The 140680-nt window shown below is 42.1% G+C and overlaps 5 protein-coding genes and 1 long non-coding RNA gene across 7 annotated transcripts; all 6 read left to right on the top strand.

The window, feature by feature from the left end:
* Positions 1-7384: 7384 nt before the first annotated feature.
* Positions 7385-9450, top strand: LOC139541543 (sialic acid-binding Ig-like lectin 14). The gene is made up of 5 exons (XM_071346303.1): positions 7385-7499; positions 7853-8197; positions 8382-8604; positions 8754-8845; positions 9197-9450. The coding sequence occupies exons 1-5, from the start codon at positions 7445-7447 to the stop codon at positions 9448-9450; spliced, it is 969 nt and encodes a 322-aa protein (XP_071202404.1). The 5' UTR covers positions 7385-7444.
* Positions 8760-11274, top strand: LOC139541536 (B-cell receptor CD22-like). The gene is made up of 5 exons (XM_071346289.1): positions 8760-9415; positions 10047-10328; positions 10530-10793; positions 10902-11165; positions 11270-11274. The coding sequence occupies exons 2-5, from the start codon at positions 10208-10210 to the stop codon at positions 11272-11274; spliced, it is 654 nt and encodes a 217-aa protein (XP_071202390.1). The 5' UTR covers positions 8760-9415; positions 10047-10207.
* A 75-nt stretch (positions 11275-11349) lies between these two features.
* Positions 11350-13468, top strand: LOC139568099 (uncharacterized). 2 transcript variants are annotated; one of them, XR_011673515.1, is made up of 4 exons: positions 11350-11862; positions 12113-12193; positions 12586-12666; positions 12748-13468. It is a non-coding gene; the product is annotated as an uncharacterized lncRNA (long non-coding RNA). The 2 variants fall into 2 exon arrangements; XR_011673514.1 differs by lacking the exon at positions 11350-11862 and having other exon boundaries at positions 11961-12193.
* A 26302-nt stretch (positions 13469-39770) lies between these two features.
* LOC139541532 (B-cell receptor CD22-like) lies at positions 39771-137485 on the top strand. The gene is made up of 6 exons (XM_071346276.1): positions 39771-40063; positions 136306-136569; positions 136852-136951; positions 137045-137084; positions 137212-137292; positions 137387-137485. The coding sequence occupies exons 1-6, from the start codon at positions 39943-39945 to the stop codon at positions 137483-137485; spliced, it is 705 nt and encodes a 234-aa protein (XP_071202377.1). The 5' UTR covers positions 39771-39942.
* LOC139568091 (uncharacterized) lies at positions 52240-57128 on the top strand. The gene is made up of 5 exons (XM_071389790.1): positions 52240-52311; positions 52594-52938; positions 54898-55110; positions 55810-56136; positions 56463-57128. Exons 1-4 carry the CDS (start codon positions 52257-52259, stop codon positions 55929-55931), a joined length of 735 nt encoding a protein of 244 aa, XP_071245891.1. The 5' UTR covers positions 52240-52256; the 3' UTR covers positions 55932-56136; positions 56463-57128.
* Positions 86265-95169, top strand: LOC139551931 (basement membrane-specific heparan sulfate proteoglycan core protein-like). The gene is made up of 13 exons (XM_071363266.1): positions 86265-86371; positions 86657-87004; positions 87207-87410; positions 87881-88225; positions 88389-88607; positions 88814-89167; positions 89328-89582; positions 89791-90054; positions 90266-90356; positions 90546-90585; positions 90780-90860; positions 91371-91656; positions 94820-95169. The coding sequence occupies exons 1-13, from the start codon at positions 86317-86319 to the stop codon at positions 95167-95169; spliced, it is 2892 nt and encodes a 963-aa protein (XP_071219367.1). The 5' UTR covers positions 86265-86316.
* Positions 137486-140680: the final 3195 nt, after the last annotated feature.

Here is a 140680-nt window from a genome sequence, read left to right as displayed (position 1 = left end):
GGAATCCCGGTTACATATTCCAGTCTGTGCTATCAAAACAGTCCTGTAGCTTAGCATCTGCTTCATCTGACAACTTTTTTATTGATCGAGTCACTGGTGCTTCCTGCTTTCGTTTTTACGTGTGTACAGGAATCAGGAGGATAGAATTATGGTCAGATTTGCCAAATGGAGGGTGAGGGAGAGCTTTGTATGCATCTCTGAGTAAATGTGGTCCAGATTTGTTTCTCTCTGGTTGCACATTTAGCATGGTGGTAGAAATTTGGTAGAACTGATTTAAGTTTCCCTGCATTAGAGTCCCCGGCCACTAGGAGCGCCACCTCTGGATAAGCGGTTTCCTGTTTGCTTATGGCCGTATACAGCTCATGAAGTGCTGTCTTAGTGCCAGCAGCGGTCTGTGTTGGTATATAGACAGCTACGAAGAATATAGATGTAAACTCTCTTGGTAAATAGGGTGGTCTACAGCATATCGTGAGATACTCTACCTCAGGTGACCAAAACCTTGAGACTTCGTTAGATTTTGTGCACCAACTGTTGTTTACAAATATACATAGTATATACATAATGTTCCGTTGGTAGGATATACGTGCTCGTAGTTCGTCTATTTTATTATCAATTGATTGTACGTTGGCTAATAGGACCGATGGTGAAGGTAGATTATCCTCTCGGAGACGGATCCTTACAAGGCACCCGCACCGTCGTCCACGATATCTCCATCTTTTCCACCTAGTGATAATATAGGTAGTATGTAGGGCTCTTTTTTTTTTCTTTTTAAATTTCTTCACCATGAAGCAATTTTAATGACAGTCCTTCACAATATACCCGAGAGTCTCCTGATTACCAAGGGGTAGTCAGTTTTTGTTCTTTTTTTTTTTTAACACCTCCACCACCTCACCCTCTTCGGAGGACAAATATATTTTTTGCTACATATGCATACATTTTACATTTTACATTTACATTTTACATATACATGGTTCTTTTATATAAAGCTGTCACATAACAATAATACATTACCAAACATCTTTAATCCCAACCCTCAGCCACTCTCAGCCCATCAGCACCATAGACCACCCTCGTTTGGTTTCCATGTGCCATAGATTTTTCAATTGTGCTGTGATGTTTTACAAATAGAAATATATTTAATCTCTGTTTTTTCACAATTCCTGACATGTAATCCAAGTAAAAATTCCCTGTTTTAGGTCAGTTAGGATCACCACTTTATTTTAAGAATGTGTGAAATGTCAGAATAATAGTAGAGAGAATGATTTCTTTCAGTTTTTATTTCTTTCATCACATTCCCAGTGGGTCAGAAGTTTACATACACTCAAATAGTATTTGGTAGCATTGCCTTTAAATTGTTTAACTTAAGTCAAACGTTTCGGGTAGCCTTCCACAAGCTTCCCACAATAAGTTGGGTGAATTTTGGCTCATTCCTGAGTCAGGTTTGTAGGCCTCCTTGTTCGCACACGCTTTTTCAGTTCTGCCAACACATTTTCTATAGGATTGAGGTCAGGGCTTTGTGATGGCCACTCCAATACCTTGACTTTGTTGTCCTTAAGTCATTTTGCCACAACTTTGGAAGTATGCTTGGGGTCATTGTCAATTTGGAAGACCCATTTGCGACCAAGCTTTAACTTCCTGACTGATGTCTTGAGATGTTGCTTCAATATATCCATATCATTTTCCTGTCTCATGATGCTATCTATTTTGTGAAGTGCACCAGTCCCTCCTGCAGCAAAGCACCCACACAACATGATCATGCCACCCCCGTGCTTCACGGTTGGGATGGTGTTCTTCAGCTTGCAAGCTTCCCTCTTTTTCCTCCAAACATAACGATGGTCATTATGGCCAAACAGTTCTATTTTTGTTTCATCAGACTAGAGGCCATTTCTCCAAAAAGTACGATCTTTGTCCCCATGTGCAGTCTGGCTTTTTTATGTCGGTTTTGGAGCAGTTTCAGGTTATCAATATAGGCCTCGTTTTACTGTGGATATAGATACTTTTGTACCTGTTTCCTCCAGCATCTTCACAAGGTCCTTTGCTGTTGTTCTGGGATTGATTTGCACTTTTTGCACCAAAGTACGTTCATCTCTAGGAGACAGAACACGTCTCCTTCCTGAGCGGTATGACGGCTGTGTGGTCCCATGGTGTATATACTTGAGTACTATTATTTGTACAGATGAACGTGGTACCTTCAGGCCTTTGGAAATTGCTCCCAAGGATGGACGAGAATTGTGGAGGTCCACCATTTTTTTCAGAGGTCTTGGCTGATTTCTTTTGATTTTCCCATGATGTCAAGCAGAGGCACTGAGTTTGAAGGTAGGCCTTGAAATACATCCACAGGTACACCTCCAATTGACTTAAATTATGTCAATTAGCCTATCAGAAGCTTCTAAAGCCATGACATCATTTTCTGGAATTTTCCAAGCTGTTTAAAGGCACATTCAATTTAGTGTATGGAAACTTCTGACCCACTGGAATTGTGATACAGTGAATTATAAGTGAAATAATCTGTCTGTAAACAATTGTTGTAAAAATTACTTGTGTCATGCACAAAGTAGATGTTCTAACCGACTTGTCAAAACTATAGTTTGTTAACAAGAAATGTGTGGAGTGGTTGAAAAACGAATTTTAATGACTCCAACCTTAGTGTATGTAAACTTCTGACTTCAACTGTATATACATTTTTTCAGAACATTAACCGTGTGTAGGTAGATAGGTTTGTAGGTAGATGTGGAAAGATAGATACAAATTATTTGTTGCAAGTTGGGGTGGGGTTCACACCTAGCTCAAGTTGGGGAGGGGGGTTTCACACCTAGCTCGGCTATTAGACAATTCTTTAGTAAAGTTTGAATAGTCTATTGTTCCTGCTACGCTTGTGAAAAACTAATAATAATACTTTTTCCCCTTTCCACATGTTAAAGATTCCAATTGATAAAGTGTTTTTAGCCACAATCGGCCCCAACACCAATTAATACATTTGGGCACAGTCGATAGTGTGCTGGACTTCGTGCTAGAATGTTGAGGGTTTCGAAACCTGCTCCCTGCTTGTTTCATTGCAATACTATGCTGGTCTCAGAGCAAATAGCCTGGATTGTTACTCCATCTCATTCCTACCCCTCTTCCACACGTCATTCTCCTCCTGAGTGGCGTGCTGGCAGGATGTACTGTTTTTATTCTGTATATATGAATAACAAATCAGCCTTTACTTAAATCAAGTTTCTAGTGTATTGCATAGTTACAATGTGTAATCATTGATGTCCCAGGAGCAGGAGTGGTAAACACTGTTGAAGTGTATAATTGTAAAACATACATGCAGACACAGCATCATTCAAAGACTGGAGTTTGATACACCTGGTATTGGATATGACAAAAAAAAACGGGCTAAATAGCGATTTTCGTAAATTTACGTAAATATGCATAATCGTTTGTCTCTATATCAACTAACATATTCCTCTCATTTGTACATTTTTTGCTTGACTCATTACCACGTTATAATTACTTACATTTGTTTCCACCATAATGTTTTGTCAGACATCTTTGATGAAGAAAGTCACCAGGAACGAGTGGCTCGCATCAAATTTGTCATTGGAACCACTCAATATGATTGGTCATATAAAAACCCTGGGACCCAAATGCATGATGAGTGCTCTAACTCCCCCTTGCGGAGGTCTGGAGCAATGAAGCCATGACGCTGGGTACCTCGCAACTTTTAAAGGAGGAACCACTGTATATCATTAAGATCAAGAATATAACAGGTGGCAGAAATAGCTTATATAGAATAATCTATAATATCCCTGTCTCTCGCTTGGAGAAATGCTTCCAATTATTGTATTAGTTCTACCGTTAACTTTAATCACTTTATCCCAGTGTTAACCAGCCCGCCCCACACTAGAGACAACAGCCCTGTTGTCAATACCTAATCCATCCATGTGCCTGTGTGTATCAGCAAAATAATCATCCTTTACACTTTTTATATTGAGATTTATTTTTTAAATGTAAAAGGGTAATACCAATTATTTTAGGAACGTACAGTCCTATTCCATCAGAGAACCTACACAGGTTTTTAATTATATAATCCTTTATCCTAGCCCTATAATACATCTATTCATATTTATCAAGTTTTATCTTAAAAGCTAACCGTTCCGATCACATCGGCGAACAAAGGCCACGCAATATAATAGATTTTAAGTCAAGATATACCCAACCTATACAATTAGGCCATATCACATTAAACAAAAAAAACGACCTTGGTATTTCTAATGTACAATCTTCAAATGAAATACATAAAAATCATAAAGAAAAAAGGTCAGCCTTACCCATCCTCACCTTCTCCTAAATCAAAACCTGATATTACGCCCATAAAGTCTGATGTTCCATATTGCCTAAATAGAAAAAGGATAAATTCATCATACCAATTATGAATTACCATAAATGCAACCGTATTTTAAGTCCACGGTTCCATTCTGCATGAATAAAAAATAATTTATAAAAGTTGTTCATGCAAAAAAAAATGTTTGGGTAAAAAACATATTCATCCATATTTGTACTGTGTAATGCGGTGACTACTTCAGGAGGTAGTTATCACTCACATCCACGTTGTAATCTTCAAGTCCTTGAACATTTGATTGTTTACATATAATTTATCGACCACTAGACGAAGATTCTGCTTCTCTGCTCAGAGCCTTTGAAAGTGTGGTACAGGGCACGTCGTCTCTCCACTATTTCATGAGGAAATTGTTCATTAATAGAGAATGGGGTGTTCTTCAGTTCCCTACCCTGTTGTAACAAGGCCATTTTCTTTTTGTAGTGGGTTAGCATAGCTACGATCGGACGGGCCCTTCCATCTGCTCTGCCACCGAAACGGTGAGCGCTTTGAAAATCAATTGTATCCACCTGTTCGTCCGTCATATTGAGATGATGTTTCATGAACACCTTGACTTTTTCCTCCGTTGACTGATAGTATTTGTTTTCATCCTCCTTTATTCCCATTACAACAATATTATTTGTCATACTTCTGCACTTTAGATCAGTCCACAATAGTTTTCAATATCTTATTTTCCGCTCGTATTTCTTCCATGATTTTATAACTGTAATCCATTCCTGTTATTAAGGCCTCAACCTCCCCCAGTAGCCCAGGCTATAGATCCAGTTTTTTAACTGCTCGTTCATGCTTGTAAGCAATGCTCTATCTTCTGGAGACATAGTTTTAAAAACGTCCCCCTCCAATGTTAAGTTTGGAATTTTAGATGGCAGCTTCCCTCTCATTTCGCTCGCAAAACTCAAGGAAGGTTTTTCTCTTGTTCGCTTCGATATATCCGTTTCTTTTAAGAGCATATCAAACTGCTGATCAATAAATAGTTCCAGATTCTCTATATTATCCAGAATGTTTGTTTCGTAGTTATCAGCTAATCCTACATGTTTTAATAATTCATTGGACAAGCTCTGCCTACCATGCTGCCACGTCATCAATCTAGGGCTCTTAGCCTATTGACCATCAGCAGAAAGAGACCTAGTGGTGATACAGGCAGTCGTCATTATTTAAGTGTGCAATACATACAGTACACACGCACAGTCACAGACCTACACAGACACACACACACACACACACACACACACACACACACACACACACACACACACACACACACACACACACACACACACACACACACACACACACACACACACACACACACACACACACACACACACACACACACAGGAGGGAGGAGAAAACACATTAAGAACACCTAATATTGAGTTGCACAGAGAGGCATGCAATATTATTCAAAAAGTTCACACACTGTACACTGGGTTACATTAATAGAAAGGTCAAGAAAGGTTTGACAAAAGTTTGTCAAAGGCAAATCGATTGAAATACATAGTCAAATGAATTCTAACTTTCTGCAAGGCATAAGCTTTAGTTTAAAGGCAATACTGAAATTAACAAAACATTCATAATCTAGGCATGATCAGAGAGAGGGAAGGAAGGAGGGAGGGAGGGATGGAGGGAGATTCAGATGAACACACTCAGCATCACTTTCCTCTCCTAGATAGAGCTCTACAGCCTGAATCATTTCAGGGTTTTCAGAGTTTAGAGATCCTATTACAGTAAATTACTGGTTAGTACTAATATATGGACATTCTATCTTTATATGGACATTATTTTCACATTACAGGACTAAGGCTACTACCAGTACTGTACAACAGAGGAGGCTGGTGGGCAGAGATGAGCCCATCCTCCTATATCTCTGCACATAGTACAGTCATTCTGTTCTGTATTTAAAGAAAAGACATTCAAATGAGCTGCATTTTGTCTCTTTTAATAAATGTATGCCCACTCCTCAAATGAAGAATTGCATTTTGCAAATGTTCTATTGAAATACATCACATCCCTTTCCTGACATGCTGTTGATGCATGTGATTGTCTTAAATCCCTGACTAGGCTACTTTCACATTGCTCACACACAGTAGGCTACTTCCTGTTTCCACACACTACCAGTAAGTTGACTCACTGTTCAATAACTCTCTCCTTCACTTCACTCTGTAAGTACTCTTGACAATATCTTGAAATATAGTTTCTGGTTATTTGCTTTTAGTCATAAGTCATATACTTGAAGGTAATGTTTCATTTTACTTCTTGTTATGTTTTGAGCTGTGTTTTGGTTGTTACATCAGGGCCAGTATTCATAAAGTGTCTCAGTGTAGGATTGTTGATCCACCCCCACCGGTTCGTTTAATTATGATCTAAACACCAGAATAGCACTCCTACTCTGAGACACCTTGTTAGTATGAACCTTGGACTGTGGTTTCATGTGTTTAGTCTAGGTCAGTTTATTAATTGACATGTTTTTGAAATGTATCAGTAGAGAATACCAGTAATAGCAAGGTATACAAGATTCTGCTCCAGATCTCAAATAATTATTCAAGGTTAAAGGTTTAGTTTATTTGACATATTTATTCAAATACAATGATATTCTTACTCAAAAGAGACCTCACCATACATAAAAAATGATATGTATCCTCCTATTTTTGGGGTTCTGAGAATAAAACAGCTTCAGAACAATCAATGTAGAAATATGTGTTTACAGTTCTACATATCTGTTCAATAAGTGATTGTTGTTGTTGATTATGACTTTACTGTATCCATTAGGAAATCGTTTTTGCATCATACATCAAGTAATCTTAAATAGACAGATGTAGACAGACATGCAACACATCACACACATTACATACATAGTGCAATAGACTTACAGACAGTATTCACATAGACAACCATATAGCACAATCCAACACAACACAATATGAGCCTGGTTCATTTCCAGTAATGAGGCCCTGTACCCCATTTACAGATTCTACTTTAATGTATCAGGTGGAGTTATTCACCAGCTATAGAGTGAGTTGTTGTTTATGTTTCTAAGACTGCAGGGTGGGAGATGCAACAATGTCCTTGAGAACAGCAGGAAGTGTGTTGGTGGTCTTTCTCTGGTCTGTAGCAGGTATGGGCTCATTATTATCTTTTAGTTGCTCTGTTTAATAATCTACAGACATTTCTCATTGTTATCATTCATTACTTGATATGTTTGTCAATATACAGACTACAGACTTTTGTAAAATATAAAAATTACATTTGTGTTTTATTATTCTGTTGTGTTCTGTTAGGCGTCTCCATTTCACTTCAGTAGTTATCTTTCACACCTCACTTACCTTACTGAATGATGCTTATGTGTTTTCCTATCACACTCAACTCAGCAACTATGGCAACAAAGTACGGACAAAGCCTTTACTGTTAGTGTGAGCCAATTGGCATTGGCTTAATGTAATACCCTTGTGTTGTGTGACTGTGTTTCAGTGGTACTGGGTCAGGATGGCTGGAGTGTGACTTACACCACTCAGAGTATCTGTGCCTTGAAGGGGTCAACAGTGGAGCTGACCTGCTCTTACACATATCCCAGTGGTACAGTCACATCAACCTTCTGGTTCACTAAAATGGAGACTGGTGTAGAACATGAAGATATAGGTCAGGACCCAGAGAATGCAGGTCGTCTGGAGTATCATGGGGATAAGAAGAAAGACTGTACCCTGAGAATCACAGACCTGAGAGAGAGAGACTCAGCTACGTACAAGTTCAGCTTTACAACAGATCAGACCAGAGGGAGATATTATGGAGATCCTGGAGTCACTCTGTCTGTAACAGGTACAGTTACATGCTTTATACTGCTAGTCTGTTCAATTATTATCTACTGTCCATTTAGGTCTAGAAATTGGATTTGTATATATGAAACAGATTTAAGAATTAAATGTGTTTGAGAATGTCTTGCATCATGTGATGGAACTATAGAACAGGTGATGCAGGGATTTAATGTTTTTATCTACTCCAGCTCTGCAGGTGAAGGTGACTCCTTCACATTGGTCAAAGAGGAAGACACTGACCTGTAAAACCACCAGCTGTCCTCTGACTAGTAACCCCACCTACACCTGGTACAAGAACGGACAGGTAGTAACTGTGAAGACTTCCACCTATTCAGTCCTCCCTAATGCTGCAGACAGCTACTCCTGTGCTGTAAAAGGCCATGAGGATCTCCACTCTCCTGCAGTGTGTGAGTATGAATTCAACTCAGTATTCTAGTATAACTTTTCAGATATAATTATTCTGTCTGCTAAACAGCTTCAGAGTTGTCTTACAAACTGTATCACACGATTACTGAAGCTCAATATTCTACTGTATAAATAATGTCCTCTTTATGTTTCAGGTGTTCAGGGTCAGAGATGCAACAGAGTGACTTACAACAAGAGGAGAATCTGTGTCTTAAAGGGGTCAACAGTGGACATATCCTGTACTTATGTTAGTTATTATTCCACCACATCAACATTCTGGTTTAGAAGTGATAAGTCGACCCCTGAAGACCTAACCAGAGACCCAGGGTATGCAGGTCGTGTGGAGTACACTGGAACATACAGAGGTCCCTTCACCCTGAGAATCACAGATCTGAGAGAGGAGGACTCAGCTGAGTATCGCTTCACTTTTAAAACTCAAAACTTTGAATGGGGTCATAGTTTCCCAGGAACAACTCTGTCTGTCATAGGTAATACTACACTGTATGATACAACTGTATATCATAATGAATTACAGGATATATAAATTAACCATCCTGTTAACACAGAGGTGTATGTGGTTTTATACATATTGTTTCAGGTCTGCAGGTCAAAGTGACTCCTGCTGCAGAGGGACAGAAGACACTGACCTGTAGCACCACCTGTACTCTGACTGACAACCCCACCTACATCTGGTACAGGAATGGATGGAATGTACAAGATAACTCCTCCCCCATGTACTCCATCAGCAGTGAGGATGAAGACAGTTCATTCTCCTGTGCTGTAAAAGGCCATGAGGATCTCAGCTCTCCTGCAGTGTGTGAGTACAGTACAATAGTACAGTATTCTACTTAGCAAGTATCATGTATTCAGGTAAAAGAGACATGTCTTACTTTATCAATCATTACAGAACAAAAATATATTTTTTACTAATTGTTAATATTAATCTGACAAAATGTTTGGCCTTTTACATCAGATAAACCAAAGAACACCTCAGTATCAGTCAGTCCCTCTGGTGGAATAGTGGAGGTGTCACGCCCTGGCCTTAGTATTCTTTGTTTTCTTTATTATTTTAGTTAGGTCAGGGTGTGACATGGGGATTGTTTGTGTTTTGTCGGTTTTGGGTGATTATATGGTAAAGGGGGTGTTGGGTGTAGTGTATGGGTTTGTGTTGAGTGCATGTGTCTAGCGTTGTCTATGTTTGTTTAGTTGTCTAGGAGAGTCTATGGTTGCCTGAATGAGTTCCCAATTAGAGACAGCTGATTTCTGTTGTCTCTGATTGGGAGCCATATTTAGGGTAGCCATAGGCTTTCATGTGATGTGGGTAATTGTCTATGTAGAATGTTTGTAGCCTGTGTATGTGCACTTCGTTTATTTAGCTTCACGATCGTTTATTGTTTTGATTAGTTCGTAAGTGTTTTGTTTTGTTTTGCCTTCTTCATAAATAAAAGGAGATGGCTTATTTTCCTACTGCTGCGTTTTGGTCCGTCAATCCTCCACACGATCGTGACAGGAGGGCAGTTCAGTGACTCTGACCTTCAGCAGTGATGCCAACCCACCTGTGCAGAGTTACACCTGGTGGTTCAAGAAGAATGGAGGTGACTATCAGAGTATGACAGGACCACAGCATGTCTTCAGTCAAATCCAGTCATCTGACACTGGAGAGTACTACTGTGAGTCCCAGAATGAGATGGGGACAGAAAGGTCTAGGACCATAAACATGGATGTGAAGTGTGAGTAAAGTGCTGCTCAGTGTTTGAATCGTAAGGTAGTAAGACAATTATAATTAAATGAATTAGTGCTAAAGCATAACATCTCCAAATGTGTATTTGTTAACGTTTTGTGTCATAGTTTTAGATAGTTCTCTGACTAAACAGATAATTAGTCATAAATATACTACTGTCCTATCCGTCGGACAAATTCTCCTTTACCAGATGGCCCAAAGAACACCTCAGTGTCAGTCAGTCCCTCTGGTGAAATAGTGGAGGACAGTTCAGTGACTCTGACCTGCAGCAGTGATGCCAACCCACCTGTGGACAAATACACCTGGTACAAGAAGAATGGAGCTTCACTGACAGGATCTGAAAAAACATACAATTTCATGACCATCAGCGCTGAGGACAGTGGAGAATATTACTGTGAGACTGAGAATAAATATGGACGTCTCAACTCTTCTTCTGTGTCTGTGGACGTTCAGTGTTAGTACACCTAACCTCATCTTTTGATCAGAGGATCACATTTAAATTCATATTCAAATCACAAGTAAAACACTATTTTAAACAATGTTGTTACATATTGTCCACCAGATGGTCCAAAGAACACCTCAGTGTCAGTCAGTCCCTCTGGTGAAATAGTGGAGGGCAGTTCAGTGACTCTGACCTGCAGCAGTGATGCCAACCCACCTGTAGACAAATACACCTGGTACTTTCAAAATGAGACTTTTCTAAATGGATTTGGACAGATGTACAACATAAGTAACTTCAAGTCTAAGGACAATGGACATTACCACTGTGAGGCCTGGAATGGAAGAGGATCTAGGAACTCTACAGCTCTGATGATCATTTTACCAGGTGAAGTTTCATCTTATATATTTCAACACAAATTGTTTCAAACTAATATTAATAGTTATACTTTGGCTTATCATACTTTGTTTTATAATTATATATACGTTGAGATTAGATCAGTTAACAAATATTGTACTTTTGTATTACATGCCTGTACTCATATCATCCATATTTTATTGTAGGGAAACAAACAGTTCTGACTGCAGCTGTAGGAATCATAGTGGTTGTTCTGGTTCTCATCCTCTGTCTCTCTGGACTCATGTGGTTCAGGTGAGTGAAGAAGGGAACATTGATGTTTGTATTATTCACCTTAGACCTGTGATTTGTTATTAACTTCATTCGTTCATTAAGTTATAGGCCCAACGCCCTTAACCACTAGGCCACCTGGGGTGGCAGGTAGCTTAGTGGTTAGAGCGTTGAACTTGTAACTGAAAGGTTGCAAGATTGAATCCCTGAGCTGACAAGATAAAAATATGTCGTTCCGCCCCTGAACAAGGCAGTTAACCCACTGTTCCTAGGCCATCATTGAAAATAAGAGTTTGTTCTTAACTGACTTGCCCAGTCAAATAAAGATAAAGTAAGAAACCTGCTAAAATGTATTAGTAACATATCAACTTCCACTAGAGGTCAGTAGAGAGCAGAACTCACTCTGTCCCTCTTTACAGGAGATCCACAGGAGGAAGTGATGCCACAGCAGACACAGGTGATTCTATTAGTTACACCAGGACCCCCCCCCCCCCCCCCCCCCCACACAACTCATCAGGCTTTGATTATATGAATCAGCTGTGTAGTGCTAGGGCAAAAAACACAATGTGCAGCTCTGAGCTCAAAACATGCAGGGCCCAGCTCTGAGTTTGGGAAACCCTGAGTTACAACTCCATTTTCATTAGTTTACTGTTTCACTACAGTCTCTTTCGTACTATTTTCATTGTTACCTCTCTCTCTCTCCACAGAGTGTCCGTCCTGACTGTAACAGTGACACGTACACAGGTCTGAACATGAGGACCATGTCCCCGGACTATGACACTCTGGCAGTAAGTCTCTTATCATTCATTTTGATTGTTTGTGAGTGTGTTTGTGCAGTACTTGAATGTGTATAGAGACAATTATGGAAAGACTGGTGTCTCAATGAACTCATGCATTTCCTCTCTCCCTCTCTCTCCCCCTCCCTATCTCTCCCCATCCCCCTCTCTCCCTCTCTCTCCCCCTCCCCCTCTCTCCCTCTCTCTCTCTCTCTCTCTCTCTCTCTCTCCCCCTTCCTCTCTCTCCCCCTTCCTCTCTCTCCCCCTTCCTCTCTCTCTCTCTCTCTCCCTCTCTCTCTGTCTCTCTCTCTCTGTCTCTCTCTCTCTGTCTCTCTCTCTCTGTCTCTCTCTCATCCCTCTCCATCCCTCTCCCTCTCCCTCCCTCTCTCTCACTCTGTCCACAGAGTGTCCATCCTGACCCCAACAGTGACATGTACACACCTCTGAACATGAACACCAGGTCACCAGAGTATGACACCCTGGCAGTAAGTGTGTGTGTGTGTGTGTGTATGTTTGTGTCCATAACATTTTTAGAGGGAGTGCTAATTCAGTATGTCTTATTTTAGAATGTGAGGGGAATCACCCACTGAAGAGAAGCACCACAGAACCTGGACTGAAGAGAACCACCACAGATCCTGTACTGAAGAGAAGCACCACAGAACCTGTACTGAAGAGAAGCACCACAGAACCTGGACTGAAGAGAACCACCACAGATCCTGTACTGAAGAGAAGCACCACAGAACCTGTACTGAAGAGAAGCACCACAGAACCTGGACTGAAGAGAACCACCACAGATCCTGTACTGAAGAGAAGCACCACAGAACCTGTACTGAAGAGAAGCACCACAGAACCTGGACTGAAGAGCTAAGGTTCCAATCCAAAACTAGGCCTCAAACCTCTGTCTTGCTGCCATATCTAGAAGGTTTTCCAGACCATGACCTCTAACTTTTCAGTAAATGCTGGAATAGATTTTCTTTTCTTATAATGATAATGATGTATATTGATGTTAAATGAGATGGGTTATATTTTTCCATATTTTCCAAAATATTCCATATTTTTAACCTACTTTTCTTGCATACCAATCTGTTTAATATCTATTGATTAAGATTATATTAGTGATTTCTTTTCTATGGGATTTTGCCAGATACAGATTTTTTATAACGTCAATAGTCCTACTTTCCTCAGCAACTAATTTGAATAATTTCGATAAAAGCTTTTTTAATATTTTTAGCTCTTTTATATTTTATATTATGTAGTACTATATTGTTTAGTGTGATAGTGCTTGTTCTTTTTAGAAAAATAAATGTAATCAATGCATTACATACCGTTTCTACAGTGTGGTTCAGTGTCGTACGTTTAAATTGCTGTCAGACATTATTGCACATTTTATATTCATTATTATTTTATATTAGGTAATACCATATTTTTCAGAATCATGATATCACTTACTTAATCATCAAAATTGTTATTTCTGCCTATTTTAGATTATTGCCTATTTTGCCTATTGCCTATTTTTAAGTTGCAAACCTAAAATGACACAAAATGTAACAAGACAGCAATTTGCTACATTTCTACAGTAATACCGTATTGAAATATATTCCATATTTAAAAAATGAAATACTATAAAAACAATTAGACCAACCACAGCTGATTCCCATGGTAGCTGAACACCTACCCAGGTGTTAGTCTTTCAATTTCATTACCATCTATACAAAAGGGGACATCTCAGGAATAATGATGTAATGTCAACATGGACTAGCCAGAGATAGAGAAGTGGCTGACAGAGGAAGAAGAGTGGCTGGGAGAGGAGTACGTATGCGTGGTGGAAGAAGACTGAGGAAGATCAAGAGCTGTAGTCTCAGATGAGATTAGGGCTACCGTAATTGATCATGTAATAAATCATAGTCTATCAATGAGAGAGGCTGGTCTGAGAGTGCAGCCAAATCTGCAACGCTCAACAGTGGCATCTATTGTGAGACATTTCTGGCAAAACAACAGGTAAGATGTGCATTCTGCAAGGGCATCTGACTGAACTGAACATTACAGAAGTCAATTGAGCAAAGCCTCCAAACCCACTTGTGTCTAATTGTTTATGTATTTCTGCTTAGGAGCCAACGGTTACCTCCCACAGGAGAGAGAGGGAAGATGTTCACTGCTGTGCAGGAAACTGCAGTCGTTGATGTGGTTATCAGAAACAATGATATACAACACACAGAGATTCAGAACAGAGTTTTGGCAGACAACATTACATTAGGAAATATTCACAATGTAAGCTTAACTATTTCTAGAGTCCTGAAACAACATCAAGTCAGGAGGAAGCAGTTGTACACTGTCCCCTTTGAGAGGAACTCTGAACGAGTCAAGCAACTCAGGAACCAATATGTCCAGGTAAGATGACTATAAAATACAGAACTGGTTTTGAACAAAACCAAACAGGGCAGAGGCACACAATGGCATGTTTTTAGGTATAATGTAAACTACCGTAACAGCCTAACTCTTATAATGCCATGTGGATTTATTTTAGAGAGTCATGGAGATTGAAGCCAGGCAAACACCCCACATATTCATCTTGGTAGATGAGGCTGGTTTCAACTTGGCCAAAACACAGCGGATTGCCAGGGATGGAACAGGCATGCCAAAATATTATTTTCTAGGTGTATTGCCCAAGATGACATAAGATGTGATGTGGATGAGAACCTGTGGCCAAATGCATAAGACAGGGTTGACTAGTATTGCTACTGTATCTGTATCGGTAGATGGTGTATATACACATTCTTGTATTTTGGAATCACTCCATGCCAAAATATGACATAAAACATATTCAAGCATATTGCATCATGTCTGATTCATTCCTGGTTACTTCCGGCGCCGACCGAGATGGCCGCCTCGCTTCGCGTTCCTTGGAAAATATGCAGTATTTTGTTTTTTTATGTGTTATTCCTTACATTGGTACCCCAGGTAATCTTAGGCTTCATTACATACAGTCGGGAGGAACTACTGAATATAAGAACAACGTCAACTCACCATCGTTCCAACCAGGAATATGACTTTCCCGAAACGGATCCAGTGTTTTGCCTTCCACCCAATACAATGGATCTGATCCCAGCCGGCGACCCTATGCGACGCCGTAAAAGGGGAAAACGTAGCGGTCTCCTGGTCAGGCTTCGGAGACGGGGAATTCGCGCTCCACTCCCTAGCATACTACTCGCCAATGTCCAGTCTCTTGACAATAAGGTTGATGAAATCCAAGCAAGGGCAACATTCCAGAGAGACATCAGAGATTGTAACGTTCTCTGCTTCACGGAAACATGGCTAACTCAAGGGACGCTAACGGAGTCGGTGCAGCCAGCTGGTTTCTTCACGCATCGCGCCGACAGAAACATACATCTTTCTGGTAAGAAGAGGGGCGGGGGTGTATGCCTTATGATTAACGAGACGTAATGTGATCATAACAACATACAGGAACTCAAGTCATTCTGTTCACCTGATCTAGAATTCCTCACAATCAAATGTCGACCGCATTATCTACCAAGGGAATTCTCTTCGATTATAATCACAGCCGTATATATTCCCCCCCAAGCAGAAACATCGATGGCCCTGAACGAACTTTATCTGACTCTTTGTAAACTGGAAACCACACACCCTGAGGCTGCATTCATCGTAGCTGGGGATTTTAACAAGGCTAATCTGAAAACAAAACTCCCTAAATTCTATCAGCTTATCGATTGTGCTACCAGGGCTGGTAAAACCTTGGATCATTGTTATACTAACTTCCGCGACGCATATAAGGCCCTCCCCCGCGCTCCTTTCGGAAAAGCTGACCACGACTCCATTTTGTTGCTTCCAGCATACAAACAGAAACTAAAACAACAAGATCCCTCGCTCAGGTCTGTTCAACGCTGGTCCGACCAATCTGATTCCACGCTTCAAGACTGCTTCGATCACACGGATTGGAATATGTTCCGCATTGCGTCCAACAACAACATTGACGAATATGCTGATTCGGTGAGCGAGTTCATTAGAAAGTGCATTGACGATGTCGTACCCACAGCAACGATTAAAACATTCCCAAACCAGAAACCGTGGATTGACGGCAATTCAACAGCTCAGACACAAGAGGTATGTGGCAGGGTCTACAGTCAATCACGGATTACAAAAAGAAAACCAGCCCCGTCGCAGACCAGGATGTCTTGCTCCCAGACAGGCTAAATAACTTTTTTGCTCGCTTTGAGGACAATACAGTGCCACTGACACGGCCCGCTACCAAAACCTGCGGGCTCTCCTTCACTGCAGCCGAGGTGAGTAAAACATTTAAACGTGTTAACCCTCGCAAGGCTGCAGGCCCAGACGGCATTCCCAGCCTCAGAGCATGCGCAGACCAGCTGGCTGGTGTGTTTACGGACATATTCAATCAATCCTTATCCCAGTCTGCTGTTCCCACATGCTTCAAGAGGGCCACCATTGTTCCTGTTCCCAAGAAAGCTAAGGTAACTGAGCTAAACGACTAACGTAGCACTCACTTCCGTCATCATGAAGTGCTTTGAGAGACTAGTCAAGGACCATATCACCTCCACCTTACCGGACACCCTAGACCCACTCCAATTTGCTTACCGACCCAATAGGTCCACAGACGACGCAATCGCAACCACACTGCACATTGCCCTAACCCATCTGGACAAGAGGAATACCTATGTGAGAATGCTGTTCATCGACTACAGCTCAGCATTTAACACCATAGTACCCTCCAAACTCGTCATCAAGCTCGAGACCCTGGGTCTCGACCCCGCCCTGTGCAACTGGGTCCTGGACTTCCTGACGGGCCGCCCCCAGGTGGTGAGGGTAGGTAACAACATCTCCACCCCGCTGATCCTCAACACTGGGGCCCCACAAGGGTGCGTTCTGAGCCCTCTCCTGTACTCCCTGTTCACCCACGACTGCGTGGCCATGCACGCCTCCAACTCAATCATCAAGTTTGCGGATGACACTACAGTGGTAGGCTTGATTACCAACAACGACGAGACGGCCTACAGGGAGGAGGTGAGGGCCCTCGGAGTGTGGTGTCAGGAAAATAACCTCACACTCAACGTCAACAAAACAAAGGAGATGATTGTGGACTTCAGGAAACAGCAGAGGGAGCACCCCCCTATCCACATCGACGGGTCAGTAGTGGAGAAGGTGGAAAGTTTTAAGTTCCTCGGTATACACATCACGGACAAACTGAATTGGTCCACCCACACAGACAGCGTTGTGAAGAAGGCGCAGCATCGCCTCTTCAACCTCAGGAGGCTGAAGAAATTCGGCTTGTCACCAAAAGCACTCACAAACTTCTACAGATGCACAATCGAAAGCATCCTGTCGGCCTGTATCACCGCCTGGTACGGCAACTGCTCCGCCCACAACCGTAAGGCTCTCCAGAGGGTAGTGAGGTCTGCACAACGCATCACCGGGGGCAAACTACCTGCCCTCCAGGACACCTACACCACCCGATGTCACAGGAAGGCCATAAAGATCATCAAGGACAACAACCACCCAAGCCACTGCCTGTTCACCCCGCTATCATCCAGAAGGCGAGGTCAGTACAGGTGCATCAAAGCAGGGACCGAGAGACTGAAAAACAGCTTCTATCTCAAGGCCATCAGACTGTTAAACAGCCACCACTAACATTTAGCGGCCGCTGCCAACATACTGACTCAACTCCAGCCACTTTAATAATGGGAATTGATGGAAATTATGTAAAAATGTACCACTAGCCACTTTAAACAACGCCACTTAATATAATGTTTACATACCCTACATTACTCATCTCATATGTATATACTGTACTCTATATCATCTACTGCATCTTGCCATCTTTATGTAATACATGTATCACTAGCCACTTTAAACTATGCCACTTTATTTTTACATACCCTACATTACTCATCTCATATGTATATACTGTACTCTATACCATCTACTGCATCTTGCCTATGCCGTTCTGTACCATCACTCATTCATATATCTTTATGTACATATTCTTTATCCCTTTACACTTGTGTGTATAAGGTAGTAGTTGTGGAATTGTTAGGTTAGATTACTTGTTGGTTATTACTGCATTGTCGGAACTAGAAGCACAAGCATTTCGCTACACTTGCATTAACATCTGCTAACCATGTGTATGTGACAAATAAAATTTGATTTGATTCCTGTAACATATACTGCATTGAATTCTAAACAGTAGAGAGGTGTCATTCTTGTTTTGTAAAGACATTTGACGAAACAAAACGATGTGTAATGCTACCTGTTGTTAGTGTGTTTTAGGTCATTGTTTTATGAGGGACAAAGTGTGCTTGTTGGGTGACAACCTTTGCTAGTGTTATGGAAGAATGAGTTGATTTGAGACATGTATGAAGTGTTTTGGTAGTTTTAGTGCATTTTGGATGTGAAATGAACTGCTGTTCCAAGCTGAAAGTTGGTTAGGAGAACTGTGTGAAGAGTTTTGAAAAAGTGACCTAAGTATTGAGAAGTGGGTCCTAGCGATTGTAATAAAAACTGTAACTGCAAAATTGTATTAGTAACATATCAACTTCCACTAGAGGTCAGTAGAGTGAGGCTTAAGTATTTTCCAGTGTGTGTGTGTGTGTGTGTGTGTATGTGAGTCACCCTCTGTTTATCCTCACAGCTTGGGGATAGGAGCTATCATTGAACCTGGTGGTCAGTCTTTAGGCTGCTGTACAGCTTGACGGACCGTAGAGGATGGAACATTTATCCTCCTATATTTGGGGATCTGAGAAAAAAACAGCTTCAGAACAATCAATGTAGAAATATGTGTTTACAGTACTACAGATCTGTTCAATAAGTTGTTGTTGTTGATGTTGATGATGATGACTTTATTGTATCCATGTAGTCATGATAAAAAAGGGTGAAATTAGCGGAAGAGAGTGGTTTGACAGTGAGTTTCCATTTACGAGGGAAGAGACTTCGCTTCCTTCCATTGTTAACGCCCCCAAACTATCCGGAGGTGATTTTGCATCTGGGTAACCAAGATTAAGCACAATACAACACAATATGAGCCTGGTTCATTTTCAGTAATGAGGACCTGTACCCCATTTACAGTTTATACTTCAATGTATCAGGTGGAGTTATTCACCAGCTATAGAGTGAGTTGTTGTTTATGTTTCTGAGACTGCAGGGTGGGAGATGCAACAATGGCCTTGAGAACAGCAGGAAGTGTGTTGGTGGTCTTTCTCTGGTCTGTAGAAGGTATAGTCTCATTCTTATCTTTAAGTTGCTCTGTTTGTCAAACTACAGATATTTCTAAAAGGAAAACCATTTTTATGTTCTACTGTCAACACATTTGGCGTCTCCACTTCACTTTAAACAGTTTTCTTCCTCGCCTCACTGAGCAAAGCTTATCTGTGGTTTCCATTCACACTCAACCAAAGAGTATCTATGTCTCAACTCAGCAACTATGGAACAAAGTGTTAGTGTGAGTCAAAAGACCTTGAACTTAATGTAACGTCCTTGTGATGTCTAACTGTGTTTCAGTTGTACTGGGGCAGATTGGCTGGAGTGTTACATACACCACTCAGAGTATCTGTACCTTGAAGGGGTCAACAGTGGAGATGTCCTGCTCTTACACATATCCCAGAGGTTATACAGTCACAACAACCTTGTGGTTCACTAAAATTTATAATGTGGAGAATTATGTGAGTCTGTTAGATGACCCAGACTACAAAGGTCGTGTGACGTACCGTAGTGATAAGACGAATGGACACACCCTGACAATCACAAACCTGAGAGAGAGTGACTCAGCTACGTACATGTTCAGATTTATAACAGATCAGATCGGAGGGAAATATTTTGGTATCCCTGGAGTCACTTTGTCTGTTACAGGTATATTACTATATTATATATAGTGTTGATCTGTTTAGTTGTTTCTGGAAAATTGTCTTGATTTGTATTGAAATAATATAAATATGAATGTATGGTAAAATAGGAATGTCTGAGTTGATGATTTGAGAACGTCCACTCCTGCCTCATTTCAACTAGACAACAGGTCATTGATGGTTTTAATGTTGTTATCTACTCCAGACCTGCAGGTGAAGGTGACCACTACATGGTGGTCAACGACACTGACCTGTAGCACCACCTGTACTCTGACTGGTAACCCCACCTACATCTGGTACAGGAACAGCAAGAATGTACAAGAGGACTACTCCCCCTCATACTCAGTCTACTTTAATACTGAAGACAGCTTCTACTGTACTGTAAAAGGCATCAATTCTCCTGCAGTGTGTGAGTGTGACTAACACACTTTTAAAGTCTGTCAAAATCATCCAATACGTCATTGGTCAGTGTTGATGTTTAGTGAAACAGACATGAAATAGGGCTACTATTTCATTTAGATTAATGGTTGTGATTTCACAGTTCTATATACTTACACCATTTCATAATGAGAAGGCTAACTTTTACTTTCTTTGTTATCCAGATGGCCCAAAGAACACCTCAGTGTCAGTCAGTCCCTCTGGTGAAATAGTGGAGGGCAGTTCAGTGACTCTGACCTGCAGCAGTGATGCCAACCCACCTGTGGACAAATACACCTGGTACAAGAACATGTCGATGAGACATTCTGGACAGGGATACACCATCCATAATATCAGCTCTGAGGACAGAGAGGAATACCAACATATCAACTTCCACTAGAGGTCAGTAGAGAGCAGAACTCACTCTGTCCCTCATTACAGGAGATCCACAGGAGGAAGTGATGCCACAGCAGACACACAGGTAAAAATGTCAACAACCAAAGTTATTTCATCCTAATACCATAGACAGTAAGCAAATTAATTTACATAAAAATGTTGGAGGGAGGGGTTCGTAAAGTGCTCATTCAGTGTGTCTTCTTTCAGAATGTGAGGGATTCCCCTAGTGACACAGCCCCTCAGATAGATGCTGAGCCCTCTGATTATCAGAAATGAAGAGAACGACCACAGAACCTGGACTGAAGAGAACCACCATAGAACCTGGACTGAAGAGAACCACCACAGAACCTGGACTGAAGAGACCCACCGCAGAACATGGACTGAAAAGAACCACCACAGAACTTGGATTGAAGAGAACCACCACAGAACCTGGACTGAACAGAACCACCACATAACTTGGACTGAAGAGAACCACCACATAACCTGGACTGAAGAGACCCACCACAGAACATGGACTGAAGAGAACCACCACAGAACCTGGACTGAAGAGAACCACTACAGAACCTGGATTGAAGAGAACCACCACAGAACCTGGACTGAACAGAACCACCACATAACCTGGACTGAAGAGAACCACCACAGAACTTGGATTGAAAGAACCACCACAGAACCTGGACTGAAGAAAACCACCACATAACTTGGACTGAAGAGAACCACCACAGAACCTGGACTGAAGAGACCCACCACAGAACCTGGACTGAAGAAAACCACCACATAACTTGGACTGAAGAGAACCACCACAGAACCTGGACTGAAGAGACCCACCACAGAACCTGGACTGAAGAGCAACAGCATCAAACCAAAGCTAGGCCTCACAATGCTATTCTCTTACTATCATAATGCTTTATAGCCTAGAAGGTTTGAGACAATGAGCTATAACTTTTGAGTAAATGTTGGAATTTAGATTGTTATCCTAATGATAAATACAGTATGTGCACTAGCGTTAAAAAGTTTGCAGTCACTTAAAATTTCCTTGGTTTTGGAAGAAAAGCAAAAAAAATTGTCCATTTAAAATAACATCAAATTGATCAGAAATGCAGTGTAGACATTAACGTTAATGTTGTAAATGACTATTGTAGCTGGAAATGGCAGATGTTTTATGTGTGTGTGTGTGTTTGTGTGCGTGTGTGTGTGTGTGTGTGTGTGTGTGTGTGTGTGTGTGTGTGTGTGTGTGTGTGTGTGTGTGTGTGTGTGTGTGTGTGTGTGTGTGTGTGTGTGTGTGTGTGTGTGTGTGTGTGTGTGTGCATGTGTGTGTGTGTGTGTGTGTGTGTGTGGGGGGGGGGGGGGGGGACTACTCCCTAGACTACTGCAGGAGTACGTGTAAGTGGTCCAACAGATTTACTAGGTGGTAAAGGTCTGGATGGACTATTTCTACTTTGATCTCATTTCTTGTATTTCTTTGGTTCTTTGGGAATGTGGTTCATACTGCTACTGGTGTCTGGAGCTCTACCCCTCTGCCCTATCAGACGCTCAGAAGTCCATCCAGCTCAACCCCTGATTGGCCAAAGGGATACTTCCTCAAGGGGAGTGCACTGAAGGGGTTGACGGTCAGTGTCTGAGCTCTCTACTGTCAACGTGGACATTACTGACAGTGTGTGTGTGTCTCTCAGTGAAATATGACTCTCAATCTCTTCTCCCTCTCCCCACTCATCTTATCTCTACCCTCTCTTCCCACCTGCTCTCTCTCACTCCATCTCCTGTCTCTCCCCCATCCTCTCGCTCTCTCCCTCCCCACTATCTCCTCTCACCCTATCCCCCTTCCTCCCCTCCCTCCCCTCTTCTCTCTCCAGCTGTATGGTGAGGCAGAAAGGGCCATGAGTCAGGTGTTAAAGCTGGATCAGGACTGAGATGAGGCCTCCACTGAGGTCTTCAACTGCAAGGTCATGCAGATCATGGTGAGGGGAGACAGGGGTCAGGGTCCAGCGTAATGGAGTTGGTGGTAGTAGAGTTGGATAACTCAATGTGTCCGAAGCTGAGGTTTGGTTTTCTGTCTCTCTCTCTCTCTCTCTCTCTGTGTGTCTCTATCTGTGTCTCTCTCTTTCTTTCTCATGTATGATCTGAGTTTTGAAGGAAGTGCAGAGATCGTTGCTGCTGGAGAAGATTACCACAATGCAGGCTGTTCTCGGCTCCCCTCTCAGGACTCCAGTGGTGGACCTCTCCTCCCGCCAGGACTCCAGTGATGGACCTCTCCTCCCCTCAGGACTCCAGTGGTGGACCTCTCCTCCCGCCAGGACTCCAGTGATGGACCTCTCCTCCTCTCAGGACTCCAGTGGTGGACCTCTCCTCCCCTCTGGGTATCATACCTGGGTTGTTAGTGTGATTCTAGACCATGCTAGCCCACTGAGTTAAAGTCTAGGCATTAGCACCTATTAGCTAACATGAATCTCCAGGTCTCAGACAAGGTTATCTCATCATTACAGACCACCTTAGTTTACTGAAATCACACCCAGTCTGTTGTTTGGTTATTCCACATCTAAATTATACATAATTTAATGTGAGTATACATACCTATGTTTATAGGTTCTATAGACTGTCCCAAATAGCACCTTATTCCTACATAGTACACTACTTTTGACCAGAGCCCTATTGGCCATTTAGAACCATAACTTTGTTTTGTTATAAGGTTGTTTTAACATTTTCTCAATAGGGGGGGGCGCTGTTTTCACTTTGTAAAAAATTGTTCCCAAATTAAACTGCCTCGTACTCAATTCTTGCTCGTACAATATGCATATTATTACTATTGGATAGAAAACACTCTCTAGTTTCTAAAACCGTTTGAATTATATCTGTGAGTAAAACAGAAATCATTTTGCAGCAAACTTCCTGTCAGGAACTGAAAAATCTGAAATCGGGGGCTCTGTTCCTGGGTCAGCCTATTAATTTGCATGAAATCTATGGGTCTACATACACTGCATATGCCTTCCACTAGATGTCAGTAGGCAGTGAGAGTTGGAATGGGGTGTATGTTCTATGTGAGGCCGAACAAGACCTCTTGGAACGGTGGGTCTAGTCTTTTCACCGTTCGGCTTGGCGCAAGACGGACCTCAGGATTGCATTCTGAAAAGCTTTCGTTATAGACGTTAGATATATCCGGCTCTGATTTTATTTGATATATGTGTTAAAAACATCATCAACTAGTTATATTAAACCGACTTATATCAGTTTATATCAGTTTATTCCGATTTTCGGTATTTTCTTTGTTATGCGTTATGGTGAGTTGGACACTTCTGTGCTGCATGGCTAGCGTTGGCTAGCGTTCTACAGATGAAGACGACATTCTACAACCGAACAACGATTATTCTGGACAAAGGACAACTTGTACAAGATTCTGATGGAAGCTCATCAAATAGTAGGAACCATTTATGATGTTATTTCGTATTTCTGTCGAAAATGTTTAGACGTATATTCCGCCCAGATTTTGGGCGCTGTCTCGCTATAACGTAAGCTGTATGTCGTACTAAAGTTATTTTTAAAAATCTAACACAGCGGTTGCATTAAGAAATAGTGTATCTTTAATTTGCTGTCCAACATGTATTTTTTAGTAAAGTTTATGATTAGTTATTTGATTAGAATAGGTGCCTCTCCAAGATTTCTCCGGACAATATTTCTGCATTTTCACTACGTATTCAAATTGTAAAGCCACGATTTGTGCCGCTAAATATGCACATTTTCGAACAAACCATATACTGTATGTCTTGTGTAATATGATGTTATAGGACTGTCATCTGATGAAGTTTATGAAGGTTAGTGAAATAATTAATATCTTTTGCTGGTTTTGTCGCTTTCGCTACCGTTGCCTTGAATCAATGCTGTTGTGTGGTTGGATATTGTAGTAAGCTAATATAATGCTATATTGTGTTTTCGCTGTAAAACACTTAAAAAATCTGAAATATTGGCTGGATTCACAAGATGTTTTATCTTTAATTTGCTGTACACCATGTATTTTTCATAAATGTTTTATGATGAGTATTTAGGTATTTCAAGTTGGTCTCTGTAGTTATTCTAGCTGCTTTGGTGAGATTTTGTGATGGTGGCTGCAATGTAAAACTATGATTTATACCTGAAATATGCACATTTTTCGAACAAAACATATGCTATACAATAAATATGTTATCAGACTGTCATCTGATGAAGTTGTTTCTTGGTTAGTGACTATTTATATCTTTATTTGGTCGAATTTGTGATAGCTACCTATGCGGTAAAAAAATTGTGAAAATATGCGGTTGAGTCTTTTGCTATGGTGGTTAGCTAATAGAAATACATATTGTGTTTTCCCTGTAAAACATTTTAAAAATCGGAAATGATGGCTGGATTTATCTGGTGTCTTGGACTTGTGATTTCATGATATTTAGATGCTAGTATTTACTTGTGGCGCTATGCTAGGCTATGCCAGTCAGCTTTTTTACTGATGAGGGTGCTCCCGGATCCGGGATTGTGACCAAGTAAAAGTTAATGGATTTATTCTGAACATGTTCCCTCCCTTCCTCTCCTCCTCAGGTCCCCCTATGCTTCTCTCTGGGTGGGACCTCACTGAGAAACATTTATCTGCATCTCTATCTACATGTCAGTCATTTAACAGACACTCTTATCCAGACTTACAGGACCAATTAGGATGAAGTGCATTGACAGATGTTTCACCTAGTGGGCTCAGGAACTTGAACCAGCAACCTTTCGGTTTCTGGCCCAACACTCATAACCACTAGACTACCTGCATGACCACTGCTTAGGTTTCTCTTGCTGTGAGTTTCTTTGTTTCTGACATGGTGTGGTAATCATCAAGTAACATACATTAACACTTTACATGGTTCACTCAAAATGGCTGCTGGTCCACCATTCTAATACTATTACATGCATCTCTGTCTGCTGAGTTGGAAGGAGAATCATCATTCTTTTACATTCTAATTCTATGTTCTGCACTGTAGGTATGGTGAGATAGAGAGTATCAGAGTTCTATATTCTAATTCTATGTTCTGCACTGTAGGTGTGGTGAGATAGAGAGTGTCAGAGTTCTACATTCTGATTCTATCTCACCACAACTACAATGCAGAACATAGAGAGTATAAGAGTTCTACATTGTAATTATATCTCACCACACCTACAGTGCAGAACATAGAGACTATCAGAGTTCTACATTTAATTTTATGTTCTGAACTGTAGGTGTGGTGAGAGAGAGTATCAGAGTTCTACATTCTAATGCTATCTCCCCTCACCTACAGTAAATAACATAGAATGTAGAACTCTAATTCTCTCAATGTTCTGTCTCTCCCTAGTTGTGGTTATATGTGTGGTGAGATAGAGCGTATCAGAGTTCTACAAGAGAGATTCTGTGCCTTTGTCAACATCAAGAATACTAACATGTCCACTTGCGCCTTGGAGAGTCTCCAGGTGAGTGGTGGGATGAAACATAATGCTGTCTAAATGCCTTCAACTTTGTGAGATGTGCTTTCAATTCAATTTAGCTTAAACTATAGGAGATTGTACTTTTGGGAATATGCTAATGGTTCCTTTGTACTATTTGGACTATGCTATTGGTTCAACTGTACCTTTGGGACTATGCTATTGGTTCCATTGAACTTTCGGGACCATGTTATTGGTTCTATTTTATGCATTTGAACTGTAGCTGCTGTTGTTTGTGTTTGGACTGTCGCTGCTGTTGTTTGTATTTTGACTGTGGCTGCTGTTGTTTGTATTTTGACTGTGGCTGCTGTTGTTTGTATTTGGACTGTGGCTGCTGTTGTTTGTATTTTGACTGTGGCTGTTGTTGTTTGTATTTTGACTGTGGCTGTTGTTGTTTGTATTTTGACTGTGGTTGCTGTTGTTTGCATTTTGGACTGTGGCTGCTGTTGTTTGTATTTGGACTGTGGCTGCTGTTGTTTGTATTTGGACTGTGGCTGCTGTTTGTATTTTGACTGTGGCTGTTGTTGTTTGTATTTTGACTGTGGCTGTTGTTGTTTGTATTTTGACTGTGGCTGTTGTTGTTTGTATTTTGACTGTGGCTGTTGTTGTTTGTATTTTGACTGTGGTTGCTGTTGTTTGCATTTTGACTGTAGCTGCTGTTGTTTGTATTTTGACTGTGGCTGCTGTTGTTTGTATTTTGACTGTGGTTTCTGTTGTTTGTATTTTGACTGTGGCTGCTGTTGTTTGTATTTTGACTGTGGCTGCTGTTGTTTGTATTTTGACTGTGGCTGTTGTTGTTTGTATTTTGACTGTGGCTGTTGTTGTTTGTATTTTGACTGTGGTTGTTGTTGTTTGTATTTTGACTGTGGCTGCTGTTTGTATTTGGACTGTGGCTGCTGTTGTTTGTATTTGGACTGTGGTTGTTGTTGTTTGTATTTGGACTGTGGCTGCTGTTGTTTGTATTTTGACTGTTGCTGCTGTTGTATGTATTTTGACTGTGGCTGCTGTTGTTTGTATTTGGACTGTGGCTGCTGTTGTTTGTATTTGGACTGTGGCTGCTGTTGTTTGTATTTGGACTGTGGCTGCTGTTGTTTGTATTTTGACTGTGGCTGTTGTTGTTTGTATTTTGACTGTGGCTGCTGTTGTTTGTATTTTGACTGTGGCTGCTGTTGTTTGTATTTTGACTGTGGCTGCTGTTGTTTGTATTTGGACTGTGGCTGCTGTTTGTATTTTGACTGTGGCTGCTGTTTGTATTTGGACTGTGGCTGCTGTTGTTTGTATTTGGACTGTGGCTGCTGTTGTTTGTATTTGGACTGTGGCTGCTGTTGTTTGTATTTTGACTGTGGCTGTTGTTGTTTGTATTTTGACTGTGGCTGCTGTTGTTTGTATTTTGACTGTGGCTGCTGTTGTTTGTATTTGGACTGTGGCTGCTGTTGTTTGTATTTGGACTGTGGCTGCTGTTTGTATTTGGACTGTGGCTGCTTTTGTTTGTATTTGGACTGTGGCTGCTGTTGTTTGTATTTTGACTGTTGCTGCTGTTGTTTGTATTTGGACTGTGGCTGCTGTTGTTTGTATTTGGACTGTGGCTGCTGTTTGTATTTGGACTGTGGCTGCTTTTGTTTGTATTTGGACTGTGGCTGCTGTTGTTTGTATTTGGACTGTGGCTGCTGTTGTTTGTATTTGGACTGTGGCTGCTGTTGTTTGTATTTGGACTGTGGCTGCTGTTGTTTGTATTTGGACTGTGGCTGCTGTTGTTTGTATTTGGACTGTGGCTGTTGTTGTTTGTATTTGGACTGTGGTTGTTGTTGTTTGTATTTTGACTGTGGTTGTTGTTGTTTGTATTTTGACTGTGGCTGCTGTTGTTTGTATTTTGACTGTGGCTGCTGTTGTTTGTATTTGAACTGTGGCTGCTGTTGTTTGTATTTGGACTGTGGCTGCTGTTGTTTGTATTTGGACTGTGGTTGTTGTTGTTTGTATTTGGACTGTGGCTGCTGTTGTTTGTATTTTGACTGTTGCTGCTGTTGTATGTATTTTGACTGTGGCTGCTGTTGTTTGTATTTGGACTGTGGCTGCTGTTGTTTGTATTTGGACTGTGGCTGCTGTTGTTTGTATTTGGACTGTGGCTGCTGTTGTTTGTATTTTGACTGTGGCTGTTGTTGTTTGTATTTTGACTGTGGCTGCTGTTGTTTGTATTTTGACTGTGGCTGCTGTTGTTTGTATTTTGACTGTGGCTGCTGTTGTTTGTATTTGGACTGTGGCTGCTGTTTGTATTTTGACTGTGGCTGCTGTTTGTATTTGGACTGTGGCTGCTGTTGTTTGTATTTGGACTGTGGCTGCTGTTGTTTGTATTTGGACTGTGGCTGCTGTTGTTTGTATTTTGACTGTGGCTGTTGTTGTTTGTATTTTGACTGTGGCTGCTGTTGTTTGTATTTTGACTGTGGCTGCTGTTGTTTGTATTTGGACTGTGGCTGCTGTTGTTTGTATTTGGACTGTGGCTGCTGTTTGTATTTGGACTGTGGCTGCTTTTGTTTGTATTTGGACTGTGGCTGCTGTTGTTTGTATTTTGACTGTTGCTGCTGTTGTTTGTATTTGGACTGTGGCTGCTGTTGTTTGTATTTGGACTGTGGCTGCTGTTTGTATTTGGACTGTGGCTGCTTTTGTTTGTATTTGGACTGTGGCTGCTGTTGTTTGTATTTGGACTGTGGCTGCTGTTGTTTGTATTTGGACTGTGGCTGCTGTTGTTTGTATTTGGACTGTGGCTGCTGTTGTTTGTATTTGGACTGTGGCTGCTGTTGTTTGTATTTGGACTGTGGCTGTTGTTGTTTGTATTTGGACTGTGGTTGTTGTTGTTTGTATTTTGACTGTGGTTGTTGTTGTTTGTATTTTGACTGTGGCTGCTGTTGTTTGTATTTTGACTGTGGCTGCTGTTGTTTGTATTTGAACTGTGGCTGCTGTTGTTTGTATTTGGACTGTGGCTGCTGTTGTTTGTATTTGGACTGTGGCTGCTGTTGTTTGTATTTGGACTGTGGCTGCTGTTGTTTGTATTTTGACTGTGGCTGCTGTTGTTTGTATTTTGACTGTGGCTGCTGTTGTATGTATTTTGACTGTGGCTGCTGTTGTATGTATTTTGACTGTGGCTGCTGTTGTTTGTGTTTTGACTGTGGCTGCTGTTGTTTGTATTTTGACTGTGGCTGTTGTTGTTTGTATTTTGACCGTGGTTGTGGTTGTTGTTGTTTTGTATTTTGACTGTAGCTGCTGTTGTTTGTATTTTGACTGTGGCTGCTGTTGTTTGTATTTTGACTATGGCTGCTGTTGTATGTATTTGGACTGTGGCTGCTGTTCTTTGTATTTTGACTGTGGATGCTGATGTTTGTATTTGGACTGTGGCTGTTGTTGTTTGTGTTTGGACTGTGGCTGATGTTGTATGTATTTTGACTGTGGCTGCTGTTTGTCCTCCTGTTCAGCTGTAACGGCAGTCTAGCTCTTCCTCCTCCTCAGACGAGGAGAGGCGAGAAGGATCGGAGGACCAATGTGCAGCGTGGTAATTTTCCATGATTTAATATACACGATAACAAGTCACAATACAAAATAACAAACGAACTAACCGTAACAGTCCCGTGTGGCACAAACACTGACACAGGAAACAACCACCCACAATCCCCAACACAAAACAAGCCACCTATATATGATTCTCAATCAGGGACAACGATTGACAGCTGCCTCTGATTGAGAACCATATTAGGCTGAACACAGAAACAGACAAACTAGACACACAACATAGAATGCCCACCCAGCTCACGTCCTGACCAACACTAAAACAAGCAACACACATAGGAACTAAGGTCAGGACGTGACATCAGCAGGTGGAGCTGGAGAGCACCAGACTGGTGATCAGGTACCCAGACAGCTAGATGCAGAGAACCCCTCCCTCTCCTCAGAGAACCAACCCTATAGGCCTCAACACCTCCTCAGCCTCAACTATCTGTCAAAACATCAACTATAATTTATAAACATATATAAGCATTTGTAAGGTTTTATTCTAAATTGTTACTAATCTATGGGCCATGAATAGTACAACATTACAGACAACTGACAGAAGGTGGAGACGGGAGCACTTGCGTGCAGGTGCTTGTGTTTTCATACTGTTTGTGTCTCTCTCCCAGGCCCAGGAGGATGGCTCCCATCAATGTTGACTAGTGTTTCTTCTGGAGGACCACTGGCTGTCTCTATGGTGACAAATATCGCATCAAACACAAGCCTGACCATAGAAGAAGATACAGGAAACCATGGCAACCCTGACCACCCAGACCACCCTGACTACCCTGACTACCCAGACTACCCAGACTACCCAGACTACCCAGACTACCCTGACTACCCAGACTACCCAGACTATCCTGACCACCCTGACTATCCTGACCACCCTGACTACCCTGACTACCCTGACTACCCTGAACACCACGCACCGTCCGGATATTACAGAGGGAGGAAGAAGAGGAGGAAGAGGAAGAACAGAATAAGGAATATGAAGATAGAAGAGGAGGAAGCGAAACGTCTCTATTTTTCAAGGGAACAGAGAGCTTGGATAGAATGGGGGTGTTCGGGGGTGTCACGACTTCTGTAGTCCTCTGACACACAGCACAGACAGAACACTGGACGTACAGTATGAGTGTGTGAGGTGTCAATCAAAGTGAAGAGGAGAGCTCCTCTGATATCCTTCCCCCGCTCCCTCGGTCTGAGCTGTTTTTGATTTGAATAGCAATTGAATATAGGGCCTGTTCCAGGCAGACTATATTGCAGTCGCCTGCCAGATCTCACAATGCCTGGATAGGTGTTTGTGTTTAAGATGTCAGTTAACCCGCGATTCCCGACTGCGCAATCGATGATGTGGCACACAACTATTGGTTGCTGCACACAGCTTGACTGCAATATAGTCAGCCTGGAACGCCCTCAGTGTCCATGGGGTGTTCTAACATCCACACCACACCACTTTAAATGAAACAAGTAGTGTGCTGCTGTGGATTTTGGAACAAGACCCATATCTTCACTTCAGTGAATTTATACTATACATGATGTTCAGTGGACTAATAAATATATGTTCAGTGGACTAATTCAATTCAAGTTGACTAAAGTGACAATATCAGGAGCACAGAATGATTGATTGAGAGCATCAATGTAAAATGACAATCTGTCTGTATCCTCTCAGCATGTGGGGGAGCTGGGTGTACAAATGACTTACTGTTTTATTATGTCAATCAGTTGTATTAATTCATAATAAAATACAGTTTAATTAAATCATATGTAGTGTCATTATTAATGTAATGTCATTATTCAGAAAGGCTATGTATAACGGTGTTATAAAAACCAAATACAGTTTTAGCAACATGTTTGGGGAATGAACACCACCCCCACCAGAACTAGTGTTTCTCAAACCTCTCAGGAGGGACCCATCTATCCACTCTCTATATTGTAGCCACCAATGAAGAAATACAAGTAGCCTATGACATATAAGACAGACATTTCTTGTAAAGTCCCTCTCTCTCCTCATGAAGATGTTCACACTTTTCTTAAAGCCCTTCACCGACATGCTGGTTGACAGGAAGAGGCATCATGAGGACAGGAAGCCAGCTCTGCAGCACCTTTCAGCCCCTCAGTACATCTAGTTGCTGTCAACCACAGAACTCATACCCTTCTGTTTCATTCTCTGCTTGGACAGTAAGCTCACCTCGCCTCTCTCTCCTCGCTTTCCTCATGCTGTAAGTATGCTTGATGATGTCTATCTTTTCATTATCATTTGTTTCTAGTCATAAAACTTCTGCCTGGTATGACAATTCAAACCTCTGTCTGACGTGACAATTCAAACCTCTGTCTGGCATGACAATTCAAACTTCTGTCTGGCATGACAATTCAAACCTCTGTCTGGCATGACTATTCAAACTTCTGTCTGGCATGACAATTCAAACTTCTGTCTGGCATGACAATTCAAACCTCTGTCTGGCATGACTATTCAAACTTCTGTCTGGCATGACAATTCAAACTTCTGCCAGACATGACAATTCAAACTTCTGCCTGGCATGACAATTCAAACCTCTGTCTGGCATGACAATTCAAACTTCTGCCAGGCATGACAATCCAAACCTCTGTCTGGCATGACAATTCAAACTTCTACCAGGCATGACAATTCAAACCTCTGTCTGGCATGACAATTCAAACCTCTGTCTGGCATGACAATTCAAACTTCTGCTAGGCATGACAATCCAAACCTCGGTCTGGCATGACAATTCAAACTTCTGCCAGGCATGACAATTCAAACTTCTGCCTGACATGACAATTCAAACTTCTGCCAGGCATGACAATTCAAACTTCTGCCTGACATGACAATTCAAACTTCTGCCTGGCATGACAATCCAAACCTCTGTCTGGCATGACAATTCAAACTTCTGCCTGACATGACAATTCAAACTTCTGCCAGGCATGACAATTCAAACTTCTGCCTGACATGACAATTCAAACTTCTGCCAGGCATGACAATTCAAACTTCTGCCTGACATGACAATTCAAACTTCTGCCTGGCATGACAATTCAAACTTCTGCCTGACATGACAATTCAAACTTCTGCCTGACATGACAATTTAAGCTTCTGACAATATTTTGATGTTGTTGTTTTGTTTGTCTGTTAACCTAGACATACGTAATGTAGACTTACACACAGTTTGCTTGTCTGTTAGCCTAGACATACATAATGTAGACCTACATACAGTTTGTTTGTCTGTTAACCTAGACATACATAATGTAGACCTACATACAGTTTGTTTGTCTGTTAACCTATACATATATAATGTAGACCTACATACAGTTTGTTTGTCTGTTAACCTAGACATACATAATGTAGACCTATATACAGTGTGTTTGTATGTTAACCTAGACATACATAATGTAGACCTACATAGTTTGTTTGTCTGTTAACCTAGACATACATAATGTAGACCTACATACAGTGTGTTTGTCTGTTAACCTAGACATACATAATGTAGACCTACATACAGTTTGTTTGTCTGTTAGCCTAGACATACATAATGTAGACCTACATACAGTGTGTTTGTCTGTTAGCCTAGACATACATAATGTAGACCTACATACAGTTTGTTTGTATGTTAACCTAGACAAACATAATGTAGACCTACATACAGTGTGTTTGTCTGTTAGCCTAGACATACATAATGTAGACCTACATACAGTTTGTTTGTCTGTTAACCTAGACAAACATAATGTAGACCTACATACAGTGTGTTTGTCTGTTAGCCTAGACATATATAATGTAGACCTACATACAGTGTGTTTGTCTGTTAACCTAGACATACATAATGTAGACCTACATAGAACATTTGAGTGTGAATTATGCGTTGCATGTGAATCTATGCGTAAGATATTTGGATGGTGTTTCATGTATTTGGGTTAATATTTTACATGCATTTGTAAGTGCAGAAAAACACTGTCTTTTGTGACAGCATGGGCAGCGCCATTGAGGGCTGTCTCCATTTTAAAGCAGGTATTTCCTCTTTTTCGTCTTCGGTGAGTTTAATGACGTGGTTTCAAGTATAAGACATGTGCATGCTATTTTTCAGGCCTCTGAGAGCAATAGATTGTTGGGGAGAGTGAAAGTAGGAGTAAGAGTGATTGAGTTGATACTTCATAAGAGCTCTAGGAGTAGTATTAACCTGAGACACAGTGATGGTGGGTTGTGTTTAGGAGTAGTATTAACATGAGACACCGTGATGGTGGGTTGTGTTTAGGAGTAGTATTAACATGAGACACAGTGATGGTGGGTTGTGTTTAGGAGTAGTATTAACCTGAGACACAGTGATGGTGGGTTGTGTTTAGGAGTAGTATTAACATGAGACAGTGATGGTGGGTTGAGCTTTCAGAGTAGTATTAACATGAGACACAGTGATGGTGGGTTGTGTTTAGGAGTAGTATTAACATGAGACACAGTGATGGTGGGTTGTGTTTAGGAGTAGTATTAACATGAGACACAGTGATGGTGGGTTGTGTTTAGGAGTAGTATTAACATACGACACAGTGATGGTGGGTTGTGTTTAGGAGTAGTATTAACATGAGACACAGTGATGGTGGGTTGTGTTTAGGAGTAGTATTAACATGAGACACAGTGATGGTGGGTTGTGTTTAGGAGTAGTATTAACATGAGACACAGTGATGGTGGGTTGTGTTTAGGAGTAGTATTAACATGAGATACAGTGATGGTGGGTTGTGTTTAGGAGTAGTATTAACATGAGACACAGTGATGGTGGGTTGTGGATTTTTTGGTTTAGATGCACACACTCAGTGTCACTTTCCTGTTCTACTTTCCTGTCTGTCCTCTGACAGGCCTCCTGAATCATATCAGAAATCTATATATGCACATTAGACTTTATAGAATATGGTCCTCTGTAGCTCAGTTGGTAGAACATGGCACCTGCAACGTGATGGGTTTTGTTCCCGTGACCACCCATATCTTAAGCATATGCACAAAGACTGTATGTTGCTTTTGATAACTAAATGGCATTATTTATGGACAGCAAACTACAATAGACCACACAGTCAGTACATCAGGCTATGGCGATGTTCAATCATGCCTTTCCTTGATTCAGCTACTACCAGTACTGTACAACAGAGGAGGCTGGTATACAGCAGGATGGGCTCATTATAATGGCTGGAATGACGGGAACACACAACAACATTCATTTTATTCCCATTACTTCCCAAATGAATGAGGACATCATGACTGGAGGCTGCAGTAATGTTGAGATGCCAGTAGGTGGAGCTCTAGTCTAGAACACTGCAGTAATGTTGAGATGCCAGTAGGGAGACCTCTAGTCTAGAACACTGCAGTAATGTTAAGATGCCAGTAGTGAGAAATCTAGTCTAGAACACTGCAGTAATGTTGAGAGGCCAGTAGGGAGAGCTCTAGTCTAGAACACTGGAACCTTCAGTATCACTTTGATGCAGATGATGAGGGTTGATGGTTATGGGTTTTAAATGGAATGGGTTCTAATTGAATGACATCATGGAACTTTAAAATGTATATACAGAACTCAGAAGGACAAGGTAGGTCATTAAAATGTTAACGTTATAAATAGTATTGTCAACACATTGTTTACATGGTTCTGTATGTAGTATAAAGATCACATTGGAAATTGACAATTTTTAAAAAATAAAATAAATATATGCCCAGACTTGTCTTTGACACATTTCTGTTCAAATACAGTAACAACCCTTTTCTGGCGTGTTGATCTGGTTGTCGTGGATGTTAATGTCTAAACAGGAAGGACAGTTCTGCATCAGCTACTTGTTTTCACTCACTACCAGCCAGTAAGTTGACTCACTGTACAGACCTGTCCCCTTCACTTCACTCTGTCTGTACTCTTGACAATATCACTACCAGTCAGTTGACTCACTGTACAGACCTGTCCCCTTCACTTCACTCTGTCAGTACTCTTGACAATATCACTACCAGCCAGTTGACTCACTGTACAGACCTGTCCCCTTCACTTCACTCTGTAAGTACTCTTGACTATATCACTACCAGTCAGTTGACTCACTGTACAGACCTGTCCCCTTCACTTCACTCTGTAAGTACTCTTGACTATATCACTACCAGTCAGTTGACTCACTGTACAAGACCTGTCCCCTTCACTTCACTCTGTAAGTACTCTTGACTATATCACTACCAGTCAGTTGACTCACTGTACAGACCTGTCCCCTTCACTTCACTCTGTAAGTACTCTTGACAATATCTTAAAATATAGTTTTTGGTTACCTGTATTTAGTCATTAGTAATGTACTTGAGAGTAATGTATCATTTACTTCTTGTTATGTTTTGAGCTGTGTTTTGGTTGTTGCATCAGGGCCAGTATTCATAAAGTGTCTCCCCTGGCGTGGGTGAGTGTGTGTGTGACACAGTGGATTTATCTGAGGGCCCTTCAGGACCAGACTGATAGGGAGTAGGGTTGACATCTATACTGTGTAGGATGTGTGTTTTAACTTTTCTACATCCATAACAACCAGCTCTCTAGACTTTGATACAGACTCCATGGGACTCATGGACCTTCACTACAGATGCACTCTGTGCATGTGTGTGTGTGAGTCACTGGCTGTTTTTCCTCACAGCTTGGGGATAGGAGCTATCATTGAACCTGGTGGTCAGTCTTTAGGCTGCTGTACAGCTTGACAGACCTTAGAGGATTGAACATTTATCCTCCTATATTTGGGGTTCTGAGAATAAAACAGCTTCAGAACAATCAATATAGAAATATGTGTTTACAGTACTACAGATCTGTTCAATAAGTTATTGTTGTTGTTGTTGTTTATAATGATGATGATGACTATTGTATATATTAGGAATTTATTTTTGCAACATGTCAGTCTAAATAGACAGACGTAGACAGACATGCAACACATCACACACATTACATACATAGTGCAATAGACTTACAGACAGACAGTATTCACATAGACAACCATACAGCACAATACAACACAACACAATATGAGCCTGGTTCATTTTCAGTAATGAGGCCCGGTACCCCATTTACAGTTTATACTTCAATGTATTAGTTGGAGTTATTCACCAGCTATAGAGTGAGTTGTTGTTTATGTTTCTAAGACTGCAGGGTGGGAGATGCAACAATGTCCTTGAGAACAGCAGGAAGTGTGTTGGTGGTCTTTCTCTGGTCTGTAGCAGGTATGGTCTCATTCTTATCTTTTAGTTGCTCTGTTTATCAATCTACAGACATTTCTCAAAGGATAAGAATCATAATGTTATTCTGGTGTGTTCTGTTAGGCATCTCCACTTCACTTTAAATAGTTACACCTCACTGAGTGATGCTTATCTGTGGTTTCCATTCACACTTAACTCAGCAACTATGGCAACAAAGTGTGGACAAACCTTACAGTCAGTGTGAGCCAAAAGACCTTGACTTAATTCTGATACCCTTTACATTGTGTGACTGTGTTTCAGTGGTACTGGGTCAGAATAGCAGGAGTGTGACCTACACCAAGAATAGTATCTGTACCTTGAAGGGGTCAACAGTGGATCTGTCCTGCTCTTACACATATCCCAGAGGTCATACAGTCACAACAACCAAGTGGTACAAATGGAATAGTTGGAGCTGGACTCAAATCCAAGATGAATATGAGGATCGTATAGAGTACCGTGGGAATAAGGAGAATGACTGCACCCTGAGAATCACAGACCTGAGAGAGGAGGATTCAACATCATATTACTTCTCATTTACAACAGGCTCATGGACATCTGGCTCAGCTGTCACTCTCTCTGTCACAGGTTCTGTAATCTGACATAAAGAGTATAGTTACTTCTAATGATTTATTACATTTTCAATGAGAACCTTGGAATGGTGCTGACTGACAGACGTTCTCCATTGTTCTTTATTCTGACATGAAGAGTATAGTTACCACTTCCATGCTTCTACACCTGCATTGCTTGCTGTTTGGGGTTTTAGCCTGGGTTTCTGTACAGCACTTTGATATATCAGCTGATGTAAGAAGGGCTATATAAATACATTTGAATTGAAATTTGATTTCTAATGATATATTACATTTTCAATGAGAACCTTGGAATGGTGCTGAATGACAGATGTTCTCCATTGTTGTTTCATAACTACAGATCTAAAGGTAACTGGGGGAATTTGGACAAGAGGGGAGTATTGGAAGACACTGACCTGTATCACCACCTGTACTCTGACTGACAACCCCACCTACATCTGGTACAAGAATGGACACAAAGTAAAGGAGGACACTTCCAGCCAGTACTCAGACTCCTTTAGTGATGCAGACAGTTACTCCTGTGCTGTAAAAGACCATGAGGATCTCCACTCTCCTGCAGTGTGTAAGTGTGGACTTTTACATACAACATTTGTTTCAGGTTGTCAGACAATCAGTATTTAATTTGCTGTGAATGTGACGTCCACTTCTGCTTTAGTTCCGTATGCTTTGCCTCGCAGTGTTGAACGAGCTTCAAGATATATAATCAAATTCATGAAAATGCAGTCAATGGATGAATTTACTTCTACCAGATACCTTTCATTACGTTATTGCACTTGTACACCATTGCACTACTTTTTGAGCACTGAAGACCCATGAAAAAAAAACTACCAAAGTTTAAAAACTACAAAGCTGAGGGGATAGTCACTTCCTGGTTACTTTCACAGCATATGATTTAAACATTGTTGATTTTTTTTTTCATTTATATTTGGAGGTGGGGTGCCCCGATTGGCGTCACTCGTTAGTCAGTATGTGTTACAACTGTGCTGGCATGTGGAGTTTTATTTTGTTTGCCTCTTCTTGGGCAAATGTTGTGGGCGCTCATGTCTTTTTGGTTCCAGTTGTTGTTGATAGTCAATTTTCAATGGACACCCCCATGAGTGTCTTTCAGAACCCACTGGTCTCATTTTTGTCTTTGTCAGTGACTCTTTTGTTAATTCCCACTTTTGTTTTGGTTACATTTTAGGTTTTCTTGCTGAGGAACGTAACAGCATAAGTGTATACAGTAGATATTGTAATTAAGAATTTCATAAAGGTGTTATATTGTCTTGTATTTCAGGTCAGAACTGTTGGAGTGTGACTTACACCCATCAGAAGATCTGTGCTTTAAAGGGGTCAACAGTGAACATATCCTGCTCTTTCAGCTATCCCAGAGGTACAGTCACATCAACCTTCTGGTGCACTGAATGGGGGACTGGTGTAGAACCTAAAGATCTAGGTCAGGACTCAGAGTATGCAGGTCGTCTGGAGTATCATGGGGATAAGAAGAAAGACTGTACCCTGAGAATCACAGACCTGAGAGAGAGAGACTCAGCTACGTACTGGTTCAGATTATTAACAGATCAGGAAGGAGGGAAATATTCTGGAAGTCCTGGAGTCACTCTGTCTGTCACAGGTACAGTAACATTCAATATAGTTAAACTGTTGAATTCCATTTAGTTCAGGAACATTGTCTTGGTTTGTATTTATGTCTGTATAACATATGATTTCTTCCATCTTTGTATTAGAGTGATAAGTCAGTGATAAAGGGATTTACAGTGATATTGTTTATTCTCCAGGTCTTCAGGTGAAGGTGACTGGTGGACATCAGGATAAGACACTGACCTGTATCACCACCTGTACTCTGACTGACAACCCCACCTACATCTGGTACAAGAATGGACAGGTTGTAACTGAGAAGACGTCCCTCTATTCAGTCTACCCTAATGCTGTAGACAGCTACTTCTGTGCTGTAAAAGGCCATGAGGATCTCAGCTCTCCTGCAGTGTGTGAGTACAGTACAATAGTACAGTATTCTACTTAGCAAGTATCATGCATTCAGGCAAAAGAGATGTCTTACTTTATCAATCATTTTAGACAAAATAATTGTTTTACTCATTGATAATATTACTTTGATAAAACATTTGGTATTTTACATCAGATAAACCAAAGACCTCAGTGTCAGTCAGTCCCTCTGGTGAAATAGTGGAGGGCAGTTCAGTGACTCTGACCTGCAGCAGTGATGCCAACCCACCTGTGCAGAGTTACACCTGGTGGTACAAGAAGAATGGAGGTGACTATCAGAGTATGACAGGACCACAGCATGTCTTCAGTCAAATCCAGTCATCTGACACTGGAGAGTACTACTGTGAGTCCCAGAATGAGATGGGGACAGACAGGTCTAGGACCATAAACATGGATGTGAAGTGTGAGTAAAATACAGCTCAGTGTTTGAATGCTGAGGTAGCAAAACAATTATAATTAAATTAATTAGTCCTTAAGCATATCATCTCCAAATGAGTATTTGTTAACGTTTTGTGTGAGTTAGAGTTTTAGTTTTATGATGTTAACAGAGAATATATTTTTGACATGACGTGTCATTTGTAAATATACTACTGTCGTAAACATACTACTGTCCTACCCCTCTGACAAATTATCCTTTACCAGATGCTCCAAAGAACACCTCAGTGTCAGTCAGTCCCTCTGATGAAATAGTGGAGGGCAGTTCAGTGACTCTGACCTGCAGCAGTGATGCCAACCCACCTGTGGACAGATACACCTGGTACTTTCAAAATGAGACTTTTCTAAATGGATTTGGACAGATCTACAACATAAGTAACTTCAAGTCTAAGGACAATGGACATTACCACTGTGAGGCCTGGAATGGAAGAGGATCTAGGAACTCTACAGCTCTGATGATCATTTTACCAGGTGAAGTTTCATCTTATATATTTCAACACAAAATGACGTTTCAAACTAATATTAATAATTACACTTTGGCTTATAATGTTTTTTAATTATATATACGTTGAGATGAGATCCCTTAACAAACATTGTATTATTGTCCTGTACTACGTTTATTTTCAGTTTATAACATGCCAGCACTCGTATCATCTACATTATCTTTTAGTGAAACAGTCCTCAGTTCTGACTGCAGCTGTAGGAATCATAGTGGTTGTTCTGGTTCTCATCCTCTGTCTCTCTGGACTCATGTGGTTCAGGTGAGTGAAGAAGGGAACATTGATGTTTGTATTGTTCTTTCACCTTAGACCTCTGATTTGTTATTAACTTCATTCATTCATAAATGTATTTATTGGCCCAACGCCCTTAACTGCTAAACTGTATTAGTAACATATCAACTTCCACCAGAGGTCAGTAGAGACAGGAACTCACTCTGTCCCTCTTTACAGGAGATCCACAGGAGGAAGTGATGCCACAGCAGACACACAGGTGACTATATCAGTTAAACCAGGGTTTCCCATACTCGGTTCCCCCTAGGTGCACATGTCATTTTTTTGCACTAGCACTACACATCTTATTCAAATAACAAACCCATCATCATGTGTAGTGTAAAAAACTAAACGTGCACCCAGGGGGTCCCAGCTCCGAGTTTGGGAAACCCTGAGTTGCACCTCCATTTACATTCATTTACTGTGTCACGACACTCTTTCATACTATTTTCATTGTTACCTCTCTCTCTCTCTCTCTCTCTCTCTACAGAGTGTCCGTCCTGACTGTAACAGTGACACGTACACAGCTCTGAACATGAAGACCAGGTCACCAGAGTACGACACCCTGGCAGTAAATGTGTGTGTTTGTGTGTGTGTGTGTCCATAAAAATGGTAGAGGCAGTGTAAATTGATAATTCAGTGTGTCTTCTTTCAGAATGTGAGGGGACCCTGCCACTGAAGAGAACCACCACGGAACCTGGACTGAAGAGAACCACCACGGAACCTGGACTGAAGAGAACCACCACGGAACCTGGACATAAGAGAACCACCACAGAAACTAGCCAGGTTTACATGTGATATATATCAACTTCCACTAGAGGTCACTAGAGAGCAAAACTCATTCTGTCCCTCAGCAGTAGATCCACAGGAGGAAGTGATGCCACAACAGACACACAGGTGATTATATCAGTTAAAATTCCACCCCCACACCTGGTGACTTTAATTTACTGTGTCACAATATTCTCTTTTCTACAATGTTCACTGTCACCTTGGCACAGCTCTCTCTCTTTCTATCTCCATAGTGTCCATCCTGACCCTATCATTGACTGGCACACAGCTCTGAACATGAGAACCAAGGGCCCTGACTATGATACACTGGCAATAAGTATGTTTTAATGTATTCATGTATGTGTTTATTTTGTATATAGTACTTACGTGTGTGAGAGAGTGTGAGTGAGGGAGAGAGAGAGAGAGAGAGAGAGAGTAAGGAGGAGGAGGAGGAGAGAGAGAGAGAGAGAGAGAGAGAGAGAGAGAGAGAGAGAGAGAGAGAGAGAGAGAGAGAGAGAGAGAGAGAGAGAGAGAGAGAGAGAGAGAGAGAGAGAGAGAGAGAGAGAGAGAGAGAGAGAGAGAGAGAGAGAGAGAGAGAGAGGAGGAGGAGGAGGAGGAGGAGGAGGAGGAGGAGGAGGAGGAGAGAGAGAGAGTAAAAGGTGGAGGAGGAGAGAGATGGACACAGAAAGTAGGAGTGAAAGAGAATGTTATAGAGCGTGTATAGTTCTCATACTGTGTTTCCTGTGTCGCTGTCTCTCTCAGAGTGTGTCCCCCAGTGACACGTTCACAGCTCTTCTGAGAGATGCTCAGCCCTCCGTTTATCAGCCTCCGGTTATCAACCACCACAGAACCTGGACTGAAAAGAACAATCAGAGAACCTGGACTGAAAATAAGCACCACAGATCCTGGACTGAAAAGAACCACCACAGAACCTGGACAAAGGAGAATCACCCCATAAACTGGACTGAAGTGAACCGTCACAGGACCTGGCCTGAAGAGAACTAACATATTGCTATAATATCTAGAATATTTTCCAGGAAAATTAGCATTGGTTTCCTTACCCTGTAAGCAGTCTATGGACATGGTATGACAGCAATCCATGCTTTGGTTTAGTTTCCCCTGGTACGGTTTCCACTTGATAATGTTTTAGCATTTGTGGCACAAATCCAATTCAAGTCATGTGACCAATATTAGCATTTTTCGCACATCACGTCCAAATCATCCAAAACTATAAAAAGCAATGTGAAGCTCAACAAAGTCACTTATAGATGATTTGAATATGATGTGAGAATGTTAGCATATGAAATATTAACATCGGTCCCATGACTTGAAAGTGATTTTTGTTTCAAATGCTGTAATGTTATGTAAATGTGGGAGTGTTCAACATTGCAGCCGACTTCATAGGCGAGTCGAGATCTACAAATCACCTAGCATGATGAATAACTACTCAATATTATTTATAGATCAGTCAGTCACAATTTACCCATGATACATCACAGTTCTGATGCTTTCGAACACTGTCTGTGTGACTGAGGAAGGAAGCCCTCTCTGCATCAGCTTCTTGGTCCCTAACATAGAATTGGATAGAGGGTACATCTATGCATCTTTGTCATGACAGCTTCTGTAACAGAATGGGAAGTGCCATTGAGGGCTATTTCGATTTTAAAGAAGTTAATGTCTTCTTCAACTTCCATAAGTTTAATGACAGTTGGTAAACCAATTGAAATGGTGTATTCAATGGCTTTAGCCATGCTAAAACAGGATTTGAAACAAATACGCCCTCTATTAAACTCTATGGACACTGACTCATTCAAAGTTTTATCAACCACAGATCTCAAACTTCACACTCAGTGTGTTTATTTAGACTGACAGTAAGTTGACTTACAACACGTCTACCCTTCACTCTGTAAGTATGCTTGACGATATCTTAAAATATGTATCTTTTATAATTTTTGTAAACATGAACTTCTGTATCCTGTTATGTGCATGGTGATGCTATTGGAATGTATGTTGTTTTGTTTTTCTGTTAAGTACAGGATACTCTGTAGATGCATTTCTGCATATTAATCTGATACAGTATTGTACATGGGGTTTCACATATAATTATTTTGCATGCTATTTTAAGGACACTGAGAGCAATAGAATGTTGTGGAGACATTTTGAAAATGGCCCTAAAGTAAGAGTGTAGTATTAACATGAGACACAGTGATGGTGGGTTGTGTTTAGGAGTAGTATTAACATGAGACACAGTGATGGTGGGTTGTGTTTAGGAGTAGTATTAACATGAGACACAGTGAGGGTGGGTTGTGTTTAGGAGTAGTATTAACATGAGACAGTGATGGTGGGTTGTGTTTAGGAGTAGTATTAACATGAGACAGTGACGGCGGGTTGTGTTTAGGAGTAGTATTAACATGAGACACAGTGATGGTGGGTTGTGTTTAGGAGTAGTATTAACATGAGACACAGTGATGGTGGGTTGTGTTCAGGAGTAGTGTTAACATGAGACACAGTGATGGTGGGTTGTGTTTAGGAGTAATATTAACATGAGACAGTGATGGTGGGTTGTGTTTAGGAGTAGTAGTAAATCAAATCAAATCAAATCAAATGTATTTGTCACATACACATGGTTAGCAGATGTTAATGCGAGTGTTGCGAAATGCTTGTGCTTCTAGTTCCGACAATGCAGTAATAACCAACAAGTAATCTAACCTAACAATTCCACAACTACTACCTTATACACACAAGTGTAAAGGGATAAAGAATATGTACATAAAGATATATGAATGAGTGATGGTAGAGAACGGCATAGGCAAGATGCAGTAGATGGTATAGAGTACAGTCTATATATATGAGATGAGTAATGTAGGGTATGTAAACATAAAGTGGCATAGTTTAAAGTGGCTAGTGATACATGTATTACATAAAGATGGCAAGATGCAGTAGGTGGTATAGAGTACAGTATATACATATACATATGAGATGAGTAATGTAGGGTATGTAAACATTATATTAAGTGGCATTGTTTAAAGTGGCTAGTGATACATTTTTACATAATTTCCATCAATTCCCATTATTAAAGTGGCTGGAGTTGAGTCAGTATGTTGGCAGCGGCCACTAAATGTTAGTGGTGGCTGTTTAACAGTCTGATGGCCTTGAGATAGAAGCTGTTTTTCAGTCTCTCGGTCCCTGCTTTGATGCACCTGTACTGACCTCGCCTTCTGGATGATAGCGGGGTGAACAGGCAGTGGCTCGGGTGGGTGTTGTCCTTGATGATCTTTATGGCCTTCCTGTGACATCTGGTGGTGTAGGTGTCCTGGAGGGCAGGTAGTTTGCCCCCGGTGATGCGTTGTGAAGACCTCACTACCCTCTGGAGAGCCTTACGGTTGTGGGCGGAGCAGTTGCCGTACCAGGCGGTGATACAGCCCGACAGGATGCTCTCGATTGTGCATCTGTAAAAGTTTGTGAGTGCATTGGGTGACAAGCCGAATTTCTTCAGCCTCCTGAGGTTGAAGAGGCGCTGCTGTGCCTTCTTCACAACGCTGTCTGTGTGGGTGGACCAATTCAGTTTGTCCGTGATGTGTACACCGAGGAACTTAAAACTTTCCACCTTCTCCACTACTGTCCCGTCGATGTGGATAGGGGGGTGCTCCCTCTGCTGTTTCCTGAACTCCACAATCATCTCCTTTGTTTTGTTGACGTTGAGTGTGAGGTTATTTTCCTGACACCACACTCCGAGGGCCCTCACCTCCTCTCTGTAGGCCGTCTCGTCGTTGTTGGTAATCAATCCTACCACTGTAGTGTCGTCCGCAAACTTGATGATTGAGTTGGAGGCGTGCATGGCCACGCAGTCGTGGGTGAACAGGGAGTACAGGAGAGGGCTCAGAACGCACCCTTGTGGGGCCCCAGTGTTGAGGATCAGCGGGGTGGAGATGTTGTTGCCTACCCTCACCACCTGGGGGGCGGCCCGTCAGGAAGTCCAGGACCCAGTTGCACAGGGCGGGGTCGAGACCCAGGGTCTCGAGCTTGATGACGAGTTTGGAGGGTACTATGGTGTTAAATGCTGAGCTGTAGTCGATGAACAGCATTCTCACATAGGTATTCCTCTTGTCCAGATGGGTTAGGGGAGTGTGCAGTGTGGTTGCAATTGTGTCGTCTGTGGACCTATTGGGTCGGTAAGCAAATTGGAGTGGGTCTAGGGTGTCAGGTAGGGTGGAGGTGATATGGTCCTTGACTAGTCTCTCAAAGCACTTCATGATGACGGAAGTGAGTGCTACGGGGCGGTAGTCGTTTAGCTCAGTCGTTTAGCTCAGTTACCTTAGTTTTCTTGGGAACAGGAACAATGGTGGCCCTTTTGAGTTGGAAGCAGACGTTACACTGGTTTGTTTTGTAGTAATGTGACGGCTGCCTGTATTTACATGTATTTATTTTAGCAATGCATATCATTACGATTTTTTTGGGGGGGGGGGGGGTCAGTAAGTGCCCAACATAACAACAAGGGGTGGTGTGTTGGACACAGTAATATGGACACTCATATATAGAAGTCTATAGAGCCTGTCTCCATTACTGATTTATGTAACCATTAGTTTACCTGTGCAATATGACATAAGCTCAGAAACCCTTTTGTTGAAAACATAGTCCTGTTTTATCAATTGCTGTGCTGATTAATGGGCTGTTCATTACCTATGTCAAATGAATGTATCTTAAATATGTATGTATTTGCATTTATTTTTGCAATGAAAATGGTGACGCTACAATAATACACATTTACAATAGGCTTATATATAAAAATACATACAGCCTAATGAAATATATTTATATATACAGTTCATTCGGAAAGTATTGACTTTAAAAATTTGTTGAACAGCTGCTCTTTCCATGACAAATACTGACAAGGTGAATCCAGGTGAAAGCTATGATCCCTTATTGAAACAGGTTGTCAAGTGTCAGTGTGCAGGGGTTAGGACGGAGTCAGGAGCAGGACACATAACTGAGTTAAAGACGTACTTTACTTGAAAAGAAACAGTGATTTCCACGCAGGGAAAACCACACCAGCTCACAGAAGTCTTGAACAGTAAACAAAGAACAAACACAAAACCATGTGGGAACCAGAGGGTTAAATAGGGAATAAATTATAACCTAATGGGAACCAGGTGTGTACAATCAAGACAGAACAACATAGAAAAATAAACGTAGATCGGTGGCAGCTAGAAAGCCGGTGACGTCGACCGCCGAACGAACAAGGAGAGGCACCAACTTCAGGGGAAGTCGTGACACAGGTTAAATAATAATTTTTAATCTTTGCGACAATTGTGACATGGATTGTGTATGTGTGCCATTCAGAGGGTGAATGAGCAAAAAACAATATTTAATTGCCTTTGAATGGGTATGGTAGTAGGTGCCAGGTGCACCAGTTTGTGTCAAGAACTGCAACGTTGCTGGGTTTTTCATGCTCAACAGTTTCCTGTGCGTATCAAGAATGGTCTACCATCCAAAGTACATCCAGCCAACTTGAAACAACTATGGGAAGCATTGGAGTCAAAATGGGCCAGCATTCCTTTGGAACGCTTTCGATACCTTGTAGAGTCCATGCCCCGACGAATTGAGGCTGTTGTGTGGAGAAAAGGGGGGGATGCAACTCAATGTAAGGAAGGTGTTTGTAATGTTTTGTACACTCAGTGTATACTTGAGGGTAATGTAATGAATACACACCTGATGACACGCAAACATAGTTCACTTTCATAGCAGCCACATAAAAACAGCATCACTTTGCTCATTGTATATATGTGACCGACCGGCTCGATTCGGTCCTATGTAGCAAAATTTGAAATTGTGTTTTTTTTTACATTGAATTAAAGTAGAGACTTGGAGCTAGAAAATGGTATATCATACACTCCAGTTGAGGAACAACGGGAAGTAATTCTGCATTGAAAGTTGATAAACTTGTAACCCCACTTTTGAGAACGGCCTTGAATGTTTTGGTACACCTATTGGAGAGCTCTTCTTTGTCTAGATCTATTTAGCATCGTTCACACCCTCTTAAGTCCCACCCATCTCTTTAAGGATTCACATGTGAGGCCAGGTGCTAAACAGGGTGAGTAAGGTAGAATAGTAAACAACCAAAGATTTCAAGACTTAAAGGGGTGAAAGTAGTAGACAAAATACACTTTATCTAGTCCTTGACCTATGACCTAATCTGACTTTGATGCAGGTCATGTTGTTCTTCACATTACCGTCTCTGGTAAACACACACTATACCAAATAAAATCTAAGTTTACTTGTCACATGCGCAGGATGCAGAAGGTGTACATTGAAATGGTTACTTGCATATTTGCATAGTAGCAATGTAAAACATGTAAAGTGTCCAGACAAATATTGTAGAAATATTTGATCATTATTAGATTATTCTTACCCAGAACCACTTTTCTGAGTGTTTTTAGTAGCTAGCTAGCTAAACAATGAACCAAATGGTGCTTTCAAGACAACTAGGCACTTGGGAAAATGCGAGGTAAAATCATGACGTAAGTGATCTTCAGGTCGGAAAGTCGGGGCTCTAGAAAGAGGCCTGAGTTCCCGAGATGGAATTCCGAGTTGGATGACCTTGAAACTATTTTTTCTCAGTTGGAGTTCCCAGTTTTCTTGAAAGCCCTTAAATAGGAAGTCAGAGATTTCCGGGTACCTAGTTCCGAGTTCCCAGTTGTTTTCAACGTGGCAATAACCCCAACCCATACTGAATGTCAAACCTAGCAGGTAGCTAAAGCTAACCAACTAGGTTCAATGTTAGCTAGCTAGCTAACATTAGGCTATAACTAGCAATGCAAATAGATTTCTGAGATACAAATAACATTACTACACAGATCATACATGTAACATTAGCTAGCAAGCTAGCTAGCTAACAGTGCGCTTTAACTTGCAATAAAAACCACTTCCTGACAAAATTAGAAACATATATCTGTAAATGTTGCCAGCTAGACTCTTACGTATATATATGGACGAACGCTTCTCCCTCTCTGTCACAGATGGCATGGTTGCCCTTAGTTTGAAGATGTATCCTGGAGACAGGTGTTTTTTACAACAGCCTTCTGTGTTCTGAGAATGAGTTTATTACAGAGAAGGAAATAATGTTAGTTAGGAAGCCAATAAACCTACTGGAGCCGTTCATGTTTGAGCCGATCGTTGCCCCCGATCAAAGAGTTCGTTCTCGTAGCAGTAACAACACAGACATGCCGCCTGAAAAACCTCAGCTAGAGGGTTGGCATAGGCAAAAACAAACTGGTGTGAGTGGGGATGCTGCCAGGTAATTTCCTAGCCGCTAGACTAGAGTATGAGTGTGTGTATTGTAGAGTGATGGTAGCGATACAGCACAAAATCCCAGCGGATAGTGGCTGTATTACATTCAGTCAGAGGTTCCTGTCAGTCTGTCTGGATGGCGATGTATTTATTGGACGTGTCACTAATCCTTATGAAGGACTTCCTGGCTTCATTATAAATTGTTTAAGGTTAATATCAGTAGTGGGTAGGTGCTCTATATATAATCAGTATCCTATAACAATGTTTATCATTAGCTCTGTTTGGCACGCTGGTAACACATTTACCATTAGATTGAACGACCAGAGTTCGAATCGCAGACGGCGTCATGATTCATGAAATCTCATTCTATCCAATAATGGGACGTGCTCATTATAAATACATTGTGATTTAGTTTGGTATCAGACTAACTTTTCTTATGATTTTATTTGCAGAGCATACAGGCTAGCAAGTTAATCGCCAGTTCACCCTATGGGCACAAGGGAGAATTGGACGAGGTGTACGGCGTGTCATCTGCATGTGTCGTTTCTTCCATAAGGTGCGCATAGCCAGAAGCAAAGGCATTGAATAAAAGTTTGAATAAAACCACTTCATTTAGTAAATCTAGCCTAGCCTAAGACATAGATCTAATGCCTGCGCCTTCTGTAAAAATAGTACTGTATTAGTTAGCTTGTCCACTATAACAACGTGTTCAAGCGTAACCAGATAAACTTGCTTTGAAGATAAAACTACGTTCAGTGCGCACTAATCCCGTGTCCCTGTCGCTAATGTAGTGACTTCAACTATCTTTGGCTGCCATCTATTGGAAAGGAATGGTAACTACACTGGGCAGCAGATGGTAGTTTACCAAGGGATTTTTTGGGGAGCCAATTCATACAGCCTGCCGCTATACAGTTCATGTTTGAATTACTACTTGTTGTTGTCATCTTCGTTGTCCGCACCTAACCTCACTCTCTTCGTACCACAGACAATTTGCTGATTCCTGCTAGTGACGCACTGGCGCCAGTCGTTACTATGGCAATTTAAAATGGCGCTGACAATAGCTCAAATCAACCTTGTTGACGATCATAAAACTAAATATAGAGATGTTTTTATGATAAATGCACATGTTTAGTATTAGTGGATTGAATACATCTCTTTACTTATATTTACTTCCTAAAGTGTTTCCATTCCCCTTTAAGTAGGCTAAACTAGGTAGCTAAGTGAAAGTGAAAGTTTAAAAAACTAAATATCGCTGTCTCTCTCTCTTTCTCTCTAGGTAGCCTGGGTTTCACTTTTGAGTTGTGGGTGTTTGTTGCCGTGTCAGTGTTTGTTCGCCACACGGTACTGTTTCGTTCGTTTGTTCACTTCGTTTGTTGTTTTGTATTTTGTTAGTGTTCTGTTTGTTGGATTAGCATTAAAATTCATCATCATGAACACTTACCACGCTGCGCCTTGGTCCTCCTCTCTTTCACCCGAAGATGAGCGTTACACACCAATGAGTTCGTACCACACCAATCTTAGTTGATTATTTATTTACTAGAAAGCTAAAATTATGATAAAATATACACATACACAAAACACAGTCTAGGCTATTGAATAGAACTTAGTATAACGGGCCAACACACTATGGCGCATGTTACCCAACATGGGGATTTAAAAGAGAGAGAAAAAGAGAAAGTACACGAGATAAATATAAATTTGGGTACATTTGTCAGCTATGCGTATTTTAACCCTAGCCTTGCCCCGAACTGCCGCTCTTATGGGTCAGAATATCATGATGTAGTTACGTGTTGGAGGTCTCAGATGGGAAGTTCCGCGTGGGTCGTTTAGGCTTCTCAATGACGCACTTGTCCGGCGCAACTCTCTGGTTGTCCTCACGATGTCAGTGTCCTTTTGGTTTAATGGTCTGTTCCCTCACCCTTGCTCTGAAAGGAGTCTTCTGAGGACAGACAGCTCTGTAGCTGAGAGCTCACAGCGTAGGAATGAAACAGAGTAGATACCACGATTCGATGGAGAGTGGAGGCTAGGTGGTCCGGCTTGAATTCCCCCACTTAGACACAGCTACTCATCCGTAGCATGGGTAGAAAAAAGATTTCTTTGTCTTCAACCTTGTGTTGCGTTTTGGGTTAGTTGACTATTCAGACCATGGCTGCAGCTCGGGTCACTTAGTCTGATATGTTACTTCTTAACTCACAGGTCTTATACCCTCGGGTCAGAAGTGGGCGTAACCGCCTTTAGGGAAATTCTCTGGGCGTAACTAGTTACGAGGCAAGGTCTGGATTTTACTCAAATCCAATTTTAGACATCTAACTTCACATTTCATCTTTACCAAAACATTCTCTTTGATTTGGACATTTTCCACACAACGTACAATATATAAACATCAAGCATAGACTAGGAAAACTCTTAAAGTTACAATGTTTTCGTAATAATGTAATCTATTAAGCTTTAATAACAAAACAAAAATGACATACATTTTCATATTCCATCTATCGTCATGACCACCATTGTGGCTGACGGAAACCATTGTTCCAAAGTCCCTTTATTTCATGTTTAATGTTCTGAGGCTGGTTCTCCATAGTGAGAGTTACAAAGGAATTTTGTCTGTGGCTAAGATTTACCATGGGCGTGAGGGGTCATAAAACTCCCACATCTACATACCCCTAGATATCTCCTCCTCTGTTGGGGGTGAGAGATAATCTGTAGGGTTGTGGTCTCCTGTAACCTGACAGTCATGACAATACCCAGAGGAGGACGGAGCTATCTGTCCTCCATCTACACCATGGTGCTACCCTACATATTGCTGTTGAGGCTACTATAGACCTTCTTTGCAAAATAGTGTGTTTTCATCAGTTACTTGGTGATGTGATAATATTAGTATAGTTTTATCTAAAAAATCAAACTTTTTTTATGTTTTACAATAAATAAAAAAATATGAAATTCACTGAGGAGGATGGTCCACCCCTTCCTCCTCTGAGGAGCCTCCACTGGTGCGCGTATGGTGTATCTGTGTGTGTGTGTGTGTGAGTCTCTTGCTGTTTAGCCTCACAGCTTCGGGATAGGAGCTATCATTGAACTTGGTGGTCAGTCTTTAGCTTGCCGGGCCACAGAGAGTTCCTGTATTTGGGCTTCTGAGAATAAAACAGCTTTAGAACAATCAATGTAGAAATGTGTTTCCAGTTCTACACATCTGTTCAATAAGTGGTTGTTGTTGTTGTTGTTGGTGTTGATGATGATGACGTTATTGTATCCATTACGAATCAGGTGGAGTTATTCACCAGCTATAGAGTGAGTTGTTGTTTATGTTTCTAAGACTGCAGGGTGGGAGATGCAACAATGGCCTTGAGAACAGCAGGAAGTGTGTTGGTAGTCTTTCTCTGGTCTTTAGCAGGTATGGTCTCATTCTTATCTTTTAGTTGCTCTGTTTATCAATCCACATACATTTCTAAAAGGATAAGAATCATAATGTTATTCTGGTGTGTTCTGTTAGGGGTTTCCACTTCACTTTAAATAGTTATCTTTCACACCTCACTGAGTGATGCCTATCTGTGGTTTCCATTCACACTCAAACCAGGAACTATGGCAACAAAGTGTGGACAAACCCTACCTTCAGTGTGAGCCAAAAGACCTTGACTTAATTCTGAGACCATTGTGATGTCTAACTGTGTTTCAGTGGTACTGGGTCAGTATGGCTGGAGTGTGATTTACACCACTCAGAGTATCTGTACCTTGAAGGGGTCAACAGTGGAGCTGACCTGCTCTTTCACATATCCCAGTGGTACAGTCACAACAACCTTCTGGTTCACTAAAATATATGCTGAGGAGAATTATGTGAGTCTGAGTGATGACCCAGACTACAAAGGACGTGTGACGTATCATAAGCATGAAGAAAATAGTCACACCCTGACAATCACAGACCTGAGAGAGAGTGACTCAGCTACTTACAAATTCAGATTTACAGATCAGACTGAAGGATGGAAATATTTTGGCAGTCCTGGAGTCACTCTGTCTGTCACAGGTACAGTTACATTCAATATAGTTAAACTGTTGAATTCCATTTAGTTCAGGATACATGTCTTGGTTTGTATTATAGTCTGTATAACATAGGATTTCCTCCATCTTTGTATTAGAGTGATAAGTCAGTGATAAAGGGATTTACAGTGATATTGTTTATTCTCCAGGTCTTCAGGTGAAGGTGACTGGTGGACATCAGGATAAGACACTGACCTGTATCACCACCTGTACTCTGACTGACAACCCCACCTACATCTGGTACAAGAACGGACAACATCTAGATGAGAGCACCTCCCCCCAGTACAAAGACCCAGTCTCCAGTAACTATGAAGACAGCTACTCCTGTGCTGTAAAAGGCCACGAGGAGCTCCGCTCTCCTGCAGTGTGTGAGTGTGAATCTAAATGGAATCTAATACAGCATGTATACAGAATGTTTGTACTACGTCCTTTTGGTCTCACTGTATAATTTGATAGGGCTTGGCTTTTATGAAAATAACTGAAAATACAGTGTTATGTGATTCCATTATATTGCAGGTGTCCAGGGTCAGGACTGCAACAGAGTGACTTACACCAAGAGGACAATCTTCGCCTTGAAGGGGTCAACAGTGGACATTTCCTGTACTTATTTCAGTCTTTATAACATCACATCATCACTCTGGTTAAGTCATAAACAGAGTGACATCTGGAGGGATGAGTTGATCCCTGAGGACCTAACCACAGACCCAGGGTATGCAGGTCGTGTGGAGTATATTGGAGAGAAGGAGAGAGGTCACTTCACCCTGAGAATCACAGATCTGAGAGAGGAGGACTCTGCTGAGTACAAGTTCATATTCACCACACAGACCTCGGGATGGGGATACAGCTTCCCTGGAACAACTCTGACTGTCACAGGTTACACTGAACAAATGATCATGTTTATACATATATTTCTATTTGATGTTTAATTATACTTTTTTATCCATAACACACTATTGGTTTAATTATGTTATTGTCATTGACTCTGTATTCAGACCTGCAGGTGAAGGTGACTCCTGCCACAGAGGCAGGGAAGAGGACACTGACCTTTAGCACCACCTGTACTCTGACTGACAACCCCACCTACATCTGGTACAAGAACGGACACAAAGTAAAGGAGGACACTTCCAGCCTGTACTCAGACTCCTTTAGTGATGCAGACAGTTACTCCTGTGCTGTAAAAGGCCTTGAGGATCTCCTCTCTCCTGCAGTGTGTAAGTGTGGACTTTTACATACAACATTTGTTTCAGGTTGTCAGACAATCATTATTTAATTTGCTGTGAATGTGACGTCCACTTCTGCTTTAGTTGCGTATTAATTTTATTAATTCCCCCTTTTGTTTTGGTTACATTTTAGGTTTTCTTGCTGAGGAACGTAACAGCATAAGTGTATACAGTAGATATTGTAATTAAGAACTTTATAAAGGTGTTATATTGTATTGTATTTCAGGTCAGAACTTTTGGAGTCTGACTTACACCCATCAGAAGATCTGTGCTTTAAAGGGGTCAACAGTTGATCTGTCCTGCTCTTACACATATCCCAGAGGTTATACAGTCGAAAAAACATTCTGGTTCACTAAATGGGGGACTGGTGTAGAACCTGAAGATATAGGTCAGGACCCAGAGTATGCAGGTCGTCTGGAGTATCATGGGGATAAGAAGAAAGACTGTACCCTGAGAATCACAGACCTGAGAGAGAGAGACTCAGCTACTTACAGGTTCAGATTATTAACAGATCAGGAAGGAGGGCAATATTCTGGAAGTCCTGGAGTCTCTGTCTGTCCCAGGTACAGTAACATTCAATATAGTTAAACTGTTGAATTCCATTTAGTTCAGGATAAATGTCTTGGTTTGTATGTATGTCTGTATAACATAGGATTTCTTCCATCTTTGTATTAGAGTGATAAGTCAGTGATAAAGGATTTACAGTGATATTGTTTATTCTCCAGGTCTTCAGGTGAAGGTGACTGGTGGACATCAGGATAAGACACTGACCTGTATCACCACCTGTACTCTGACTGACAACCCCACCTACATCTGGTACAAGAACGGACACAAAGTAAAGGAGGACACTTCCAGCCTGTACTCAGACTCCTTTAGTGATGCAGACAGTTACTCCTGTGCTGTAAAAGACCATGAGGATCTCCACTCTCCTGCAGTGTGTAAGTGTGGACTTTTACATACAACATTTGTTTCAGGTTGTCAGACAATCATTATTTAATTTGCTGTGAATGTGACGTCCACTTCTGCTTTAGTTGCGTATGCTTTGCCAGGCAGTGTTGAACGAGCTTCAAGATATATAATCAAACTCATGAAAATGCAGTCAATGGATGAATTTACTTCTACCAGATACCTTTCATTACGTTTTTGGATTGCACTACTTTTTTGAGTACTGAAGACCCATGAATTTTCACCAAAGTTTAAAAACTAAAAAGCTGAGGGGATAGTCACTTCCTGGTTACTTTCACAGCATTTGATTTAAACATTGTTGATATTTTTTTTCATTTATATTTGGAGGTGGGGTGCCCCGATTGGCGTCACTCGTTAGTCAGTATGTGTTACAACTGTGCTGGCATGTGGGGTTTTATTTTGTTTGCCTCTTCTTGGGCAAATGTTGTGGGCGCTCATGTCTTTTTGGTTCCAGTTGTTGTTGATAGTCAATTTCCAATGGACACCCCCATGAGTGTCTTTCAAACCCACTGGTCTCATTTTTGTCTTTGTCAGTGCCTCTTTTATTAATTCCCACTTTTGTTTTGGTGACATTTTAGGTTTTCTTGCTGAGGAACGTAACAGCATAAGTGTATACAGTAGATATTGAAATTAAGAATGTTATAAAGGTGTTATATTGTCTTGTGTTTCAGGTCAGAAGTGTTGGAGTGTGACTTACACCCATCAGAAGATCTGTGCCTTGAAGGGGTCAACAGTGAACATATCCTGCTCTTACACATATCCCAGTTATCATGAGATCAAAACAGCTTTCTAGTTTACTAAATGGTCTGGTATGGATGCTGAAGATCTGAGCTCAGTACCAGGGTATGAGGGTCATATAGAGTACATTGGGGATAAGAAGAGTGACTGTACCCTGAGAATCACAGACCTGAGATTGAGTGACTCTGGTGGGTACAGGTTCAGATTGATAACATCTGAAGAAAAGTTTACTGGCTCACGTGTCTCCCTGACTGTCACAGGTAATCTGTCATACATCTCACATCTATGACACATATCTAGATAGCTGTAATGTGAGTGTTGTTTTGTATGTATGCTAATGAGTATGTTGTGTTTTAATCGGTTTTATTTATTCTATGGAACCCAGGACTTCCTGGAAAACAGTGGAAATTATTACAGAGTTGACTGTCCAGTCTAAATATATCAAATTAATGACCGTAATTACCTTATTAAAAGGGCAGTCATACAGACACTGTAGTGTTATGTAACAGGGAAAAAACTAATATAATATTTCACATAAAATGACATATATAGGAGGAGAATAATGATTTGTTTCGTTTTACTGTAGATGTTGTGTTGGAGATGGATCCTACATCTGTGTCAGAGAGGGAGAATGTCACACTGACATGTAGAACCAACTGTACACTGGACCCCATCACAGCCTACAGTTGGTATAAGAATGGACAGCCTATACCAAACAGCAACACCTCCTCTCCTGTCTATATCCTATTCTCAGTCAGCAGTGAGGATACAGGCAGATACTCCTGTGCTGTAGAAGGCGATGAGGATCTCCCCTCTGCTGAAGAGACTCTCACTGTCACATGTAAGTACATTGGAGGTTTAGACAGTTTGATATGCTGATCATGTTGATACTTGAATTTAGAATGGTTGGTTTTCCACATAAATATATCTATCAATACATATTTTAGTGTGTAACATCCTGTCACTCCCTGACCATAGAGAGCCCTCGGTTCTCTATGGTGTTTAGGTCAGAGCGTGACTAGGGGGGTGTTCTAGTCATTTATTTTCTATGTGGCTGGTTTGTATGGTTCCCAATTAGAGGCAGCTGGTAATCGTTGCCTCTAATTGGGGATCATATTTAGGAAGCCCTTTCTCCCACCTGCTTTGTGGGATATTGTTTTTGAGTGAGTGCATGTTGCACCTCAGTACTGCACGGTCATTGTTTGTTTCTTGGTATATTTTAAGTTTCACTAAAAATAAAGATGTGGAACTCGAATCACGCTGCGCCTTGGTCCGTCTCTCCACACGATCGTGACTCATCCATTTCCCTGAATGTGCATTACCACAATGTCATCATTATTTTTAGTGATTCTGTTTCAGATTTTCTTTTACTCTGAATTAATAATTTATTATAATTTATAAATTATTTCAAACTCACCCGTAAAATGTAAACACAAATGTTGCTATAAATAAATACAATGTATTTTACACCAGATGGTCCAAGGAACACCTCAGTGTCAGTCAGTCCCTCTGGTGAAATAGTGGAGGGCAGTTCAGTGACTCTGACCTGCAGCAGTGATGCCAACCCACCTGTGGACAAATACACCTGGTACAAGAAGAACGTAACCTCACCAAAAGCATCAGGACAGAGTTACAGCATCACTAACATCATCTCTGAGGACAGAGGAGAATATTACTGTGAGGCCCAGAATGGAAGAGGATCTATGAACTCTACAGCTCTGATGATCATTGTAGCAGGTAAAGTTACATCTTCAATACTTCAATACAAAATGATGTTCAATAAGAAATGATGTTTCAAGGTAATCTTCTTCTAGTTTGCCTTATGACACTTTGGTTTATAACTATACATAGGCTTCTATATACAAGTATTGCATTAATGTCCTGTATTGCTGTATATTCATTTTCACTAAATAATAACATGTACTCATATCATCCATTTGTCTTTTAGGGAAACAGACCTCAGTTGTGACTGCAGCTGTAGGAATCATAGTGGTTGTTCTGGTTCTCATCCTCTGTCTCTCTGGACTCATGTGGTTCAGGTGAGTGAAGAAGGGAACATTGATATTTGTATTATTCTTTCACCTTAGACCTCTGAATTAACTTAATTAATTCATGAATATTATTTATTGGCCCAATGCCCTTAACTGCTAATTTGTTTTAGTAACATATCAATTTCCACTAGAGGTCAGTAGAGAGCAGAGCTCACTCTGTCCCTCTTTACAGGAGATTCACAGGAGGAAGTGATGTTACAACAGACACACAGGTGATTCTATCAGTTTTCAGTTACACCAGGAACCCCCCCCCCCCCCCGTGTAGTGTTAGGGAAAAAACAAAACGTGCACCCAGGGGGGGGGGGGGGGGGGGGCCCAGCTCAGCTCCGAGTTTGGGGAAACCTGAGTTACTACTCCATTTTCATTAATTTACTGTGTCACGACAGTCTCTTTCATACTATTTTAATTGTTACCCCTCTCTCTCTCTCTCTCTCTCTTTCTCTCTCTCCACAGAATGTCCGTCCTGACTGTAACATGTGACATGTACACAGGTCTGAACATGAGGACCATGTCCCCTGACTACGACACTCTGGCAGTATGTCTCATAAAATGAATGTTGTTTGTTTGTGAGTGTGTTGGTGTTTTATACAGTACTTGAATGTGTTTAGAGAAAATGATGGAAAGACTCGTGTTTCAATGAACACATGCATTTCCTCTCTCTCTCTCTCTCTCACTCTCTCCCTATCTCTTTCCCTCTCTCGCTCTCTCTCTCTTTCTGTCCACAGAGTGTCCATCCTGACCCTAACACTGACGCCAACAGTGACATGTACTCACCTCTGAACATGAAGACCAGGTCACCAGAGTATGACACCCTGGCAGTAAGTGTGTTTGTGTGTCCATAAACATTTTAGTGGGAGTGTAAATTGCTAATTCAGTGTCTTTTTTCAGAATGTGAGGGGACCCTCCCACTGAAGAGAACCACCAGAGAACCTGAACAGAAGAGAACCACCACAGAACCTGAACTGAAGAAAACCACCACAGAACCTGGACTGAAGAAAAGTACCTCAGAACATCAACTGAAGAGAAGCACCACAGATCCTGTACTGAAGAGAATCACCACAGATCCTGGACTGAAGAGAAGCACCACAGATCCTGGACTGAAGAGAATCACCACAGATCATGGACTGAAGTAAACCAACACAGAAGCTGGACTGAAGAAAAGTACCTCAGAACATCAACTGAAGAGAAGCACCACAGATCCTGTACTGAAGAGAATCACCACAGATCCTGTACTGAAGAGAATCACAACAGATCCTGGACTGAAGAGAAGTACCTCAGAACATCAACTGAAGAGAATCACCACAGATTCTGGACTGAAGAGAAGCACCACAGATCCTGGACTGAAGAGAATCCCCACAGATCATGGACTGAAGAGAACCGACACAGAAGCTGGACTGAAGAGAATCACCACAGAAGCTGGACTGAAGAGCTACGGTTCCAATCCAAAGCCAGGCCTCACACCTCTATTCTCTTGCTATTATATCTAGATGGTTTTCCAGACCAAGAACTTTAACTTTTGAGTAAATGCTGGAATAGATTTTTTATTTTCTTATAATGATACTTATATTGATGATAAATAGGATGGTTATGCTTCTGCTTTTTTTCAATGGGATTTTTCCATTTCCATTTGTTTGATATAAATAGCATACTTTTCTTGTGTACTAATCTGTTTACTATCTACTATATATACACTGCTCAAAAAAATAAAGGGAACACTTAAACAACACAATGTAACTCCAAGTCAATCACACTTCTGTGATATCAAACTGTCCACTTAGGAAGCAACACTGATTGACAATACATTTCACATGCTGTTGTGCAAATGGAATAGACAAAAGGTGGAAATTATAGGCAATTAGCAAGACACCCCCAAAAAAGGAGTGATTCTGCAGGTGGTGACCACAGACCACTTCTCAGTTCCTATGCTTCCTGGCTGATGTTTTGGTCACTTTTGAATGCTGGCGGTGCTCTCACTCTAGTGGTAGCATGAGACAGAGTCTACAACCCACACAAGTGGCTCAGGTAGTGCAGTTCATCCAGGATGGCACATCAATGCGAGCTGTGGCAAAAAGGTTTGCTGTGTCTGTCAGCGTAGTGTCCAGAGCATGGAGGCGCTACCAGGAGACAGGCCAGTACATCAGGAGACGTGGAGGAGGCCGTAGGAGGGCAACAACCCAGCAGCAGGACCGCTACCTCCGCCTTTGTGCAAGGAGGTGCACTGCCAGAGCCCTGCAAAATGACCTCCAGCAGGCCACAAATGTGCATGTGTCAGTGTTTTACTGGCAGTGTAGACACTACACCACATATGTCAGAGTCAAGGCCCGCGGGCCACATCCGGCCCGCGAGAAGGTTTTTTACGGCCCCTGGGATGATCTTGATTTATTATTAGAACCGGCCCGCAGACCGCAGCAAGCCGGCAGCCCGCAGATCTTTTACACGCACCAATACTACATTTCCCACAATGCAACGGTGACGCACCGAGCAGTAGGCTGCTTCATTTCAATATTTATTGGCACAGCAGTCGTCAGCATCACAGTAAAATTAACTTTCAGATACCCATCAAAAATGGCAAAACGGAAGGTGGACACTGAGAACCGGGGGTTTCAAACAAGGTGGGAGTCGGAGTATATGTTCACGGAGGTAGCTGGAAAACCTGTGTGTCTTCTGTGTGGAGAAAGTGTGGCGGTACTGAAAGAGTATAATCTGAGACGACATTATGAAACGAAACACGCGGACAAAAACAAGAATATGGACATGGAACAAAGGCTACAAAAGGCAGAGGAATTAAAACGAGGCCTCAAATCTCGACAGGCTCTGTTCAAAAAAGCCAAATCACAAGGCCAGGCTGCTGTCAAGGCCAGTTTTATTTTGGCAGAAGAGATCGCTAAATCAGCCCGGCCATTTACGGAGGGGGATTTCATCAAAAACTGCATGATTAAAGTTTGTGACGAAGTTTGCCCAGAAAAAAGGCAACTCTTTTTAAATGTGAGTCTGAGCAGAAACACCATTGCCGAGAGAGTAGACCAGTTGTCCATCAATCTAAAAGAGCAGCTTGTGAAAAAGGGAAAAGATTTCATTGCATATTCCTTGGCTGTGGATGAGAGCACCGACATTTCTGACATTGCCCAGTTGTCAATTTTCATCCGCGGAGTGGACTCCAGCCTAAGCGTGACAGAGGAGTTTTTGGCTTTACGTCCTATGCATGGCACAACTACGGGGCATGATTTGTATGAAGAGGTGTCAAGATGTGTAAATGAGATGGAGCTGCCTTGGGAAAAACTCGTGGGTTTGACAACCGACGGAGCACCTGCGATGTGTGGACACAGGAGCGGACTGGTGGCGAAGATACGGGAAAAGATGCAAGAGGAAAACGCGACAGGTGAGCTGACAGCTTATCATTGTATCATACACCAAGAAGCGTTGTGCGGTAAAGCCTTGAAAATGGAGCATGTAATGAGCATCATCACGCGCACAGTTAACTTTATCAGAGCCAAAGGTTTGAATCACCGCCAGTTCAAGGCATTTCTGACGGAGTTAGAAACGGAGCATGGTGATTTGCCTTATCACACAGAGGTGCGATGGCTAAGCCAGGGAAAGGTGCTTCAAAGATGTTTCGAGCTTCGTGAGGAGATTTGTCTGTTCTTGGACAGCAAAGGGAAAGACACAACACAACTCCGAGACGAAATGTTTCTGTGTGAAATGGCTTTTCTGTGTGACATTACGAGTCATCTGAATGCAATGAACTTGCAGCTGCAGGGTCGGGATCATGTCATCTCTGATATGTACAGTACAGTGAAGGCATTTAAAACCAAACTGACTCTGTGGGAGACGCAGATGCGGAAAGAAAATTTGAGCCACTTTCCCAGCTGCCAGACCATGAAAGAGAAGCTCTCTACCAGTGCGTTCCCGAGCGCACAGTTGGCTGATAAAATAGGTATGCTTGCCGCTGACTTTCGACGCCGATTTGCTGACTTTGAAGCACAAAAAAGCAGGTTGGAACTGCTCGGTAACCCATTTGCTGTTGACGTGGAAAGCTCACCACCAAACCTCCAAATGGAGTTGATTGACCTCCAATGCAATGATGCACTGAGGGCAAAATATGCGGCAGTGGGTGCTGCGGAGTTCGCCCGTTTCCTCCCCGACACAATGCCCCAGCTGCGCATCCAGGCTGCTCAAACGTTGTCTATGTTTGGCAGCACATACCTGTGTGAACAACTGTTTTCTTTGATGAACCTGAACAAAACATCACACAGAAGTCGACTTACTGCTGAACACCTCCACTCAATTCTGAGGATTTCCTCAGCTCAGAGCCTTACCCCGAACATTGATGAACTTGTGGAAAAAATGGGACACCACCAAGTATCACCCTCAACCTCAAACAAGTGAACATTACTGTGCAATCACATATTTAGAGTTTTTACTCAGTTCAAGTTTAAAAGTTAAAGTTTAATATTTGTTTTCACTGCATGTTACTTCTCCTTAAACAAAGTGTTGTTTTTGATTAATAGATTTTTGCACTTTATTTTATTGTATTTCAATCCAATTATATTTTAAAAATATTTCAGTTGAGTGGATGATAGAAAATTGCTATTATTGTTTTTTTCTTTGAAGTAAATTTAGCCCACTTTTGCTAAAATAGAAAATATAGGCTACTGATGGTGCCTTGAATACCGGTTTCTTTCATTTAATGTTCATGTTATGGGGATTTTTATATAAAGGAAATTTGTCTTTTGTGTCTGTTGAAAATTAAAGATTACTGACAGAGCCATAAGAAAATATTGCTTTATTTATCTGATCATATTGGAATATATTTGTTAGGTTTTCAGTAGGTTCAATTAGGTTCACTAGACTATATGCGTCATTTAAAATTTTTTCAATGAACATTCGAACAGTCCGGCCCTCGGCTTGTAGCTAAATTTTTTATTTGGCCCTCCGTCCATTTGACTTTGACACCCCTGCACTACACCAACACGGAAACGACCTGATACCAAGTCTGACACTAAGTGGACCCAGTGTAATGGTACAGGTACTGTTTTTGTCTCTATCCCCTGTAATAGGACATGCGAGCCACAATATGTTTCAGGAGACCAGGGTAAAGCATCAGTAATGATTACTGACTGCGCCGCCCCAGTATCTCGTAAGATTTTAATGGGCTTTTGATCAGCTTGTTCTCCGGTTAAGGAAATACAACCAGTAGAGATAAACGGAGCATAGACAGGATCCGGTTTCTCAAATGCTGAATCAAGAACTCGGGCCAACGGACGAGCCAAAGACTTGACTAAACCCAAACTTTTCCTTTTTGTGGACGGTGACTGGGACTGTTTCGGTTTATTTTTCAAAACTGGGCAGTCCGCAATCACGTGACCCTTTTGGTGACAGTAAAAACATTCACGGATTTCATGAAAAGGTTTGTCAGAGGAAAAGCGACCTGAACGAGGCACTGATGACGTAATCGTTCGGCCTTCAAAACGAGGTGCACCAAAGACAGTCTTGTGTGTCAAAGCATACTCATCTGCCAACACTGCTGCCTGGGCCAAAGTCACCACTTTCTGTTCATTTAAATGAACTACAATTCTATCAGGGAGGTTGCTTTTAAAATCCTCCAGCAGCATCAACTCCCGAATATCAGAAAAGGTGTTGGCTTTGCTGGCTGAACACCATCGATTAAACAGAGACTCTTTGTCCCTAGCAAACTCAACAAAAGTACAGTGAGAGGGTTTCTTGTGGTTCCTGAAGCGCTGTCTGTAAGCTTCAGGCACCAACTCATAAGCCCGCAACACGGTAGTTTTAACTGTTTCGTAGTGTAAACTGTCTTCCAGCGAGAGAGCAGCTACTACTTCCTGGGCTTTCCCAGACAATTTACATTGTAACAGGAGTGGCCAAACCGCGAGTGGCCAATGCAGCGCAGCGGCCACACGCTCAAATGCAGAGAAATAGGAATCAACTTCCGACTCTCGGAATGGTGGGACTAAAGCGATATTTTTACTCACATCGAAGTGGGCTTGATGATGAGCAGCTTTTGGAGTCGTACCGGAGCCAGCGTCTAGCTCCAGTTGTCGGATCCTCACCTCCTTGTCGGCTTCTATTTTCCTAATTTCAAGATCAAAAAGCATTTGTCTCTCTTTATCTTTTTGCTCCATTTCTAACCGGGCCAGCCTCACCTTCAGCCTAGCGGTCCCGTCTGAACGACCTGAAGCAGAAGATAAAGGATCGAATCGAGGCAATGTAAAGGGGGTACGAGCAACCCCTTCCTCTGCCCTGTCCTCCGACTTGGCATCGGAAAGTCTACCCGTCTCCTCTCCTTGCAATGAGAGAATCTTCTCTCTTACTAATCCCTCCCTGACTAGCACCAAAAGCTCAGCCTTCAGGGCTTTCTCAGGGATAATAAATCCATAATGGTCAGCTATAGCTATAAGGTCTACTTTTCGAAACCTCAACAAACAATCAATAGAGGGCGCTTCAATGAACTTGGAGATGGCTGAGGCAGCCATCTTGTACACAACAATATACTGAACACACAAACTAAACAAGTCATCCAAACTCACAACCTACCGTCACACCTCAATCACTAACCACAGAGAGCTCAGTGCAGCAGGGTCCGGTGGGTTTAATGGAATCCCGGATGAGCCCCCATTTATGTTACGCACGCCTCTGAGAAGAGGGAACGCAACTCCCTGCTACAACTCAACTCTCTGAAGTGCAAGAGGTATGGACTGTAGGTGCGAGTAAGGATGACACAAAAGCAGAATTTACCGTTTACTAGAATTTATTTTCTTACACGGTAATATGGGGAAAAGGGGCTGGACGGAACCAAAGCAAAGAAAGTAAATAGCAAAGTTCCCCCTCTCCTTTCTAACCTGCCTACCCACTTAACTTACCTAACTTAGCACCACCTGGTGCCCTAACCAAAATACAGGGGTTGGTCCGCCCAGGTCTTACCTAGTGTGCCTAGACAGTAAATATACTACGGGTATATGTATGCCCTCGGGCCTCTTGCCTAAGCACTCCCAAAGTGCCTTCTCCTTCCCCCCTGGGAACAAATGAAACAGAATAATAATTAACAATTTCACAAACACTTTACAACAAAACTGAGTAAACTAACTCAGTAAACTAGTAAACTAACTAAAGAAGCTTTGACAAAGCAACAAACACAGAACTCGCTCTAATGATTTCTCCAAAATATGCAATCTCCCTCTAATCTCCAATTTCTCTACTCTCCTTTCTACCCCCTCTCCTCTCTCCTCTCTCCTCTCTCCTCTCTCCTCTCTCCTCTCTCCTTTCTCCTTTCTCCTTTCTCCTTTCTCCTTTCTCCTTTCTACCCCCTCTCCTCTCTCCTTTCTACCCCCTCTCCTCTCTCCTTTCTACCCCCTCTCCTCTCTCCTTTCTACCCCCTCTCCTCTCTCCTTTCTACCCCCTCTCCTCTCTCCTTTCTACCCTCCTCCTTCTGAACAAAACACTGGTTTTTATATCTTCAGGTGGCAATGGTGATTAGAGTCAGCTGCTTCTTGACGAGGGGGCGGGGTCAGCTCCAATCATCAATTAGCCTGGGGTCGACCAATCAGCTGGTTGGGGAGTACTTCAGGAAGCCATCTCCTGAAACACACACACTCAAATACAAAACAGAACACAGAAACTGGGGAACGTAACAGTCAGCATATGGTCTCACAAGGGGTCTGAGGATCTGATCTCGGTACCTAATGGCAGTCAGGCTACCTCTGGCGAGCACATGGAGGGCTGTGCGGCCCCACAAAGAAATGCCACCCCACACAATGACTGACCCATCGCCAAACCGGTCATGCTGGAGGATGTTGCAGGCAGCAGAACATTCTCCACGGCGTCTCCAGACTCTGTCACGTCTGTCACATGTGCTCATGTGCTCAGTGTGAACCTGCTTTCATCTGTGAAGAGCACAGGGCGCCAGTGGCGAATTTGCCAATCTTGGTGTTCTCTGGCAAATGCCAAACGTCCTGCACGGTGTTGGGCTGTAAGCACAACCCCCACCTGTGGACGTCGGGCCCTCATACCACCCTCATGGAGTCTGTTTCTGACCGTTTGAGCAGACACATGCACATTTGTGGCCTGCTGGAGGTCATTTTGCAGGGCGCTGGCAGTGCACCTCCTTGCACAAAGGCGGAGGTAGCGGTCCTGCTGCTGGGTTGTTGCCCTCCTACGGCCTCCTCCACGTCTCCTGATGTACTGGCCTGTCTCCTGGTAGCGCCTCCATGCTCTGGACACTACGCTGACAGACACAGCAAACCTTTTTGCCACAGCTCGCATTGATGTGCCATCCTGGATGAACTGCACTACCTGAGCCACTTGTGTGGGTTGTAGACTCCGTCTCATGCTACCACTAGAGTGAGAGCACCGCCAGCATTCAAAAGTGACCAAAACATCAGCCAGGAAGCATAGGAACTGAGAAGTGGTCTGTGGTCACCATCTGCAGAATCACTCCTTTTTTGGGGGTCTCTTGCTAATTGCCTATAATTTCCACCTTTTGTCTATTCCATTTGCACAACAGCATGTGAAATTTATTGTCAATCAGTGTTGCTTCCTAAGTGGACAGTTTGATTTCACAGAAGTGTGATTGACTTGGAGTTACATTGTGTTGTTTAAGTGTTCCCTTTATTTTTTTGAGCAGTGTATTATATTTTTGATCTTTTTCTATGGGATTTTGCCATTTAGGGATTGATAACATCAATTGTCTTAATTGTCTTACTTTCTTCAGTAACTAATATGGATAATATTGATAAGAGCTTTTTAATAGATGATTTACTTTGTATTTCTGTCAGACATTATTCCGCATTTTATATTTAATATTACGTAATACTATATTGTTTTTTATATTTTTTAAACGTCATCAGTACATTACATACATTTAAACATTTGCTGTTTTAATACATTTTATGTTAATTATTATTTTATTTTACGTAATACTATATTGTTCAGTGTCATGATATCACTTGTTTTATCATCACATTTTCATTATTACCTATTTTAGATTCATGTTTACCTTTGCAGTTTTTACAGTGTGGTTTAGTGTCAATACAGTACAAGCATCATGTTGTAAAAAAGCTCAAAACAATTAATACGTCAATTCATAACTATTTCCACTCTGCTCTTGTTTCTTGTATTTCTGCCTATTAGACACATGATGGCGGCATTGAATCATTTAACCGTGAGTGGCGAGGCCAGCGTATCCTCAACTCAGTCCTGGGGACCCCAAGGGGTGAACGTTTTGGTTTTTGACCAAGCACTACTCAGCTGATTCAAATATTCAAATATTACTATCGAGTTGATTACTCAAACACAGAGGCAGTGTTACTTAGTTGTCTTATTAACTTCAGAAATATTATTTATATTTACTGAAATGACCCTAGTTTAACCCTTTGTGTGCTCCTCCAGTGAAGGGTATTCAGCTGTAGAAGCACGGACAGTATTTATTTTCACTAAAACAGCTGTTTTAGGTCTACAGTCGCATCAACAGCACTCTGTAGGGTAGCACCATGGTGTAACCGTAGGACAGCTAGTTTTCGCCTTCCTCTTCTGGGTAAATGACTTCAATACAGAACCTAGGAGGCTCATGGTTCTCATCCCCTTCCATAGACTTACACAGTAATTATGACATCTTCCGGACGATGTCCTCCAACCTATCAGAGCACTTGCAGCATGAACTGACATGTTGTCCGACCAATCAAAGTCTCAGATATTTTATCTAGTTCTGAAAGCATAAGATACAGCCAGCTAGCACTATAGTGCATAACATGTGGTGAGTAGTTGACTCAAAGAGAAAGACAATAGTTGAACAGTTTTGAAAAAATGTATTTATTTAAAAATGAAGGAGAAGCAAGAGAGAGTGGGAGAGAGCTAGCAAACTCTACTTTAATTTTTGCTTTTTACCTTTCACTTTCTTAGCCAGCATCTACAGCAGCTAGCTAGTTTAGTTACTCAAACAACCGTCTCAAACAGAGAGGGATGGTGTGTTAGCTAGCTGGCTATGGCTATCCAGCACTGGACCTCTTCCAAGTCAAGGTAAGCTTTTGGTTTTATTCATTTTTTGCCACCTGGGCCCACCGGTGTAACTGCTAAACTGCTTGCTGACTGTACACTGTACTGCATGATTGTAGCGTGTTTACTAACGCATTAGTTCTAGTAGCTATGTTGACAATACGTTAGCTAATATGGTAACAATGATGTAGGCTGTGTGTAGCGTTAGCAGTCATGATATGAAGGTTTGGTTTGGAAAGGTTTTTTCTCCTGCTCACAGACAGCTGATGTGTTGTGCACTGAAGTTCACAAGTGAAGGGAAAAGGTGAGAGGAGTATAGTGCAGAGATGCGAGAAGGAATTCTACAATGGGCAACGTGATCATGCTGTTTGTATGTGTCTGCTTTGAAAGTGAACTGTGTTTGAATGTGATCAGAGGTGTATTCTTTCAATCGATTCTGTTGAAAAACATTTTTTTTAAATGAAAGCAAACGGAATGAAATGGGGATAAAAATACCTGAATTTGTCCAAGAGAAACTCTTGTTTGCAACTGTTGGACTAATGACTACATCCTATATCAGCTAGATGCAGGCCAGAGAGTGCAAGGCAGTATTGAATGTGTCACTGTCTGTCACCTTGATTACTCAAATGTTTCTCTCGACCTGTGCACCTTCGTGAACCTTTCATTCCTAGCCTCATGATGGCTATAGGGAACACTATCATGACAGTATCATGACATGTAGTAGTTAAATATATCCATGTTACATTGAGCTGGGTGAATGGAATATGAATGACAGTCATCCAAAATTCTGTGATTGAAATAAGGCCATATTGTGCGTCCTCACATCTTAAATGTGTCTGTGTGTCTGTCTGTTTGCCTCTCCATCTCCCCATCATAGTATAGACAGGATGCACTACCAGACCCCACCACAGGGGGCATAGTATATACAGACTGCACTACCAGACCCCACCACAGGGGGCATAGTATATACAGACTGCACTACCAGACCCCACCACAGGGTGCATCGTATATACAGACTGCACTACCAGACCCCACCACAGGGAGCATAGCCATTATTACAGGAGATTGATTTCTGATTTAACCAAAACACTACAACAATAAAGAAATAGATGCTGTACATTGATTTATTGTGAGGTTTAGCTACAATGTTTCCTGAGTGGTGGACCTCTCCTCCCCTCATGACTCAAGTGGTGGACCTCTCCTCCCCTCAGGACTCCAGTGGTGGACCTCTCCCCCCCTCTGGATTCAAGTGGTGGACCTCTCCTCCCCGCATGACTCCAGTGGTGGACCTCTCCTCCCCTCAGGACTCCAGTGGTGGACCTCTCCCCCCCTCTGGATTCAAGTGGTGGACCTCTCCTCCCCGCATGACTCCAGTGGTGGACCTCTCCTCCCCTCAGGACTCCAGTGGTGGACCTCTCCTCCCCTCAGGACTCCAGTGGTGGAACTCTCCTCCCCTATGGACTCCAGTGGTGGATCTCTCCTCCCCTCATGACTCCAGTGGTGGACCTCTCCTCCCCTCAGGACTCCAGTGGTGGATCTCTCCTCCCCTATGGACTGCAGTGGTGGACCTCTCCTCCCCTCATGACTCCAGTGGTGGAACTCTCCTCCCCTCAGGATTCCAGTGGTAGAACTCTCCTCCCCTCATGACTCCAGTGGTGGACCTCTCCTCCCCCCAGGACTCATGTGGTTGAGTATGTTTAATTCTGGTTATTCCACAGTATACATTCCTACAGTTATAGGTTCTATAGGCTGTCTCAAATAGCACCCTGTTCCTATATTCCTTGTATTTTGACTGTGGCCACCTCCCTCCCTTTCTCTCCTCCTTCTACATTCTGTGCTGTAGGTGAGGGGAGATAGAATGTAGAACTCCGATACTCTCTATGTTCTCTACTGTAACGGTGGGGAGATAGAGACTATCAGAGTTCTACATTCTAGATCTAGGTTATGTACTGTAGGTGTGGGGAGAGAGAGAGTATCAGAGTTCTACATTCTAGATCTAGGTTATGTACTGTAGGTGTGGGGAGAGAGAGAGTATCAGAGTTCTACATTCTAAATCTAGGTTATGTATTGTAGGTGTGGGGAGAGAGAGAGTATCAGAGTTCTACAAGAGAGATGATGTGCCTCTGTCACCTTCAAGAACCCCAACATGTCTACTTGCACCTTGGAGAGGCTAAAGGTGAGAGGTGGGATGAAACATAATGCTGTCATATGCATTTAACTATGTGAGATGTGCTTTCAATTATTTTAGCTTGAACATAAGAAGTTTGTACTTTTGGGACCATGCCATTGGTTCCATTGTACTTTTGGGACTATACTATTGGTTTTACCAGGCAAGTCAATTGAGAACAAATTCTTATTTACAATGGCGCCCTGGCAAGAAGCAAAAGGTCTCCTGTGGGAACAGGGGCTTAAAAAAAGGCAATGCAAACTAGTGACATGGACTGACAACTAGAAACAGCTACATGTCTCAATACCCTGTTCATCTATTTAACCTTTGAACTCCTCCAAGGGAGGACATTCCAAGATCAAGGGGCTGAATAATGAAAGGACTTTTTCCCATGTTTGGTTCTAATTTTCGGTAGTGTTAGCATTAAACAAGATTGAGATGTGAGTTTGTATGTGTTCTCATTTCATGCTAGAAGAGAGGATATATAACATGGCAGTTTTCCTTATTAAATGGTCTTCTGAATAAGAATGTACCAGGGTTTGAGCCTGCGTGTTGCTACTGATGTTCACCTGACAGCACTGTAGAGATCACAATGGTGAGTTAGACGTCTTTGCATGATACAGAGTCAAGAGCCTTCAGTGGAGAGCTTGAGTCTTGCACATAAATAGTATCATCATTGTCCAACACAGAGAGAAAAGTACAACGATTCAACTCCTTTCTGGTGGTTATAAAATACAATGCAACGTTATTGGTTTCATTGTACTTTTGTGACAATGCTATTAGTCCCATTGCACTTTTGGGCCGATGCTATTGGTTCAATTATATGTATTTGGACTGCGCCTGCAGTATGTCCTCCTGTCCAGGGGGTGAAGCTGGAGAGCACCAGGCTGGTGATCAGGTACCCAGACAGCTAGACAGAGAACCACTACCTCTCCTCAGAGGACCAAACCCACAGGCCTCATCACCTCCTCGGCCTCCCAGTACGCCTCCACAGGGTAAGGACATCCGTCTGTCATTCAAAACATCATTATGAGTTATTCTAAAGTGTTACCAATCAACTCATATAAACTTTTGAAATGTACAAAGTGATGGAAGGAGGAAGCAGGAGCACAGGTGCAGGTGTTTGTGTTTTCATACTGTTTGTCTCTCTCTCTCCCAGGACCAGGAGGATGGCTCCCATCAATGGTGACGAGTGTTTCTTCTGGAGGACCACCGGCTGTTTCTATGGTGACAAGTGTTGCTTCAAACACAAGCCTGACCAGAGAGGAAGAGACAGGAAACCATGGCAACCCTGACCACCACGCAGCGACTGGATAGTAGAGTAGAAGTAGTAGAAGAGGATGAGGGACTGTGTCCCTACTTTAAAAGGGAACAGGAGGATTGGGGGGTGGGGGGGGGTGTCACCCCGTTTGTAGTCCTCTGGCACACACCACAGATCCCAGACAGAACACTAGACATATAGAATGAGTGTGTGAAGTGTCAATCAAAGTGAAGAGGAGTGCACCTCTGATTTCCTTCCCCCTCTCCCTCGGCCTGAGCTGTGAAACATGGAAATTACTTCATCATTAGAACTTGAAGGGATCTTTGGCCAGTGAACCTCCTCTGTGATGACCATGTTGTAGACACTAAGGGGGCTGACATCTGTTGTTGTCATGTGTTTTACTGTGTATGTATGTATGGTCATGTGACTGGACATGTGACCACTTGTGATGTAACTGTGAGACTCACTGCCAGCCTGATGCCATAGGGTGCCTAGTAATTGCCCCAACAGGGGATAAATAAATGCTATTATTTAATAGAATTACAATTGAATATGGGGCATGTTCCAGGCAGACTATATTGCAATCACCTGCCTGCTCTCACAAACATTAGTCCTTCTCCTTTTTTACCTAAAGCGGTACTATAATTCAAAATCAAATAGCTAAATGATCCATGGTATGACCACCTTAAAACAATTCCATATGTCAGCTAGTAGAACCCCCCCAAACGGCTCAGACTTTTAGAGGTTCAGAAACCCAGTGTCAGAGGGAGCAATGTCCAGCACCTAAACACACAAATAAAATCAAATTGTATTAGTCACATTCTCCAAGTACAACAGGTGTAGACCTTACTGTAAAATGGTTAATGACAAGCCCTTAACTAACAATGCAGTTGTTTTTATGTAAGAAAATACTAGATATTTTAAATTATAAAAATAAAATAAAAACTAAATAAATCACACAATAAAATAACATTAACGAAGCTGCAATAAACAATTACATGAAAGATTATTCATTGTCATTAAAAAAAAAACACGCCTCACTCAGACACAATAGGACACAATAATCCCAGACAGACAGACAGACTTAGTTATATGCATGTCAGGGTTCACTTTGGGTCCATTGTTCTGAAGATCAGTGAGCGGGCATTCTATGTTGTGTGTCTAGTTTGTCTGTTTCTGTGTTCAGCCTAATATGGTTCTCAATCAGAGGCAGCTGTCAATCGTTACATGAACACACGTAACGGCAGTCTAAGTCGTCCTCCTCATCGGAAGAGGAGAGGCCAGAAGGATCGGAGGACCAATGTACAGCGTGGTAAGTTTCCATGATTTAATAACACGAAAACTAGACAAAATACAAAACAACAAACGAACCAACCGTCACAGTCCCATGTGGCACAAACACTGACACAGGAAACAACCACCCACAATCCCCAACACAAAACAAGCCACCTATATATGATTCTCAATCAGGGACAACGATTGACAGCTGCCTCTGATTGAGAACCATATTAGGCTGAACACAGAAACAGACAAACTAGAAACACAACATAGAATGCCCACCCAGCTCACGTCCTGACCAACACTAAAACAAGCACAACACAAAAGAACTCTGGTCAGGACGTGACAGTACCCCCCTCCTGATGTGCGTACTCCGAACGCACCCATAAAACTCAAGGGGAGGGTCTGGGTGGGCATCTGTCTGCGGTGGCGGCTCCGGCGCAGGACGAGGACACCACTCCACCATTGTCTTTGTCCCCCTCCTTAGTGTCCTTTGAGTGGCGACCCTCGCCCCCGACCCTGGTCTAGGAACCTTCACAAAGATCCCCCCTAGATTTAGGAGACAGCTCAGGACAGAGGTAGCTCAGGACAGAGAGGTAGCTCAGGACAGAGAGGTAGCTCAGGACAGAGAGGTAGCTCAGGACAGAGAGGTAGCTCAGGACAGAGGGGCAGCTCTGGACTGAAGGGCAGCTCCGGACTAATGGCAGCTCCGGACTGAGGGGCAGCTCCGGACTGAGGGGCAGCTCCGGGCTGAGGGGCAGCTCATGACTGGAGGGCAGCTCATGACTGGAGGGCAGCTCATGACTGGAAGGCAGCTCATGACTGGAGGGCAGCTCATGACTGAAGGGCAGCTCATGACTGGAGGGCAGCTCATGACTGGAGGGCAGCTCATGACTGGAGGGCAGCTCATGACTGGCTGGTGGCTCTGGCAGCTCCTGACTGGCTGGCGGCTCTGGCAGCTCCTGACTGGCTGGCGGCTCTGGCAGCTCCTGACTGACTGGCGGCTCTGGCAGCTCCTGACTGACTGGCGGCTCTGGCAGCTCCTGACTGACTGGCGGCTCTGGCAGCTCCTGACTGACTGGCGGCTCTGGCAGCTCCTGACTGACTGGCGGCTCTGGCAGCTCCTGACTGACTGGCGGCTCTGGCAGCTCCTGACTGACTGGCGGCTCTGGCAGCTCCTGACTGGCTGGCGGCTCTGGCAGTTCCTGACTGGCTGGCAGCTCTGGCAGCTCCTGACTGACGGACGGCTCTAGCGGCTCCTGACTGACGGCTCTAATGGCTCGGGACAGACGGGCGGCTCTGAATGCTCGGGACAGACGGATGGCTCAGATGGCGCTGGGCAGACGGATGGCTCAGATGGCGCTGGGCAGACGGATGGCTCAGATGGCGCTGGGCAGACGGATGGCTCAGACGGCGCTGGGCAGGCAGGCAGCTCAGACGGCGCTAGGCAGACGAGCAGTGCAGGCGGCGTTGGGCAGACGTCCGACTCTGACCTGCTGAGGCACACAGTAGGCCTGGTGCGTGGTGCCGGAACTGGTGGTACCGGACTGGAGACACGCACCTCAAGGCTACTGCGGGGAGCAGGAACAGTGCGTACAGGGCTCTGGAGACGCACAGGAGGCTTAGTGCGTGATGCCGGAATTGGAGGTACTGGGCTGGAGACACGCACCACAGGGAGAGTGCGTGGAGGAGGAACAGGGCTCTGGAGACGCACTGGAAGCCTGGTGCGTGGTGTAGGCACTGATGGTACTGGGCTGGGGCGGGAAGGTGGCGCCGGATATACCGGACCGTGAAGGAGTACACAAGCTTTTGAGCACCGAGCCTGCCCAACCTTACCTGGTTGAATGGTCCTCGTAGCCCTGCCAGTGCGGCGAGGTGGAATAGCCCGCACTGGGCTATGCTGGCGAACCGGGGACACCATTTGTAAGGCTGGTGCCATGTACGCCGGCCCGAGGAGACGCACTGGAGACCAGATGCGTTGGGCCGGCTTCATGACACCCGGCTCGATGCCCAACCTAGCCCTACCAGTGCGGCGAGGTGGAATAGCCCGCACTGGGCTAAGCACCCGTACTGGGGACACCGTGTGCTCCACCGCATAACACGGTGTCTGACCATTACGACGCCCTCTAACTCCATGGTAAGCACGGGGAGTTGGTGCAGGTCTCCTACCTGACTTCGCCACACTCCCCTTTAGCGCCCCCCCCCCCCCAATAAATTTTTGGGTGAGCCTCTCGGGCTTCCAGCCGCTCTGCCTTGCTAGCGCCTCATAATGCCGCCTCTCCGCTTTTGCTGCCTCCAGCTCCGCTTTGGGGCGGCGACACTCCTCTGGCTCTGCCCAGGGTCCTTTACCGTCCAGAATTTCCTCCCATGTCCATTCCTCCTGGTACTGCTGCTGCTGTCGCTGCTGCCCGTTGCCACGCTGCTTGGTCCGGGTTAGGTGGGTGGTTCTGTAACGGCAGTCTAAGTCGTCCTCCTCATCGGACGAGGAGAGGCGAGAAGGATCGGAGGACCAATGTACAGCGTGGTAAGTTTCCATGATTTAATAACACGAAAACTAGACAAAATACAAAACAACAAATGAACCAACCGTCACAGTCCCGTGTGGCACAAACACTGACACAGGAAACAACCACCGACAATCCCCAACACAAAACAAGCCACCTATATATGATTCTCAATCAGGGACAACGATTGACAGCTGCCTCTGATTGAGAACCATATTAGGCTGAACACAGAAACAGACAAACTAGAAACACAACATAGAATGCCCACCCAGCTCACGTCCTGACCAACACTAAAACAAGCACAACACATAACAACTCTGGTCAGGACGTGACAACACATCTCTTTCACAAAAGCACACAGTGGATATTCAGAGCAGTTTGCGTTGGCCTTGGCAAAATGACAGCTGTTGTCTGTTGTTTCTAGGTAGCTAATGTTGATAGCTAAAAGTTAGGTAACTTACTAGCTCACTAGCTAACTATGGGGTCTTGCTGTAATTCAGAGGCAGCACATCATATTGTTCACTATCCAGTACATTCAGAGTAGCTGTGTGATGCACAGAAATACTTGTTTATCACTGAATAACAGCAGCTTCATGTAGCTAACAAGCTAGCTGAGATCAATAGTTCACTCAATTCAAACGCCAGTTCAACATATCTCCCAATAACAGTACTTTTACGTGCATGCCTGGTTTATTCTATATACATTTTTTACATTTTCAAATGTTATTTTACCTTCTATTTTGTATATTTTCATCGGACTAGTAGGGACATATGAAGCCTGGAAGCTGCAGTAATGTTGAGATGTCAGTAGGGAGAGCTCTAGTCTAGAACACTGGTACCAAAGATACTCCCCTTTCATCTGTTCTGGAACCTTCAGTACCAGCTGATGAAGAGTGATGGGAATGGGTCACATTTTGTCTCTTGTAAAACATGTAGGCCCACTCCTCAAATAAAGAAATGTAACTACAGTATGCTGACTTTAGCCCATTTTCTATTTAGATACAGTAACATCCTTTATGTGAAATGCTCTTCCTGCATGTTAATGGCCTGACTAGGCTACTTTTAAAATGTGTCAACCACAGAACTCACACTTAGGCTATGCCTGCTTCTACTAATACTTACAGTAGACTACTTCTTGTTTCCACGCAGTGACAGTACGTTGACTCACTGTACAAGACCTATCCCCTTCACTTCACTCTGTAAGTACACTTGACGATATCTTGAAATATAGTTTTAGTTTTGATGTTTTTAGCCATACATCACATGACTTACTGTATCTTTGTACTTGTTGGTTAATTTTGAACTGTGTTTTGGTTGTTACATCAGGGCTTGTATTCATAAAGTGTCTCAGAAGGGCCGTACAAATGATGTTCTAAAAAGGCTAAACTGATCTCAGATCAGCTCTCCTACTCTGATACACTTTGTGAAAACTGACCCTTGACTGTGGTTTCATGTGTGTAGTTTAGGTCAGTTTATTCAATTGCATGTTTAAAACATTATCAGTTGTAATGGGGTGAGTGACTGGTTGCCGGGAAGTCAGGCGCAGGAGAGCAGAGATGGGTGATAACAGGAGAACTTTAATATACACCCTGGCCCAAAGGCACAGGCGAGGCAGCACAAGGCACAACCACGGTAACATGAACCGGATTAAACAAAAGAAACAAACCTAGCGTAAGCCAGCCTGTAGCGTAACACCCTACACAAAGAACAATTCCACACACAGACATAGAAGAAACAGAGGGTAATATGCATTTAGTCTGATGAGGGAATGTGAACCAGGTGTGCGGGAAAACAAGACAAAACAAATGGAAAATGAAAGGTGGAGCGGCGACTGCTAGAAGACCGGTGACGTCGACCGCCGAACGCCGCCCGAACAAGGAGAGGGACCGACTTCGGTGGAAGTCGTACCATCAGTAGAGTATAGTATACCAGTAATACCCAAATCTCAATTCAATAGGGTCATGTTCACTGTCAAACTATAACAGGGTCAAGTATAAATGTGTGTGATCAAATCAAATCACATTTTATTGGTCACATACACATGGTTAGCAGATGTTAATGTGAGTGTAGCGAAATGCTTGTGCTTCTAGTACCGACCATGCAGTAATATATAACAAGTAATCTAACAATTTCACAACAACTACCTTATACACACAAGTGTAAAGGAATGAATAAGAACATGTACATATAAATATATGGATGAGCGATGGATGAACGGCATAGGCAAGATGCAGTAGATGGTATAGAGTACAGTATATACATATGAGATGAGTAATGTAGGGTATGTAAACATTATATAAAGGGGCATTGTTTAACCTCTCTTGGGCACGTGAGACGTTAGCGTCCCACCTCTTCAACAGCCAGTGACATTGCTGGGCGCCAAATTCAAATACAGAAATACTCATTATAAAAATTCAGAAAACAAAACATATTTTACATTGGTTTAAAGATGAACTTCTTGTGAATCCAACCCTGGTGTCAGATTTAAAAAATGCTTTACGGCGAAGCATACCTTACGATTATTTGAGAACATAGCCCACTAGACAAATCATTACAAACTGTAGCCAGCCAGGTAGAACAGTTACACAATTTAGAAATAGAGATAAAATGAATCCCTTACCTTTGATGATCTTCATATGGTTGCAGTCAGCAGACATTCATTTACTCAATAAATGTTCCTTTTGTTCGATAAAGTCTCTTTAAACCCAAAAACCGCAGTTATGTTCGCGCATTTTCTTCAGTAATCCACAAGCTCAAACGCAGTCAAAACAGGAAGACAAAAAAATCCAAATTGTATTAGTAAAGTTCATAGAAACATGTCAAACAATGTTCCTATTCAAACCTCAGGTTGTTTTTAGCCTAAATAATCGATAATATTTAAACCGGACAATAACGTCGTCAATTTAAAAGGTAAACAAGAAACGCACTCTCTCGGTCTTGCGCAGGAAAAAGCTCTGTGACACGGCAGGGCCACTCAATCAGCAAGATACAGAACAACTCTTACTTCTTAATTTTTCAGAATACAAGCCTGAAACAATTTCTAAAGACTGTTGACATCTAGTAGAAGGCATAGAAACTGCAACTTGAGTCCTAAGTCATAGGATACTGTATTGGCATTGAATAGAAAACTACAAAACCAAAAAAGAACGACTTCCTGAATGGATTTTTCTCAGGTTTTCGCCTGCCAAATCAGTTCTGTTTTATTCACAGACACTATTTTAATAATTTTGCAAACTTTAGAGTGTTTTCTATACAAATCTACCAGTTATATGCATGTCATATCTTCTGGGCCCGAGTAGTAGGCAGTTTAATTTGGGCATGCTTTTCATCCAAAATTCCAAATGCTGCCCCCTACCTTAGAGAAGTTAAATCTTTCCACTTTCTCCACTACAGTCCCGTCGATGTGGATAGGGTGGTGCTCCCTCTGCTGTTTCCAGAAGTCCACGATCATCTCCTTTGTTTTGTTGACTTTGAGTATGAGGTTATTTTCCTGACACCACACTCCGAGGGCCCTCACCTCCCTCATCGTTATTGGTAATCAAGCGTACCAATGTAGTGTCATCTGCAAACTTGATGAAGCCATGGGTGAAAGGGAGTACAGGAGAGGGCTGAGAAACCACCCTTGTGGGGCCCCAGTGTTGAGGATCAGCGGGGTGGAGATGTTGTTTCCTACCCTCACCACATGGTGGGCGGCCAGTCAGAAAGTCCAGGACCCAGTTGCACAGGGCGGGGTCGAGACCCAGGGTCTACATACAGTGGGGAGAACAAGTATTTGATACACTGCCGATTTTGCAGGTTTTCCTACTTACAAAGCATGTAGAGGTCTGTAATTTTTATCATAGGTACACTTCAACTATGAGAGACGGAATCTAAAACAAAAATCCAGAAAATCACATTGTATGATTTTTAAGTAATTAATTTGCATTTTATTGCATGACATAAGTATTTGATACATCAGAAAAGCAGAACTTAATATTTGGTACAGAAACCTTTGTTTGCAATTACAGAGATCATACGTTTCCTGTAGTTCTTGACTAGGTTTGCACACACTGCAGCAGGGATTTTGGCCCACTCCTCCCTACAGATCTTCTCCAGATCCTTCAGGTTTCGGGGCTGTCGCTGGGCAATACGGACTTTCAGCTCCCTCCAAAGATTTTCTATTGGGTTCAGGTCTGGAGGCTGGCTAGGCCACTCCAGGACCTTGAGATGCTTCTTACGGAGCCACTCCTTAGTTGCCATGGCTGTGTGCTTCGTGTCGTTGTCATGCTGGAAGACCCAGCCACGACCCATCTTCAATGCTCTTACTGAGGGAAGGAGGTTGTTGGCCAAGATCTCGCGATACATGGCCCCATCCATCCTCCCCTCAATACGGTGCAGTCGTCCTGTCCCCTTTGCAGAAAAGCATCCCCAAAGAATGATGTTTCCACCTCCATGCTTCACGGTTGGGATGGTGTTCTTGGGGTTGTACTCATACTTCTTCTTCCTCCAAACACGGCGAGTGGAGTTAGACCAAAAAGCTCTATTTTTGTCTCATCAGACCACATGACCTTCTCCCATTCCTCCTCTGGATCATCCAGATGGTCATTGGCAAACTTCAGACAGGCCTGGACATGCACTGGCTTAAGCAGGGGGACCTTGCGTGTGCTGCAGGATTTTAATCCATGACGGCGTAGTGTGTTACTAATGGTTTTCTTTGAGACTGTGGTCCCAGCTCTCTTCAGGTCATTGACCAGGTCCTGCCGTGTAGTTCTGGGCTGATCCCTCACCTTCCTCATGATCATTGATGCCCTACGAGGTGAAATCTTGCATGGAGCCCCAGACCGAGGGTGATTGACCGTCATCTTGAACTTCTTCCATTTTCTAATAATTGCGCCAACAGTTGTTTCCTTCTCACCAAGCTGCTTGCCTATTGTCCTGTAGCCCATCCCAGCCTTGTGCAGGTCTACAATTTTATCCCTGATGTCCTTACACAGCTCTCTGGTCTTGGCCATTGTGGAGAGGTTGGAATCTGTTTGATTGAGTGTGTGGACAGGTGTCTTTTATACAGGTAACGAGTTCAAACAAGTGCAGTTAATACAGGTAATGAGTGGAGAACAGGAGGGCTTCTTAAAGAAAAACTAACAGGTCTGTGAGAGCCGGAATTCTTACTGGTTGGTAGGTGATCAAATACTTATGTCATGCAATAAAATGCAAATTAATTATTTAAAAATCATACAATGTGATTTTCTGGATTTTTGTTTTAGATTCCGTCTCTCACAGTTGAAGTGTACCTATGATAAAAATTACAGACCTCTACATGCTTTGTAAGTAGGAAAACCTGCAAAATCGGCAGTGTATCAAATACTTGTTCTCCCCACTGTAGGTATTCCTCTTGTCCAGATGGGTCAGGGCAGTGCGATTGCGATTGCTTCGTCTGTGGACCTATTGGGGAGGTAAGCAAATTGGAGTGGTTCTAGGGTGTCAGGTAAGGTGGAGGTGATATGGTCCTTGACTAGTCTCTCAAAGCAATTCATGATGACGGAAGTGAGTGCTACGGGGCGATAGTCGTTTAGCTATGTTACCTTAGCTTTCTTGGGAACAGGAACAATGGTGGCCCTCTTGAAGCATGTGGGAACAGCAGACTGGGATAGGGATTGATTGAATATGTCCGTAAACACACCAGCCAGCTGGTCTGCGCATGCTCTGAGGATGTGGCTAGGGATGCCGTCTGGGCCGGCAGCCTTGCGAGGGTTAACACGTTTACATGTTTTACTCACTTTGGCTGCGGTGAAGGAGAGCCCGCAGGTTTTGGCAGCGGGCCATGTCGGTGGCACTGTATTGTCCTCAAAGTGAGCAAAAAAGTTGTTATTTTGTCTGGGAGCAAGACATCGGGGTCAGCAACGGGGCTGGATTTTCTTTTTGTAGTCCGTAATTGACTGTAGACCCTGCCACATACCTCTCTTGTCTGAGTCGTTGTACTGACGCATAGCTTGTTTAATTGCCTTGCGGAGGGAATAGCTACACTGTTTGTATTCGGTCATGTTTCCCGTCGCCTTGCCCTGATTAAAAGCAGTGGTCCGCGCTTTCAGTTTTGCGCAAATAATCAATCCACGGTTTCTGGTTGGGGAATGTTTTAATAGATGCTGTGGGTACAACATCACCGATGCACTTGCTAATTAACTCGCTCACCGAATCAGCGTTTACATCAATGTTGTTGTTCGACGCTATCCGGAACATATCCCAGTCCACGTGATCGAAGCAATCTTGAAGCGTGGAATCAGATTGGTCGGACCAGCGTTGAACAGACCTGAGCAAGGGCGTTTCCTGTTTTAGTTTCTGTCTATTTGCTGGGAGCAACAAAATGGAGTCGTGGTCAGATTTGTCGAAAGGAGGGCTTCATCAATAAGTGCATCGATGACGTCGTCCCCACAGTGACAGTACGTACATACCCCAACCAGCTGCCATGAATTACAGGCAAGATCCGCACTGAGCTAAAGGGTAGAGCTGTCGCTTTCAAGGAGCGGGACTCTAATCCGGAAGCTTATAAGAAATCCTGCTATGCCCTCTGACAAACCATCAAACAGGCAAAGCGTCAATACAGGACTAAGATCGAATCGTACTACAACGGCAAGGCTTGCAGACTATTACAGACTACAAAGTGAAGCAGAGCCGAGAGCTGCCCAGTGAGACGAACCTACCAGACAAGCATAAAACCTGTTATGGAAAGGCGTGCCGCTAGCGGGACACCTGGCCAACATCCGGTGAAATTGCAGACCGCCAAATTCAAAATAAAGCTTAACCTGTCTAGGCCAGGAGTTCCGCTAGCGGAACTCCTCCCACATTCCACTGAAAAGGAAGAGCGGCAAATTAAAAAAATAAAATATTGAAATATTTAACTTTCACACATTAACAAGTCCAATACAGCATTAGAAAGATAAACATCTTGTGAATTCAGCCAACATGTCCGATTTTTTAAATGTTTTACAGAGAAAACACCACATATATTTATGTTAGCTCACCACCAAATACAAAAGACAGACAGACAGTTTTTCACAGCAACGGTAGCATGCAGGTAGCATGCACAAGCCAACCTAACTAACCTAGAACCAACCTAAATAACCTAGAAAAAACTACCTCAGATGACAGTCCTATAACATGTTACACAATAAATCTATGTTTTGTTCGAAAAATGTGCATATTTTAGCTATAAATCAGTTTTACATTACTGCTACCATCATAGCTACCATCATAGCTACAGTCAGAAATCGCATGGGAGTAGTCAGAGTAAATACAGACACCAACGTCAACTACCTAATTACTCATCATAAAACATTTCAGACAAATATATGGTGGATAGCTAATGAAAGACAAATATCTTGTGAATATAGCCAATATTTCCGATTTCTTTAAGTGTTTTACAGCGAAAACACAATATATCGTTATATTAGCTTACTACAATAGCTAGCACACAGCAGCATTGATTCTAGTCAAACAGTAGCGATAGCACAGTTCGACAGATATATGAAAAAGCATCCCAAATTGGGTCCTTATCTTTGTTGATCTTCCATCAGAATGTTCTCCAAGGGGTCCTTTGTTCAGAACCGACTTTATTTGGATCCAGAACGAACGATTTCCCTCTTGAATTAGCAAGCACACTGGCAGTGCGGTGCTAACCTCTCATTCTTGAACCAATTCTTGCGACGCATCACCTCTAAAGTCCAGAATAAATTTCAATAATATAATTAAACTATATTGAAAAAAACATACTTTAGCATGATATTGTGACATGTATCAAATAAAATCGAAGCCGGAGAACATATTCACCTTTAACGAGGGCTTTCCAGGAGCCGAGCCCAGGTCCAACTTCGCGCCCAGGAAAAAAAATAAATGGCGCTCCTGTCACTCCAAGAGGTTGTGTTCAATCCCAGGACGAGATAATCAAGTCATTTCTGCTCTCACTTCCGCATGACACCCAGGGGAAGGCGTATGACGTGTTTCTACAGTCATAAGTGACATGCCCTTTTATAGACAAGGTCTTGAAGAGAGACTTCGCTTTTGGAAATCTCACTTCCGGATAGGAAATGGTCTGTAAAAAGAGTTCTGTTTCACTTAGAGAAATAATTCAAACGCTTTTAGAAACTAGAGACTGTTTTCTATCCAATAGTAATAATAATATGCATATTGTACGAGCAAGAATTGAGTACGAGGCCGTTTAAATATCATACGATTTTCTCCAAAAGTGAAAACAGCACTCCCTGTCCTCAACAGGTTTTAACTTCTTGTTAATCCAGACGCTGTGTCAGATTTCAAAAAGGCTTTATGGCGAGAGCAAACCATGCGATTGTCTGAGGACAGCGCCCAGCGTACAAAACCATACCAACATTTCCAGCCAAGTAGATTAGTCACGAAAGTCGGAAATAGCAATAAAATGTATCACTTACCTTTGATGATCTTCATATCGGTGCACTCACAAGACTCCATGTTACACAATAAATGTTTGTTTTGTTTTTGCCTGCCATATCAGTTCTGTTATATTCACAGACGTTATTTTAACAGATTTGAGTGTTTTCTATCCAAATCAACCAATTACATACATATCCTAGCCTCTGGGCCTGAGTAGCAGGCAGTTTACTTTGGGCACGCTTTTCATCCAAAATTCCGAATGCTGCCCCCTATCCTAAAAAAGTTAACTATTTCTATGCTTGCTTCGGGGCTAGTAACATTGAAACATGCATGAGAGCATCAGCTGCTCCGGATGACTGTGTCATCACGCTCTCCACGGCCGATGTGAGTAAGACCTTTAATCAGGTCAACATTCACAAGGCAGCAGGGCAAGACGGATTACCAGGACGTGTACTCCAAGCATGCGCTGACCAACTGGCAAGTTTCTTTCCTGACATTTTCTACCTCTCCCTGTTTGAGTCTGAAATACCAACATGTTTCATCCAGAGCACCATAGTCCCTGTGCCCAAGAACACTAAGGTAACCTGCCTAAATGACTACCGATGCACTCACATCTGTATCCATGAAGTACTTTGAAGGGCTGGTCATGGCTCACATCAACACCATTATCCCATTATCCCAGAAACCCTAGACCCACTCCAATTTGCATACCGCCCCAACAGATCCACAGATGATGCAATCTCTATTGCACTCCACACTGCCCTTTCAGACCTGGACAAAAGGAACACCTATGTGAGAATGCTATTCATTGACTACAGCTCAGTGTACTCCCTGTTCATGACTGCATGGCCAGGCACGAGTCCAACACCATCATTACGTTTGCCGATGACACAACAGCGGTAGGCCTGATCACCAACAACGACGAGACAGCATATAGGGAGGAGTTCAGAGACCTGGCCGTGTGGTACCAGGACAACAACCTCTCCCTCAACATGATCAAGACAAAGGAGATGATTGAGGACTACAGGAAAATGAGGAACGGGGCTGTAGTGGAGCAGGTTGAGAGCTTCAAGTTCCTTGGTGTCCACATCACCAACAAACTAACATGGTCCAAGCACACCAATACAGTCGTGAAGAGGGCATGACAAAACCCATTCCCCCTCAGGAGACTGAAAAGATTTGGCATGGGTTCTCAGATCCTCAAAAGGTTCTACAGCTGCACCATCGACAGCATCCTGACTGGATGCATCACTGCCTGGTATGGCAACTGCTCAGCCTCTGACCGCAAGGCACTACAGAGGTTAGTGCGTACGGCCCAGTACATCACTGGGGCCAAGCTTCCTTCCATTCAGGACCTCTATACCAGACGGTGTCAGAGGAAGGCCCTAATAATTGTCAAAGACTCCAGACAACATAGACTGTTCTCTCTGCTGCCGCATGGCAAGCGGTACCGGAGCGCCAAGTCTAGGTCCAAGTGGCTTCTAAACAGCTTCTGCCAGATATTTGTTGAGGGGGGGGGGGCAGGGGGGGGTGCTAATTTGGAAGTGCGCTGCTCATTTGACGGCTACATGGAGCAGGCCTTTACAGAGAATCTGCTTAATTACCAGCCCCTCGTGGTGCTTGACAGCCTGGGTGGAGGTGCTAGCTGGTGGAGCTGATATTCGTCAGTCTCGGCCACTCTCACAGGCTTGCAGTGTGTGGCCTCCAATTTGCGGGCCTGATAGGCAGCTATCATGGGCAGTCCAGCTGTTTGGAGAAGGAGGTGTTTTCTGTACTCTTAAGTGTCATGCATTCAGGGACCTTTAAAATGTTACATTTGATTGGTGGATTCAAATAAAGTATTTAAAATGTGTGACACAGTTGATTTATCTGAGGGCCCTTCAGGACCAGACTGATAGGTAGTAGGGTTGACATCTATACTGTGTAGGATGTGTGTTTTAACTTTCTACATCCATAACAACCAGCTCTCTAGACTTGTATACAGACTTTATGGGCCTTATTGGCCTTCACTACAGATGGTGTGTGTGTGTGTGTGTGTGTGTGTGTGTGTGTGTGTGTGTGTGTGTGTGTGTGTGTGTGTGTGTGTGTGTGTGTGTGTGTGTGTGTGTGTGTGTGTGTGTGTGTGTGTGTGTGTGTGTGTGTGTGTGTGTGTGTGTTTGTTTGTTTGTTTGTTTGTTTGTTTGTTTGTTTGTTGGTGCGCTTGTGCTTGTGCGCGTGTGTGCGTGTTTGTGAGTCACTTGTTGTTTAGCCTCACAGCTTTCGGGTAGAAGCTACAGTATATTGAACCTGGTGGTCAGTCTCTAGGCTGCTGTACAGCTTGACGGACCGTAGAGGATTGAACATTTATCCTCCTATATTTGGGGTTCTGAGAATAAAACAGCTTCAGAACAATCAATATAGAAATATGTGTTTACAGTTCTACACATCTGTTCAATAAGTTATTGTTTTTGTTGTTGTTGTTGTTTATAATGATGATGATGACTATTGTATATATTAGGAATTTATTTTTGTATCCTACTTCATGTCAGTTTAAATAGACAGACGTAGACAGACATGCAACACATCACACACATTACATACATAGTGCAGTAGACTTACAGACAGACAGTATTCACATAGACAACCATACAGCACAATACAACACAACACAATATGAGCCTGGTTCATTTTCAGTGATGAGGCCCTGTACCCCATTTACAGTTTCTACTTCAATGTATCAGGTGGAGTTATTCACCAGCTATAGAGTGAGTTGTTGTTTATGTTTCTGAGACTGCAGGGTGGGAGATGCAACAATGGCCTTGAGAACAGCAGGAAGTGTGTTGGTGGTCTTTCTCTGGTCTGTGGCAGGTATGGTCTCATTCTTATCTTTTAGTTGCCCGGTTTGTCAAACTGCAGACATTTCTAAAAGCATAACCATTTTTATGTTCTACTGGCGACACATTTTCCGTCTCCACTTCACTTGAAACAGTTTTCTTTCACACCTCACTGAGTGAAGCTTATCTGTGGTTTCCATTCTCACTCAACCAAAGAGTATCTATGTCTCAACTCAGCAACTATGGAACAAAGTGTTAGTGTGAGTCAAAAGACCTTGAACTTAATGTAACGTCCTTGTGATGTCTAACTGTGTTTCAGTGGTACTGGGTCAGTATGGCTGGAGTGTTACATACACCACTCAGAGTATCTGTGCCTTGAAGCGGTCAACAGTGGAGCTGTCCTGCTCTTACACATATCCCAGAGGTTATAAAGTCACAACAACCTTGTGGTTCACTAACATTTATGATGTGGAGAATTATGTGAGTCTGTTAGATGACCCAGACTACAAAGGTCGTGTGACGTACCGTAGTGATAAGACGAATGGACACACCCTGACAATCACACACCTGAGAGAGAGTGACTCAGCTACGTACATGTTCAGATATATAACAGATCAGACCGGAGGGAAATATTTTGGTAGCCCTGGAGTCACTCTGTCTGTTACAGGTACAGTGATATTATATATAATGCTAATCTGTTTAGTTGGTTCTGGAAAATTGTCTTGATTTGTATTGAAATAATATAATTAATATGAATGTATGGTGTAATAGGAATGTCTGAATTGATGATTTGAGAATGTCCACTCCTGCCTCATTTCAACTAGACAACATTTTTAATGTTTAATGTTTAATGTTGGTATCTACTCCAGACCTGCAGGTGAAGGTGACCACTACATGGTGGTCAACGACACTGACCTGTAGCACCACCTGTACTCTGACTGGTAACCCCACCTACATCTGGTACAGGAACAGTGAGATTGTACAAGAGGACTCCTCTCCCTCATACACAGTCTACTTAAAAACTGAAGACAGGTTCTACTGTGCTGTAAAAGGCATCGATTCTCCTGCAGTGTGTGAGTGTGACTAATACACTTTTAAAGTCTATCAAAGTCATCCAATACATCACTGGTCAGTGTTGATGTTCAGTGAAACAGACATCAAATAGGGCTACTATTTCATTTAGAATAATGGTTGTTGATTTTACAGTTCAAAATACTTCCACCATTTCATAATGAAAAGCCAAACTTTCACTTTGTTATCCAGATGGCCCAAAGAACTGTTTAAGTTGCCCTGTTTTTCAATGTACAGACATTTCTAAAATGTTAATAATGTCATAATGTTATTCTGCTGGTCTGTTTGGCGTAACTTTATAAAGTGAAATAGAGATCTTTCACTCCTCATTGAGCAATGCTTATCTGTTGTTTCTATTCATACCCAACTCAGTAACTATGGCAACAAAGTGTGGACAAACCATCTTCTTAGTGAAAGCCATTTTGGAATAACTTTCTTTTAATAAATGTTGTGATGTGTCACTGTGTTTCAGTAGTACTGGGTCAGGATAGCTGGAGTGTGACTTACACCACTCAGAGTATCTGTGTCTTGAAGGGGTCAACAGTTGATCTGAGCTGCTCTTACACATATCCCAGTGGTACAGTCACATCAACCTACTGGTTCACTAAATGGGGGACTGGTGTAGAACCTAAATATCTAGGTCAGGACCCAGAGTATGCAGGTCGTCTGGAGTATCATGGGGATAAGAAGAAAGACTGCACCCTGAAAATCACAGACCTGAGAGAGAGAGACTCAGCTACGTACTGGTTCAGACTATTAACAGATCAGGAAGGAGGGACATATACTGGAAGTCCTGGAGTCACTCTGTCTGTCACAGGTAGAGTTACATTCAATATAGTTAAACTGTTGGATTCCATTTAGTTCAGGAAAATTGTCTTTCTTTGTATTTACATCTGTATAACATAGGATTTCTTCCATCTTTGTATTAGAGTGATAAGTCAGTGATAAAGGGATTTACAGTGATATTGTTTTTTCTCCAGGTCTTCAGGTGAAGGTGACTGGTGGACATCAGGATAAGACACTGACCTGTATCACCACCTGTACTCTGACTGACAACCCCACCTACATCTGGTACAAGAACGGACAATATCTAGATGAGAGCACCTCCCTCCAGTACAAAGACCCAGTCTCCAGTAACTATGAAGACAGTTACTCCTGTGTTGTAAAAGGCCATGAGGATCTCCACTCTCCTGCAGTGTGTAAGTGTGGACTTTTTTTATACACATTTCATATAAACACAATTTTGTTGAGGTCGTGAGACCTTTATCAATTAATCAATGAATATTGATCAATATTTAATAATGATGGTTGTCACAAATGTAAACTGTTAAACTTGTTTGTTTTTCTTCTTTATAAACAACATCAATGTATACCGGTAGATATTGTAATGAAAGATTTATATAAGGTGTTCTATTGTCTTCTTGTGTTTCAGGTCAGAAGTGTTGGAGTGTGACTTACACCCATCAGAGTATCTGTGTCTTGAAGGGGTCAACAATGAACATATCCTGCTCTTACACATATCCCAGTTATCATGAGATCAAAACAGCTTTCTGGTTTACTAAATGGTCTGGTATGGACACTGAAGATCTGAGCTCAGTGCCAGGATATGAGGGTCATATAGAGTACCTTGGGGATAAGGAGAGTGACTGTACCCTGAGAATCACAGACCTGAGACTGAGTGACTCTGCTGGGTACAGGTTCAGATTCATAACATCTGGAGGAAAGTTTTCTGGCTCACCTGTCTCCCTGACTGTCACAGGTAATCTGGCACACATCTCACATCTATTACTGTAATTACCTTATTCAGGGAAGTCATACAGACATAATTGTGGTTTGTGATGGAAAAATATCAAATGCAGTATTTCACATAAGAGGACATATATAGGAGGGTAATAATGATTTGTTTCCTTTTACTCTAGATGTTGTGTTGGAGATGGATCCTACATCTGTGTCAGAGAGGGAGAATGTCACACTGACATGTAAAACCAACTGTACACTGGATCCTATCACAGCCTACAGTTGGTATAAGAATGGACAGTCTATACCAAACAGCAACACCTACTCTCCTGTCTATAGCCTATTCTCAGTCAGCAGTGAGGATACAGGCAGATACTCCTGTGCTGTAGAAGGCCATGAGGATCTCCCCTCTGCTGAAGAGACTCTCACTGTCACATGTAAGTACAAGGGGTTTAAATCTTTAGTTTGGTATATTAACATTGTAGTGACAGATATTGGCTCCACATGACACTTGAATTGATCATCTTCAATAAGAGGATGGATCTAAAAGTCATTGTGTAGAAAAGTACATTTGTGGAAATTTTGTGTAATATTTTTACCTGATCTAATTTGTACTATTTTAAAATCCACTGTCTTTTACATCAGATGGTCCAAGGAACACCTCAGTATCAGTCAGTCCCTCTGGTGAAATAGTGGAGGGCAGTTCAGTGACTCTGACCTGCAGCAGTGATGCCAACCCACCTGTGGACAAGTACACCTGGTACAAGAAGAACGTAACCTCACCAAAAGCATCAGGACAGAGTTACAGCATCACTAACATCAGCTCTGAGGACAGAGGAGAATATTACTGTGAGGTCCAGAATGGAAGAGGATCTATGAACTCTAGAGCTCTGATGATCAATGTAGCAGGTAAAGTTCCATCTCCAAATCTTCAATACAAAATCATATTTAATAAGAAATGATGTTTCAAGGTAATCTTCTTCTAGTTTGCCTTGTTACACTTTAGTTTATAACAATACATAGGCTTCTACATACAAGTATTGCATTAATGTCCTGTATTGCTGTATATACATTTTCACTTCATATTAACATGTTCTCATATCATCCATTTGTCTTTTAGGGAAACAGACCTCAGTTCTGACTGCAGCTGTAGGAATCATAGTGGTTGTTCTGGTTCTCATCCTCTGTCTCTCTGGACTCATGTGGTTCAGGTGAGTGAAGAAGGGAACATTGATATTTGTATTGTTCTTTCACCTTAGCTCTCTGATTTGTTATTAACTTCATTCATTCATAAATGTATTTATTGGCCCTAATCCCTTAACTGCTAAACTGTATTAGTAACATATCAACTTCCACTAGAGGTCAGTAGAGAGCAGAACTCACTCTGTCCCTCTTTACAGGAGATCCACAGGAGGAAGTGATGCCACAACAGACACACAGGTGATTCTATCAGTTATCAGTTACACCAGGACCCCCCCGTGTAGTGCTAGGGCAAAAAACAAAACGTGCACCCAGGGGGGGCCTCAGCTCCGAGTTTGGGAAACCCTGAGTTACAACTCCATTTTCATTAATTTACTGTGTCAAGACAGTGTCTTTCATACTATTTTCATTGTTGCCCCTCTCGCTCTCCACAGAGTGTCCGTCCTGACTGTAACAGTGACACGTACACAGGTCTGAACATGAGGACCATGTCCCCTGACTACGACACTCTGGCAGTAAGTCTCTTATAATTCATTTTGTTTGTTTGTGAGTGTGTTTGTGTTTTATACTTGAATCTGTTTAGAGAAAATGATGGAAAGACTGGTGTTTCAATGAGCATTTCCTCTCTCTCTCTCTCTCTCTCTCTCTCTCTCTCTCTCTCTCTCTCTCTCTCTCTCTCTCTCTCTCTCTCTCTCTCTCTCTCTCTCTCTCTCTCTCTCTCTCTCTCTCTCTCTCTCTCTCTCTCTCTCTCTCTCTCTCTCTCTCTCTCTCTCTCTCTCTCTCTCTCTCTCTCTCTCTCTCTCTCTCTCTCTCTCTCTCTCTCTCTCTCTCTCTCTCTCTCTCTCTCTCTCTCTCTCTCTCTCTCTCTCTCTCTCTCTCTCTCTCTCTCTCTCTCTCTCTCTCTCCACAGAATGTCCATCCTGACACAACAGTGACATGTACTCAACACTGAACATTAAGACCAGGTCACCAGAGTATGACACCCTGGCAGTAAGTGTTTGTGTGTGTGTCCATAAACATTTTAGTGGGAGTGTAAATTGCTAGTTCAGTGTCTTCTTTCAGAATGTGAGGGGACCCTCCCACTGATGAGAACCACCACAGATCCTGGACTGAAGAGAATCATCACAGATCCTGGACTGAAGAAAACCAACACAGAAGCTGGACTGAAGAAAAGTACCTCAGAACATCAACTGAAGAGAACCACCACCGAATCTGGACTGAAGATAATCACCACAGAAGCTGGACTGAAGAGAATCACCACAGAAGCTGGACTGAAGAGAATCACCACAGAAGCTGGACTGAAGAGCTACAGTTCCAATCCAAAAATAGGCCTCACACCTCTATTCTCTTGCTATCATATCTAGATGGTTTTCCAGACCAAGAACTTTAACTTTTGAGTAAATGCTGGAATATATGTTTTATTTTCTTATAATGATACTTAAATTGATGATAAATAGGATGAGTTATGCTTCTGCTTTTTTTCAATGGGATTTTTCCATTTGCATTTGTTTGATATAAATAGCATACTTTTCTTGTGTACTAATCTGTTTACTATCTATAATTTAACCTGTCTAGCCCCTGGGTTCCGCTAGCGGAACCCCCCCCACATTCCACTGAAATAAAAATATTTTTTAGAAATATTTAACTTTCACACATTAACAAGTCCAATACAGCAAATGAAAGATAAACATCTTGTGAATCCAGCCAACATGTCCGATTTTTTAAATGTTTTATAGCGAATTCACCACGTATATTTATGTTAGCTCACCACCAAATACAAAAAAAGCACAGACATTTCTTTCACAGCACAGGTAGCAAAAACCGCACAAAACCGACCAAATAGAGATGGAATTAGTCACTAACCAAGAAACAACTTCATCAGATGACAGTCTTATAACAATAAATCTATGTTTTGTTCGAAAAATATGCACATTTCAGGTATAAATCATAGTTTTACATTGCAGCTACAATCACAAATAGCACCGAAGCAGCTAGAACAATTACAGAGACCAACGTGAAATACCTAAATACTCATCATAAAACATTTATGAAAAATCGATGGTGTACAGCAAATGAAAGACAAACATCTTGTGAATCCAGCCAATATTTCCGATTTTTTAAGTGTTTTACAGCGAAAACACAATATAGCATTATATTAGCTTACTACAATAGCCTACCACACAACCGCATTCATTCATCAAGGCACGTTAGCGATAGCAATAGGCACGTTAGCGTTAGCGAATAAACCAGCAAAAGATATTAATTTTCACTAACCTTCATAAACCTTCCTCAGATGACAGTCCTATAACATCATGTTATACATACACTTATGTTTTGTTCGAAAATGTGCATATTTAGAGCTGAAATCAGTGGTTATCCATTATGCTAACGTAGCTTCTTTTTCCCAGAATGTGCGGATATTTCTATTAGACTCTCACCTATTCTGACCAAATAGCTATTCATAAACATTACAAAAAAATACATGTTGTATAGAAAATGATAGATACACTAGTTCTTAATGCAATCGCAGTGTTAGAATTCTAAAAATATCTTCATTACGACATAAGGCTTATGTTATAGCGAGAGAGTGGCCAAAACCTGGGCGCAAAACTGCTAGTACACAGTTCGACAGATATATGAAATAGCATCACAAAATGGGTCCTACTTTTGGTGATCTTCCATCAGAATTTTGTACAAGGGGTCCTTTGTCCAGAACCGTCTTTGTTTGGTATTAGAACGTCGTTTTTCCCTCTTGAATTAGCAAGCACACTGGCCAAGTGGCGCGAAGCTATCCTTCCTGAACATATGCAGACAAAGCAACACGCCTAACGTGCCGAAAAAATTTCAATAATCTAATAAAACTATATTGAAAAAACATACTTTACGATGATATTGTGACATGTATCAAATAAAATCAAAGCCGGAGATAGTATTCGCCTATAACGACAGCTTTTCAGAAGGCAATTACAGGTCCCTCCACGCGCCTTCCAGAAAACCGAAAATGGGGGACACGTCATTCCAAGAGGATTCATTCCATCTCAGACCAAGATAATCACCTCATTTCTCCTCTCACTTCCTCTTGACATCTAGGGGAAGGTGTATGACGTGCACGTATAGTCATACGTATCATGCCCATTTATAGGCAGGCCCTTGAACACAGCATCGATTTCAGACTTTCCACTTCCTGGTCAGAAAGTGTGCTGCCAAATGAGTTCTCTTTTACTCACAGACAAAATTCAAACAGTTTTAGAAACTAGAGAGTGTTTTCTATCCAATAGTAATAATAATATGCATATTGTACGAGCAAGAATTGAGTACGAGGCCATTTAAATTGGGCACGATTTTCCCCCAAAGTGAAAATAGCGCTTCTATCATCAACAGGTTAAAAGGTTTTTTCTCCTGCTCACAGACAGCTGATGTGTTGTGCACTGAAGTCCACAAGTGAAGGGAAAAGGTGAGAGGAGTAGTGTGCAGAGATGCGAGAAGGAATTCTATAATGGGCAACGTGATCATGCTGTTTGTATGTGTCTGTTTTGAAAGTGAACTGTATTTGAATGTGATCAGAGGTGTATTCATTCCACCAATTCTGTTGAAAAACGTTTTTTTAAATGAAAGCAAACGGAATTAAATGGGGATCAACATACCTGAATTTGTCCAAGAGAAACTCTTGTTTGCAACTGTTGGACTAATGATTACATCCTAGATCAGCTAGATGCAGGCCAGAGTGTACAAGGCGGTATTGAATGTGTCACTGTCTGTCACCTTGATTACTCAAATGTTTCTCTCGACCTGTGCACCTACGTTGTAACCTTTCATTCATATTCTAGGTTGTAACAACCTCATGATGGCTATAGGGAACACTTGAGTGTCATGACATGTAGTAGTTAAATATATCCATGTTACATTGAGCTGGGTGAATGGAATATGAATGACAGTCATCCAAAATGCTGTGATAGAAATAAGGCCAAACTCATAAAAAATGTGTGTCCTCCCTCACCTTAAATGTGTCTGTCTGTCTGTCTGTCTGTCTGTCTGTCTGTCTGTCTGTCTGTCTGTCTGTCTGTCTGTCTGTCTGTCTGTCTGTCTGTCTGTCTGTCTGTCTGTCTGTCTGTCTGTCTGTCTGTCTTTCTGTGTCTGTGTCTGTGTCTGTGTCTGCCTGTGTCTGTCTGTCTGTGTCTGTCTGTCTGTCTGTCTGTCTGTCTGTCTGTCTGTCTGTCTGTCTGTCTGTCTGTCTGTCTGTCTGTCTGTCTTTCTCTCCATCTCCCTGCCATAGTATAGACAGGCTGCACTACCAGACCCCACCACAGGGAGCATAGTTTAGACAGGATGCACTACCAGACCCCACCACAGGGAGCATAGCCATTATTATAGGAGTTTGATTTCTGATTTAACCAAAACACTACAACAATAAAGAAATACATAATGTACATCTAACATTGACTTATTTTGAGGTTTAGCTACAATGTTTCCTGAGGGGAGGACCTCTCCCCCCACTTCAGGATTCCAGTGGTGGACCTCTCCCCCCACTTCAGGATTCCAGTGGTGGACCTCTCCCCCCACTTCAGGATTCCAGTGGTGGACATCTCCCCCCACTTCAGGATTCCAGTGGTGGACCTCTCCCCCCACTTCAGGATTCCAGTGGTGGACATCTCCCCCCACTTCAGGATTCCAGTGGTGGACCTCTCCCCCCACTTCAGGATTCCAGTGGTGGACATCTCCCCCCACTTCAGGATTCCAGTGGTGGACATCTCCCCCCACTTCAGGATTCCAGTGGTGGACATCTCCCCCCACTTCAGGATTCCAGGACTAATGATTACATCCTAGATCAGCTAGATGCAGGCCAGAGTGTACAAGGCGGTATTGAATGTGTCACTGTCTGTCACCTTGATTACTCAAATGTTTCTCTCGACCTGTGCACCTACGTTGTAACCTTTCATTCATATTCTAGGTTGTAACAACCTCATGATGGCTATAGGGAACACTTGAGTGTCATGACATGTAGTAGTTAAATATATCCATGTTACATTGAGCTGGGTGAATGGAATATGAATGACAGTCATCCAAAATGCTGTGATAGAAATAAGGCCAAACTCATAAAAAATGTGTGTCCTCCCTCACCTTAAATGTGTCTGTCTGTCTGTCTGTCTGTCTGTCTGTCTGTCTGTCTGTCTGTCTGTCTGTCTGTCTGTCTGTCTGTCTGTCTGTCTGTCTGTCTGTCTGTCTGTCTGTCTGTCTGTCTTTCTGTGTCTGTGTCTGTGTCTGTGTCTGCCTGTGTCTGTCTGTCTGTGTCTGTCTGTCTGTCTGTCTGTCTGTCTGTCTGTCTGTCTGTCTGTCTGTCTGTCTGTCTGTCTGTCTGTCTGTCTGTCTGTCTGTCTGTCTGTCTGTCTGTCTGTCTGTCTGTCTGTCTTTCTCTCCATCTCCCTGCCATAGTATAGACAGGCTGCACTACCAGACCCCACCACAGGGAGCATAGTTTAGACAGGATGCACTACCAGACCCCACCACAGGGAGCATAGCCATTATTATAGGAGTTTGATTTCTGATTTAACCAAAACACTACAACAATAAAGAAATACATAATGTACATCTAACATTGACTTATTTTGAGGTTTAGCTACAATGTTTCCTGAGGGGAGGACCTCTCCCCCCACTTCAGGATTCCAGTGGTGGACCTCTCCCCCCACTTCAGGATTCCAGTGGTGGACATCTCCCCCCACTTCAGGATTCCAGTGGTGGACCTCTCCCCCCACTTCAGGATTCCAGTGGTGGACATCTCCCCCCACTTCAGGATTCCAGTGGTGGACCTCTCCCCCCACTTCAGGATTCCAGTGGTGGACCTCTCCCCCCACTTCAGGATTCCAGTGGTGGACATCTCCCCCCACTTCAGGATTCCAGTGGTGGACCTCTCCCCCCACTTCAGGATTCCAGTGGTGGACATCTCCCCCCACTTCAGGATTCCAGTGGTGGACATCTCCCCCCACTTCAGGATTCCAGTGGTGGACATCTCCCCCCACTTCAGGATTCCAGTGGTGGACATCTCCCCCCACTTCAGGATTCCAGTGGTGGACCTCTCCCCCCACTTCAGGATTCCAGTGGTGGACCTCTCCCCCCACTTCAGGATTCCAGTGGTGGACATATCCCCCCACTTCAGGATTCCAGTGGTGGACCTCTCCCCCCACTTCAGGATTCCAGTGGTGGACCTCTCCCCCACTTCAGGATTCCAGTGGTGGACCTCTCCCCCCACTTCAGGATTACAGTGGTGGACCTCTCCCCCCACTTCAGGATTCCAGTGGTGGACCTCTCCCCCCACTTCAGGATTCCAGTGGTGGACCTCTCCCCCCACTTCAGGATTCCAGTGGTGGACCTCTCCCCCCACTTCAGGATTCCAGTGGTGGACCTCTCCCCCCACTTCATGATTCCAGTGGTGGACCTCTCCCCCCACTTCAGGATTCCAGTGGTGGACCTCTCCCCCCACTTCAGGATTCCAGTGGTGGACCTCTCCCCCCACTTCAGGATTCCAGTGGTGGACCTCTCCCCCCACTTCAGGATTCCAGTGGTGGATCTCTCCTCCCCTCAGGATTCCAGTGGTGGATCTCTCCTCCCCTCAGGATTCCAGTGTTGGACCTCACTTCCCCTCAGGACTCCAGTGATGGACCTCTCCTCCCACTTCAGGATTCCAGTGGTGGATCTCTCCTCCCCTCAGGATTCCAGTGGTGGATCTCTCCTCCCCTCAGGATTCCAGTGTTGGACCTCACTTCCCCTCAGGACTCCAGTGGTGGACCTCTCCTCCCCTCTGGACTCCAGTGTTGGACTTCACTTCCCCTCAGGACTCCAGTGGTCGACCTCTCCTCCCCTCTGGACTCCAGTGGTGGACCTCTCCTCCCCTCAGGATTCCAGTGTTGGACCTCACTTCCCCTCAGGACTCCAGTGGTGGACCTCTCCTCCCCTCTGGACTCCAGTGGTGGACCTCTCCTCCCCTCAGGACTCCAGTGGTGGACCTCTCCTCCCCTCAGGACTCCAGTGGTGGAGCTCTCCTCCCCTCTGGACTCCAGTTGTTGACCTCCCCTCCCCTATGGACTCCAGTGGTGGACCTCTCCTCCCCTCAGGACTCCAGTGGTGGACCTCTCCTCCCCTCTGAACTCCAGTGGTGGACCTCTCCTCCCCTCTGGACTCCAGTGGTGGACCTCTTCTCCCCTCAGGACTCCAGTGGTGGATCTCTCCTCCCCTCATGACTCCAGTGGTGGACCTCTCCTCCCCTCAGGACTCCAGTGGTGGACCTCTCCCCCCTCGTGACTCCAGTGGTGGACCTCTCCTCCCCTCAGGACTCCAGTGGGTGAGTATGTTTAAATGTGGTTATTCCACAGTATACATTCCTACAGTTACAGGTTCTATAGGCTGTCTCAAATAGCACCCTGTTCCTATATTCCTTGTATTTTGACTGTGGCCACCTCCCTCTCTTTCTCTCCTCCTTCTAAATTCTGTGCTGTAGGTGAGGGGAGATAGAATTAGAATGTAGAACTCTGATACTCTCTATGTTCTCTACTGTAAATGTGGGGAGATAGAGAGTATCAGAGTTCTACATTCTAGATCTAGGTTATGTACTGTAGGTGAGGGGAGATAGAATGTAGAATTCTGATACTCTCTAATTCTTTATTCTGTACTGTAGATGAGGGGAGATAGAGAGTATCAGAGTTCTACATTCTAGATCTAGGTTATGTACTGTAGATGAGGGGAGATAGAGAGTATCAGAGTTCTACATTCTAGATCTAGGTTATGTACTGTAAGTGTGGGGAGAGAGAGAGTATCAGAGTTCTACATTCTAGATCTACGTTATGTACTGTAGGTGTGGGGAGAGAGAGAGTATCAGAGTTCTACATTCTAGATCTAGGTTATGTACTGTAGGTGTGGGGAGAGAGAGAGTATCAGAGTTCTACATTCTAGATCTAGGTTATGTACTGTAGGTGAGGGGAGAGAGAGAGTATCAGAGTTCTACAAGAGAGATTATGTGCCTCTGTCACCTTCAAGAACCCCAACATGTCTACTTGCACCTTGGAGAGGCTAAAGGTGAGAGGTGGGATGAAACATAATGCTGTCATATGCATTTAACTATGTGAGATGTGCTTTCATTTTTTTTGCTTGAACTTAAGGAGTGTGTACTCTTGGGACCATGCTATTGGTTCCATTGTACTTTTGGGACTATACTATTGGTTCCATTGCACTTTTAGGATAATCTTTATTTAACCAGACAAGTCAATTGAGAACAAATTCTTATTTACAATGGCGGCCTGGCAAGAGGCAAAAGGTCTCCTGTGGTAACGGGGGCTTAAAAAAAAGGCAATGCAAACTAGTGACATGGACTGACAACTAGAAACAGTTATGTCTCAATAACCTGTTCATCTATTTAACCGTTGAACATTCCAAGATCAAGGGGCTGAATAATGAAAGGACTTTTTTCCATGTTTGGTTCTAATATTCGGTAGTGTTAGCATAAAACTAGATTGATATCTGAGTTTGTATGTGTTCTCATTTCCTGCTAGAAGAGAGGATATATAACATGGCAGTTTTCCTTATTAAATGGTCTTCTGAATAAGAATGTACCAGGGTTTGAGCCTGCGTGTTGCTACTGATGTCCACCTGACAGCACTGTAGAGATCACAATGGTGAGTTAGACGTCTCTGCATGATACACAGAGTCAAGAGCCTTCAGTGGAGAGCTTGAGTCTTGCACATAAATAGTATCATCATTGTCCAACACAGAGAGAAAAGTACAACGATTCAACTCCTTTCTGGTGGTTATAAAATACAATGCAATGTTATTCGTTTCATTGTACTTTTGTGACAATGCTATTAGTTCCATTGTACTTTTGGGACTATGCTTTTGGTTCAATTGTATATATTTGGACTGCGTCTGCAGTTTGTCCTCCTGTCCAGGGGGTGGCGCTGGAGAGCACCCGGCTGGTTATCAGGTACCCAGACAGCTAGACTTAGAGAACCCCTCCCTCTCCTCAGAAGACCAACCCTATAGGCCTCAACACCTCCTCAGCCTCCCAGTACGCCTCCACAGGGTAAGGACATCCGTCTGTCATTCAAAACATCATTATGAGTTATTCTAAAGTGTTACCAATCAACTCATATAAACTTTTGAAATGTACAAAGTGATGGAAGGAGGAAGCAGGAGCACAGGTGCAGGTGTTTGTGTTTTCATACTGTTTGTCTCTCTCTCTCCCAGGACCAGGAGGATGGCTCCCATCAATGGTGACGAGTGTTTCTTCTGGAGGACCACCGGCTGTTTCTATGGTGACAAGTGTCGCTTCAAACACAAGCCTGACCAGAGAGGAAGAGACAGGAAACCATGTCAACCCTGTCCACCCCGCAGTGACTGGATAGTAGAGAGGGAGGAGAATGATGAAGATTAAGGAAGAGGATGAGGAACTGTGTCCCTACTTTAAAAGGGAACAGGAGGCTTGGGAGACCCGTTTGTAGTCCTCTGGCACAGACCACAGAACACTAGACATATAGAATGAGTGTGTGAAGTGTCAATCAAAGTGAAGAGGAGTGCACCTCTGATTTCCTTCCCCCTCTCCCTCGACCTGAGCTGTGAAACATGGAAATTACATCATCATTAGAACTTTGAAGGGATCTTTGCCCAGGGAGCCGCCTCTATGATGACCATGTTGTAGACACTAAGGGGGCTGACATCTGTTGTTATCATGTGTTTTACTGTGTATGTATGTATGGTAATGTGACTGGACATGTGACCCCTTGTGATGTCACTGTGAGACTCACTGCCAGCCTGATGCCATTGGGTGCCTAGTAATAGCCCCAACAGGGGATAAATAAATGCTATTTTTGAATTGAATTACAATTGAATATGGGGCATGTTCCAGGCAGACTATATTGCAGTCACCTGCCTGCTCTCACAAACATTAGTCCTTCTCCTTTTTAACCTGAAGGGGTACTATAATTTAAAATCAAATATCTAAATGATCCATGGTATGACCACCTTAAAACAATTCCATATGTCAGCTAGTAGAACCCCCCAAACGGCTCAGACTTTTAGAGGTTCAGAAACCCAGTGTCAGAGGGAGCAATGTCCAGCACCTAAACACACAAATCAAATCAAATCTAATTGTATTTGTCACATGCGCCGAATACAACAGGTGTATACCTTACTGTAAAATGGTTACTGACAAGCCCTTAAGCAACAATATGTAAGAAAATATTAGATTTTTAAATTATAAAATGAAGGAAAAAAAATCACACAATAAAATAACAATAATGAAGCAGCAATAAACAATTACATGAAAGATTATTCATTGTCATTTAAAAAAACACGCATCAGTCAGACACAATGGGACACAATAATCCCAGACAGACAGACAGACTTAGTTATATGCATGTCAGGGTTCACTTTGGGTCCGTTGTTCTGAAGATCAGTGAGCTGAACACATCTCTTTCACACAAGAACACACTGGACACTCAGAGCAGCTTGCCTTGGCCATGGCATAATGACAGCTCACTGTTGTCTGTTGTTTCTAGCTAGCTAATGTTGATAGCTAAATGTTAGCTAACTAGCTCACAAGCTAACTATGGGGTCTTGCTGTAATTCAGCGGCAGCACATCATATTGTTCACAATCCAGTCCAATCAGAGTAGCTGTGTGATGCACAAGAATACTTGTTTATCGCTGAATAACAGCAGCTTCATGTAGCTAACAAGCTAGTTGAGATCACTAGTTCACTCAATTCAAACACCAGGTCAACATAAGTCCCAATAACAGTACTTTTACGTGCCTGACTGTTTTATTATATGTATATAATGTATATATTTGACATTTTCTACTTTCTATTTTGTATATTTTCATCGGACTAGTAGGGACATATGAAGCCTGGAAGCTGCAGTAACGTTGAGATGTCAGTAGGGAGATCTCTAGTCTAGAACACTGGTACCAAAGATACTCCCCTTTCATCTGTTCTGTAACCTTCAGTACCAGCTGATGAGGAGTGATGGAAATGGGTCACATTTTGTCTCTTGTTAAACATGTAGGCCCACTCCTCAAATAAAGAAATGTAACTACAGTATGCTGACTTTATACTTTAGACCATTTTCTATTTAGATACAGTAACATCCCTTATTTTTTTATTTCTATTTCACCTTTATTTAACCAGGTAGGCAAATTGAGAACACGTTCTCATTTACAATTGCGACCTGGCCAAGATAAAGCAAAGCAGTTCAACACATACAACAACACATAGTTACACATGGAGTAAAACAAACATACAGTCAATAATACAGTGAAAAATAAGTCTATATACAATATGAGCAAGTGAGGTGAGATAAGGGAGGTGAAGGCAAACAAAATATATATATAAATAAATAAAAATATAAAAAGGCCATGGTGGCGAAGTAAATACAATATAGCAAGTAAAAAAAAAAAGTAGAGTAGAGATAGTAGAGATAGAAAAAGTAGAGATAGAAATAATGGGGTGCAAAGGAGCAAAATAAATAAATAAATAAATATGTGACATGCTCTTCCTGCATGTTAATGACCTGACTAGACTACTTTAAAATGTATCAACCACAGAACTCACACTTAGGCTACGCCTGCTTCTACTAATACTTACAGTAGACTACTTCTTGTTTCCACACAGTGACAGTACGTTGACTAACTGTTCAAGACCTCTCCCCTTCACTTCACTCTGTAAGTACACTTGATGATATCTTGAAATATAGTTTTAGTTTTGATGTTTTTAGCCATACATCACATGACTTCCTGTATCTTTGTTCTTGTTGGTTTATTTAGAACTGTGTTTTGGTTGTTACATCAGGGCCTGTATTCATAAAATGGCTCAGACGGTCCGTATAATTATGATCTAAAAGCCTAAACTGATCCCAGATCCCAGATCAGCTTTCCTACTCTGATACACTTTGTGAATACTGACCCTGAACTGTGGTTTCATGTGTTTAGTTTAGTTCAGTTTATTAATTTACATGATCAGTAGAGTTTGCCAGTGATACCCAGATCTCCATTCAATTGGGTCATGTTCACTGTCAAAGTATAACAGGGTCAAGTATAACTGTGTGTGTGTGTGTTATGTCTGTTTGTGTGTGTGTGTTTGTCTCTGTGTGTGTGTGTGTGTGTGTGTGTTATGTCTGTTTGTGTGTGTGTGTGTGTGTGTGTGTGTGTGTGTGTGTGTGTGTGTGTGTGTGTGTGTGTTTGTGTGTGTGTGTGTGTGTGTGTGAGGGTAAATTTATTTTTACATGTTAATCTGACTATTAGATATACAGTCACAACCAAAATTTTTGCCACCCTTGACAAATACTGAGCTATATTGTGTGCTACAAAAGACGGGAAGTATGTTGTACATGTGGTTTCATATAAATACTTGTACATGCTATTTTAAGAGCTCTGAGAGCAACAGATTGTGGTGGAGATATTTTGAAAATGGCCGAAAGTAAGAGTGAGAGAAAGAGTGATTGGAGTGAGTGGATGCTCCATAAGAGGTTTAGGAGTAGTATTAACATGAGACACAGTGATGGTGGGTTGTGTTTAGGAGTAGTATTAACATGAGACACAGTGATGGTGGGTTGTGTTTAGGAGTAGTATAAACCTGATACACAGTGATGGTGGGTTGTGTTTAGGAGTAGTATTAACATGAGACACAGTGATGGTGGGTTGTGTTTAGGAGTAGTATTAACATGAGACACAGTGATGGTGGGTTGTGTTTAGGAGTAGTATTAACATGAGACACAGTGATGGTGGGTTGTGTTTAGGAGTAGTATTAACATGAGACACAGTGATGGTGGGTTGTGTTTAGGAGTAGTATTAACATGAGACACAGTGATGGTGGGTTGTGTTTAGGAGTAGTATTAACATGAGACACAGTGATGGTGGGTTGTGTTTAGGAGTAGTATTAACATGAGACACAGTGATGGTGGGTTGTGTTTAGGAGTAGTATTAACATGAGACACAGTGATGGTGGGTTGTGTTTAGGAGTAGTATTAACATGAGACACAGTGATGGTGGGTTGTGTTTAGGAGTAGTATTAACATGAGACACAGTGACGGTGAGTTGTGTTTAGGAGTAGTATTAACATGAGACACAGTGATGGTGGGTTGTGTTTAGGAGTAGTATTAACATGAGACACAGTGATGGTGGGTTGTGTTTAGGAGTAGTATTAACATGAGACACAGTGATGGTGGGTTGTGTTTAGGAGTAGTATTAACATGAGACACAGTGATGGTGGGTTGTGGTTTTGTTGGTTTAGATGCACACACTCAGTGTCACTTTCCTGTTCTACTTTCCTGTCTGTCCTCTGACAGGCCTCCTGAATCATATCAGAAATCTATATATGCACATTAGACTTTATAGAATATGGTTCTCTGTAGCTCAGTTGGTAGAACATGGCACCTGCAACGTGATGGGTTTTGTTCCCGTGACCACCCATATCTTAAACATATGCACAAAGACTGTATGTTGCTTTTGATAACTAAATGGCATTATTTATGGACAGCAAACTACAATAGACCACACAGTCAGTACATCAGGCTATGGTGATGTTCAATCATGCCTTTCCTTGATTCAGCTACTACCAGTACTGTACAACAGAGGAGGCTGGTATACAGCAGGATGGGCTCATTATAATGGCTGGAATGACGGGAACACCATTAATTTTATTCCCATTACTTCCCAAATGAATGAGGACATCATGACTGGAGGCTGCAGTAATGTTGAGATGCCAGTAGGTGGAGCTCTAGTCTAGAACACTGCAGTAATGTTGAGATGCCAGTAGGGAGAGCTCTAGTCTAGAACACTGCAGTAATGTTGAGATGCCAGTAGTGAGAAATCTAGTCTAGAACACTGCAGTAATGTTGAGAGGCCAGTAGGGAGAACTCTAGTCTGGAACACTGGAACCTTCAGTATCACTTTGATGCAGATGATGAGGATTGATGGTTATGGGTTTTAAATGGAATGGGTTCTAATTGAATGACATCATGGAACTTTAAAATGTATATACAGAACTCAGAAGGGCAAGGTAGGTCATTAAAATGTTAACGTTATAAATAGTATTGTCAACACATTGTTTACATGGTTCTGTATGTAGTATAAAGATCACATTGGAAATTGACAATATTTTAAAATAAAATAAATATATGCCCAGACTTGTCTTTGACACATTTCTGTTCAAATACAGTAACAGCCCTTTTCTGGCGTGTTGGTCTGGTTGTCGTGGATGTTAATGTCTAAACAGGAAGGACAGTTCTGCATCAGCTACTTGTGTTCTGACTGCTTTTATAATGTTTCAACACTTACTTCTTGTTCCCACTCACTACCAGTAAGTTGACTCACTGTACAATACCTCTCCCCTTCACTTCACTCTGTAGGTACTCTTGACAATATCTGGAAATATAGTTTTTGGTTATCTGTATTTAGTCATTAGTAATGTAATTGAAGGCAATGTATCATTTTACTTCTTGTTATGTTTTGAGCTGTGTTTTGGTTGTTACATCAGGGCCAGTATTCATAAAGTTTCTCCCCCAGCATGGGTGATTGTGTGTGTGACACAGCAGATTTATCTGAGGGCCCTTTGATCAGACGGATAGGGAGTAGGGTTGACATCTATACTGTGTAGGATGTGTGTTTTAACTTTCTACATCCATAACAACCAGCTCTCTAGACTTTGGTACAGACTCCATGGGCCTTATGGGCCTTCACTACAGATGTTGTGTGTGTGTGTCACTGGCTGTTTATCCTCACAACTTGGGGATAGGAGCTATCATTGAACCTGGTGGTCAGTCTTTAGGCTGCTGTACAGCTTGACGGACCGTAGAGGTTTGAACATATATCCTCCTATATTTGGGGTTCTGAGAATAAATCAGCTTCACAACAGTCAATTTTCGAAATATGTGTTTACAGTACTACAGATCTGTTCAATAAGTGATTGTTGTTGATGATGATGATTATGGAGTTAATCACCAGCTATAGAGTGAGTTGTTGTTTATGTTTCTAAGACTGCAGGGTGGGAGATGCAACAATGTCCTTGAGAACAGCAGGAAGTGTGTTGGTGGTCTTTCTCTGGTCTGCGACAGGTATGGTCCCTTTCATAACTGTTTTAGTTGCCCTGTTTTTCATGTCTAAAAGGTTAAGAGTCATAATGATGTTCTGTTTGGCATATCTTCTTCACTTTATATATTGGTCTTCTACTCCTCATTGAGAGATCTGTGGTTTCCATTCACACCCAACTCAGCAACAATGGCAACAAAATGTGGACCAACAATACTGTTAGTGAGAGCCATGTTTGCTTAATTTTCATTTAATAAATGTTGTGTTGTGTGACTGTGTTTCAGTGGTACTGGGTCAGTATGCCTGGAGTGTGACTTACACCACTCAGAGTATCTGTACCTTGAAGGGGTCAACAGTGGAGCTGACCTGCTCTTACACATATCCCAGTGGTCATAAAGTCACATCAACCTTCTGGTTCACTAAAATGGAGACTGGTGTAGAACCTGAAGATATAGGTCAGTACCCAGAGTATGCAGGTCGTCTGGAGTATCATGGGGATAAGGAGAAAGACTGTACCCTGAGAATTACAGACCTGAGAGAGAGAGACTCAGTTACGTACTGGTTCAGATTACTAACAGATCAGGAAGGAGGGACATATACTGGCAAACTTGGAGTGACTTTGTCTGTAACAGGTACAGTAAAAATGTGTTTTTATGTTCAGTTCCAATTAGTTCTGACAATTGTTGTGGTGTGTATGTATTATAGTCTGTATAACATATGACTTCTTCCTTCTTTGTATTAGAGTGATAAGTCAGCGATGAAGGGATTTACAGTGATATTGTTTTTTCTCCAGGTCTTCAGGTGAAGGTGACTGGTGGACATCAGGATAAGACACTGACCTGTATCACCACCTGTACTCTGACTGACAACCCCACCTACATCTGGTACAAGAACGGACAACATCTAGATGAGAGCACCTCCCCCCAGTACAAAGACCCAGTCTCCAGTAACTATGAAGACAGCTACTCCTGTGCTGTAAAATGCCATGAGGATCTCCACTCTCCTGCAGTGTGTGAGTGTGTATTTAATTAACAATACTGTTTAACCTATGTGTGTGTGTTGGTTTCACTTTGTCATTTGAGAACATTTAGCATTTCTAGAAAAAACTGAGAATACAATCCAGTTGTCCTCTTGTTATGTCACTGTGTTTCAGGTGTTGATGGTCAGAGCTGCAGCAGAGTGACTTACACCAAGAGGAGAAGCTGTGTCTTAAAGGGGTCAACAGTGGACATATCCTGTACTTATGTTAGTTATTATTACACCACATCATCATTCTGGTTTAGAAGTGATAAGTCGACCCCTGAAGACCTAACCAGAGATCCAGGGTATGCAGGTCGTGTGAAGTACCCTGACAAAGAGAGATGGATATATAAAGGTCCCTCCATCCTGAGAATCACAGATCTGAGAGAGGAGGACTCAGCTGAGTATCGCTTCACTTTTAAAACTCACAACTTTGAATGTGGTTATAGTTTCCCAGGAACAACTCTGTCTGTCACAGGTAATACTACCCTGTATTTTACAATAGTTATCATAATGAATTACAGGAGAAAATAAATTAGCCATCCTGGTAACCTCTTGACACTACAGGGGGTGCTGTTTCAACTTGGACATTTATCGTTCCCAAATTAAACTGCCTCGTACTCAATTCTTGCTCGTACAATATGCATATTATTATTACTATTGGATAGAAAACAATCTCTAGTTTCTAAAACCGTTTGAATTATGTCTGTGGGTGAACCAGAACTCTTTCTGCAGCGAAATTCATGACAGGAACTGCGAAGGTCTGAAAACGAGGCTCTGTTCTCAGATCAGTTTAAAGCTCTGTATGTATCCTATGGGTCGACATGAACTGCACCCGCCTTCCCCTGGATGTCAGTAACCAATGAGAAGTGGAATGGAGTTTCTACGTAGTTCTCAGAGCTTATAAAAGGCCAAGGAACGAAGGGAGCTCTCTTTTCGACGTTCGTCATTGCGCAAAGCAAGACCTCAGGATGGCATTTTGAAACGCTCAGTTATCGGCCTTAGCTATATCCGTCTGTAATTTAATTCGATATAGGTGTTAGAAACATCATAACGAAGTTATTTTAAACCGAGTTATATCAGTTTATGCGAGTATATTGCTATTTTCGGAATTTCCTTAGTATTGCGCTTTGAACATTTGGGCATGTTGTGGCCACATAGCTAATGTTAGCTGCTAATTCCGAAGTTGAAGACGACGTTTTACAACCAAGCAACGATTCTTTTGGACAAAGGACCACTTGCCCAAGATTCTGATGGAAGCTCGTCCAAAAGTAAGAGGTATTTATGATGTTATTCCGTATTTATGTGGAAAAATGTAAACGCATTTGTCCGCCATTATTGCGGCACTAGTCTGGCTGTAACGCACACTGTATGTCTAGTAACGTTAATTTTAAAAATCTAACTCAGCGGTTGCATTAATAACTAATGCATCTTTCATTTGCTGTCCAACCTGTATTTTTTAGTCAAGTTTACGATTATTTATTGATTAGATTAGGTGCCTTTCCAAGATGGCTCCGGCCAGAATGCATGACCTGTTGCCACTGATCACATTGTATAACCACGATTTGTGCTGCTAAATATGCACATTTTCGAACAAAACCTATATGCATTGTGTAATATGATGTTACAGGACTGTCATCTGATGAAGTATATCAAGGTTAGTCCAATTATATATCTTTTGCTGGATTGTTACGATCGCTAACCTTTGCTGCTGGTAAATGCGGTTGTGTTTCTGGCTATTGTGGTATGCTAATATAATGCTATATTGTGTTTTCGCTGTAAAACACTTAAAAAATCTGACATATTGGCTGGATTCACAAGATGTTGGGCTTACATTTGCTGTACGCTGTGTATTTTTCAGAAATGTTTTAAGATGAGTAATTATGTATTTGACGTTGGTCTCTGTAATTATTCTGGCAGCTTCGGCACTATTTCAGATTGCAGCTGCAATGTAGAACTGTGATTTATACCTGAAATATGCACATTTTTCTAAAAAAACATATGCTATACAATAAATATGTTATCAGACTGTCATCTTATGAAGTTGTTTCTTGGTTAGTGGCTATATATATCTTTATTTGGTCGAATTTGTGATAGCTACTGATGGAGTAAAAAACTGGCGGAGTAAAAAAAGTGGTGTCTTTTGCTAACGTGGTTAGCTAATAGATTTACATATTGTGTCTTCCCTGTAAAACATTTTAAAAATCAGAAATGATGGCTGGATTGACAAGATGTGTATCTTTCATCTGGTGTCTTGGACTTGTGATTTAATGATATTTAGATGCTAGTATTTACTTGTGACGCTATGCTAGGCTATGCTAGTCAGCTTTTTTACTGTGGGGGTGCTCCCGGATCCGGGTTTGGGAGGAATTAGAGGTTTTAATCATTGTGTTTTGACTGATTACACTTTGGTTGATAATTATGTGTTGGCTTATGATGTCACAAGTAGATTTTAGATTATAAGAACATGCCATGTACTCATATCATCCATATTTTATTATAGGGAAACAAACCTCAGTTCTGACTGCAGCTGTAGGAATCATAGTGGTTGTTCTGGTTCTCATCCTCTGTCTCTCTGGACTCATGTGGTCCAGGTGAGTGAGATTGCATATCTTTTTATATAATTTCACTTTAGTCATTGTAAATTTGAAATAGTTCTTAACTGACTTGCCTAGTTAAATAAAGGTTAAAAAAATAAAAATAAAAGTAACTTTATTAATTGGTTGATATCTTCATACATTCATTAATGTACAACAGGAAGAAGGCCTCCACATCCACCTCCAACACAAGAGACACAGCAGATGATGGACAGGTGAGTCTGTTGGAATCAGAAGGTGACTGTGATGACTGTGTATTCTTTGTGGAACATTTCCACTCCTCATGTTGTCTGTCCTCTCTCCATCAGGGAGACTCTAGTCCAGTGTATGACAGCATCTCAAACATGGTCATGACCTCTACTGCAGCACAGACAGCAGCCACAGACGACCAGGATGATGTTCACTACGCCAGCGTCCACTTCTCTCGCTCCAAAAACCAGGAAGTGCCTCTGTACTCCACCGTCCAGCTGCATCAACCACAGAAACAGGACCAAGATGTCCAATACGCTGCTGTGAAATTCAACCTCCCCAGTTCTGCCACCCAGTGAGCATATTCTGCTATTACAACAACATAGAGTCTATACTATATAGAACATTGTGAACACAGACAGCATCAAGGTCATTCATATGCTGCTGCTTATTGGAGGAGAGGACAATGATGTCATTAAAATAAGCAAAACAGTTGACCCCTAGTGACCCCTCATTGCTCCCTGAGAACTCCCTCCATCACTATCTGAAGGGTTGAAGGAGAAATCTTCATCTCATATGACATTTCATTGAACTCATACTTTGGTGTAACAGTGGACATTTTGAAAAGTAACAGTTTTAATGTCTGAAAGGTTCCAAGGGTATTCTTCAGGCCAAATGGCATTTCCTGAAACTACAAACTCTACAATATACATCTCAAGACAGTTACTATAATGAAGGAGTGATGTGATGTGATGAGGGTTTTGAGTAACTGTTCTGCTTGCATTCCAAATGGCACCCTATTCCCTATTTTAGTTCACTACTGGTCTAAAGTAGTGCACTATAAGGGAGTAGGGTGCCATTTGGGACTCAATTTCAGTTTAACGTCTGTTTCTTTCTCCAGGCCCACGGTGGAACAAGCAGCTGAGGAGGACTCCTCTGTTCTCTACAGCACAGTCAACAAACCCAGAACCAAGAAGACCTGAACACAACAAACCCAGAACCAAGAAGACCTTGTATATCTGGACCCGTATATTCAAAATAGTGGTATAATTAATCAATAAGGTCAGAGGGGGTGTGGTATATTGGCCAATATACTGTACCACGGCTAATGACTGTTCTTCTGCACAACACAATGCAGAGTGCCTTGATACAGCCCTTAGCCGTGGTATATTGACCATATACTACAAGCCCGAGGGCCTTATTGCTATTATAAACTGGATACTAACACAAATAGAAAGTAAACAAATATTTTTGTGTCATACCAGTGTTCTATTGTCTGATATACAGTACATGAAATGAAATGCTTATTCAGCCAATCAGCATCCAGCACACAAACTACCTGGTTTATAATAGTATCTAATAATATACAGTGCATTCAGAAAGTATTCAGACCCCTTGACTTTTTCCACATTTTGTTACGTTACAGCCTTATTCTAAAATTAATTAAATTGTTTTTTCCCCCCTCATCAATCTACACACAATCGCCCATAATGACAAAGCAAAAACAGGTTTTTAGAAAGGTTTGCAAATTGATTAAAAATACAGAATTGAAATATAACATTACGTAAGTATTCAGACTCTTTACTCAGTACTTTGTTAAAGCACCATTGGCAGCGAGTCTTTCTTGGGTATGATGCTACCAGTTTAAAAATTTGTTTTACAGCAAGTACATTTTGTTGTCTGTTACCCAAATAAATTAAATTAGTTTCTATACACTTTATATATCGTTTGCTAGATTTTTTCAAATATTTGTTTAAATGTTTTTATGACAATTTTGTCTCAAAATTCAGGAAGTAGTTCTGCTTGATGCAATGTTTCTTATTAATTTTATCAAAACATTACTAATGTGTGAAGTGTAAACAAATCGTAAACAAATCATAAACATGCCGCTGTAATTCAGCGGCAACGCACCGTATAGTTCACAATCCACTTTGTTCAGAGCAGCTGTGTGATGCACGAAAATGCCAGTTTATGGAAGTCACATCACTTGATTGTCAGAGGTAACAGAGTTAACTTCTAGCTGGCTAGCTTTCAGTTTCACTGAACAACGTCTTCTTCATGTAGCTAACAAGCCAGCTGAGATAGCTAGTTCACTGAATTCATATGCCAGTCCCACATCAACTCTTAATAACACGATATCTTTACATGCGTGGTTTATTCTGTATCGATTTTTTAACATTTTCAAATGTTATTTGACATTTTATTTTGTGTATTTTCATTTGTATCTTTATCTGATGCCATCTTCTGTTTGAATCCTCCGCTGGTATCCCCTGAATCCGCCCACTTCTTCCCCGAAGTAGACCTTGTGAGCATCGTAGATTTGCATGTTTCACTCTCTGATCGGATTGTCTGAATTCACTAGTCGAGTGTCAATCACAGAAAAAAACAACATGGATGAAAATACATTTTGAGAAAATGTGAATCCCTCGTTCGTTTCTCTGGTCCCTGGAAAAGACATAGACTGTGTATAGGGCAAAGATTTCAGCTTCGCCTGTTCCACTTATATGGATTCAGCTAACAAATACGTAAACTCCAATGTTCACACCAGTCTCATACTTTTAAATCCATGACGGGAAGAGTGAACTTGCACACTTGGGAAAGGGTTGGGATTCGGTATCTCAGTGTCAGGAAACTTATTACCAGTTTGTTATTCTGTTATTGATCCAAGTGGATGAGGACATGATTGTGACATTTGAAGAGAGACAGGAGGCTGCAGTAATATTGAGATGCCAGTAGGGAGAACTCTAGTCTAGAACACTGGAACCTTCAGTAGCACTTTGATGCAGATGATGAGGAGGGATGGGTCACATTATGTGAGGAAACACATTAAGAAACCATATAGAACAGTCAACACTTTGTTGTGGATCTGTATTTAAAGAAAATACTACAGTGAAAATGGGCTGCATTTAGGCAAAATGTAGGCCCACTCCTCAAATGAAGAAATGTAAATAGCTATGTGGTCTTTAGCAGTAGATCCAGTACGTCCCTTTCTGACATGCTGTTGATGCATGTGATTGTCTTACATCCCTGACTAGACTACTTTCTAAATGTGTCAATCACTAAAATCACACTTCTTCTTTCTATGCACTGCTACAACGGTACGTTGACTCACTGTACAACACCTCTCCCCTTCACTATGTAAGTACGGATGACGAGATCATTAAATATTTATATATATGTATATATATATATGTGTACTGTATCATTTTACTTTTACTTACATTTTTTACCTGTGTTTTGGTTGTTACATCAGGGCCTGCATTCATTAATTGTCTCAGAGAAGGAGTGCTGATGTAGGATCAGGTCCTACCAGTCCATATAATAATGATCTAAAAGGCTAAACTGGTCCTAGATCAGCTCTCCTTCTCAGAGACACTTTGTGAATATGGACCCTGGACTGTTTTAATGTATCAGGTGGAGTTATTCACCAGCTATAGAGTGAGTTGTTGTTTATGTTTCTAAGACTGCAGGGTGGGAGATGCAACAATGGCCTTGAGAACAGCAGGAAGTGTGTTGGTGGTCTTTCTCTGGTCTGTAGCAGGTATGGTCTCATTCATAACTGTTTTAGTAATGTTATCTTAATGTTATTCTGGTGTGTTCAGTGACATCATCTGTTAGGGGCTTCTGCTTTTCTGGAATAGTTGTCTTTCACACCTCACTGAGTAACGCTTAGGTCCTTACTGTGGTTTTCATTCACACTCAGCAAGTAGAGTACGGCAACAAAGTGTGGACAAACGCTGTTAGTGTGAGAAAATGAGTCTGTGATGTATAGTCACTATCATGTGTGATTGCGTTGCAGTGTTACTGGGAGTGTGACATACACCCCTCAGAGTATCTGCACCTTGAAGGGGTCATCAGTGGAGCTGACCTGCTCTTACACATATCCCAGAGGTACAGTCACAACAACCTTCTGGTTTACCAAACTTTATACCGTGACTTTGAGTGATGACCCAGAATACAAAGGTCGTGTGACGTACCGTAGCGACAAGAAGAATAGCCACACTCTGACAATCAGAGACATGAGAAAGAGTGACTCAGCTATGTACATGTTCATATTTATAACAGATCAGACCGTAGGGAAATATACTGGAGATCCTGTAGTCACTCTGTCTGTCACAGGTACAGTTACATTCAATAAAGCTAAACTATTCCATTTAGTTATGGGCATTTGTCTTGGTTTGTGTTTACATCTGTATAAAATTGGATTTCTTCCATCAGTGTATTAGAGTGAAAACTCAGTGATAAAGGGATTTACAGTGATGTTGTTTTTTAGTCACACTTTATTTGGATAGTCTGGATAGATGCTCTACAGATGGTCATGATATCAACAAACTTCCTGTTGATAAGTTACTGCTTTTCTTTAGTCTTTCTACTATTTCCACTGTACCTTGACACAGCTCTCTCTCCACAGTGTCCATCCTGACCCTAACTGGGACACACACACCACTGAAAATGAGGACCAGACACTCTGGCAGTAAGTATGTTAAAACATATTCATAATGTGTTTATTTGTATATAGTATTTGTGTTTGTTTGTGTGAGTGGGTAAGTGGGTGAGCGAGAGAGATGAACACAGAAAGTAGAAGTGAGAGAGAATGCTATAGAGCACTGTGTAAAGTGCTCATACTGTGTTTCCTGTGTCGCTGTCTCTCTCAGAGTGTGAGGGACTCGCCCAGTGACACGTTCACAGCTCTTCAGAGAGACGCTCAGCACTCTGTGTATCAGACCATTCAGGGGAGAAAACCACCACAGAACCTGGACTGATAGAACCACCACAGAACCTGGAGGGAAGAGAACCACCACAGAACCTAGACTGATAGAACCACCACAGAACCTGGACTGATAGAACCACCACAGAACCTGGACTGAAGAGAACCACCACAGAACCTGGACTGAAGAGAACCACCACATAACATGGACTGAAGAGAACCACCACAGAACCTAGACTGAAGACAACCACCACAGAATGTGGACTGATAGAACCATCACAGAACCTGGACTGAAGAAAACCACCACAGAACATGGACTGAAGAGAACCACCACAGAACCTGGACTGAAGACAACCACCACAGAACCTGGATTGAAGACAACCACCACAGAACCTGGACTGAAGAGAACCACCACAGAACGTGGGCTAAAGAGAACCATCACAGAACATGAACTGAAGAGAACCACTACAGAACATGGACTGAAGAGCTATGGCACCAAACCAAAGCTAGTCCTTACACCTCTATTCTCTTGCTAATACATAGTTATCATATCTTGAAGGTCCACCCAAATTACAAAATTACACATTGGTTTTCTTACCCTTTTAGCAGTCTATGAACATGGTGTGACAGCAATCCATGCTTTGGTTTAGTTTCCCCTGGCACTGTTTCCACTTGCTAACGTTTTAGCATTCGTGGCACAAATCCCATTCAAGTCTATGACTGATAAGAGATATTTCTCGCACATGATGTCGAAATCATTCAAAAGTAAAAGCTCAACAAAGTCCCTTATAGATGATTTGAATATGATGTGAGAATGTTAGCATATGAAATATTAACATCGGTCCCATGACTTGAATGGGATTTTTGTTACAAATGCTATAATGTTATGTATATGTGGGAGTGTTCGACATTGCAGCCAACTTTATAGGCAAGTCAAGATCTACAAATCACCTTGCATGATAAATAACTACTCAATATTATTAATAGACCAGTCAACCACAATTTACCCATCATACATCACAGTGTTGATGCTCGTGAACACTGTCTGTGTGACTGTGGAAGGAAGCCCTCTGCATAAGTGTCTTAGTTACTGACATAGAGTTGGATAGAGGGTATATCTTGGCATCTTTGTCAAGATGTCCTCTGTGACAGAATGAGCAGTGCCATTGAGGGCTATTTCCATTTTAAAGTAGTTAATGTATTCTTCTTAAACTTCCATAAGTTTAATAACAGTCGGTATACCAACTGAAATGGTGTATTCTATGGCTTAGCCATGCTAAAACAGGCTTTGAAGCAAGTGTGCCCTCTATTCAACTCTATCATCTCTGACTGCTTCAATGTTGTGTCAACCACAGACTTCAAAAACCTCACACTCAGTGTCTATTTACATAGACTTCCAGTAAGTTAACTTGCAACACATCTCGCCTTCACTCTGTAAGTATACTTGACGATATCTTAAAATATGTATCTTTATAATTTGTTTGTAACCATGAACTTCTGTATCCTGTTATGTGCATGGCGATGCTATTGTAATGTATGTTGTTTTGTTTTTCTGTTATGTACAGTATACTTTGTAGATGTATTTCTGCATTTTAATCTGATACAGTATTGTACATGTGGTTTCATATATAATACTTTTGCATGCTATTTTAAGGACCGACAGCAATAGATTGTTGTGGAGACTTGTTTGAAAATGGCCTAAAGTAAGAGTGATTGAGTGTATGCTTCGTAAGAGCTTTCAGAGTAGAATTAACATGAGACACAGTGATGGTGGGTTGTGTTTAGGAGTAGTATTAACATGAGACACAGTGATGGTGGGTTGTGTTTAGGAGTAGTATTAACATGAGACACAGTGATGGTGGGTTGTGTTTAGGAGTAGTATTAACATGAGACACAGTGATGGTGGGTTGTGTTTAGGAGTAATATTAACATGAGACACAGTGATGGTGGGTTGTGTTTAGGAGTAGTATTAACATGAGACACAGTGATGGTGGGTTGTGTTTAGGAGTAGTATTAACATGAGACACAGTGTTGTGGGTTGTGTTTAGGAGTAATATTAACATGAGACACAGTGATGGTGGGTTGTGTTTAGGAGTAGTATTAACATGAGACACAGTGATGGTGGGTTGTGTTTAGTAGTAGTATTAACGTGATACACAGTGATGGTGAGTTGTGTTTAGGAGTAGTATTAACATGAGACACAGTGATGGTGGGTTGTGTTTAGGAGTAGTATTAACATGAGACACTGTGATGGTGGGTTGTGTTTAGGTGGTGTATTAACATGAAACACAAGGCCGGCCTGCATAGGATTAGGCCTAAGGCGGCAGATTGACGAGGGCAGCATTTTCTGAGCTAAACTGACCAAGACCCACATCCAACAACACAGAAAACCTCACATAATTCTGCCTAAATACAATGACAATTTCTCTCAACCAGTGAGTTTTTTAGGTGAGCACTGATTCCACCCTGTGATAAGCAGTAACCACTGTGTCAAAGACAGGGATGCAAAATATGTATATTGTCCATTCCCAGCATGCCTCTCCAGGGTGCTGTTGGAGAGACGCATCACTGCAGCGCTCCACCAACATTCTGCAAAAAATAATGCAGCAGATATAACATTTGGTATAAAGAATATGTGGCCTTTTCAGGAAACTTTTTACATCAGCTTTCTCCGATCAAATAGCCTAACCTAAATTACACACATGACAAATGTGCTGACACTTAAATCAAATCAAATCAAATCAAATGTTATTTGTCCCATACACATGGTTAGCAGATGTTAATGCGAGTGTAGCGAAATGCTTGTGCTTCTAGTTCCGACAACGCAGTAATAACCAACGAGTAATCTAACCTAACAATTCCACAACAACTACCTTATATACACAAGTGTAAAGGGATGAGGAATGTACATAAAGATATATGAATGAGTGATGGTACAGAACGACATACGCAAGATGCAGTAGATGGTATCGAGTACAGTATATACATATGAGATGAGTAATGTAGGGTATGTAAACATATAAAAGTTGCATTGTTTAAAGTGGCTAGTGATACATGTATTATATCAAGATGGCAAGATGCAGTAGATGGTATAGAGTACAGTATATACATATGAGATGAGTAATGTAGGGTATGTAAACATTATATTTAGTGGCATTGTTTAAAGTGGCTAGTGATACATTTTTTACATCAATTTTTCCATTATTAAAGTGACAGGAGTTGAATCAGTATGTTGGCAGCAGCCACTCAATGTTAGTGGTGGCTGTTTAACAGTCTGATGCTCTTGAGATAGAAGCTGTTTTTTCAGTCTCTCGGTCCCTGCTTTGATGCACCTGTACTGATCTCGCCTTCTGGATGATAGCGGGGTGAACAGGCAGTGGCTCGGGTGGTTGTTGTCCTTGATGATCTTTATGGCCTTCCTGTGACATCGGGTGGTGTAGGTGTCCTGGAGGGCAGGTAGTTTGCCCCCGGTGATGCGTTGTGCAGACCTCACTACCCTCTGGAGAGCCTTACGGTTGTGGGCGGAGCAGTTGCCGTACCAGGCGGTGATACAGCCCGACAAGATGCTCTCGATTGTGGATCTGTAAAAGTTTGTGAGTGCTTTTGGTGACAAGCCGAATTTCTTCAGCCTCCTGAGGTTGAAGAGGCGCTGCTGCGCCTTCTTCACCATGTTGTCTGTGTGGGTGACCAATTCAGTTTGTCCGTGATGTGTACGCCGAGAAACTTAAAACTTACTACACTCTCCACTACTGTCCCGTCGATGTGGATAGGGGGGTGCTCCCTCTGCTGTTTCCTGAAGTATACGATCATCTCCTTTGTTTTGTTGACGTTGAGTGTGAGGTTATTTCCTGACACCACGCTCCGAGGGCCCTCACCTCTTCCCTGTAGGCCGTCTCGTCGTTGTTGGTAATCAAGCCTACCACTGTAGTGTCGTCTGCAAACTTGATGATTGAGTTGGAGGCGTGCATGGCCCCGCAGTCGTGGGTGAACAGGGAGTACAGGAGAGGGCTCAGAACGCACCCTTGTGGGGCCCCAGTGTTGAGGATCAGCGGGGTGGAGATGTTGTTATCTACCCTCACCACCTGGGGGAGGCCCGTCAGGAAGTCCAGTACCCAGTTGCACAGGGCGGGGTCCCAGGGTCTCGAGCTTGATGACAAGTTTGGAGGGTACTATGGTGTTAAATGCTGAGCTGTAGTCGATGAACAGCATTCTCACATAGGTATTCCTCTTGTCCAGATGGGTTAGGGCAGTGTGCAGTGTGGTTGTGATTGCGTCATCTGTGGACCTATTGGGGCGGTAAGCAAATTGGAGTGGGTCTAGGGTGTCAGGTAGGGTGGAGGTGATATGGTCCTTGACTAGTCTCTCAAAGCACTTAATTAATGATGACGGAAGTGAGTGCTACGGGGCGGTAGTGGTTTAGCTCAGTTACCTTAGCTTTCTTGGGAACAGGAACAATGGTGGCCCTCTTGAAGCATGTGGGAACAGCAGACTAGGATAAGGATTGATTGAATATGTCCGTAAACACACCAGCCAGCTGGTCTGCGCATGCTCTGAGGATGCGGCTGGGCCTGCAGCCTTGCGAGGGTTAACAAGTTTAAATGTTTTACTTACATCAGCTGCAGTGAAGGAGAGTCCGCAGGTTTTGGTAGCGGGCCGTGTCAGTGGCACTGTATTGTCCTCAAACCGAGCAAAGAAGGTGTTTAATCTGTCTGGGAGCAAGACATCCTGGTCCCGGTGGGGCTGGTTTTCTTTTTGTAATCCATGATTGACAGTAGACCCTGCCACATACAGTGGGGAGAACAAACTGCCGATTTTGCAGATTTTCCTACTTACAAAGCATGTAGAGGTCTGTAATTTTTATCATAGGTACACTTCAACTGTGAGAGATGGAATCTAAAACAAAAATCCAGAAAATCACATTGTATGATTTTTATTATAATTAATTAGCATTTTATTGCAGTTCTCTCACAGTTGAAGTGTACCTATGATAAAAATTACAGACCTCTACATGCTTTGTAAGTAGGAAAACCTGCAAAATCGGCAGTGTATCAAATACTTGTATCAAATACCTTGTGTCTGAGCCGTTGAATTGCGCCTCTACTTTGTCTCTATACTGACGCTTAGCTTGTTTGATTGCCTTGCGGAGGGAATAGCTACACTGTTTGTATTCGGTCATGTTTCCGGTCACCTTTCCCTGGTTAACTTCTTCGGGGTAGGGGGCAGCATTTTCACTTTTGGATAAATAGCATGCCCAAATTAAACTGCCTGCTACTCATCCCCAGAATATAAGATATGCATATTATTACTAGATTTGGATAGAAAACACTCTGAAGTTCCTAAAACTGTTTGAATCATGTCTGTGAGTATAACAGAACTTATGTAGCAGGCAAAACCCCGAGGACAAACCATTCAGAATATTTTTTTTTGTTGAGGTCACTGTCTTTTCAATGAGGTTTCATTGGGAAACCAGATTTCTAAGGGACTTGTTTGCATTTCCTACCACTTCCACTGGATGTCACCAGTCTTTAGAAATTGGTTGAGGTTTTTCCTTTGTGTAATGAAGAAGTACGACCATCTTACTTTAAGTGGATTGTTTGAGAGAGGCACATTACCAGAACAGTTGCGTCAGTTTGTTTTCTTTTTGTATTGAACACAGATCATCCCGTCTTCAATTTGATCGATTATTAACGTTTAAAAATACCTAACGTTGTATTACAAAAGTAGTTTGAAATGTTTTGGTAAAGTTTACATGTAACTTTTGAGATATTTTGTAGTGACTTTGCGCAAGTTGGAAGCTGTGTTTTTCTGGATGAAACGCGCCAAATAAATGGACATTTTGGATATATATCGACGGAATTAATTGAACAAAAGGACCATTTGTGATGTTTATGGGACATATTGGAGTGCCAACAAAAGAAGTTCGTCAAAGGTAAGACATGAATTATATTTTTATTTCTGCGTTTTGTGTCGTGCGTGCAGTGTTGAAATATGCTACTCTCTTTGTTTACTGTTGTGCTATCATCAGATAATAGCATCTTATGCTTTCGCCGAAAAGCCTTTTTGAAATATGACATGTTGGCTGGAATCACAACGAGTGTAGCTTTATTTTGGTATCTTACATGTGTGATTTAATGAAAGTTAGATTTTTATAGTATTTTATTTGAATTTGGCGCTCTGCATTTTCCCTGGCTATTGGCCAGGTGGGACGATTGCGTCCCACCTACCCTAGAGAGGTTAAAAGCAGTGGTTCGCGCTTTCAGTTGTGCGCGAATGCTGCCATCAATCCACGGTTTCTGGTTTGGGAATGTTTTAATAGTTGCTGTGGGTACGACATCGACGATGCACTTGGTAATTAACTCGCTCACCGAATCAGCGTATTCGTCAATGTTGTTGTTTGACGCAATGCGGAACATATCCTAATCCACGTGATCGAAGCAATCTTGAAGCTTGGAATCAGATTGGTTGGACCAGCGTTGAACAGACTTGAGCGCGGGAGCTTCCTGTTTTAGTCTCTGTCTATAGGCAGGGAGCAACAAAATGGAGTCGTGGTCAGCTTTTCCGAAAGGAGGGCGGGGGAGGGCCTTATATGCGTTGCGGAAGTTAGACTAACAATGATCTAGGGTTTTACCAGCCCTGGTACCACAATCGATATGCTGATAGAATTTAGGGAGTCATGTTTTCAGATTAGCCTTGTTAAAAATCCCCAGCTACAATGAATGCAGCCTCAGGATATGTGGTTTCCAGTTTACATAGAGTCAAATAAAGTTTGTTCAGAGCCATCGATGTGTCTGCTTGGGGGGGAATATATGCGGCTGTGATTATAATCGAAGAGAATTCCCTTGGTAGATAATGCGGTCGACATTTGATTGTGAGCAATTCTAAGTCAGGTGAACAGAAGGACTTGAGTTCCTGTATGTTGTTATGATCACACCACATCTCGTTAATCATAAGGCATACCCCCCCCCCCGCCCGCCCCTCTTCTTACCAGAAAGATGCTTGTTTCTGTTGGCGCAATGCGTGAAGAAACCAGGAGGCTGTACCGACTTCGATAGTGTGTCTCGAGTGAGCCATGTTTCCGTGAAGCATAGAACGTTACAGTCTCTTATGTCTCTCTGGAATGCTACCCTTACTCGGATTTCATCAACCTTGTTGTCAAGAGACTGGACATTGGTGAGTAGTATGCTCGGGAGCGGTGCGCGATGTGCCCGTCTCCGGAGCCTGACCAGAAGACCGCTCCGTCTGCCCCTTTTACGGCGTCGTTGTTTTGGTTCGCTGGCTGGGATCCAGTCCATTGTCCTTGGTGGTGGGCAAAACAGAGGATCCGCTTCGGGAAAGTCGTATTCCTGGTCGTAAAGATGGTGAGTTGACGTTGCTCTTATATCCAGTAGTTCCTCCCGAACTGTATGTAATAAAACCTAAGATTACCTGGGGTACCAATGTAAGAATAACACGTAAAAAAACAAAATACTGTATAGTTTCCTAGGAACGCGAAGCGAGGCGGCCATCTCTGAGGACAGGTCAAAGTAAAATAGACAATATGGTCTGGACAACCAGGCTAGTCACTGCTGTCCAGGAGATTCATCCCGTGGGCTAAATTTTCATGATCAGTGGTTTCAAGTTTGTATCCTTCAATTTTTTACTAAGCTGATCATAGCAAAAAAAAATAATTCTGCATTTGCCGCTGTGTAAACACAGTGCAAATAGGCTCAGGGTTACTACTCCTGATAAAATTGGGTAGCTGATTTTCAAAGCTTAATTAGCCAAATTGATTAGTCACAGGAATCAGGACTAATTAAGTTGATGCAACGGCCTGTTTTACAAACGGTAGACCTACCAAATGGATGGGCATTCATGAAATTCCATTGTGGGCCGACATGGTAGAAAACACCCCCGTAAGCACAGGCCGACGTATTTTGGACATCTTTTTTGGTCATGTCCTAACTGGCAGTCTTCTTTGGTGTTTTACAAATGGTAGGCCTACAACATAGATGAGCATTCCTAAAATTACATTTCAGACAACACTCTAGGCTATACCTCAGTAAGCACCGTCCTACACTGACACCTCTTGGAGGTCTTTTTTTGGTCCTGTCTGGACTGGATGTTTTTTGGTGCATTTCGGACCGGCCCTGATTTCCACGTTCACGGACGTTGATTTTTGGTCTGGTCCGGACCAAATCTGAACCAATCATAGACGTTGGTGTTTGGCCAGCTTTCATTTGGCCCAAACACAGACATACATAAATCACATCTTTTCATCTTTCATTCAGAACCTAAATTGAACCTAACTTCAACGTCTGGAAAAATAAGTATTTTAAAACCATGACCTAGAGAAGTAACACCGGCAATCGACTTAACACTTTACAATTAAGCACGCTGAAAATAAACAAGCCTTCTGCAGAGTTGCACACACTGTGCACCAACCAACAGCTCCACACAGAGAGCCAGAAGAGCTTTATTTCCTCCTTCCTGACTGCTGATGTGCTCTTAAAGTGGCAGTGCACGGTGAAGGCTGTGTGCAGAATTTCATCACAACATTAGACTCTATATGGATAACAGGCTACATTAGACTATATATAGATAACAGGCTACATTAGACTATACAGTATATGGACAGCAGCAGTCAATACAGCAGGCTATGGTGATGATGTTACTGATTCCTCTGCTAACTAATGCTAAAACTAGTACTGTATACAAGGGTCAACAGTGTAACATAATATGATAGTGGCATGTTGTAATACTACAGACATCAGTGTTTGTTTGATTAAATGTTACTTTGGCAAGTAGTAGCAAGAGTTTTGTTTCACCATTCTATCTGATGTATTGTCAGTTTGTAATGTTGTTATTAGCCCAACATTAATGAGGACATTATTATTAGGATGGTGCAGTAATATTGATTTGCCAGTAGGGAGAGCTCTAGTCCAGAACACTGGAACCTTCAGTACCACTTTGATGCAGCTGATGAGGAGTGTAAATTGAATGAGTTTGTAGAATAGAATGAATGACATCATGGAACTGACCAAATGTAAATGAAACTTTGACCTGTTCCATGTAGAACTTAGAGGGACAAGGCAACACATTATAAGATATTATAAATATTCCAAATAGAATAATCAACATATTAAATATCATATAATATAATTTCATGAAATCACAAGTCCAATACAGCAAATGAAAGATAAACATCTTGTGAATCCAGCCAACATGTCCGATTTTTTAAATGTTTTACGGCGAAAACACAACATATATTTATGTTAGCTCACCACAATAGCGCAACACACAACGCCATTTTGTCACCGCAAAGATAGCTTTCACAAAACCCACAAATAGAGATAAAATTATTCACTAACCTTTGAACAACTTCATCAGATGACAGTCTTATAAAATCATGTTATGCAATACATTTATGTTTTGTTCGAAAATGTGCATATTTATAGCTACAAATCCTGGTTTTACATTGGTGCCATGATCATAAATGGCACCAAAACAGCCAGAATAATTACAGAGAGCAACATGAAATACATAAATACTCATCATAAAACATTTATGAAAAATACATGTTGTACAGCAAATGAAAGATAAACATCTTGTGAATCCAGCCAATATTTCTGATTTTTTAAGTGTTTTACAGCGAAAACACAACATATATTTATGTTAGCTCACCACAATAGCGCAACACACAACGCCATTTTGTCACTGCAAAGATAGCTTTCACATTACCCACAAATAGAGATAAAATGAATCACTAACCTTTGAACAACTTCATCAGATGACAATCTTATGACATCATGTTATACAATACATTTATGTTTTGTACAAAAATGTGCATATTTATAGCTACAAATCTGGGTTTACAACGCAGCCATCGTCACCAATAACACCAAATTGTCCGGAGCAATTTTACACAGCGACATAATCTAACCAAAAAACTCATCATAAACTTTGCTGAAAAATACATGTTGTACAGCAAATGAAAGATACACTGGTTCTTAATGCAACCGCTGTGTTAGATTTAAAAAAATAACTTTAGTACAAAGCACAGTATGCAATAATCTGAGACAGTGCTCAGCCATTCTCCGCCATGTTGGAGCCAACATATTCCACAAAATACAAAATAACATCATAAATATTCTCTTACCTTTGATGATCTTTCATCAGAATGCAGTGCAAGGAGTCCTAGTTCGAGAATAAATCGTTGTTTTGTTTTAGAATGTCCATTTCTTCTGTCTAATTAGCAACTTTGGCTAGCATGGTGGAGCTCAAGTGTCCATCAACGTTTGGTGCATGGAACGAATAATTCAAAAACTGATAATAAAAGTCGAATAAACTGGTCAAACTCAGTTGAGAATCCATCTTTAGTATGTTTTTCTCGTATGTATCCAATAACTTCCCAGACGGAGCATTTCGTCGTGTCTACCTAACGCATTGCAGAAAATGATATGGTGCTCCCAGGTGCGCAGCAAAAATCTGCCAATATGGCGGACCTGTCACTCCAAAAGCTCTCATTCGGTCCCAGATCAGGCTAGACATCTCATTCAACATTCTACTGCCTGTTGACATCTAGTGGAAGGCGTATGAAGTGCATACATATTCATAAATACAAGGCAATTGAATAGGCGAGGCCTGTCAGAGAGACCCATTTCAGAATTTTCACTTCCTGTTTGGAACTTTGCCTGCCAAATCTGTTTTACTCACAGATATAATTCAAACAGTTTTAGAAACTTCAGAGTGTTTTCTATCCAATAGTAATAATAATATGCATATCGTATGATCTAGAACAGAGTACGAGGCCGTTTAATTTGGGCACGATTTTTTCCCAAAGTGAAAAAGGCGCTATTTGCAAGAGGTTTTAAGATGGTTCTGTATTTAAATAAAAGTGGAAATGGGGGACATTTTGTCCATTATAGAAATGTAGGACCCATTTTAATACAGTAACCTCCCTTTTCTGACATGCTGTTCTGGTCCTCATGCATATTAATGTCTTAAAGAGGAAGGAAAGGACTGTTCTGTATCATCTACTCGTGTCCTGACTACTTTAAATATGTATCAACCACAGAGCTGACAGTTACTAACAGTTCCCACTCACTACCAGTAAGTTGACTGACTGTATAAGACCTGTAACGGCAGCCTTCCCTCTCTTTACGAGAAGAGGGATCGGACCAACAGGGAGCGTAGCCAGTGCTCAACATGTTTAATAAAACGATAAACAGTGAACACTTAACACGATACAAAATAACAAATGTGGCAAACCGATACAGCCCTATCTGGTGCAGAGAAAACACAAAGACAGGAAACAACCACCCACAAACCCCAACACAAAACAAGCCACCTATATATGATTCCCAATCAGAGACAACAGAAAACACCTGCCTCTGATTGAGAACCCATTAGGCCAAACATAGAAACAGACAAACTAAACACACAACATGGAATGCCCACCCAGCTCACGTCCTGACCAACACTTAAACAAGCAAAACACACAAGAACAATGTCAGAACGTGACAAGACCTCTCCCCTTCACTTCACTCTGTCGGTACTCTTGACAATATCTTGAAATATAGTTTTTGGTTATTTGTTTTTAGTAATAAGTCATTTACTTGAGGGTATTGTATCATTTTACTTCTTGTTATGTTTTGAGCTGTGTTTTGGTTGTTACATCAGGGTCAGTATTCATAAAGTGTCTCAGTGTAGGATTGTTGATCTACGTAGAGATGAGATGGGGGGGGGGGGTACATTGCTAGACATGACCGCCTTGTTGACCTGATAGCCAGCTAGGTGAGACAAGTAGTCTCACCATCAGCACACATGCATAAACATTCTTGTGTAAAGGGTCACCTTGTTAGCGCCGGAGAAGATGGCTGCCATTTTATGGGCTCTTAACCAACTGTGCTATTTTATTATTTTTTTCTTGTTGTTAATAACTTATTTTGTACATAATTTAGCTGCTACCGTCTCTTATGACCGAAAATAACTTCTGGAAATCAGAACAGCGATTACTCACCTTGAACTTAATGAAGAATTTCTCTTTAATGAGTTGGACGAGAGGGATTTACTCCAGACACCCGAACAGGCCCTCATCCCCGTCATTCGCAAGAGAAAGAGACGGAAAAGTTTTTGCGGAAGAAGATCAGGATGCCTTGTGACGAGTGGTTAATGTGCCGTTGCCATCTGTACTATTGGCCGACGTACAATCGCTGAATAAAAAATTGGACAAACTAAAATCACATATATCCTACCAATGGGACATTCAAAACTGTAATATCTTATGATTCACTGAGTCGTGGCTGAACGACGACATGAATAACACAGCTGCTGGGTAATACACTGTATCGGTAGGATAGAACAGCAGCCTCTGGTATGACAAGGGGTGGCGGTCTATGTATATTTGTAACAACAGCTGGTGCACGATATCTAAGGAAGTATCAAGGTTTTGCCCGCCTGAGGTAGAGTATCTCATGATAAGCTGTGGACCACACTATCTACCTAGAGAGTTTTCGTCTTTATTTTTCGTAGCTGTCTACATACCACCACAGACCGATGCTGGCACTAAGACCACACTCAATGAGCTGTATACCGCCATGAGCAAACAGCACAACTCTCATCCAGAGGCGGCGCTCCTAGTGGCCGGGGACTTTAATGCAGGGAAACTTTAATCTGTTTTACCTCATTTCCACCAGCATGTTAAATGTGCAACAAGAGGGAAAAAAACTCTGGCGCACTTTTACTCCACACACAGAGACGCATACACAGCTCTCCCTTGCCCTCCATTTGGCAAATCTGACCATAATTCTATCCTCCTGATTCCTGCTTAAAAGCAAAAATTAAAGCAGGAAGCACCAGTGACTCAGTCAATATAAAAGTGGTCAGATGAAGCAGATGCCAAGCTACAGGACTGTTTTGCTAGCACAGACTGGAAAATGTTCCCGGGATTCTTCTGATGGCATTGAGAAGTACATCACAGTCGTCACTGGCTTCCTCAATAAGTGCACTGATGATGTTGTCACCACAGTGACTGTACGTACATACCCCAACCAGCAGCATTGGATTACAGGTAACATCCGCACTGAGCTAAAGACTAGAGATGCTGCTTTCAAGGAGCGGGAAGCTAATAAGAAATCCCGCTATGCCCTCTGACGAACCATCAAACAGGCAAAAAGTCAATACAGGACTAAGATAGAATCGTACTACACTGGCTCCGACACTCGTCGGATGTGGCAGGGCTGGCAAACTATTACAGACTACAAAGTGAAGCACAGCCAAGAGTTGCCCGGTGAGCCTACCAGCCTACCAGTCGAGCTAAATTACAAGAGCCTACTAGACGAGCTAAATAACTTCAATGCTCGCTTCGAAGCTAGTAACACTGAAACATGCATGAGAGCATCAGCTGTTCTGGACGACTGTGTGATCACACTCTCCACAGCCGACGTATGACCTTTAAATAGGTCAACATTCACAGGGCCGCAGGGCCAGATGGATTACGAGGACGTGTACTCCTAGCATGCGCTGACCAACTGGCAAGTGTCTTCACTGACATTTTCAACCTCTCCCTGACCGAGTCTGTAATACCTACATGTTTCAAGCAGACCACCATAGTCCCTGTGCCCAAGAACACTAAGGTGATCTGCCTAAATGACTACCAATCCGTAGCACTGACATCTGTAGCCATGAAGTGCTTTGAAAGGCTGGTCATGGTTCACATCAACACCATTTTCCCAGAAACCCTAGACCCACTCCAATTTGCATACCGCCCCAACAGATCCACAGATGATGCAATCTCTATTGCACTCCACACCTGGACAAAAGGAACACCTATGTGAGAATGCTATTCATTGACTACAGCTCAGTGTTATACACCATAGTGCCCTCAAAGCTCATCACAAAGCTAAAGACCCTGTGACTAAACACTTCCCTTTGCAACTGGATCCTGGACTTCCTGATGAGCAGCCCCCAGGTGGTAAGGCTAGGTAACAACACATCCGCCACGCTGATCCTCAACACGGGGCCCCTTCAGAGTTGCGTGCTCAGTCCCCTCCTGTACGTGAAGAGGGCACGACAAAACCCATTCCCCCTCAAGAGACTGAAAAGATTTGGCATGGGTTCTCAGATCCTCAAAAAGTTCTACAGCTGCACCATCGAGAGCATCCTGACTGGTTCCATCACTGCCAATAATATGGCAACTGCTCGGCCTCCGAACGCAAGGCACTACAGAGGGTAGTGAGAACGGCCCAGTACATCACTGTGGCCATGCTTCCTGCCATCCAGGACCTCTATACCAGGCGGTGTCAGAGGGAGGCCCTAAAAAAGTCTCCAGCCATCCTAGTCGTAGACTGTTCTCTCTGCTACCGCACGGCAAGCGGTACCAGAGTCCTGACTGATTGAGTATAGTACAGTCTGTCATGGAAAGAGCAGGTGTCCTTAATGTTATGTACACTCAGTGTATATATGACAAAAACAATTTGATTTGAAGCTGGTTTATGTTGATGATGATGTGTTTTCCTGTGTGCCAAATACGCCAGATATTGTTGTTGTGGGGGGCCAGGGGGAGGTGCTCATTTTGGAAGTGGGCTGCTCATTTAACGGCTACATGGAGCAGGTCTGTGCTAGCTGGTGGCAGTGATATTTGTCCGTCTCGGCCACTCACACAGGCTTGCAGTGCGTGGCCTCCAAATTGCTGGCCTGACAAAAACTAGGGCAAAACAATTGGCTAGGTATTGCTCTGTTTCAGCTGACGTGGGCAGTCTAGCTGTTTGGAGAGGGAGGTGCTTTCTGTACCCTTAAGTGCCATGCATTCAAAGTTCAATTTGATTGGTGATTCAAATAAACTATTTAAAATGTGTGTGTGACACAGTGGATTTAGCTGAGGGCCCTTTAGGAAAAAAAAAAGAAAAAGAAAAAGAAAATCTAACAGCCCTCCAAGTAGACAATTCTAGTGAAGTGTAAAACGTGTAGTTTTTAATATGTAGGAAAATCGCAGTAGGATTTGATAATTTACCTTGTGATTTCATTATATAAATGTAGATTCATAACTAATTTCTTCCATTGGTTCTGCCTCCCAAGAGGTCTGTATCAGCTGATCAAACAGCAAGCTGGTAGATCACCAGTCTGTAGGCTTCTCCACCAATTTCTTCAGTAATTACAAAGAAGAACGATAACTCCAACAGTACCATCAGCTGGGCTTGATATTATCCAGTCCTTGTAGAAAAAAAACCTAAGTGGTCTTTGCTTCTCATCTTGCGTGTGTGTGTGTGTGTGTGTGTGTGTGTGTGTGTGTGTGTGTGTGTGTGTGTGTGTGTGTGTGTGTGTGTGTGTGTGTGTGTGTGTGTGTGTGTGTTTGTGTGTGTGTGTGTGTGTTTGGGTGTGCGTGTGTGCATGTTTGTGAGTCACTTGCTGTTTAGCCTCACAGCTTGGGGATAGCAGCTATCATTGAACCTTGTGGTCAGAAATATGTGTTTACAGTACTACAGATTTGTTCAATAAGAGAGTGTTGTTGTTTATAATGATGATGACTATTGTATACATTAGGAAATTATTTTTGCATCCAACATCATGGCAGCTTAAATAGACAGACGTAGACAGACATGCAACACATCACACACATTACATACATAGTGCAGTAGACTTACAGACAGACAGTATTCACATAGACAACCATATAGCACAATACAACACAACACAATATGAGCCTGGTTCATTTTCAGTAATGAGGCCCTGTACCCCATTTACAGTTTCTACTTCAATGTATCAGGTGGAGTTATTCACCAGCTATAGAGTGAGTTGTTGTTTATGTTTCTAAGACTGCAGGGTGGGAGATGCAACAATGGCCTTGAGAACAGCAGGAAGTGTGTTGGTGGTCTTTCTCTGGTCTGTAGCAGGTATGGTCTCATTCCCGTCTTTTTGTTGCTCTGTTTATCAATCTACAGACATTTCTAAAAGCACAACCACTTGTGTTCTACTGTCAACACATTCGGCATCTCTACTTCACTTTAAATAGTTATCTTTCACACCTCACTGAGTGATGCTTATCTGTGGTTTCCATTCACACTCAACTCAGCAACTATGGAAACAAAGTGTTAGTGTGAGTCAAAAGACCTTGAACTTAATGTAACATCCTTGTGATGTCTAACTCTGTTTCAGTGGTACTGGGTCAGTATGGCTGGAGTGTGACGTACACCAATCAGAGGATCTGTACCTTGAAGGGGTCAACAGTGGAGATGTCCTGCTCTTACACATATCCCAGAGGTTACATACTCACAACAACCTTGTGGTTCACAAAAATTATTGATGTGGAGAATTATGTGAGTCTGTTAGATGACCCAGACTACAAAGGTCGTGTGACGTACCGTAGTGATAAGACGAATGGACACACCCTGACAATCACACACCTGAGAGAGAGTGACTCAGCTACATACATGTTCAGATATATAACAGATCAGACCGGAGGGAAATATTTTGGTAGCCCTGGAGTCACTTTGTCTGTTACAGGTACAGTGACATTATATATAATGCTAATCTGTTTAGTTGGTTCTGGAAAATTGTCTTGATTTGTATTGAAATAATATAATTAATATGAATGTATGGTAAAATAGGAATGTCTGAGTTGATGGTTTGAGAACGTCCACTGCTGCCTCATTTGAACTAGACAACAGGTCATTGATGGTTTTAATGTTGTTATCTACTCCAGACCTGCAGGTGAAGGTGACCACTACATGGTGGTCAACGACACTGACCTGTAGCACCACCTGTACTCTGACTGGTAACCCCACCTACATCTGGTACAGGAACAGTGAGATTGTACAAGAGGACTCCTCTCCCTCATACACAGTCTACTTAAAAACTGAAGACAGCTTCTACTGTGCTGTAAAAGGCATCAATTCTCCTGCAGTGTGTGAGTGTGACTAAAACACTTTTAAAGTCTATCAAAATCATCCAATACATCATTGGTCAGTGTTGATGTTTAGTGAAACAGACATGAAATAGAGCTACTATTTCATTTAGATTAATGGTAGTTGATTTTACAGTTCAAAATACTTCCACCATTTCATAATGAGAAGGCTAACTTTCACTTTGTTATCCAGATGGCCCAAAGAACTGTTTAAGTAGCCCTGTTTTTCAATGTAGAGACATTTCTAAAATGTTAATAATGTCATAATGTTATTCTGCTGGTCTGTTTGGTGTAACTTTATAAAGTGAAATAGTTATCTTTCACTCCTCATTGAGCAATGCTTATCTGTTGTTTCTATTCATACCCAACTCAGTAACTATGGCAACAAAGTGTGGACAAACCATCTTCTTAGTGAAAGCCATTTTGGAATAATTTTTATTTAATAAATGTTGTGTTGTCTAACTGTGTTTCAGTGGTACTGGGTCAGGATAGCTGGAGTGTGACATACACCACTCAGAGGATCTGTGCCTTGAAGGGGTCAACAGTGGAGATGTCCTGCTCTTACACATATCCCAGTGGTACAGTCACAACAACCTTCTGGTTCACTAAGTATGATGCTGTGGGTCCTGTGAGTCTGAGTGATGACCCAGACTACAAGGTACATGTGACATACCGTACGGATAAAGAGAATGGCCACACCCTGACAATCACAGACGTGAGAGAGAGTGACTCAGCTACATACAAATTCAGATTTACAGATCAGACTGGAGGATGGAGATATACTGGCAATCCTGGAGTCACTCTGTCTGTCACCGGTACAGTTACATTCAATATAGTTAAACTGTTGAATTCCATTTAGTTCAGGATAAATGTCTTGGTTTGTGTTTATATCTGTATAACATAGGATTTCTTCCATCTTTGTATTAGAGTGATAAGTCAGTGATAAAGGGATTTACAGTGATATTGTTTATTCTCCAGGTCTTCAGGTGAAGGTGACTGGTGGACATCAGGATAAGACACTGACCTGTATCACCACCTGAACTCTGACTGACAACCCCACCTACATCTGGTACAAGAACGGACAACATCTAGATGAGAGCACCTCCCCCCAGTACAAAGACCCAGTCTCCAGTAACTATGAAGACAGCTACTCCTGTGCTGTAAAAGGCCATTTTTCAGGTATAAATCACAGTTCTACATTGCAGCTGCAATCTGAAATAGTGCTGACCCAGCCAGAACAATTACAGAGACCAACGTCATATAACGAATTACTCATCTTAAAACATTTCAGAAAAATACACAGCGTACAGATATTGAAAGCCCAACATCTGGTGAATCCAAACAATATTTCAGATTTATTAAATGTTTTATAACGAAAACAAAATGTAGCGCTAAATTAGCATAGCTATACCAGGCAGATTCGGCTAGGCGCCCACGGCCAGTTCACATGCACAACAGATATGATATAACATCGTAAATTGGGTCTTACTATGGCTGATCTTTCATCAGAATGTTGATCAAAGTGTCCTTTGTCAAGATGAGTCGTTGGTTCCGTTCAGAATTGTTCCTTTCCCACTCCATTTAGCACAGGTACTGGTCGAGTGGCACGGATCTCTCAAACGTAAATAAAATCAGACAACGGAACACCACAAAACTCCCGAAAAAATTCAAATAATCTGATTAAACTATATTGAAAAAACATACATTACGATGATCTGGTCACATGTATCAAACAAACTTCGAGACGGAGATAGTTTTCATCCATAATGGCCGCACAACAGAAGACAATCGCAGCTACAAGTCGCACGATTTAGAGAACCGGAAGTTGTCGGTCACGCCAAAGAATTAGCTCTCATTTCACGTCAGTCCCAGATAAACAAGATATTTTTCCTCTGACGTCCTCTTGACATCCAGAGGAAGGCCAATGAGGTGTGTTTCGGGTCATAGGGGGCACGACCATATATAGGCAGAGCGTTGAAGCTGGCATACACATCTTGCTTTTTTCTTCTTGGTCATGGAAAGTGCTGTCAAATGACTTCTGTTTCACTCAGAGACAAAATTGAAACGGTTTTAGAAACTAGAGATTGTTTTCTTTCCAATGGTATTATTTATATGCATATAGTAAGAGCAATAATTGAATAAGAGGCAGTTTAATCTGTAGAGCAAATTATGCTAATGGGAACTAATTCCCCTGTATTCTCAAGAAGTTTTTAAACTTGTTTTTTTTTCTACTTCATAAACAACATCAGTGTATATCGGTAGATATTGTAATTAAGTTTTATTTAAGTTTTATAAAGGTGTTCTATTGTATTTTTGTGTTTCAGGTCAGAAGTGTTGGAGTGTGACTTACACCCATCAGAGTATCTGTGTCTTGAAGGGGTCAACAGTGAACATATCCTGCTCTTACACATATCCCAGTTATCATGAGATCAAAAAAGCTTTCTGGTTTACTAAATGGGAGTCTGGTATGGAGGCTGAAGATCTGAGCTCAGTGCCAGGGTATGAGGGTCATATAGAGTACCTTGGGGATAAGCAGAGTGACTGTACCCTGAGAATCACAGACCTGAAATTGAGTGACTCTGCTGGGTACAGGTTCAGATTCATAACATCTGGAGAAAAGTTTTCTGGCTCACCTGTCTCCCTGACTGTCACAGGTAATCTGTCACTCATCTCACATCTATTACTGTAATTACCTTATTAAGGGCAGTCATACAGACACAGTAGTGGTATGTGATGGAAAAATACCAAATGTAGTATTTCACATTAGAGGACATATATAGGAGGATAATAATGATTTGTTTCATTTTACTCTAGATGTTGTGTTGGAGATGGATCCTACATCTGTGTCAGAGGGGGAGAGAGTCACACTGACATGTAGAACCAAATGTACACTGGACCCCAACACAGTCTACAGTTTGTATAAGAATGGACAGCCTATACCAAACAGAAACACCTACTCTCCTGTCTATATCCTATTTTCAGTCAGTAGTGAGGATACAGGCAGATACTCCTGTGCTGTAGAAGGCCAAGAGGATCTCCCCTCTGCTGAAGAGACTCTCACTGTCAGATGTAAGTACATGGGGTTTAAACGTTTAGTTAACTTTTACTTGGTACTCATCCCGGATCCGGGAGCACCCCCCACAGTAAAAAAGCTGACTAGCATAGCCTAGCATAGCGTCACAAGTAAATACAAGCATCTAAATATCATTAAATCACAAGTCCAAGACACCAGATGAAAGATACAGATCTTGTGAATCCAGCCATCATTTCTGATTTTTAAAATGTTTTACAGGGAAGACACAATATGTAAATCTATTAGCTAACCACGTTAGCAAAAGACACCACTTTTTTTACTCCACCAGTTTTTTACTCCATCAGTAGCTATCACTAATTCGACTAAATAAAGATATATATAGCCACTAACCACGAAACAACTTCATAAGATGTCAGTCTGATAACATATTTATCGTATAGGATATGTTTTTTTAGAAAAATGTGCATTTTTCAGGTATAAATCACAGTTCTACATTGCAGCTGCAATCTGAAATAGTGCCGAAGCTGCCGGAATAATTACAGAGACCGACGTCAATTACCAAAATACTCATCCTAAAACATTTCTGAAAAATACACAGCCTACAGCAATTGAAAGACAAAGATCTTGTGAATCCAGACAATATTTCAGATTTTCTAAGTGTTTTACAGGGAAGACACAATATGTAAATCTATTAGCTAACCACGATAGCAAAAGACACAACTTTTTTTCTCCACCATTTTTTTCCTGCATCAGTAGCTATCACTAATTCACCTAAATAAAGATATATATAGCCACTAACCAAGAAACAACTTCATAAGATGACAGTCTGATAACATATTTATGGTATAGGATATGTTTTTTTAGAAAAATTTGCATATTTCAGGTATAAATCACAGTTCTACATTGCAGCTGCAATCTGAAATAGCGTTGGAAGCAGCCGGAATAATTACAGAGACCGACGTCAATTACCAAAATACTCATCCTAAAACATTTCTGAAAAATACACAGCCTACAGCAATCGAAAGACACAGATCTTGTGAATCCAGACAATATTTCAGATTTTCTAAGTGTTTTACAGCGAAAACACAATATATCGTTATATTAGCATACCACATGAGCTAACATCACACCAGCATTGAATCAAGGCAAAAGGGGCGATAACGTTATCGCCACCAAAATATATTAATTTTTTCACTAACCTTCTCAGAATTCTTCAGATGACAGTCCTGTAACATCATATTACACAATGCATATAGAGTTTGTTCGAAAATGTGCATATTTAGCATCACAAATCGTGGTTATGCAATGTAATCTGTCAAAACATGGCATGCATTCTGGCCGGCGCCATCTTGGAAAGGCACCTATGTTTACGATTATTTATCGATTAGATTGACTAAAAAAATACAGGTTGGACAGCTAATGAAAGATGCATTGGTTATTAATGCAACCGCTGATTTAGATTTTTAAAATTTATGTTACTAGACATACATTGTGAGTTACAGCCAGACTAGTGCCGCAAAAAATGGCTGACAACTGCGTTTACATTTTTCCACATAAATACGGAATAAAATCATAAATAACTCTTACTTTTGGACGAGCTTCCATCAGTATCTTGGGCAATGTGTCCTTTGTCCAAAATAATTGTTGCTTTGTTGTAAAACGACCTCCTCAACTTCGGAACTAGCAGCTAACGATAGCTACACGGCACACACATGCCCAAATCCTCAAACGCAATACTAAGGAAATTCAGAAAAATAGCAATATACTCGCATAAACTGATATAAATCGGTTTCAAATAACTTCGTTATGATGTTTCTAACACCTATATCGAATTAAATCACAGACGGATATATCATTGATCAATAACGAGAGCTTTTGAGCATGCGATTCTGATGTCCTCCCTTGCGTCCTGGCGAGCGTCGAAAAGAAGGGACATCTCACTCCATTCCCTTTTATAAACTCTGACAAACACGTAGAGACACCATTCCACTTCTCATTGGTTACTGACATCCAGGGGAAGGCGGGTGCAGTTCATGTCAAGCCATAGGGCACACACAGAGTTTTAAACTGATCCGAGATCAGAGACTATTTTTCAGAGCTTCGCATGTCCTGTCATGAGTTTCGCTGTAGAAAGAGTTCTGGTTCACCCACAGACATAATTCAAACGGTTTTAGAAACTAGAGATTGTTTTCTATCCAATAGTAATAATAATATGCATATTGTACGAGCAAGAATTGAGTACGAGGCAGTTTAATTTGGAAATGTAAAAAAGAAAATAATGCTAACAGCTCCCCCTATATTAACATTGTAGTGACATAAATTAGCTCCATGTGATACTTGAATTGATCATCTTCAGTAGGAGGGTGAATCTAAAAATAATTGTGTGGAAAAGTACAGTTGTGGAAAATGTATATCATATTTTTAACTGACCTAATTTGTACTCTTACTAAATCCACTGTCTTTTACACCAGATGACCCAAAGAACACCTCTGTGTCAGTCAGTCCCTCTGGTGAAATAGTGGAGGGCAGTTCAGTGACTCTGACCTGCAGCAGTGATGCCAACCCACCTGTGAACAAATACACCTGGTACAAGAAGAACGTAACCTCACCAAAAGCATCAGGACAGAGTTACAGCATCACTAACATCAAGTCTGAGGACAGTGGAGAATACTACTGTGAAGCTAGCAACATTAAAGGGACAGAGACTTCCATCCCTGTCCATATTAATGTTATGTGTAAGTATGTCATGCTGTGTCTATTTCTGGTGCTCTGTGAGATGACAGATTTGACAGGTACGCACTATACACAGATGTACATATGGATTGTGTGTTGTATATCTGTGGTAGTAGAGTAGGGGCCTGAGGTCACACACTTAATGTGTTGTGAAATCTATTGTGAATGTATTGTAATGTTTTAAAATTGTAGAACTGGCTAAATTTTGCTGGACCTAAAGGGGATCCATAATAAATACAAATACAAGCAGATATATGTTCTAACCTCTTGACACTTAAACCCAGTAAATCCTGCAGCAGTGTTTCCCTGGGTTCCTGTGATGGGGGTGGGGGCTGTCCTGACTGCTGGAGCTCTTCTTGTCACCATCTACTGCTATATGAAGAGGTGAGTTTTTCAATTACATATACTGTATTAGTAACATATCAACTTCCACTAGAGGTCAGTAGAGAGCAGAACTCACTCTGTCCCTCATTACAGGAGATCCACAGGAGGAAGTGATGCCACAGCAGACACACAGGTAATAATGTCAACAACCTAAGTTATTTCAATCCCAATACAACAGACATAGACAGTAAGTGAATGGATTCATGTATTTGTGTTTTATGCAGTATTGAGTGTTTGTGTTTCTGTGTCTCTCTCCACAGAGTGTCCATCCTGACCCCAACAGTGACATGTACACATATCTGAACATGAAGACCAGGTCACCAGAGTATGACACCCTGGCAGTAAGTCTCTTATAATGCAGTCTGTGTGTCCGTGTACATAAAAGTGTTCGAGGGAGTGGTTCGTAAAGTGCTCATTCAATGTGTCTCCTTTCAGAATGTGAGGGATTTCGCAGTGACACACACAGCCCCTCAGATAGATGCTGAGCCCTCAGATTATGAGAATTTAAGAGAACCACCACAGAACCTTGACTGAAGAGAACCACCACAGAACCTGGACTGAAGAGAACCACCACAGAACCTGGACTGAAGAAAACCACTACAGAACCTGGACTGAAGAGAACCACCACAGAACCTGGACTGAAGAGAACCACTACAGAACATGACTGAAGAGCAACAGCATCAAACCAAAGCTAGGCCTCACAATGCTATTCTGTTACTATCATAATGCTTTCTAATCTAGAAGGTTTGAGACAATGAGCTTTAACTGTTGAGTAAATGCTGGAATTTAGATTGTTCTCCTAACGATAAATACAGTATGTGCACTACCATTCAGAAGTTTGGGTTCACTTAAAATGTCCTTGTTTTTGAAAGAAAAGCAACAAGAATTGTCCATTAAAATAGCATCTAATTGATCAGACATGCAGTGTAGACATTGTTAATGTTGTAAATTACTATTGTACCTGGAAACAGCAGATTTTGTATATAATATCTACAAAGGCGTACAGAGGCCAATTATCAGCAACCATCACTCCTGTGTTACAATGGCACGTTGTGTTAGCTAATCCAAGTTTATCATTTTTATTAAAGGCTAATTGATCATTAGAAAACCACATTGCAATTATGTTAGCACAGCTGAAAACTGTTGTGCTTGCTGATTAAAGAAGCAATGAAACTGGCCTTCTTTAGACTAGTTGAGTATCTGGAGCATCAGCATTTGTGTGTTCGATTACAGGCTCAAAATGTCAATTTATCTGTTTACTATCTGTAGATTGTATTGCTTATCTTTTTTTATGGGATTTTTGCCAATTCCAGATTTTTATAACATATAAAGTATTCAATTGTCTTAGTGACACAAAAAGGAATTATATTGACAAGAGCTTTTAAATATGTGTAGCTCTCGAGGTGCTCCTGATGTGTTAAAATATGTTTTACTTTGTATTCCTGTCAGTCATTATTGGTCGTTTTATATTTTATAGTATGTAATACCATATTGTTCAGTGTCATGATATTGCTTGTTTTATTATCAAATTATTAATAATTACATATTTTAGATACATTGAATACAGTATAAGCATCATGTTATAAATAAGCTCAAAGGTAGACAAAAAATAAACATCAAATAAATGGGTTATTTCATTAACTAACATTGAATCAGAACTATTTCCACTCTGCTCTTGTTTCTTGTATTTCTGCCTATTGGACATATGATGGTGCCATTGAACCACATAACCATGAGTGGCTAGGCAGGGAGGCAGGCAGGCAGGCAGGCAGGCAGGCAGGCAGGCAGGCAGGCAGACAGACAGACAGACAGACAGACAGACAGACAGACAGACAGACAGACAGACAGACAGACAGACAGACAGACAGACAGACAGACAGACAGACAGACAGATACACACACACACACATACATAAATGTCTAGACCAGGGGTGTCAAACATACGGCCCGCGGGCCGGAACCGGCCCCCAAGGAGGTTCGATCAGGCCCGCAGGATAATTTGAAAGTGGAAATAATGCATAAAAGACATGGAATTCATATTTTTAATTCGCTGCAATTCATGGATTATCCGCTAAGGGGCGCACTCTTTCCATCAGAGTAGAAGACAAGCTGCATCACTGAGACAGACTGAAAACAGCAGACGGTATCAATGCGCCATCTGCTGCTTGTTACGACGTTGTTAATACCTTGGTCTTTACCTCTCCGCTACACCCTCATTAGCCAAAATGTCGTTATCCAAACGGAGAAAAGTAGATAAGGAGTGTAGAATTTTCAAAGAAAAATGGACCACGTCCTATTTATTTACAGAGATGCACGGAAAACCTTCGTGCTTGGTGTGTTTGCAACAAGTTTCGGTATTGAAGGAATATAATATTCGACGCCACTACGAGACTCATCACAGTGAAAAATATGACGGCTTGCAAGGACAACTGAGAAGAGATAAGATTAACGAATTGCTGGCGGGTCTGAGGAAACAGCAGTCAACTTTCATCCAGAGCCGAGAAGTCAGTGAAGCAGCGGTAAAAGCCAGCTACCTAATTGCTAGCGAAATAGCATTAGCATCGAAGCCGTATTCCGACGGTGACTTTGTTAAACGATGCATGATGAAGGCGACTGAACTTGTATGTGCCGAGAAGCGACAAGCTTTTGCCAATATTAGCCTGACGAGGAATACTATAGCAGAGAGGATTTCGGAACTATCGGCAGATTTAGACAGTCAATTGAAACAGAGAGTCAAGTCATTTATTGCATTTTCCGTGGCAATTGACGAGAGCACTGACATCACAGACGTGGCCCAACTGGCCATATTTATTCGAGGAGTTGATGAGACATTGACTGTTACTGAAGAGTTTCTTGAGTTGGTGCCAATGATGGACACCACAACAGCCGTGGACATTTTCGGCTCTGTCGTTGCTGCATTGGACAGAGTTGGAGTGGACTGGTCCCGCGCTGTCAGCCTGGCTACAGACGGCGCGCCATCCATGGTCGGAAAGAAAGCAGGTGTCGCGACAAAGTTCAAAGACAAAGTACAAGCCCTTAATGGAGGAGATCGTTTCTGGACATTTCACTGTATTTTGCACCAGGAGGCATTGTGTTGCAAGTCGCTGAAAATGGACCACGTCATGGAGGTGGTTGTTCGCACTGTAAATTTCATCCGGTCCAGAGGTCTGAACCATCGTCAGTTTGACAAACTTCTCAGCGACAGCAACATTACCCACAGCCTGCCATACCACACTGAAGTGAGATGGTTAAGCCGAGGCGCTGTGCTGAGGCATTTCTTTGATCTACGAGAGGAAATCGGACAGTTCATGGAGAAAAAAGGAAAACCGGTGTTGGAATTACAATCTCAGGAATGGCTACGGGACCTTGCACTCTTGGTTGATATTACTGAACACTTGAACAATCTGAACAAAATGTTGCAAGGCCGCAAAAAAGTTGTCACACAGTTTTCTGACAACATACATGCATTTAAGTTGAAGCTGACTTTGTGGGAGATGCAACTGGCAAATGGCAACCCTGCTCATTTCCCCTGTCTGAGAGATGTGTGTGTGACCAGACCTGATGCGGACATGAAACGGTACAAAGACAAAATTGCAGGACTACTGCGGGAGTTTGAGAAACGTTTTCAGGTATTTGGTGAACTTGAGACAAAATTTTCAGTTTTTCGCTCACCTTTCACAGTTAAAGCTTCTGATCTGCCGGTCGAAATTCAGCTAGAGATAATTGATT

The sequence above is a fragment of the Salvelinus alpinus genome, chromosome 2, assembly GCF_045679555.1.
Source record: "Salvelinus alpinus chromosome 2, SLU_Salpinus.1, whole genome shotgun sequence".
Classification (NCBI taxonomy): Eukaryota; Metazoa; Chordata; class Actinopteri; order Salmoniformes; family Salmonidae; genus Salvelinus; species Salvelinus alpinus.
This window is presented reverse-complemented; position numbering and strand designations above follow the sequence as displayed.

Bases quoted from the DNA above. Each gene is read 5' to 3' on its own strand.
- LOC139541536 (XM_071346289.1), top strand. From the start codon at position 10,208: ATGACAGGACCACAGCATGTCTTCAGTCAAATCCAGTCATCTGACACT. The intron at 10,329-10,529 runs GTGAGTAAAGTG...CTCCTTTACCAG, and splicing joins CATAAACATGGATGTGAAGT to ATGGCCCAAAGAACACCTCA. The intron at 10,794-10,901 runs GTTAGTACACCT...ATTGTCCACCAG, and splicing joins TGTGTCTGTGGACGTTCAGT to ATGGTCCAAAGAACACCTCA.
- LOC139551931 (XM_071363266.1), top strand. From the start codon at position 86,317: ATGGCCTTGAGAACAGCAGGAAGTGTGTTGGTGGTCTTTCTCTGGTCT. The intron at 90,055-90,265 runs GTAAAGTTCCAT...TTTGTCTTTTAG, and splicing joins TCTGATGATCAATGTAGCAG to GGAAACAGACCTCAGTTCTG. The intron at 90,357-90,545 runs GTGAGTGAAGAA...CCCTCTTTACAG, and splicing joins TCTGGACTCATGTGGTTCAG to GAGATCCACAGGAGGAAGTG.
- LOC139568091 (XM_071389790.1), top strand. From the start codon at position 52,257: ATGGCCTTGAGAACAGCAGGAAGTGTGTTGGTAGTCTTTCTCTGGTCT. The intron at 52,312-52,593 runs GTATGGTCTCAT...ACTGTGTTTCAG, and splicing joins CTTTCTCTGGTCTTTAGCAG to TGGTACTGGGTCAGTATGGC. The intron at 52,939-54,897 runs GTACAGTTACAT...TTTATTCTCCAG, and splicing joins AGTCACTCTGTCTGTCACAG to GTCTTCAGGTGAAGGTGACT.
- LOC139541532 (XM_071346276.1), top strand. From the start codon at position 39,943: ATGACAGGACCACAGCATGTCTTCAGTCAAATCCAGTCATCTGACACT. The intron at 40,064-136,305 runs GTGAGTAAAATA...CTTTTACACCAG, and splicing joins CATAAACATGGATGTGAAGT to ATGACCCAAAGAACACCTCT. The intron at 136,952-137,044 runs GTGAGTTTTTCA...CCCTCATTACAG, and splicing joins ATCTACTGCTATATGAAGAG to GAGATCCACAGGAGGAAGTG.
- LOC139541543 (XM_071346303.1), top strand. From the start codon at position 7,445: ATGTCCTTGAGAACAGCAGGAAGTGTGTTGGTGGTCTTTCTCTGGTCT. The intron at 8,198-8,381 runs GTACAGTTACAT...TATCTACTCCAG, and splicing joins AGTCACTCTGTCTGTAACAG to CTCTGCAGGTGAAGGTGACT. The intron at 8,605-8,753 runs GTATGAATTCAA...TTTATGTTTCAG, and splicing joins CACTCTCCTGCAGTGTGTGA to GTGTTCAGGGTCAGAGATGC.